Source organism: Pholis gunnellus, assembly GCF_910591455.1.
Source record: "Pholis gunnellus genome assembly, chromosome: 17".
NCBI classification, from domain to species: Eukaryota; Metazoa; Chordata; class Actinopteri; order Perciformes; family Pholidae; genus Pholis; species Pholis gunnellus.
The window spans coordinates 3,937,252-4,070,563 of NC_136544.1; the positions used below are offsets into that span (position 1 = coordinate 3,937,252).

General features: G+C 43.3%; 3 protein-coding genes across 3 annotated transcripts in view; 1 reads left to right on the forward strand and 2 right to left on the reverse strand.

Moving 5' to 3' along the window:
- Nucleotides 1-16,612: 16,612 nt before the first annotated feature.
- caskin1 (CASK interacting protein 1) lies at nucleotides 16,613-106,613 on the reverse strand (the record flags this gene model as incomplete). The annotated part of the gene is made up of 24 exons (XM_079176769.1): nucleotides 16,613-16,709; nucleotides 17,373-17,862; nucleotides 18,920-19,505; nucleotides 19,740-20,045; nucleotides 20,161-21,386; nucleotides 21,572-21,715; nucleotides 22,700-22,838; nucleotides 22,962-23,063; nucleotides 25,215-25,325; nucleotides 27,365-27,474; nucleotides 28,057-28,138; nucleotides 30,914-31,032; nucleotides 31,934-32,038; nucleotides 35,908-36,153; nucleotides 39,724-39,841; nucleotides 40,648-40,742; nucleotides 42,952-43,060; nucleotides 44,165-44,273; nucleotides 45,949-46,079; nucleotides 46,205-46,300; nucleotides 48,479-48,624; nucleotides 48,881-48,978; nucleotides 59,564-59,615; nucleotides 106,520-106,613. 24 exons carry the CDS (start codon nucleotides 106,611-106,613, stop codon nucleotides 16,613-16,615), a joined length of 4,911 nt encoding a protein of 1,636 aa, XP_079032895.1.
- Nucleotides 106,614-110,779: 4,166 nt separating this feature from the next.
- On the forward strand, nucleotides 110,780-119,904 carry prpsap2 (phosphoribosyl pyrophosphate synthetase-associated protein 2). The gene is made up of 11 exons (XM_079178248.1): nucleotides 110,780-110,879; nucleotides 112,735-112,895; nucleotides 113,928-113,980; nucleotides 115,666-115,732; nucleotides 115,847-116,019; nucleotides 116,145-116,260; nucleotides 116,620-116,675; nucleotides 117,013-117,161; nucleotides 117,249-117,319; nucleotides 117,918-118,064; nucleotides 118,152-119,904. The coding sequence occupies exons 2-11, from the start codon at nucleotides 112,813-112,815 to the stop codon at nucleotides 118,308-118,310; spliced, it is 1,074 nt and encodes a 357-aa protein (XP_079034374.1). The 5' UTR covers nucleotides 110,780-110,879; nucleotides 112,735-112,812; the 3' UTR covers nucleotides 118,311-119,904.
- Nucleotides 119,905-127,612: 7,708 nt separating this feature from the next.
- LOC306708874 (neurabin-2-like) overlaps nucleotides 127,613-133,312 on the reverse strand; it is a 25,124-nt gene continuing 19,424 nt past the window's right edge. The window contains exons 8-15 of the mRNA XM_079176834.1: nucleotides 132,020-132,124; nucleotides 131,538-131,673; nucleotides 129,875-130,018; nucleotides 129,698-129,751; nucleotides 129,426-129,557; nucleotides 128,819-128,916; nucleotides 128,639-128,735; nucleotides 127,613-127,776 (exon numbers count right to left, since the gene is read on the reverse strand). Coding sequence (XP_079032960.1) covers nucleotides 127,723-127,776; nucleotides 128,639-128,735; nucleotides 128,819-128,916; nucleotides 129,426-129,557; nucleotides 129,698-129,751; nucleotides 129,875-130,018; nucleotides 131,538-131,673; nucleotides 132,020-132,124 — 820 coding nt within the window. The 3' untranslated portion in view covers nucleotides 127,613-127,722. The remainder of the gene's footprint in view (nucleotides 127,777-128,638; nucleotides 128,736-128,818; nucleotides 128,917-129,425; nucleotides 129,558-129,697; nucleotides 129,752-129,874; nucleotides 130,019-131,537; nucleotides 131,674-132,019; nucleotides 132,125-133,312) is intronic.

Genomic DNA, 133,312 nt, shown 5'->3' on the forward strand with positions numbered 1-133,312 from the left:
CACATATTCACGTTACGTAACATCACAGAGGAGTGCACAGTGGCAGAGGGAACTGTATATGAACTTTGTTGACTTTGAAAAAGCATGCGACTCCATTCATCGTGAAAGCCTTTGGCGTATATTGCGGCATTATGGGATCCCTGAAGATATAGTTCATGTGATCCAAAGTTTTTATACCAACTTCAAGGCAAGGAACGCTTTCAAACTACTAAATAACATATGGAGGTCACAGCAGTACACCATCAAGACCAAACTCAAATTGTATCAGAGCTGTGTTTTATCCACCCTATTGTTTGGTTCTGAATGCTGGAGGATGACACAAGAAGACCTTAACAGACTATCAACCTTCCACACCAGGAGTTTAAGACGCATACTGCACATTTTCTGGCCAAACACCATTTCAAATGAAGAACTGTATGACAAATGCCAACAAGAATGCATGGAGACCATCCTAATGAGAAGAAGATGGGGATGGATAGGACATGTGATCCTGCTGATATTACAAGAACAGCCACCGGAAGGGAAAAGAAAAGGAGGCCGACCAAGAAACACATGGAGAAGAACTGTGGAGAAGGAGATGCAGAGCCTAAACCACTCATGGGGCTCCATCCAGCGACTCAGAACAGACAGGAGTGGAAGACTTTTGTTGCTGCCCTACATGCCAGGAGGCATGAAGGGAAATGATGATGATGCTTACGCATACATGGAATTTGTCTCCGGTTTCCACTCCGCTCTCAATGTACATACACAAATTTACAATAAACAAGAAAAAATATATATAAAGAATAAAAAAGGGCAGCAAAAAAGTAAACAAAAAGTAAAAAGTTAAAAAAAAAAGTAAACATTTATATACACTACCGTTCAAAAGTTTGGGGTCACTTAGAAATGTCCTTATTTCTCAAAGAAAAGCACTGTTTCTTTCAATGAAGATAACATTAAATTAATCAGAAATACACTATAAATTGTTAATGTGGTTAATGACTATTCTAGGTGGAAAAGTCTGGTTTTTAATCAAATATCTACATAGGTGTATAGAGGCCCATTTCCAGCAACTATCACTCCAGTGTTCTAATGGTACATTGTGTTTGCTAATCGCCTTAGAAGACTAATTGATGATTAGAAAACCCTTGAAAACAGTTATGCTGGTGAGAGAAGCTATAAAACTGGCCTTCCTTTGAGCTAGTTGAGTATCTGGAGCATCACATTTGTGGGTTCGATTATACTCTCAACATGGCCAGAAAAAGAGAACTTTCATGTGAAACTCGCCAGTCTATTCTTGTTCTTAGAAATGAAGCTATTCCATGAGAGAAATTGCGAAGAAACTGAAAATTGACACGAAATTGTCTGGGTGACCCCAAACTTTTGAACAGTAGTGTGTGTATATATATATATATATATACACACATACACATATACCTATAAACAATGGCAATGGAATTGAGGTGATAGAGCAAACAGAGGTAGTAGTGCAATATGACTTATTTATTGTTCATCAGAGTGACAGCCGGTGGAAAGAAGCTGTTCCTGTGTCTGGTGGTTTTGGCGTACAGAGCTCTGTAGCGCCTACCAGAGGGGAGGAGTTGGAACAGCTTGTGTCCAGGGTGTGGAGGGTCTGCAGTGATCTTTCCAGCCCGTTTCCTGACTCTGGATGGGGGGCAGGCTGGAACCGATGATCCTCTCTGCAGACCCGACAATCCGGTGTAGTCTGTTTCCGTCCTGTTTGGTGGCCGATCCAAACCACACAGTGATGGAGGAGCAGAGAACAGGCTGGATGATGGCTGAGTAGAACAGGATCAGCAGCTCCTGAGGCAGGTTGAACTTGCCTCAACTTACGCAGACTCGTCACCGTCTCTGATGAGGCCGATGACCGTTGTGTCGTCTGCGAACTTCAGGAGTTTAACAGCGGGGTCCTCTGAGGTGCAGTCGTTATTGTTTCTAATATAAAGACATATTCAGAAAGTTTGTCATACATGTATTTGTATTGTGCTACTCTGTAAATAAACAGTATACATACAGTACATACAGTTTACATGAACATACGTATGTGACAAATGAAATACCTTAAAGTTTTTAGAATGATTATTTCTCGTTCAGCCTGAACCGTCTGTCTGCTTCTTGGTGTGTGATCAGATGCAAAGAGCTGCTGACGGCTTCCTGTGTGTGTGAGGAGCTTCCCAAACCCACCAGCACAGAAGAAGCAGACGGAGACAAACTACGTCCTCTGTGCCGGTGGGGACAGGGCGCTCCTCGTCCTCTCGGCTGGTGGAGGGGCAGGGAGGACGTAACTGTACTCACTGGGTCTCGGACTCACTGGGGTGCTGAGAGTGGTTCAATGGTCTGTGGTGGGTCTGGGTCTTCCTGGGATGATGGGTTGGTTGATGTCCACTCTCAGCTGCCCCAGGAGTGAGACAAAGGCACAGAGGAGTCCTGCCCTGTGAGACACAAACACAAGAGATGAATACTTTGAACTCAACTATACGACCTTTACAAGGTTCAATGATGGAATCTTATTACTGATACTTCTGTAGTCTTAGTGAGGGATTACTTACTCAGCCCACTGAAGGACTGAATTCTGGTCCTGTGGTCCTCCATCCTTCTCATCTGGTCCTGTGGTCCTCCATCCTTCTCATCTGGTCCAGAGTGAACAGATCTCTGTTGTCTAGGAGATCCAGGATGTTGCTTCCCGTGTTACAGCCATCGATACCTGAATAAAAGAGACTTGGAAACCTTTTCTTAACGTTAGTCATTTTTACCATACCTCTGTCTGGTACAGCCACCTTCACCTAACTATGAAAAACAGATATAGAGTGAGTAAAATGAACAAACTGTAAAGTGAGACTTTGAGACAACGTGTGTTAATGTTGTTATTAAATGTTGACTTACCTTTGTCTGCTAAAGACATCTAGACTTTATAAAGAAAAATACACGACAGAATAACAACCATTCACTGTTAACTTACCTCTGGTTTCTGCATCTAGCATCAACCATTATTTAAACAAAAATCAACAAAGAAACAATATTTAAAAGCTCTGCTGCAGGATGCTACCTATCGCCAACCCCGCCAGACGCAAGGGAAGGCTGTCTGGTGCTTTATCAGTCCTACCAGACGCAAAGGTTTTACAATCCTGCAGCTGTCAGTGTCAATCCGAGTCACTGTCTTCAGCCGACTGCCAGTATCTTCTGTGTGGGGGGAAAAAGAGGCCTGAAGTGGAGGGTGGAGACCATCTGTAGTAATCTCCCCGGCTATCATTTGTGGAGGATCCGAGGCCTGGAGAGGAGGACGCTGAGTCCTCGTAGTACTCTTCTCCGGTCCTCTAAGTGGAGGATCTCGAGGCCTGAAGTGGAGGGCGCTGACTCCCCGTAGTCCTCTTCTCTGGTCCTCTTCGTGGAGGGACCGGGGCCTGAAGTGGAGGACGCTGACTCCCCGTAGTCCTCTTCTCTGGTCCTCTTCGTGGGGGATCTTGAGGCCTGTAGAGGAGGACGCTGAGTGGCCGTAGTCCTCTTCTCCAGTCCTCTAAGTGGAAGATCTCGAGGCCTGAAGTGGAGGACGCTGACTCCCCGTAGTCCTCTTCTCTGGTCCTCTAAGTGGAGGATCTCGAGGCCTGAAGTGGAGGACGCTGACTCCCCGTAGTCCTCTTTTCTGGTCCTCTTCGTGGAGGGACCGGGGCCTGAAGTGGAGGACGCTGACTCCCCGTAGTCCTCTTCTCTGGTCCTCTTCGTGGGGGATCTTGAGGCCTGTAGAGGAGGACGCTGAGTGGCCGTAGTCCTCTTCTCCGGTCCTCTAAGTGGAAGATCTCGAGGCCTGAATTTGAGGACGCTGACTCCCCGTAGTCCTCTTCTCTGGTCCTCTAAGTGGAGGATCTCGAGGCCTGAAGTGGAGGACGCTGACTCCCCGTAGTCCTCTTCTCTGGTCCTCTTCGTGGAGGAGCTTGAGGCCTGTAGAGGAGGATGCTGAGTGGCCGTAGTCCTCTTCTCTGGTCCTCTAAGTGGAGGATCTTGAAGCCTGTAGAGGAGGACGCTGAGTGGCCGTAGTCCTCTTCTCTGGTCCTCTAAGTGGAGGATCTCGAGGCGTGAAGTGGAGGACGCTGACTCCCCGTAGTCCTCTTCCCCGTGGTTGTCGTCAACGTTCCTCTGCCTCTTGACACTCACCTGCTCCGTGGCTTCCTCCTCTTCCTCCCCTTCCACTTCGTCATCGGAGAACATGTGGAACATGTAGCTGTACCCGGAATTGTCGCTCTCCAAGTCGAAGTCGAAGTCGTCCTCTTCCTCACCAGAAGAGATGTAGATTGGGAGATCATCGTCGACGATCCTGATGACTTCAGGGAGGTCGTCTTGGGCAGGACGTTCAACAACATAGTCGACACCAGCTGAGAGGGAAACATTTAAACTTTCAGGATTTCTCATAACATGAAATATTTCTGGATTACATAAAGCAATAATCAAAGTTCAAATTAGAAAAGACGACACCAGAGCCATAAAGTAACTAGGACTGCACTACACACACACATAAAGTCCCAACACGCAAGAGAGTTCACCTTCAAACATTTATACCAAACATAGTGCAGCTATATTAATAATGATTAAAGCAATACATAGTATTATTGTCGTTATAGATATTATCCTTATTACTGTTATTATTTTATGTCCGAAGCATCAGAGTAGGGTGAGAGGAGCAGCTGGTCACGCGCTTTTACGCACGGGCTTTTCCCACGTTTCTGATCTGGATTCAGATTCCAGCTGCTAAACAGTCAGTCAGCGGGTCAATGAACCGACTGTAGTCGTGAGCTCTGGACAAAGACGTTCATTTTGCATTTGTGTGGACGAAACGGTAAATGGCTTGCAATAAACAGCGTGAACGTATTTGTTGAACTACGTGTGTCACGACGCACAGTGAAACGTGTCTATATTAATCCAACATGACTAACCTCTTTAGTTTATAACTCATTATTCTCCCGGTTTATGAGTTGCATATCACAGCGCGTGGAGGCGATGCAGCACGCGCACATGCAGCCCCGTACAGTTACTTAACAGATCGCTCTCTTGTCCCTCGAAAACCAAATACAACAACAACGAGCAAAGCGCATCTCAATGTGAAATGTTAAAGAAATAGTTGATGTAATATGATGAAGTAAAAGGAGCAGATGTTTGTTCAATAACTCAAGTTTCAACAGTCAAACCCACTCAGGGTCGCATCGTGGCCTGGTTTGATGACGTAGCTACGTCCTGACGTTCGCCTCTAATCGTTCCATATGGTTACCATGGTGCACAATTAAGCATGCATTTAGCCTTTTATGAAAATGTTCTATTTTCAGAAATATGCATTTTAATGTTAACATAGGAAGATTTGTTGCCTTCAAACCCAAATAACTGTGTTTATTAAACCGCTACACTATTGTGAACACGTTCCACAGAAGTCCCGCCACATTTAAGACATTCTGTCACTGAAATAATCCGTTTACACGAGTGTCTGTTTCCAACAGGCCTGATAATATAGTGTCAACACCTTTAAACTCAAAAGGTTTCACTGATTTCTAAACTGAGAATGCTTTAAATGTTTTGAAGGGGATGAATCAAAAGAAAAATGCTAAATTAAATGTAAACGTTGTCTTACCTTCACGGTTATGGTCTACATGTTTTATTCGCTTCAGCAGGTCCAGTTCCCTCAGTATCTCCTCCTCCTCCAGCCTCAGCTCCTCCTCCGTCGCCTCCCCCACCTGCTCCTCCAGCCAACGACCGAGGTCCGTCTTCAGATGCCTCATGTTGCCCACGATGATACAGTTTAGTTCTGCAAAACAAGTTTCGTTAAAAGTAGCTTTTCTCAACAAGTTAAAAACTCAAAGAGTTGGCTCTCCACAGTTTGGATTCACAAGTGTGTTCCGCTCAAAAGTTGTTCCGCTCGTGTTGAAGTCCAAGTGCAGAGTGAGTGATCAGAAAGTTCTGAGGCCTTAAGTAACCTCGTTGTTGCCATGGCATTCAGCGACGCGTGCGTGTGAGTGCGTGCGTGCGTGTGATTGGCCAAGACAGAAAGAGAGAAATATTAAATATTTTCTCTTATATATAATATATTTTGTATTTGATTTCACTAGTTATTTTTATTTTATCTTTCAGTGCTCTATTACCATTCAGTACAGCTATGAGTTGTAAACATTACACAACCCGTCTCTGCTCATTCTAATACAACAAATCTGTCTTGGAAACGAGAGAGAGAGAGAGAGAGAGAGAGAGAGAGAGAGAGATTAAGTAAATATATATATAGCAAGGGCGTAGGTTTGCATATGGTCCATAGGGACTAGTCACGACCAAAGTTTGGGAAAGAATTGTCCCCACCAATATTTTGTTAATTTGAATTGCCTGTTAGAAAAAAATATTTTACACAATATATTTGCAAACTCATTCGTATTATTATTAGTGCTGGGCAAGTCATCGCGTTATTATCGCGTCAACGCATTCATTAATTAATAGCGCGTTTCTTTTTATTTTGAAAGTCCGTTGCTCGCTGGCAGCGGTGGAGGAATGCAGACTACTGGACATCGCTGCGGTAAAGTCAGCAGACACTCAGGTCTCCGTGCTCAACTCAGCAGACACTTACATGTTAGTGACCTATATGCTGAAATTCACGGTAAACGCATTCAAACGGAACAGATCGGGAGCGAGCAAAGGACTTTGAAAGTTAGCGGAAAGATTAACGTGAGACAACATCCGGTTTCTTCAGACTAACATCCGGTTTTCAGAATATGATGCCAACAAAGTATGAATTATATTCACATTAAGTATAAAACATGCTACCTGCGTCTCGTGAGTTAAAGGGAAAATACACCTACATTGTGCGTAAAGTGTCTTTATTCTTTGATCGCTGGGTAACCATCATCACCTCGGAGTTACAGAATTATATTGATCAACAGTAGAGCTGCATTCACATGCTCTGGCATTGAAACATTGTATTCCTGTTGCACAGCAGTGGAACACGTTTCACATACAGTCAGCACACTGAGCACAGACAGTGCAAGAAATATAACTGCTACTGTGTAAAGGGAATACTGCTGTTAAAAAGCACCTTATTTGTTTAAAGTGTGCAAACCAAATGTTATTGTTCATATAGCAGTACTTTTCAAATAAAAGTGCGCAATACACTACTTTTGAATTCATTATTGAACTTTGCCATAACAATGCGATGAATCGCAAAACATCCATGCGATTAATCGAGATTACAAATGTTAATTGTTGCCCAGTACTACTACTAATTGCATAAATAAAGGAAGAAAACACTTTATTTATAGCCTATTAAGTGCTGCAGAATAGATTTTTTCTTTTTGTCTTTTTTGGCTGCACAACTGGGAAAAGTTTTTTATATATATTTTGGATATAGAATATACTGTTACTGTATATTGGCATTTTAGCAGAACGTTTTTTATTCATTTATTTAATTATTTATTATTATTATTATTTATTTGCTGCAGAATACTGTTTTGTATTCAAACTAAGGTTTTATTACTGTTATTATGTTTAAATCACTTCCAAGTTACACAAATGTTAATATATTTTATTAATAAAGTTCTGTTCAACATAATATCAACTAAGTTTTTTTTATATGACGGGGGGGGGGGGGGGCAGTGTCCCTACCAATGCTGAGACCAAACCTACGCCCTTGGTATGTAGACTTGATCAGACCTATCAGTAATAATGATAAAACTGTAGCCAGGAAGCTTCGTCTCGCTGTCACTCATACCACACAGTTGAACGTACAGCAAAACCCCTCTTACTGGAAACCCCATTTAAGGCTTGACATATCAATTAGATCACATTGTCGAGGCCCAGAAAAACATTTTTATGTAGTTTAAATTCATTTTAGTTTGATTCGGATTTCCCTGAATATAATATAATGGGGCCTTAGTGTGTTTTTACTTCGTTTTTGTATGTATCTACTTGTTTTTACAAATGTTATGGTATTTGTGCATGAGAATCAAAAATCGGTCTCAGAGCATGACACGGGAAAACTCAAAGTCCCAGGATGCAGTTGGGCAGGGGCAGATCCAACCTGCTGCCCTCGCGCTGTTCATCACTACAGCCGCTGTCTCTCGGATCCGCTAGAGGAGAAATGGCTGCAGCTCTGTCCCGTGCCCTCAATCTATTATAATATAATGTGACGTTTATAACGGAAGCATAAACATCACACAATAGCTGTGTCCCAATCTTGCGGCTGCATTCTTCGGAGGCTGCATCTAAAGCTTTTATATCATTTATTTTATCCAACCATGCCAGTGAAGTGGCAGCTGGAGAAGCCACAGTATTCACTTTTAAATGTAATTATTGGGTTTCAACTCACTGGAATATCACCAATACAAATGTTAAATGCAGAAATGTTGTCATGAAGATGGTTTGAGATCATCAATTAAATCAATTATTTCTTGACCAATAGTGCAAAGTTTAAAAATCTTGATAATGTCTCAACACTATATGGGTGGTATACATATAAAATGTATATTTACAAGTTTGATATTCTGCATGCCTCTGCCTGAGGCTTATCCAAATCATTACAATCTGACTTTTTGTTTTTACTTCATAACCTTTCATGCAATGCGACTACATTTGTGGTATTTGACCAAGTAAAGTATTTTGATCACAGTTATGATACATACAGCATCCTGAATGACAGCATCTCTGATGACTGCTGATTGTGTTGAAATGAGTAATGAGTAAGCTTCAGACACACAATAAGTGGACTGTCGTTACACTGTTACACAGCAGAATGAGAAACGCTTACGCCCTACGTGTTGATGCTGTTAAAGGTATTTGGTTATTAGACTTAAAGCAATGTTCATACTTAAAATGGCGAGTGAAATAGTGACGCTGCATGTTTGTTTCCCTACAGGACAAAATGAAGAGAAACGTTTCTCTGGAGAGGAGCGACAGTCGAGGAGTCTCTTTTGTACGTTTAGAACAAACAGCAGTACACTGCTGGCCTCTTCATGTGGCGTTCACTGCCTGAGATCTTTTCTTCTTCTATTGTTTCTCCTGCATCCTGTGGTTTTGATGCAAACTTGTTTGATCCACTTTTTGTGACTCTCTTTAGTTGGAATATTGACAACTCTCTCTCTCTCTCTCTCTCTCTCTCTCTCTCTCCATCTCTCTCTGTCTGTCTGTCTCTCTCTCTCTATTTCTCTCTCTCTCTCTCTCTCGCTCTGTCTCTCTCTTACTCTGTCTCTTTGTGTTTATGACTCTTCAGCAGGAAGAGGTTTTCCGATGGAGAACTGGATCTGTGTCCTCCATACCAGAACATACTGATTTGGACAACAGCCAGAGCCTTCAGACCCTGGAACCCTTCCACCGGTCCTCATCTCAGTCAGTGCCATCGATGACATAATTTCTCTTGTTTTGATGCTCTTATATTCCATTTGATAAATAAATGTAAGGTGGCATGTTAGCAGACAGATACTGTACCGGCCCCCATTGCATATTGGGTGATGTTTCCATCCCTATGGACAATGCAGGTTTCCTGTCCTTTGCAACCTTTTGCCTGGATGACCCCCATGATGTGGGCCTTGTTCAAGAATAAGCTGGACATGAGCTCTCCCGACCTGTCTCCTTTGGATGTAGCCGACACCAGCGGAGAAAGGTTTGACACTCTTGTTGATTCATGGGCTCCCCGACATGTCTCTGCTGTCATTTGATGCAATGAAATACAGGACAGTGTATTTACAGATTTAGAGATATTTAAGTCTAGCTGCTGAAATTCTTATCTGGAAAATGACTCGGGAAAATGCAAGGAAATGATTAATTAAGAGGTCATGTGTGTGTGTCACTGTTTTACTCGAGTAATAATGTAATAAGGCTAATATTGTGTGTTGTGCACAGACTCCACAGACTCTGGGAGGAAGAGGCGGCAACGGTGGGCCTGGAGAAGGCCTCTCTGGTCCGAGTATTCCTTCGCAGGCTGATTCTCTCCGTCACTGTTGGTGTCCTTGTCATGGTGACGGCGTTTCTGGGCCCGGTAATTAGATTAGAAGCAGTGCCAGTGCTTCCTCTACTGGATACCAGATCCAGGAGCCTTTACTGAGGTTTTCGCTAATGTCACATTCAGTGTTTATGCGCTTGAAGAAGAATTCATATCTTTTTTGAAGTAAAAGTATAATACTGTAAAATACTCCACTACAATCTCTGTCCTCTCAGGCTGTTCTGGTCTGTGAGATCCTGAGCTATACTGAGGACCCAGAGAAGTCCACAGTATCCTACGGTGTTGGTCTGTCCTTCGCTTTGTTCACCTCTGAGTTCTCCAAAGCCTTCCTGGTATCCTTCTTGTGGACGTTGAACCTGCGCACTGCAGTCAGACTGGAGGGAGCCTTCTCTTCAGTGGCCTTTCAGAAAGTCATCTCTCTGCTGGTGCACAGCGACATTTCAATGGGAGAGGTAGGGTGCCTGCATTTTTAGGGTTCTAGCTCTGAAGGGATTACCCGTGAGCTGGAGATAGCAAGAAATAGAAATTTGGCCCAATAACTGGACACGATGTGCTTACAAGAAATCTGACTTCAATCGCCCAAAGGATGGCGCTGGAATATGCCAACACACAAAAAAAACATTTTGGGAAGGCGACGACCTTTTGCCACCCAGTCAGATTGACTTCAAATTTAACAAATTTGAAAGTTCACCCACTACATTTTTCTCCATTTGGATTTTTTGAAACATACATTTTTGTCGTCTTCTCCTTAAATGTAGATCTAATTGCTACCAAATTTTCTGTGGATCATTATTGGACCAAACTAAACAAAATGATCAAAACCTTGTTGATATCTTATAAAGTTTTCAAGATATTGACGGATGAACTTCAAGTGGGCCTGCCTCAGCATAATAATAGACCTAACTCAACAATTGTTGCAGGGTGTGTGTACAAGAGTAGCTGAAACATACCCTGAAAGTTTCAGTCAAAACGACCACTAGGTGGCGCTTCTAATATACAGGACTGTCTCAGAAAATTAGAATATTGTGATAATCCCCATACGTGTGATTTAGTTTACTGAACCAAGCTGAGTGTTTTTCAAGGCTCAGGAAACCCTTGCAGGTGTTTCGAGTTAATTAGACGATTCAAGTGATTAGTTGAATACCCTACTAGTATACTTTTTCATGATATTCTAATATTTAGAGATAGGATATTTGAGTTTTCTTAAGCTGTAAGCCATAATCAGCAATATTAAAAGAATAAAAGGCTTGCAATATTTCAGTTGATTTGTAATGAATCCAGAATGCATGACATTTTTGTTTTTTTAATTGCATTACACAAAATAAAGAACTTTATCACAATATTCAAATTTTCTGAGACAGTCCTGTAATAGATGATCGTGGCACAACCCACATTGGACAATAAATCAGAAACCGTTCATCCAATCAATACAAAACTCCTAGGATATGTTTCATGACAGTGTTAAAGCACGTGTGTGAAACCATTTCGAAATCACTCAATAGGGGTCGGGACTAGTTCTTAACATGTGCATGGGGCAAATTTGTCCAAACATCACCAAACTTGCTGGATATTTTTTGATTAAGCTGTTGAAACATGGTCAAATGTAAAAAAAAAAACAAATATGACTGGTGGGACTTTGAGTGTGTATTTCTGAAAGGCTGCATACATGGTCATGATGAAACAAGTGTGTGATTGGTCTCACTTTGTCTTTAAGATTAAACCAGTTGAATTGACTTTGCTCCCCTGGAACCTGGAATGGCCCTTTGTGGCTATATTTGTTCTTGTTTCCTGCACAACTTTGTTTTTGGTCCTGTTTTACAAGGCCACACTTCTTTGTCATAAACATCCGGTGGAATTCCCTTGTTCTCACCATTAGTTCAAGCAACCTGCCTTGGCAAAGCAATATTGGCAAATGTATTTTACAGTCTCTCTCTCCTCTCTCTCCCATCCAGATGATTGGTGTTTTGACCAACGATGGCCACAAATTATTCGAGGCAGCATTGTCATGCTGTCCACCCCAGTGCTCTTTATTGTGTGTATTGTCTACGCCTGCTACATTCTGGGCTACACCGCACTGACTGGAGTCTGCAACTACCTCATCTTCATTCCTATACAGGTCTGTATGTTAGAAACCGCACAAACAGTTATTAGATCTATTTTCATGAGCAGTGTAAAATGAACGGATTGAGATTTAATCGAGCCACATCACAATCAGAGCTCAAAAGAGGCACTGCAATAATCATCATAATAAATCATAATAAAGTTGAAGTCACAACACAAAGGGAGGCTGAGGACAGCGCAGTTTGTATAGAACATTTATTTATTCAGAGCAGATGGCCATAAGATGCAGTCACTGCAAGCACACCACTGTCCAGTCACTAGCACACACACACACACACACACACACACTCACACAGGTTTCATACAGTCAATAGCAGAGCAACACAGAACGCACACACGGCCTCTCTCAAGCATTCACATACAGTCACCGCAGAGCAGAGGAGACCAGTCTGGTATCTGTTCAGATAAGCACAGGCGGAAAAACCAAATAAAAACAGCTTGTACTTTTGATGTACTTTTGTTCGACAACATATTTGACCATCTGTGTTTTTTTTTTTTTTTTCACCATCTGCAGTATTTTACCTTTGTAGCCTGACCTCAATCCCCACACGCCCAAACACACTTCAGAAATACTGCCTACATCGTGAGAGATGACCAAAATGAGACCTACGGGCTAAATGCTGCTTTAACGTGACAGGGCCCAGTTCAGAAAGCGGTGTGTGGTTGAAGTCAGTGAGAGAAGTAGAGTTGACATGTGACCCCTGTACAGCCTCTGGTCAGGGGATTTGCCATGGATTCATGGACGCGCTACAACATAGATTTGAATTACTTGCTTTCTGCTTGGAAATTTCACATAAACATCAGGTTGGAAAAAATTAAGACAATTCAAATATACACCTACATTTATTGTTTTTAAGTATTTACATGTTTTTAAGTAAATCTACATTTAAAAGTAGTATTAAATGAGTTTATTCCCTTTCTTGCTGAGAGTTAGATGAGAAGATCGATGCCACTCTGTACGTTGGATGTGAAGCTACTGCTAGCAGCTGGTTAGCATAGCTTAGCACAAAGCCTGGAAACGCGAAACTGCTTGACTGGCTCTGTCCAAAGGTAATGCAAAACCACAGCAGTGGTTTTTACAGCGGCTTTTGTATGAATTAAACTATATGTTTTTGGAGCTAGCTAGCTTATCCCCCGTTTCCAGTCTTTTATATTGATGCTACGCTAAGCTAACCGGCTGTAGCTTCATATTTACTGTACAGACATGTGTGGTGTCAATCTTCTCGTCTTACTCTCAGCTAGAAAGCAAAATATCTAATTTTCCAAAATGTAGCACCTTTAATGTTCTGACAAAATTGTGAGTGAAGTTGCCAAAATTGGAATAAGTCACTCTCTCATTGTCCAATCAGATGGAGAGGACTTAGTTTTAAAAAGACCAAATGAAAACGGTATGTGTTACTGATTGAATAACAGAACAGAGAGTGGTGGAAAGATGCGACCTGGGTTTTGTTGAGTACTGATGATTTTATGATTTTATGTTTCAAATATCACATCTCACCTGTGATGGTGTGGGGGGGGGGGGGGGGGGGGGCGGGCATATAAACTAAGGGAGCAAAACAGAACGAGAGAGAGATCCTCATACATTGTACATACCCATCTACTGTATTGTAGTCAGACCAAAATCACAAAGCAAGGCACATGTTTCAAAGAAAAAAAAGAAAAGAAAACGGAACATTGCATTTGAAATCATAGAAAAATAATAAAACGGAACAACAAGAATTGCTTGTATTATACACTTTGCCACAACTGGACACATGTAGGCAGAAGAAATAAAACAAAAAACACCAACGCTTCCTGGAAATATCCCAACATGGTATCCTACAATGATTCATCAGCTCGGACCACTTAAGCATGGAGAAGCAAACCGACTCAACACTCAGATTAGACCTGATTACTTTGAAAAATAGTCTTCAGGATGACACACACATCATAAATACATTTCTTTTTTTTGTTGCAAATATCCATATATATAATCTCTATGTGATCATCATTTAAATACCACACCTATTCTCTGAATTCTTGGTCATTTATATAAGGAGTGTGGCCGCCATGGGACTGTGGAAAACCTGGATTTATTTTTGAATGGGCCGAGGTGTAAACGGGTTATCAGTGTGACACCTCGCTGGATGTGGTTTCTGGTTTGTTCAGGGACTTAAAGGGGCCCTCCACCAATCCTACACATGAATAAAGGTTGTCCTGGTGAGTACTCAGCTAAGAAAAGAGTTTTGTCAAATCCCAAAAATAATAATGATATCATAGTAATGTCATCAGTTATTATTGTATAACTGCATTCCAAACTGTGGCCATTGAGCTTGAAAGACATGGCTGTTTACCAGGCAAAAAGGGTCTAAAGAAAGATACGAGTTGCATTATGGGAAGTGTAGGATCCAGTTCTGTTGGAGCTTGACCCACACCATGCCCCTTTAATGTGTGATAGAAAATCACTGGAGTGCCCCTTTAAACTGACACAAACCATCCAGCCTCATGGATCTCTGCTGCCGCTCGCTCTACCAGCACTTCTTTTTTTTTTTTATCCCATGTCATGGCAACACACTGCTTAGTCACCATGGCGATGCCAATGAAGAATGGTGAGGGTGTTGATGTAGATTGTCATGGCAATGCAGGGTGGGCGGTTAGGAGAGCGTGGGACGGGAGGGATGGAGATGGAGAGAGGACGGCTGTCCACTCAGGTGGGAAAAAGGCTTCAGAATCGACTTTCTTTAGTTTCCTGCTGAAAAAACTAATTGAGGGATCCCACACAGGGATTTGTAAAAGTTGTGGATAATGTGTTTGAATGCATACAGGGTCTTTAAAGTAGGGATGCAGCAGTATCTGACCTTTATTAACTCACTGGTAACAGTCAGATGTAAAATCCACGATAAAAGGATTCATTTCATCAGTATTATCACAGAAGTCAGTGTTTCCACCATCACTTAGATTCACTCACTTATTTCGGGCGGCTGACTGACACGCTGAGGTTTTAACACAATGTAACCGATTAGCATATTCATAGATTTCAGATTTTTCAATAAGGAAGAAATCTGAGTGTTGTAATACGTCTTAGAAAGGTGTCTGGAAGGGAAGTCTGAACGTTGGATCAAAGTGAGCACTAACACTGCATCAGACCTGAGTTAAAGTATCCGAAGAGAAATAAATTGATGCATCCCTACTTAAAAAAACGAATTCATGTTCATGATTTGTTTTTTGTGTTCTTGAATTTCAATCAAAAGGTTAATCCATGTTCTGAGTGCGGGGGAACCTGAAGTTTGTTGCTCTGCCCTCGTTTTCCTCTGCGATAACAGCGGGCATCAGGAATGATTGGAAACTGTCGAGGGGTCAAGCTGAGTTCATTGGTCAGCTCTCTCTGGACACGTCGCTCTCGCTCCGAGCCCGAGCCGACCTTTGACCCACCCTCCTGAAAAAAAAGGCCCCAAACTCTTAAAACCTCCACCACCACGTCTTGCTAAAAGCTCGCACCCCCAAAAGAAACAACCTTTAGCAACATCCTAAAAATCCTTCTCCGCAACCTGCTGTAGCTTCTCTCTTTTGACATTTTGCATTGTGCGGGCTCCACTGTGTGTGTGAGCTGGCTGCGTGGGTCATTGTGCTTCTCCTGTGGGTGTGCGTCTATGTCGGGGAAGGGGGGGGGGAAGTGACCATGATGATGCAGTAGAGTGTGTGAATGCTGTCAGGAAACTGAATTTGATCCTGAAATTCCGACAAGCTCACGTACACACACGCCTGTCACGCTGTCTATCTCTCTCACACACACACACACACACACACACACACACACACACACACACACGCACACACACACACCTCAGGAGCTGAATAGTCTCGTTTTGGTCACGGATTAATAAAATCTTTCCACCAAGTCCTTTTACATCGTCACAACACCAGAGGTCACCATTCCACACAGAACCAAGACATCAAACCAAAGAGCTAGAGATTCATATTTATCGGTATATTATATATATTACTGTGCTAATGCAGGACTTCTTTTTTCAGTAGATATAAACTCTCCATGCTTAGAATGTACACATACCATACTATGATTCGTTACACAGTTGGTTTTTCAATCATTATTAGTTTAGTTTATTTGTTCGCCGTCGGAGCTTCAAGAGTCCGAGTGGAGTTCTGAAAAACGTTGTTTGATTGCAGTCTCCTCCGTTTTGTTGCATTTCTTCATCTTGTGATTTTTTTTTTTCATCTCTCCACATCATCTGTTTTTGGTCCTTTTTTTTTTCCACCATCTCTCTTTTAGTGTCTCTCTCTTTATAAATTCTTCATTCTTGCGCTCTCTCTGCCACATGTCTGTCCGGGCCTGTTGCGCTGCTCCATCATCATTTCATCATCAGCGACGGGAGACGAGAGGAAGAGGAGGAGGAGGGAGAAGGGGGGGATGAGCACGGCAGAGAGAGAAGGACGAAGAAGAGACGGAGAGAGAGAGAGACAGAGAGGCGTGTCGCCCATTGTGCCATCTGAGTCACTCCTGGTGCAGCGTTGCCGTGGAGACACGCTGACCGGTTTCTGCGGTTACTCCAGCATGGCGTCCAGCTGGTCGGCCAGGTCATCGAACATGCTGCCGATGTCGTCGAGGATGCTCACCGTGGTCTTCTGCTCGGCCACGGAGCTAAATGCACACACACACACACACACACACACACACACACACACACACACACACACACACACACACACACACACACACACACACACACACACACACACACACACACACACACACACACACACACACGCAAAACATTACACCAACAGAAGAGCAAATCTAAAGACCATTTGCTAAAACTTAACAAACTAACAAAATATGTTTTACAAATGCCCTTTGATTCGCTAACAATCACAGTGTAGTTTGCAAATACAAAACATACCTATCAAAGTAATGCACAACCTATTTCTAATGCTTCATAAACAAATATATGTCTTACAAGTTCCAAAAATATATCCCAGAAGTACAAAGAGTGGCCAGCCTCTTGGCTCGCGTTTACACACAGCGCTTAAGCATCAATTTGCAAGCGCCTCTAATCTGGGGTGTGTGGAAACTAGTCGTTTACTGTGAAGTGGGCATCAGTTGTGTCGTGTAGAGCAAATGGAAAGATGGATCGAGCTCGTCCTTGTATCACATGTATGCTCGGAAAAAATGGATTACAGCTGAGGCTGATGGGAATGTCATTAGTTTTGCAGGTATTCAGTCATAAACCAAAGTACCGACGTGATTATAATTAGTATTTGTGTTTCCGTGAATATAAGACTGTGTGTGTGTGTGTGAGCTTACTCCTCCTGCCGCAGTATCTTATCCTCCACAATCTGCAGAGCCGCAGCCAGCGACGCACTCGTCTCCTCCAGCTTCTGATGCACCAACGAATCCACGCCGAAATCTGGCGTCGTAGCGGCGGGTGCCGCCACTCCGCCTCCCGCCATCCCGCTGTCAACCGACACCCCCCCAATCGAGGAGCGGGGGGGCTTGACAGGTGGCGGGGTCGGGCTGGGGGTGGCGGGAGTCTGCGGCGTGGTGGGGGTCTGCGGGGTGTGAGGGCTCTGGGGAGATGGGCTCAGCGGTTTGGCGTTCGGCGGGCCGGGGATGTTGGATGGAGGGAAGCAGGGAGGTGAGCTGGTCTGTCGGGCCACCGCAGGGTGCTGTTTGACCGGGGCAGGGCTCTGGGAGGAGGGGCTGGTCATGGAGTGGATGAGCTTGGCCGGTTTGGGTGCTGTGGGCGGGGGCGCTGGTTTAGGCGAGACAGGTGGAGGGATCTTCTTTCCTTCCACTACAGAAAATGGAGAGACAGGAAAAGAAATTGCAGAATTGATCACTGACTGGCATGTGTATCCTTAAATATCACCTTTTTGACAGCTTTTCACGGCCCCTACCCTCTAGTTAGTTGTAGTTTAGTAATCTTGGTAGTGACAGCACGGCACTAGAGGTCAGTGTGCTTCAACCAAAGACCTTTTAAGAAGGTCCAGCAACGTCTGAAACCCATCCTCCATACCGTTCTGACATTGTGTGTACAAGCAAGCGCAGCACCATCAATGCCTTTGAGGAGAGACTGAACGTTTGTACCGTCTCTATGACGGCAGCCATTCACTCTGTCCTCAAGAGTAGCTGTTCAGAACTGCAAAAAAACACGTTTGTCTTCAAACGTGGTTGGATAACGCAACGTACAAATTCTTTCGTTGCTCGCATAAGGACACCTCTACAGGCTGGGGTACCATAGAGGCGTCTCTATTGCTTCAACAAAGTGCTTTTCGTGTCTGAAACCTCCTTCCCCTGTCACCTTTGAATTTAGGGAGAGTAGGTTGCGTCTAACAACTGTTAAAAGTCTGAAACCACCAATCCGCCAATCACGCTTATCAGTACATCGATCGACCGGGTGTTTCGAAGCTCCTCTACTCCTTCTGTCACTTCCCTGTGTATAACCGTGAACGCCCGAATGCCTTTTGTTTGCTAACGTGGTCGGATGGCAAATCCCAAACAAGTTTGTTTCAACCATACTGACACCTTTACTTTGTTAGCTTTAAGGCGTCAAACAAAGTGCTTATCAAACAGCATGTAACACTTCCTCGCCGAAACCTCTCCGCCGTTGGAATAGAGAGGCTTGTGCAACTTTCTGTAACCTACAGTTTGTACAATTTATCTCGTCCAGCCCCTTTTTATTACGTCCCACCTTCCACTGTGGCCAATTCGGAACAGCCATAAACACCAAGAAGTTGATTTTACTACAAAGCACCTGCAACATTCAACTGATTTTTTGGACCCTTGAAGACCCATAAATCCATCCTCACCCCCAGCTGACAAAAAAACACCCAATCATATCATTTGAGTACCTGGGCTTCCAGGCGTCCCAGGGCCAGGCAGAGGGATTCTCTTGTTGGAGACAGGCTGTGGTGGAGTCTGCGGGCCTGCCTGTCTCTTTATCTGTGCCACGACGGGCTTCGGGGAGACCGGAGGCTTCGGTTTTCTCACGGGACCTCCTTCATTTGCCACTGGAGCGCCTTGGTCCACGCTGTCCCTGCGGGGCGCAGCAGCCACTTGCGGTTGAGGTTGAGGTTGCGGCTGCGGCTGCGGCTGCTCGGTCACTCCGGTATCGGACGCCGGGCGGCGTTTCATTGTGGCCGTGCCGTTCTGGTAGGGCACCGGTTGCGTGGTGTTTGGCTGCACGGTCCCCAAAGGCTCTCCATTGGCGGCCAGGTCGGCGTAGCCCTCGGGCTCCTTGTCGCGACTCTTGGGCCGCCGCTTGACGGTGGACGATTCCTGGAGGGTGAAGTCGGAGCCGTTGGGGTGGGGCTTGGAGCTGCGGGCCCGTCGCTTGAAGGTCGCCGTGGCCTCGACCCTGGAGATGTCCTCCTGCGTGTAACCCCCGTCTCCCTGAGGACCCTCGCCGTCACCCTGCAGACAAACACAAAATACACACTAACGGAAAATTCATACATTCGTGACAAGAGGTAATTTTTGCACAAACAGTCAAAAACATTGACAGAGATAAATGGATAACACAAAGAAAGCTTACAGAACACAGAAGCTTCACTATGGATTTGTAATACATTAAAGCACATTTAACTTTAGCACGGTACATTAGATAGATAGATAGATAGATAGATAGATAGATAGATAGATAGATAGACAAACATATATATAGATAGCTACCTGTCCTTCTCCTTCTCCTCGACTCTGGCGGCGGATGGTCAGGCTTCCCTCATCTGCGAACGGCAGGTTCTCCGACGAGCTGCCACTGCCTCCCGAGCTGGGGTGGGGGGAGGACGGAGGGTTGGGGGAGGAAGAATTTTCAGGAAGAGGGGTGTTTTCAAGCTGGACGGAGGGATCCGGTAAAGCAGAGGGAGTTGGTTGCTCGCGCCTGGCAGCCGCCACCAGCTCGCTGACCGGGCCACTGATGGTCCGCCGTCGGTTCACCACTTCACCGTCCAGACCGATGGCATCGCGTGTTTTCCCCACCTGGTGAACACACAGTCATACAATTGGTCGATCATGCTTTAGCTCATTAACTGCATAAATAAATGGGTATATTTTACATTTTAGAGTGAATGAACGCCTGGATTTTCTAAAATACCTGCAAGAAATTCTTTTGCAGTGCCATGCCTTTGGCTCCACCTCCGATGGAAGACATCTCCAACATGGCGGCGATGCTCCTTACACTACCCACGCTGCTCGTCTCCACCTCAACCACCTCCACGGACATCCCCAGGTCGCTGGCCCGTCGCTGTTGGTGGTAAGGCACGTCCAGCATCCCCCCTGTGGTAGTGAGCTCGTGCGGCTGCGCGTTGGCCTCTGTCAGGTTGGAGTTGGAGATGGCGGAGCTGGAGCGTTTGGGTGGCGGTGGGGGCGGGCCTTTCTTCTTCTGACGCAGGGACAAGGGCTGAATCTGGTTGCGGTTGACGGTCTTGTCCTGGTTGCGCACGGAGTGGCTGCGGCTGACGCGGTGGGTCACCGTCGCGTATTTGACTCTGTCCCCTCTGGCGACAGCAGAGCCCTGACCTACCACCACCTCTGCCTCTCCCTCTCCTCCTCCCTCTCGTTTCCCACCTCCTTCCGCCCTCTCGTCGCACTCACTGTCCGAGGCGGCGTATCGGTTGAGGCTGTGGGCGCGTTTCTTCTGGAGCGCTGAAGACCCTTCCCCTTCCCCTTCTCCCTCAGCCAGCTCAGCCTCCGGTGGGAGGCAGAGTAGAGGGACCTGTGGTTGTTGGTCCTCCCTCACCTCAGTGACCTGCATCTGCGGATGGTGCTCGGGGTGTGCCTGGTGCTGCGGCAGGACTTGAGGCTGCTGTTGTTGCTGGGGCGGAAGCTGGGTACACGGCGGACCGCGTTGGGTTGGAGACTGAGGGGGGTGGGAGCGCGGCGACTGAGGCCTGTCCCCCTGGATGAACTGGGGGCACGGCTTGTGTTTGGCCTGCGGGGAAGCTGTGCTCTGGACGGAGGAGGTGGAGGAGGAGGAAGATGAGGTTCTAGTCTTGGTAGGAGTGTGAGGGGGCGTGTAGGGAGGAGCAGGCATCGAATGGGAGTGGGAGTGACGGTGTTTGCCTTGGGAGGAGACACTGCCTCTGTGGGAGGCGGTGCTTCCCTGGCTGCTCTGCTGCCTCATAGTCCGTGCCTCCTTCTTAGGTGGCCCAGTACCTCCTCCCCCTCCCCCCCCTCCTCCTCCTCCTGTCATCACCTCATCGTGGTCCTTGCTGCGTGTTCGCTGAGCTTTGACCTCCTGACCTGGCTGGGTCATGGCGCTCTGTAGCTCGGTGCTCAACTCACTGTCCTGGAAAGTGCTCATCTTTGGAGACATGACCTCTGAGAAAAACAGAAAGTAAGCCTTGAAATAAATCAGCTGGATCAGAATTAATATGAATACATAAATAAAAATTGGACAGGAGGTTATGACTGTACTGTTAGAGGAATAATAAACTATTTGACCACGGAGAGATCTCAAGGAAACGTCCATCATTTTTAGACAATCATCTCGTCTGCTAGCTCACCGTCTAGAGGTGGACCGTCCATCGACAGGACTTCCTGCTGCTGTGTGATTGGTGGGGGCTTCTTTCTGAGGGAGCCCCGCTCGTCTGAGCTGCGCTGCATTTCGGCCAGCCGCTTCACCGCCAGCATCAGCTTCTTCTGGTGGCCTAAAACATTGTAAGATTGAACAATTACAGTTCCTGTTTAATTAAGTTAACTTCTTTAAAGGTAACTTTAAATATGAAGTTTTCATCAAAAGAAATCACATTTTCTATTACAATTTGTATTAATATCAAATAAATGTGAAAATGGGCTACAACTATGAAGCCCCTGAAAACCAAATATGGTTAAAGGTAATCTGACAAGTCATGAATATATTTGATCACATCAATAAATTATATTTGAAAGCTTTATACTTTACCTTTCACTGGCTATTTTTTCCACCTAAATCTTTCTATTTTCTGATTTTGTCACTCATTTAATCATTTATCTATTCCTTATTTTCCCACATAACATTTCCATTTTCACAATCAGCAGTCGAGAGGACTGTGTGGCTAGCTAGCTTAATTACAAACACCTGTGGCTAAACACACTGAGCAGCAGCCTAGCTACCAAACTAAACCAGTCTGTTAATCAATGTTAATCCTCTATGTACTGCTGTAGCACCGCTGTATAAACTGTAACAGTAGTTAACGCATTTTAGCCAGCAAGCTTACGCTTACAAACACTGAGCTAGCTAACGCTACTTGAAAGTTCACGCTTCTTTCTTCATTACTTTATAGACAAATGATTAAATGTAGTTAAGTGGTTAAGCTCTTTTTTTTTTCCAACTGCAGGTTGAAAGAAAAATATATCGGTTGAATTTTTGAATTGTCCCATAAACTTTTACCACATTTGGTCAGTTTCGGGGCTCAATTTACAATACGTCTACGCCACACTGGGATTATTTACAACACATTTTGTTAATGTGTTGTAAAAATGTAACACATAGAAATGCTTGCCACAGATCCGACCCTGGGCTCAATAAGCTTGCAAGGACCCAGCATATACTGCTGTACTTAGTGCATTGAAGGGGATACTTTAGCCATCACGGTGGTCATATGTTATGATGTAGAAAAAATATATACATATTGAATATCTGTAAGTCTTACCCAGTTTGCTGATGCCTATTTCCTGCAGGTCCTCCCAGGTGATGTCAGCGATGAACTCGATGTTCTCGTAACCGTTCTGCACCAACACCTGGTGGTACTGGTTTAGACCAATAGCAGACAGCCACTCTCCGAGACTGGCCTACAGGAACACCAAGAACACGGCAGCTCATCGGGCTGGTCGGCACTAAAGCTGGTAACGTAACATCTAACTGGTTACCAAGCTATGGCGGTGGTGTGTGTGTGTGTGTTGAATTGTACTCACAGGTTTCTGGTCAGGCAGCCACTCGGTGACACTTAGTTTGTTAATCTCGGATGTCATCTTCTTTCTGTGACCTGGTTTAGTTATTCCAATAGCTGTCAGATCCTACACACACACACACACACACACACACAAGTAAGTCACAGTGATTGCATGTTCAGGCTTTTTTCTCCACGAAGGGAATTCAAATTTCCCCAAGACTCCAGCAGTCTCTCTCTTTCACTCACACACACAGAGAGGAAAACTTGCAACACAAAGAAACAAGTGACAGCGTGACATCTGATGAAAGCTTCTGCCAGTTGAGAATAGAGCAGAAATGTAAATGTCTCAAAAATCATAAGAAAAGCAAAGGAAAGCAAAAAGCAAATGTCTGCAGTGAAAAGGATGCAAAGAATCAGATTCTCCAAGATATCATTTATATTCAACTTCTGTGGTAAGCGAACAAGCTCGTGTTTACACACAAACTAAAGTGTATTAAAGTGATGGTGTGTTGACTTATTTGGAACCTTATAGTTAACAAATACAGTGCATCATCCTGTCATTGTCTGTTTACTTTTGTTTCTGTGTATTTCAGTGGTAGTTGTGGTGGACACACGAGAACACACTTTAACAAACACACATGAACAATCACGACAATCACCCCCACACACACGCACACACTCACATTTGCATAACTCATAAATGATATGCAGGTGTGACCCAATCATACAGTGGAATAGGCCAGAATACTACGATATATCTCTGACGACAAAACCCATTTAAATTCGGCTCAGCTCTGAGCCATCCAGCATGCACAGAGTGTACGTACATACACAAATAATTAATGTGCTATAAATTATTAGTATGTAGGTGAGAGTGGCAGAGAGCATCGGTCTACTTCCTCAGAACAGGCAGCAGCAGCAGTGTTGAAGGTGACGGGAGGGTCAGGAGGTTGTGTGGATATATTGAGCTTATTTTCAATTATTGATTCTTTTATTCAATTTGCCCTTCTTTTAGCTCCAGTTTGTCTGGTACACGATGTATTTATAAGAAACGTGCCTGGTGAACATATGATGCAGTTCAGTAAAAGTATCACTAGGTTGATGCAATATAACAATGTGAACATAATATTTATATTATATAAATATTATAATTCTGTATGTGTAGTTTAAAGGGGTACTCCAGTGATTTAGAATTGTTATTTCATTGAGTTGGGGGTGTCAAATAAAATAGTCAAAATCAAAGCAGCAGAGGCCGAGATATGCTGACTTTTAGTCCCTAGTATGGGTCAAGCTATAAAAACAATGGATCCTACATTTCCCATAATGCAGCATAATAGCATTTTTTTTATGTAAAGTGTCTTGTAAAGGTCCACATCTTTAAAACTCCAAACCCCAAGTACGTAGCACAGGCTTGCTGTTAAAAATCTGAAGTCTCAAGCCTAACCCGAGACGACCCTGAAGACATCATATCTGCCTTTCATCAGTGAAATCTGGGAAAACACGGACAGTGTATCATAAGGTCCTGGTCAGCCAGAGAGCGTTTTAGCAGCCTCCGGAGGCTTTCTGTGTGCTTCGCGCATAAAGTAGTGTTTTTTTTCTCATTGTAGTACATGATTTCTCGGCGAAGTGGTGTTCATTAATTGAAACTGTATTATTAACAATTAGGTAGCCTACAGTTCATGGTTTGTGTTGGTTTATATTACTTTCGTATATTATGCAAATTGTTAGGATTCCAGACTGAGGTCACTTGAAAAGTACCCTTTTTGAAGGAATAGTTTTGGAAAACACGCCATATTTGCTTTCTCACGAGCGAGTTACATGACGCGTTTGATACCATTCTCATGCCTGGATGATAAATATTAAGCTAGCGCCAGCAGCCAGTAGCGTAGCATACTACAAAGACTGCAAAACTGGGGGAACCAGCTAGTCTTTGTGCTAAGCTAAGCAAACAGGCTGCTGGTGGTAGCTTCAAATTTACCAGACAGAAATACAGAGTTTGAATATACTTCATTCACATGTTGAATATAGCCATAGGCATGGGCAGGAGGCAGGGAAAGTACAGCTGAGATCAGTTTAGTTGAGTGGTCTCATAGTGCTCATTTGAGGATTCTTAAAGGGAAATGGCATACATGCATCTGGAAAACATCAAGGACAGCACAAATCAAAGTCGTGCAGACTTGTTTCCATTGTGGTCCTTGGAGGTGCCTGTGACGGAGGTGCCTGTGCCGGTTCAGGGGGGTGGGGGGTGGGGATCAGGGGGGTTCGGGTGCCTTACCTCCGGGGTCATTCGGCTAATGGTGGGCAAGTCATACCCAGCGCCCAGGAAGTTTGGAGCGTAGACCTGCAGCTGAAAGTCGCTCAGCCATTGGACAACGGCCTCTGAGCTCTACGGGAGAGAAGACAGGGGGGGAATGCTGTCACTGGCTCCGTGTCTGCTTCTTCAACGGCCGCTTTTCTCTCAGCAGGGAGCCAAGGAGGGCCAAACAAGGGGCCACAATAGATACTGTAGTAAGGAACTGTCCACCATGTCTGTCATTACATCTTTACTATTGTCAAAAAGACAAATTGGTATACATTTACGGATGATCATAATGATTTAATGGCCTTAAAACCTGGCTGACTTTTAGCCCTGGTTAGCCCTAGTTGGCCCTGTTGAGAAAACCAGGCTAAAGTTAGGAGGGAGAAAGGCCCGGCCTTTAGTTTCTCAAATGCTACAGGAAGAGCTACAGACTAGCAGTGGGCATTTGACACTTTACAGCTAGAAAACGCTGAAAACGCTATATATTGCATTAGTGTGGTGATAACTCGGAAAAAAATAAAATATATATATATATATATATATGTCACTTACGCACACACACTCATTGTTCTCATACATGTCCCCACGAGAACTCTCTTTCCTCAAATATTCTCACACTCCAACAGGGATTTCCAGTTCGTTAGATTTTCGGGCCAAAACGTTGAACCAGCTGAGACGAGGCTAACAACAAAAGCTCAGGTGTTGATGGCTAAACATGTAACTGAAATAAAAAGGAAATATGGGCATATAAATACAAAAAATATACCACCTGTGGTACATTCCCTAAATAATAAGCTACATTGCTAATGATGCTAACCTAATTACTCTGGGTGATTCTATTCATAGATGTGCTTCAGGATGAGGATTCTACAGCTGCTTTATTTATATAGCCGCTATATTTTCAAAGCTCCAGCTTCTTTAAGTTGCTGATTTGCTGCAATGTCCTGCTCTGATAGGCTGATGGGCGACAGCAGGGGACGGAGCTACAGGACTGGGTGGAACTGTTAAAACCACTGCATGACTTCTTCCTACGCACCCTGGTCCACCTTTAAAGTCTGACACCCTTTCTGTCTTTCTCCATCTCCTCTTCTTCATAATTCCCCACGACCCTCCTCTTCCTCCTCCACACTGTTCCCTCAAAGCTGATTGTTTTTTCTCGCTGAACCACCGTTCATCGTCTTCACCCTACCGTGGGACACGTTACGGGTGCTGAGGAATTGGGGCTCTAGCTAACAGATGGCCACGAGAACATGGCTTACATGGCAGCACACACTCACACTGACACACACACTGTAGGCAAGCGATGCACACACACAACCACCAAGACCACCTGTTATTTAAATATGCTCATAATCGGTTTATCACGCTTTATAATTATTAGAAAATGAAGACATGAACTTAAATGTGGGCCCACACACATATAGAAACACACGCACACGGACACGCACACGCACACGCACACACACACACACACACACTCTACAGTAAATAACAGTTTACTGTACATGGTGTAAGCTTGGATTTCACACTTCTTGTGCTGAGCTAGTCCACCCACGGCATGCACGCTGCTGGGCACCTGCCAGCACACACACACACACACACACACACCGATATCTTGCCTGAGGCGCAGCTACCGAGCATCAATTGAGAGACATTTGTCTCTGCAACAGAAGAAGAAAAATACCGCAATGGAAGAGGCAGAAGCTGCAACTAAAAGGAGTGAATAACGATGGATAGCAGGGAGCAGATAAAACAAGAGAAGGACAGGATTCTCTCGCTCACACACACACACACACACTCACAAGATTGCCCGTTCCAGGACCCAAACAAGATCAAACCGGAGATCTTCCACTCACACACTCACCGTGTCATGGCTGCATCCGAACACTCGCAGCACGGACGAGGCCAGTTGCGAGAGAAATTGCTGGGACATCTTGGTGTGTGCAAATATATATAGTCTGTGTGTGTGTGAGTGTGTGTGTGGAGGAGAGAGAGGGTTGTGGTTGAGGTGACTGAGGAGCTACATTCTCATCACGGACGATGATGGTGTCTGTATGCGACTCGCTTGCGTTTGAATGAAAGTGGGAGAGAGGACTGAGTCTGCGGAGACTCCGGGACTGTCCTACCTTCCCCTCGCCTTGCCCCTCCCCCTTCCTGGTCGCCACGGCGTCGTAAGGCGGCGCCTCGTGCAGTGGACAGCCCGATTGGCTCGATGTCCGAGAGGAGCTGGCGGAGCCTGCTGGGAGAAACACCATTGGCCAGTTAGCAAAAAAAGCTGTCGCCCTGTCGCTGTAAACTTCCTGGCCGATCAACAGATGAGTTGACTCCGCCAGCCTGACCTCTACTCTTCTCCACCGATCGATATCTGCTCAATCTCCCTCATTGCTTTGAAAGGGAGCCAATCACATCCTTGCTCTCCAAGATATAACAAACCTTAACAAATCGCACCATGCTACACTTCCTCCTACATCCCCTGGCTTGGCCATCTGTCTGTTTAACCAGCCAAGATCTGTGTGTGTGTGTGTGTGTGTGTGTGTGTGTGTGTGTGTGTGTGTGTGTGTGTCTGTGCGTGTGTGCGTGAGTGTAGAAGTGATATTAAGACATTTTTTCAAAAGATCAGTGGTTTATGACTTTCCCTGGTTTTAATATTTATTTTTCTTCAAACATCCCCACGTTCTCACCAGCTTCATAACACCAAGACTGGTTACTGTGAATTAAAGTAATACAGAGTTACATCTAAAATCTAAAACTAATTACAGTGACACAGTAACTGGGTTGAAGAAGGACCCCCTCCCCCCTGAACTGACCCCTGTCCTACCTGCAGGCTGGTCCACAGACTTGGACTGCTCCAGCAGATGCTCCTTAGCTTTGGCAGACTGGGACAAGACTGTGGCCAGAAGCTGCAAGTGCACAAGAACACAAACGCGTCCACGTGAACAGGCATCCAGCAACTTGTATAAGGAGTGGAGGTAGTCTTTACTGTGACGTAACCCATTGGGTTGTGGACTATGGTTTTAAAGCCTCGAGTTTTGGCCGTCGCCATCTGGGTTTTTACAACCAAGTAACACAGGAGGGTGAATAAGACATTTTTTGGTGACCAAAATGTTACAATTAACTGTAATGAACTGAAAACGCACTGTGAAAGGGTTAAGGTTGTGAGACGAACACAAACAAATACCAGACCGGACATTGATCCTGTCAACCTGTCAGTCACAAGGTAGCCCCGCCCTAAAACACACTCTGCTTTATGGTCTGTTTGACTCTAAATGGACCATCATTTACTAAATGAACATCATGCTGTATTGAAGAAGACTTGAAACTAGAGATTGAGACCATAAACTCATGTTTACAATGTTTACTGAGGGAAATCTAGAGAGAAGTAGAGTCATTTTCTAATAGACTTCTATACAACCAGAGGAGTCGCCCCCTGATGGCCATTTGAAAGAATGCAAGTTTAAGGCACTTTCGCATTGGCTTCACTTTTCAGACGGGGAAGTTGCCCCTCGCTAATGCAAGCAGCAATTTTTATTTTTTTCATTTGTTTTATCCCCCTGTAAGTTGGTGTAACATGTTAAGCTTGAATTGCTTCTTCGGGCTGCACATAGACGAACATGTACAGGGGTGGTTTCTTTTATGCTGTCTGCTCGTTGGGCAGTGGATTTACCCGAGGCTTATCAATGAAAATAGCTGCCTGCTGCTGTTGGAAACAGGGCTGGTGGGAGCGTCAAGAGCGAATCAAAGCATTCGAGTTTTGTGTTGTAACCAAAACAATGAGCTGAATGATGCTAAACTGCTCTATAGAGCTGGGAAGAACTGCAGAGATGGAGGATAATTATATGTAGGTTTAGCACTACAAGTTCCATGACCATGTTCACATTACATATTGTCATTTCAGCCATTGGTAATGCAAAAATATTGTATCGTGCAGCTTTAACGATCTTCTTTTTAAGGGTATCTTGGCCCTTTAAAGCTAAATGATGTCACTTTTGCTCAACAGCAGGCCACAGGTGACAATTACAAGAAAAATTGATTGTCATAAAAGTAGTATCTCAAGTATAGAAGAGTCACAAACTCAAAAAATGGATTCAACAATGTGAGTTCAACAGCAATAGCTAAACTTGCTAGTCTTAGCTATCATTAGCCACCACAAGCTTCTGTTCTACCAGACCAAGTCAAGCTGTAGCGCCAACAACTCCTGAGTGTGTAGATTTGAGCAATGGTGTGTTTTATTACTAATTAATTCAACTTTTCATTTGTTAGAGAACACATGTGTTATTTGTTCTTTTAACATACACACTGGAAAATGATAATCAAAATAGTTTATTCTACTGTAAATCATAAAATACCATTATAAATAATCCAGTGCTCATATACTCCTAATGAATTACAGTAATAACTTCACACAGGAATGTACCCTGAGCAGGAAAAACAAGTTCATTCTAAAAATGCCAATTCTAAAACCTCATCTTCTCACAAAAGATCGATCTTTGCAGGAAAGTCTGTCTGGAAATAAAAGACGTGACGTTTGCCGTCTATCGCTACATTAATCACATTTAAACCTCTCGGTTCTGAGGCTTCCACTGCGAGCACTGCGATAAAAACCTGACTGGCGCTGATGAGGAGCGAGTGCAGTGAGACGCGGAGAAGACAGATGCTACCCGTCAGTCTGGGGCCGCAATCGGGTCTAATTTTGCTGTGTGTGGATGTTTTAGGCGGCTTAAAAGTGTCTCACTTGCCGTTTCTTTAACAGGACGCTCGCTGGAACTGTGTGACGTGTGCAGCTGGCTGCTTTTAAGAGTATACAAGCAACTTGAGAGACATCTTCAGGCTAAGAACACATGCAGAACAATGCCTCTAAATATGTATGTCAGTGTATCTGTGAGTGTGTTAATGTCTTTAAACTCGACTCGATTCACAAGGGAAAGAAGTGAATCCCAAATCCCGCTTCTTAGTGGTGCGTGCGCAGTTGTGCATATGAACCGGGCTAGTCCTCCAGAAAGGCTCTCATTCAGCGCCACAGTGACTCAGTTTTGGAAAAAAAGTCGGAAATCGGGAGAGGACGGGAGTTGTGGGTAAGCCGAAAGAGTCGTTCATGAGTCGGTTTGCTAGTGGCGGGTGAACGACTGACTCTCTCTGTTAAACTAGTAATTCACTTAAATTAATAATTCAATTAAATATATTTGCATAGCCAAAAATGACTAATTTGCCTCAGAGGGCTTTACGATCTGTTCAGCATAAAACATCCTCTGTCCTTGGACCCCTCGCATTGGAAAAGGAAAGTCTCCCCCCAAAAGAAAATCCCTGTAACGGGGAAAAGAAGGAAGAAACAGAACAACGTAATAGAACAAATAGCGTACAAGTTGATCAACAAATGTCGTACCTTTTTCCAGGAAAGTTTCTTGGAAAGTATTTAAAAATGAAGGAGCTGTAAAATAAACCTTGACATCTTTTTTCGGCAGGTTATAAAAATGTCTAAATTCTGAATTTCCCAGCAGCCTCTTTGTCATTTTGTCACTGCCGATATTGTTCTTTTTGGTCAGGCTTTCTTTGTTTGTGATTATATGCACCTTGTGGAATATTACATAAATGCACTTACAAAACAAAGCAGTGCATACACACACAAAGTTGTGTGCGGCTACATTTTGTGTGTTGGTGTGTGTGTGTGTATTCCGTACCTTAACCCCTTCAGCCTGCGCATGGAGGACGTGCCCGCCACTGCCGGCACTCTGACCGCTGCCCGACGACCTCACGCTGGTCACACTGCCAGAACTACCCAAACTGCTGCGGTCTCCACCTGAAACACACACACACACACACGCACGCACACACACACACACACACACACACACACACAAACACACACCCACACACACACACGAAAACACACATGTGCATTCACACACGCATGCAATCGCCCAAACGATATGTATAGATTTTGTGCATACAGACGCACGCATGCAACAAACAGATGGATGCACACAGTCGCCAACACACACACACAGACACACACACACACACACACACAAACACACACACACACACACATTGAGTGGTTTAGCTGATATCCAAAGCAACGTGGCAACAGGTGTGACTCTCCATTGAAATGCACTGGGCAGCATGTTGTTGTATGGATAGGACGGACGGACAGACAGGGTGACGGACGATTGAGCGACAAACACAGAAGTGGAGTAAACAAGACACACCTTCCGCTTTCACACACACACACACACACACACACCTTTTCTCTCACTTCTTCTTCTCTCTATGTTTCCTAAGTTTTCTTTTCTTCTCTCTCACACGAAAATGTCTCCATACATCCAGTTGGAAAGACACACAGACTGTAGACCGACGCAGATGGCTGCAGTCCTACACATAAGGCCACTGAGCTGAGCTGAGCTTTAGATGGAGGGTTAAGCAGGACATGGGGGACTGTCAGGAGCAGGTCAAAGAGTATCTGAAAGCCTTCAAGCAACATCTTTTTTTTTTTTTTAGCTCAAAGAAATAGATGGATAGTTGTGGTTCTGTTCTTGGGGACATTTGCAACACTATAGACACCAGCAAGGCAGTGCCGGGCAGAAAAGCCTTTTCTTTTTCTTTTTTTTTATGTTTGAACGGATGTCAGATACTGTTCGACCCCCGGTCAGAGTTTAAAGGGAGTCGGGCGTTGAGGGCTCAGCGCAGCGCGGCTTAGTTACCTGCCACTGGCTTGCGCAGTACCCAGATCTCTTCGTTGGAGCCTCCATGGGGCCCGCAGGATGTGGTGGGAGAGCTGTGAGGACTTGCCTCTGAGCCGCGGCAACCTTCAACACAGAACACCACTGTTAGCCGCTAACCGACCCTAAACTGGCCTTGGAAGCATTGCTATCCTTTTGCTATCTAATATTGATGTTCGTTTTTTGGTCAACTTTGGGGCAACTGAAAATACAACATTGACAAATTATTAGTTTGATACGGCTAACGTGTTAGCAAACACTCGGCAACATTAGCATTCATTTGAAGTTGCGTTTCAGCCAAGGTGGTGAATTTAAGTCAAATATTGAATTGCCTTTTAGTTATGTTTTGGTCACCACCATCTCATTAGAAAAATATTTAACTCTTTAGCTGCTAAAAGCTCCGCTTTGTTCACTAGCTAGTCACACACTTTGTTTCTTTGCTCTTGGGATTTGGTAAAGTTGTGGGTCGTAAAACCAAAACAATTAGCTTAAAGGGGCTAAAAAGCTCCGTAGACCTGAGTAGAATGGCATGGCCTATTGATAACTCTCTGTGGTTTCACAACTACAAGTGACCCATCTAACATTACACATTGGATCCATTGTTCAGATACAAATATTGATTAGTGCAGCTTTAAGTTAGGCTCAAAACTAGCGTTTACGTATAGCTAAACCTGAATTTGATACTATAACAAAACATTGGTGGAAGGGAAATTTGCGTAATTTTACAGAACGTTGACAGTATTTATAATTAATCTAGGTTTTTGTCACATAACATTGGTAAAAAGAGCTAAAATCATCCAAAATGTTGAGTATTGACAATGCTACATACAGTATTTGTATTTTACAAATATACTGAGACAAAAAAAGGTTAAACTGGGTAAATTAAATAAATAAATTCCTAAATTACAAAACTTACAGAGGGGCCAGTAGGAGAGCAGGGTCAAGTTTTTTTTAAAAGGATAAATAAGTTTCACTTACACACCACACTTACATTCTCACAGACGCGCTCGCACACGCACACACATACACAGAAAAAAATACAGCATATATATATATAGATATATGAAAACATTTATATACCCATCGTACATAAATAAATCCATAACATGAATATCTGTGTATATAAACATATATGCCATAATGTACATACACATACATATACATATATAATGCAGCCATATGTGTGTGATTATATATGCAAGCCTTGCCAGAATGGGGCTGCTGTAGTGCATTTGGAGAGTGTCATAAACCATTATAACCATCATGGTACGGGTTTATAAATGGTTTATATGTGTGACCGACAGTGCTCCGGAGAAACACACACATTGAAAAAATCTTTTTCCATTTGCTCCCATTTAATGTCGCAGCTCCTTCTTGTGGCCATTTTGCCTCCTTCCAAGTGACCTCAAACAAAGGACTGAAGTCTGTTTTCAAAGAATTTGATTTGACGGGAATCATTTGTGAGTTCCAAAAATGTGCCGATTTCAAACAATGTGATCAAAGCTGAGGGAAACTGTACCGACCTGAGGTATTTATAAGTAAAGGCATTTTACTTCTCTTTAATTGGGTACTGCATTCCCTTTTTTGTATTTTCTTGGACTTAATGACAATACACTTTCCTAAAGGGGTTTATTGTCCTGGAGGAATCAAAATGGTGTCCAGTGAAGGCTCCTATTCACCAGGTAGAACGTTTACGGTCAGTGGCCCGATCCCAATGTCCCCTATCAGGCCTTAGACCCCGAACCTGCGGGGACTCAACTGACGCCACCTGGTAAAAGGTTGAGTGTGAGAGGCTGCAACCTTTTTTTTGCTGCCACAACGACATGTCATGTACAATTGTGAGTATTAATTCTAGACTTTTTATTCCCTGATTTAAACGTCTTCCAGGCCTTTGCCTCAGGAGATGAGAGGTAATTGTCAATCAATGTATTTACTCATTTATGTCAAAACAGCTTCAATAACAAAAGGAAATGTTTGATGAATAAATTATGTGTGTAATAAATAGCCTCTGATTGCATTCCTCTGCTCTCATGTGTTTATGTTTCTGTGTAAACGTAATGTGCGGGAACGCGCCTCAAAGTCCGTGAGCGTGGAGATTGGGGATCGGGCCAGTGAATACCTTACGTGCAGAACACCCTGGGTGACATTTTCTAACAATGTATTTGGGTCTCTGTGACGCAACACTTGATATTTTACATGTTCAAATTTGCTAAATCTTTGCATGTAATGCATATTATCAGCATTTCATTTCTAATACCTTATGTTATAGAGCCCAAGAATGGCTGCATGAGAATGAATTAGGTTTATTCCAGCAGAGTTTTTAGCTAGTCAGAAAATATCACCCGTTGATGTCTGAAAAAGCTTTTTGTTACGAAGCAACATCTCCAACTAAACCTCTGTGACAAACTTAACTGTCATTAAAGAGATCCTTTCCAGAAAACAAAAGTATGTTTTTACCCAAAGACATTTCCAAATGATTAAACTGAACTTGTTTCAGCACATTCAGAACAGCTCAAGACTCGCTCCCTCGTCCGAAGCCTTCACCAACACCACACACACACTCTCACACGGACACATTGAGGGTATAAGTGCAAGGTGGGTAAAAGTGGTGTTGAAATGGTCAGACGTGACAATAACACGCGGGACGAGACAGGACAGAACAAAAAAAGAAATAAAACACACTTGTCTGGTCAGGAGAGGGTTGTGTGGTATGTGTGTGTGTGTGTTGAAGTTGTCTTAGTGGCTGAGACAGTTATGATATACAGGAAAAAACAAAGAGGAAGGTAGGGGGAAAAAAATAGAACTGCAAAAAAATTAATAAAAGAAATGAATAGGCAAGACATTTAAGTGAAGCACAAACTGAACAGAGGTCAGCGGTGAGCTCCCCTTCCACCTTATATCTATTCTTCTTCTCTGGCAGATACATTCACAAGATTTTTCTTGTGTGGGGTCGAAATGTCAGCGGTGTTACAACGACATCCTTCAAAAGCATTACTTTGTCAACTGTTTTCTCTCCCACAAAGCTGTTATTTTTTAATACTACAGAAATGCTATAGCAGTGATCAAACCCACTTCAGAGGGGCATTACTATTACTTATTATTTACACTAAGACTTGTGACCTTGTTACAGGGCAAGGTGTTTATTGTGGTTGACTGTGTGGCCCTACGGAGCCTCATTTCAGAGCCGATTAACATGAGACCGATGGTATCGTTCATTTACGGGCCCTGAAACGAAGCAACTGGTGGGATCTTTTCTTCTCACGTGTGAAAAAGGCCAAAGTTGTGGTTCAGCCTTAAACTACAAACTGAAATGTTGTATTCCATGGATGCATTGTTTGCTGTGAATCGCTCGTGCGTGTGCAGGCAATCTGAATCCAGCGTTGGGATGGCGGACTCCGCCACTAACGAAGACATCTACTACGTAGCGTGGTAATTAGAGACCATAAATAGTATCAAAAATGGGAGTCGATTTTATGAAACCCTTAAGGATTCCAAGTGAAACAGTCCATCAGATAGCTGTGCTTAATCAGCTTATTCTAAACCATGAGAAAGAAATATTTATCTTTTTATCGCTCATAGCGTACGTCCACTGAGTAAAGCTCTAATTTCTAAAATAGTGATACAATAGTAAGTGGCTTAAGCACATTAGACTCCTGGCTAAAAGCTGACTCTGGCTCTCAGTAATGGAGATGACAACAGCAACAACAGAAAAAGGAAAGTTATATAGTATGAGCAACACATAAAGATACATAAATAATGATCCATAATAGAAAACTTCAATGGATGCCTTCTTAAAACAACATTGAAAACATCAATAAGAATCGTACATGACCAATCAGACATGGCGTTTTTTAGCATAGGCGGAGGAAAGCATCCCTTGAAGCTTTAATAATAATAATAATAATAATCATAATAATCATAATCATAATACAAATAATGAAAAAGGGGCCGTGTACCTGGGGCAGTGGGTGTGTCTCCCAGTGGGGTTGTCACGGGCGACTTGCTATAGCCAAAGGAAGTGAAAAGTGGAAGCAGTGGCTGATGGGAATGTGGTGGAGGAGGAGGCGGTGGAGGCAGGATATGGATCTGATGGAACGTGGTGTCGTTGCCGTTGACTACCGCGTTGGCAGGGGCAACCGTCGCCGGAGGAACCAGCGGTATCTTTTGAAACTGTTGGGTGCAAATGACTGTGCTGGCCAAACCTAGATAACACCCACCGTGACGTCACACACACACACACACACACACACACACACACACACACACACACACACACACACACACAACCAGCCAACAGTGAACCACCGCCACGAGACACACAAACAACAGAGAACAGAGAATTACACGTAAGAAAGAAGGGGGGGGGGAGAAAAGAAAAATTTAAAACAAAGGCGGAAGTTACAAAATTAAACAAACGGCTGATGTTAAAGGCGGGAGGACGAAGAGAAGGAGTGGACAAACAGATGAAATGTATGGAGAGGTGGAAAGGGGAAGTGATGGATGGTAACAGAGGAGATGGTCCCAGGGACTGATGAGTATCGGCCGCTTTTTACTCTCAACATAATGTGGTTCCGTCTTAAGTCATTAGCTACTGGCATATTACCAACATGTAACAGGATTCCACTTGCCGTACATCCAGCAGTGTCTGCTAGCTCACCAGTTTCCTCTCTCAGTAGTTAAGGTCGCCAGATAAATGCCCAAAATAGGTTGTTTGATCTGGCGCTGCGCACAAATGTTACAGATTCACATCAATATGTCTTCTCTGTGGACATGCCAGCATTGGGACTTATGAAAATGCTTCTTAAATGCGGACCAACTGGATGCTGAATTGGCCATAGAACACGAAATAGTGCACTTAGCAAACTAGCTAGCTAGCCGTTGCGTTTTCAATAACACATGCATAGAACAAAGATTGTGATTTATCAAATGTATATATATATGAAACGTCTGGTTTATCTATTCAAGATATATATTTTTGAATATTATATATAGCCGAGATGAAACTGCAGAGATGTTGCATTTCCAAATCTGTCTGCTACTTCAGCACCACGGACAGCGCCGTGGATTTATCAACAACAGGGAGAAAAAGGGAAGTGAAGGTATGTTACACTTTCTGCAACAGCATCTAAACGCGAGTGGTAGTCCTTTGTAGGTTTTGTGGATTCAAAAACATTTTTATGTTTAATGTAAGGAAAGCCTAAAAACTTTGGGAATCAGACAATCCTGGATAGTATCCTGAATTCTCCAATACTAACTATTCATTTGCGATTAGGACGTAGCCTAGATAGCTAACTCTCAAGCTAACTGCTAAATTCCAACGGTCATCGTCCCCATTCCTGTGATTGGTCCCTGACTTTACGAAGTAGCTGTTGTAACTTATGTGCTTAAGCAAAGCTTGCTGGTCGCTTCCCCGCTGTGATTGTGATAGCCGCTGCAACTTTAAAGTCAGCCTAATTAATTCAATTGTTCATATATCTATCTAGTGGATGTAATTGGCCATTTATGTGTGCTGAAAAAAAGTCCAGTGTAATATCCCTTTGAGGAAAAAGAAGGAGCGAATAAAAGGTGAAGAGGCTGACTGGGGATAATTGATGAGGGAAAAAAAGGAATAATAAAAAATGGATGAAAAACAGTTGAGTAAATGAAACCTCTTGTTAAAAAAGCTGCCGTATCCCAGAGTGAGGTTGTGTGTGTGTGTGTGTGTGTGTGTGTGTGTGTGTGTGTGTGTGTGTGTGTGTGTGTGTGACAGTGATTAGTCAGTATGGCTGTGCAAACTCAGTGGGAGTGCTCCAGCTGTTTTGTACTGTAACCACAGCTGCTGTATAATACACTGAATTTCAGGACAGATGGAGCCACAGCAGCATTTTCCTTGACTGGGTTCTATAGTGGTAAATGGACTGTACAGTAAATACAAAAGTGATCAAAGAGCGATGGACTACATGAGAGAGGAGAGATGATATGAAAGTGAGACCTTTGTGATCTCGGGGGGGATGAGGCAGACAGTAACAGGGAGACGGACATATAGACAGAGACAACTAAGACACACTAATAGGCTAACTACAGAGAGACAGACGGATGGACAAACAGAGATACCAGACCTCCAGACAGACACAGATACACAGTTAAAAAAACATCTGAGCCTCTTTGTGGCTGCGCAGTGTTTGGGATGATGAGATGGATGTGAATGTGCTCTGTGGATCTCACCGGAGAGGCTAAAAACAGCTCATCACGGTGATATAAAATGGAGAAAGGTGGTTAAAACAGCTTTTTGGGAGATTGGACACCTGTTGAGTAATGAAAACACAGATGACAGCAAAATCCCACCTGTAACCCTGGTAGATCTTTAACTTGTTTAGCACACACCTCGTTGAAAGTTCACATGACGGGGAATGCGAGAAATATTTTGACATTTTGTGAATTATGCACAAGAGATTTCTAGCCGCACGTTAGATGAGAAGATTAATACCACTCTCACATCCGTACGGTGGATATAATGCCACCGACAGTTAGCTTAGCTTAGCACAAACAACGGGAACGAGTCTAAACTTTAGAGGTGATCTTAATTAACCCTACCGGCATATCTATTGCCTCCACATGGCTTTCAACATGGCTACGGCTGAGCTGGTGGCTAGAAGCTAACAGCGCTAACAACAGCAACAGTGCTGACAAAGCTAATAGTGTTTGCTTGAGGGGGAATTGGAGGATGGGCGCTACGCTTTCGCGTTGCAGTCGTCAGCCGGGACAGCATCATCAGCTGTTACCGCCGTACGAGTGACGTGCAGAGCGGCGGCCTTAAGCTAGCCAGTGGGGCACTATTTGCCGCTATAGAATGTCACAGTGGATTAAAGAAAAATGTGACAACACTGCTCAAGACATCTACATATAACTATATCTGCACGAAACTAGCATCTGAGAATTTAATATTTGACCTCATATAAATGTGACATAGCTTTATCGAGGCCCTGAAATACGTTAATACAGTAAATAGAGTATATACTATATACTATAGGCATTATAAGATGTTTTTACTCAATTTAAAGTACATTTTTATTGGATACATTATGGTTTAATATTCATCTGCAGACCATGAATTTTGACCCTCTAACAGGTTTTTAAACAAATCAGTTGTGTCTTTATGCTATGCTAAGCTAACTGGCTGCTGGCGGTATAGCTTCATAGTTAATGGTATCAATTCTTCATAAAATTCTAGGCGAGAAAACAAACAAGTGCTCAAAAACGTCTCAACGAACATCTATCAGTCAGCAGGGAAAGTGTAGGCAAAGAGACCTGGAACACAACACCAGCCAGGGACATGTGGAGGATTTTGGTGTCCGTATTCACATTACTGAACAGGTACTTTCACCGTCAGGCTGAACTCCCAAAACTGTGTGTTTTCAATCAGCTGGAGTTGTAGTACGGTTCAAAATCCCAATCAGCCAAAAATGTATTGCACACATTAATCTGGGATTGCATCTTCAGCAGTGCAGGGATGACAGCTGGGTGTTTGGCACCGCTGTGCTGAGATGAATGATATGTAAGGTTAAGTGCCTTCCTCAAGGGTTTATGGGGCTAAAACATCATTCATTCACTCAGCTTCACATTTCTTCCTCTTTTTTTTTTCTATCCTTCTGCCAAGTTCTTCAACGTGGCACTTGGTTGACACTTTATCCAGACAGTCAGTTTGGTCCTTAGTTTACTCCACTCACACTCACACACACACCCACACACATACACCCACACACACACACACACACACACATGAGTAAACACACCTGTGCGCTTGCTGATGACCTCCACCATGGTGGAAGGGAAGTAGCCCACGCGGTCATTTCCTGTACGGTTGTCATGGATACAGCCTTTCCAGCGACCGTCGGGGTGCTGCTCCAGAACCTGTCAGGTGGGCAAGTTTACGACTATTATATTAAGTTTCATCTAGTTTCCATCTATTGCAAAAGTTACTGAAAGAAAACTATCACAGAACCATCTTTTCTTTTTAGCTTAAAATTATTTTTCTTGTCAAACACAAACACAAAACTGCATTTCGGAGCTGTCTAAAACTCTAGCAGCGAAGCCAAATTGTTCATTCAGACCTCGAGGGAGAAAGCATAGGCACCGCTTGGCTTCCTAATTACGGTAACCAATACCCAAAGGCTGCATAGATGCTCATAAATATTCACGAGTCGTGGGTGCACTGCAATTTACACTCCAATTTATAATACATTTTTCTGTCAAACATATGCGTAGTAAATGAGGGAAGCTGAAACCACTCATTCTTGCATATTCATTAGTAATCTCATCAAACACGGTGCAAGCATTTTCAATTTTGGTTATCAGGGCGATGTTAAGACAACCAACCAGCTTTTACGATTCATTTATCCAAACACTCGAAAACTGTAGAACGGATGAAAACTATTTTGGTGATCCATTTCCTAAGTCTGAAATAAGTTCTTCAATTTTTTTCATCTGTAATACAGCTGATTTAATTAAAAGAAATTATTACTCAGTGTTTGTTGTTGTAATACTCATTTCAGCCATAAGAGGCCGAAGTACACCACTACCCCATGTTCTAAATAGGACTTAAATGCCTCACTATATTCAACAAAGCTTGACTCACTTATCAGCTTTGATGCCCATAAAGACATTGTCGACATTGACAATAGACATTTTAATGGACACACTAATGGTGTGTGTGTTACCGTTATGACGTCTCCTGCTTTGATGTTGAGGCTGGTCAGGTCGTAGTTGTTGCAGTAATCCTTCAGAGCCCGAACCTGAAGGGCCGCCGACGCATCTGTGAGACAGCAAATCAGACTCTACGTTACAGAAAATGTACATAGTATTATATCACTCACATGACCGTGTCCACAACCATGTGCAATAAATTAGCTGCAGTTTAAGCACCAGTTAGTAACTTTTATAAAAAATAACTTTTCTCATATTTGGTAGAGCTGTCACTGAATCCTGACAGAAGTACATGAGACAGATAATCTGTGAAAAAAATCTGCCTCCTTTTTAGGGATCCTAACGGTATTAAACAGTTATTTGTGAGTAGTGAGCGACAGCTGCGATAGAGACTCCTGCTCTTATTGGTTATTTTTCTTCGGGCATGTTATTTTATAGTATTTTGTTTATTTAATTTTATTAAATCCCATCCATCCATCCATCTACCAATCCATCCACCCATCCATCCATCCATCCATTCATCCACCCATCCGCCCATCCGTCCACCCATCCACCCATTCGTCCATCCGTCCATCCATCCACCCATCCACCCATTCATCCATCCATCCACCTATCCATCCATCCATCCACCTATCCATCCATCCATTCATCCATCCATACATCCACCCACCCATCCACCCACCCATCCACCCACCCAACAACCCACCAATCCATCCATCCATCCACCCATCCATCCACCTATCCATCCATCCATCCACCCATCCATCCATCCACCTATCCATCCATCCATCCATCCACCCATCCATCCACCTATCCATCCATTCATCCATCCATACATCCACCCAACCATCCACCCATCCACCCACCCAACCACCCATCCATCCATTCATCCATCCATCCACCCATCCATCCACCTATCCATCCATCCATCCATCCATCCATCCACCCATCCATCCATCCATCCATCCATCCACCTATCCATCCATCCATCCACCCATCCATCCATCCATCCATCCACCCATCCATCCACCTATCCATCCATCCATTCATCCATCCATACATCCACCCAACCATCCACCCATCCACCCACCCAACCACCCATCCATCCATTCATCCATCCATCCACCCATCCATCCACCTATCCACCTATCCATCCATCCATCCATCCATCCACCCATCCATCCACCTATCCACCCATCCATCCATTCATCCATCCATCCACCCATCCATCCACCTATCCATCCATCCATCCATCCACCTATCCATCCATCCATCCATCCATCCACCCATCCATCCACCTATCCATCCATCCATCCATCCACCTATCCATCCATCCACCCATCCATCCATCCATCCATCCATCCACCCATCCATCCATCCATCCATTCATCCATCCATACATCCACCCACCCAACCACCCACCCATCCACCCACCCAACAACCCACCAATCCATCCATCCATCCACCCATCCATCCACCTATCCATCCATCCATCCACCCATCCATCCATCCACCTATCCATCCATCCATCCATCCACCCATCCATCCACCTATCCATCCATCCATTCATCCATCCATACATCCACCCAACCATCCACCCATCCACCCACCCAACCACCCATCCATCCATTCATCCATCCATCCACCCATCCATCCACCTATCCATCCATCCATCCATCCACCTATCCATCCATCCATCCATCCATCCATCCATCCATCCATCCATCCATCCACCTATCCATCCATCCATCCATCCACCCATCCATCCATCCATCCATCCACCCATCCATCCACCTATCCATCCATCCATTCATCCATCCATACATCCACCCAACCATCCACCCATCCACCCACCCAACCACCCATCCATCCATTCATCCATCCATCCACCCATCCATCCACCTATCCATCCATCCATCCATCCACCTATCCATCCATCCATCCATCCATCCACCCATCCATCCACCTATCCATCCATCCATCCATCCATCCACCTATCCATCCATCCATCCACCCATCCATCCATCCATCCATCCATCCACCCATCCATCCATCCATCCATCCATCCACCCATCCATCCATCCATCCATTCATCCATCCATACATCCACCCACCCAACCACCCACCATCCATCCACCCATCCACCCACCCATCCATCCACCTATCCATCCATCCATCCATCCATCCATCCATTCATCCATCCATACATCCACCCACCCATCCATCCATCCATCCATCCACCCATCCATCCACCTATCCATCCACCCATCCATCCATCCACCCATCCATCCATCCACCCAACCATCCATCCGTCTCACCCCTCAGCAGTTGTTTGATCTCTCTGCTGGCTTGTGTTGCAGTGAACTGGTAGACGATGTCGAGTGCAGTCTGGCTGTAGGTGTTTCTCACTGCGGCATTGATACCACTCTGTTGAAGAGAAAAGAAGATTTGGTACAGCACATTGACTTTTGAATTCATTTTCCTGTTTATTCATGCGGACCTAAAGTGAGAGATCATAGAGTGAAAACAGAGGAGAGGGTTTCATTTTCTGTTCTGTATCACACGGTATCCAGTAAATGTGTCTTCATACTGATCAAACACCCCGGGGATGAATGGTTTACCATCATGACGTTAACAGAAAACTAACAATGACCACCTCTTTATTTTCAACTGAGAATAAAGCTGAACACGTAACCAAAGACAGTTTTTCACACGGTCATGAACACATACTGTATCTCTTGCTTTCATTAACCGCGGGAGATTTTCAGGTCACTGGCACAATGAATTACTAATTCACATCATCTCTCTCTCTCTCCCTCTCTCTCTCTTGCATGCAATTTAGCACTAATAGTAATATGATGACAGGACTCAGTCACTTAATATATTTAATATTTCGCGAGGAACACTATATCAGAATATTTTCGTAACAATGACGAGACTGTCTGTTAACACAATAGGAGGGGTCAACACAGTAGTAGCAGAGTCAAATCTTTTTTTATATTACATTTATATTACATTATATTTTGTAGCTTATTTTTATTATTATATATTTATTTCAATAAAAGTAAATACAAAGATAAAACACAAATACATATTTTGTTTCAAGACATTAGTATAAAAAAAATGAAAGTGTTATGAAGCTTTGCATATAAAATCATTTTAAATATTTTAAGGCAAACACAGTCTTTCAATATCATTACAGGCATAAAAAATAAGTCAAAATGTATTCATTTTATTTTGACATGGAAAATGTCCTCCGTAGTTTCATCACAGCGAACAAGCAGCCTTATTATTTTGATTAAAGAAAAAATAAAATGTTTTATTGTCATTTTATGGAAAGAGAAAATGCCTCCCCCTTTTTATGTCGCCTTACATGAGTTACTGTCACAGCTATAATGTTTTTCAGTAGTGGAGACAGCAGTTACATTCAGGGGAGGTTTTGGCCTTGAAGTGTCCCATCTTAGATCCTAATGGTGAACCCAACTCCAGGGGCCAGTGCTAAAAAAAAGCTCTCAGTAAAGTTCCACTTACTTCCAGCAGGAGTCTCACTGCCTCAGTCTTTCCACACAGGGCGGCTTCGTGCAGGGCAGTGCCCGCTTTGGTCTGTCGGTTGATGTCGATGCCCGCCTGGATCAACAGTCTGACAGCAGAGGGCAGGAGAAAGGACAGAGAGGATGAAGAGGATGAAGAGGTGGGAGGGTGAGAAAGTCAGGAGAGAGGAGACACACAAGGACGCAGAGGGAAGAGGAGTTGAATGAGGTCGAGTGGGAGATCAGGATAAGAGAAAGAGAGAAAAATGAAGTGAAGTCATGGTACACTGCAACTGATTTAAAGGATAAGGCTGACATTACTCTATATTTCTCTTATTGCCAACAAGTCTCATGAAATACACGTGTTAGTCCGTCTCTCAAAACTTCTCTGCTCCAAGCCCATTTGTTCCTCCTGAAGATCGAAGTCTTTCATTCAAAAAAATGGTGCGTTTGTTGGGGGACTATTTCTAGCTGCGGATCAACACGCGTTTTGCAGCTTTAGTGTTATTGAAGTTACATATTATACCTAAATCTTATCTTCACAATCTCAACCGCCGCCAGAAACTCCGGTCACAGTTCCTGTAGCTAACGTGTAGCCTACAACATAGCTTCAGCAGCTATGTTAGGGCGACGGCGGCGCATGTAAATGCTGCTGCAGCTAGCTCCCATGAATTTTGCTACATTTCTTTTTGTGGTTATCACTAATGGCATATGGCAGAACACATTCATCAACATCTGGAAAGGAAGCGTGGTGATTGGATAGAGAGCAGCGGACTTTGAGACGATCACCGACCAACCAGGCAGACCTGCCGGACCAAATGCCACCAAACTGAGCCGAGATGGAAGCTAAGCTAACCCAGCTAGCACCTGAGGCTAGTCCACTACTCAGCCTGCTGCTGGCTGCCTGATTCCCGGTCGCAGAAACATGAATGAATACGTGCATGGGCTCCATAGCTATGGCCCAAGTCCGTATAATTCAAGCTTAAAATCTAACTCAGCGACCAGGCAAAAAAGGTCCCTGAATCAGTGAGGGGACCAAGAACCCAGTGGCCATTTTGACAGAGATTTACAAGTTGGCGAACCTGTCGAAAAAGACAAGTATATCAGAGCAGTCAAGGCCCTAATGGCAGAGTGGTTCAATGGTGCAGTGCCAAATTAAGTCTAGAACATTCCCATCCCCGTACTTTCAATGACAGGGTCAGGAAAAGAGTCAAGGTTGAAAAGATCAGATGACATGAGGCAGCTGTCAAAAAGAAGCTGCCAAAGATGCAATTCGTCTTCCTCTAATTTCTACTGACTTGGAGTCAGTGTTTGTGTGTGTTTGTGTGAGCGCGTGTCTTCTGCAGACTGCCGGCCATGCCTAATGAGCATCATTTATCAGCGTCACTTCTAGAGGCACGCTCTGCTCCATCAGCTGTGACAGGCTCTCTCTTCCTCTCCCTCTCTCTCTCTCTCTCCCTCTCTCTCTCTCTCTTCCTCTCTCTCCCTCCATCTTATCTTCCCTTAGTTGCTGTCTTCTGCAAAATCTGCAGCGTGAAAAGTCTCAAAATATATATTTAAGAGTATGTGACTGATGCGTCATCTCTCACTGAACGGCAACACATTGTTCCTTCGCTTAATTGGATCGCATTGTTCCCCTGTTGTGTTATGTATCTGTTTTCTCAGCAAGCTCAGGAGGACATTTAAACCCAGTGATACATTAGAAAATGATGTGTGTGTGTGTGTGTGTGTGTGTGTGTGTGTGTGTGTGTGTGTGTGTGAGCGTGTATGTGAGTGTGTGTGTACCTGATGATGTCTATGTGTCCGTTCTTGGCGGCCAGGTGGAGCGGAGACGTCCCGTTGGGGTCGGTGGTGTCTCCTTTTTTGGGCTCCAGCAAGGCAGCGCACATGTTGCTGGACAGCAACAACTGGACCACCTACACATAAACACACACACACACACACAAACACACACACACACACAAACTTTGGTCATGACTTCTGTAGATTGTCGTCAGGTGCTGCTGTCTTTTGAATAACGACTAAACCCGTAGGTTCTTACCCCGACTCTGCCGAACTCGCAGGCCAGGTCCAGAGGGGTTTTCCCTGCGTTGTCCACAATGCACGGGTTGGACTGGTGCTGCAGCAGCATCTCCGACTGGAGACGGGAAACACACACACACCGACACATGAGAGGGAAAGAACTAAAAAACTGATATAAAAAAAAAATCCATTTATCCGTTATTGAAGGCTTTATGCACAAACAACGATTCACGCGAACACCTCAGAGATATTTAGAGTCACCAATCAACCGTTACCCGAACAGCAATCGTCCAATCAGTACGTCTTGGAAGAGTGACAAAGGAGACAAAGTTGTAACATCACATCCTGGCTGGCCTCCGTTCCGCTAGCTTCTTAAAGGGGCAGTTCACCCCAAAAAATGAACCTTACCTGTAGTGCTATTTGTCAATCTAGACTGTTACCTGGGGGATTATGTGATCGCTTGTGCGTGATTCCTTGAGTAAGTGTGCACCTCCATGTCTGTCCACGGCTATTCTCGTATTCCGCTGCAGCAAATAGCTTAATATTTTCGTTGGCTGCGTGCTCAAGGACCTCTCCTGGTTCGGAGGTGACTCACACTTTCCCAAAACACTATTTTATTGTTGTTTTACTGCCACTGACGGCCTGCTGACTCCTCATTCACTACTCTTAACTGGCCCCCTATTCGTCGGGGGGCCGCTAGTGATAACACAGCTGAGTGCATCGACACAGAGGTTCACTCACTCACTCATAAGCACACAGCGGCTGTTTGCCGAGATAAGTTGACTAATGCAAAACTGTTTTTCCAGTTTTTTGCCCCTAGTTGAGTTAAAGAGAATCCCTCCCTGTAAGCACGGCGGCTTGTCGCTGTACAACGGCCTCAGAGGAGCACTGTGACATCAAGTGAAAGGAAAAGCTTGGTTTAAAGTGGTAAAAGACTTAGAGGGAATTAGCTCATTGTGCTTTCTAATAAACCTTAAAAATGGAACAAATCCGGAGAGCACTTCGAATTAGATTCCCTCGTCTCAGACAAAAACACCGTCTCGCCATATTTGCTGTGAAAGCAAATGTTAAATCTTTTCTGTGCCGGATGTTAAATGATTCATGTTGTAATCGGTGGTCCGGTTCAGTTTGTCTGTAATTTTTTATTCATTTGCCCTTGCACACTGGGAGCAGCTGTGGATGAGAGCGTCGGTGCCGGCTTGTTACCCTGTATAAATCATGCTTATTTAATCAAATAGAAGGGATGGTTCTTTGGTTTTTTGAGCCTGTGGATGCTGAGCGTCGCTCTCTCCTCCTGGCTATGTTAGCTGCTGGAGTGAGTGTGCAGCTATATTTCACTGTTGTTGCTTTGGCAGCCCTGCAGCAGCACTGCAGTGCTTCACACAGATTGTTTTTTTTCTTCTTCTTAGCTGGAAAAGCCTCCAAGGTGGAATTTTCTTTAACGCCTGTGTTTCGCGTTGTTTCTTAACCCGTCTGTCTTACATAGTCTCAGGAAAAATGGGCACTCACTGGATAATAACAAGACATAAGTGATACATGTTAAAGGAAACTTAAAGGCAGCCTGATTCCAGATGGATCGGCTGCAGCTCCCACATCTCGCGACGGAAAAATGGAGAAGGTGGAATGGTGAAGTGAAGTGAAAAAAAAGTAAATTCTGTCTGATTAGCAGGTGATGTTAAACCTGCAACAACTGTACAATAATTTGGCCACTTGGGGTCAGCAGAAACATGCTGTAAACACTGACATATCAGCACTTTTTAATAACCCTTATGCATCTCTATGGACATTTTTGGCATATTGATGTTTCATTTTTTGGATCATTTTGGCTGTGTTAATGGATTTTGCGTAATTCTTTGGCACGGGTGCAAGTTTTTTTATTCGATTTATTTTGGAGGTTCAACCTCAGCTCCTATAATAAGGCTATAATAAACTGTGGAGCCAAAATACAGACACTCAGACCCTTAAGGACAAAAATGGCCCCATTGAAGCCCATTAAAACCACAGATTTTGACCCTATGGCCATTACAGCATAAAATCTCCTATTAAAAGGGCTTTTTCATATAGAGCCCCGGCTTCGTTTTTACTAACAAACGTCCCCCCAGCATTTAGCATACAGAAAATACATTTATTTTATTTCATGAAGTTGCGTATGAATCATGATCAATGGACTTGTTACGTGAATCAGGCGTGGTTACACGTGACGGGTAAATCAGTTGACAAAGACGGCCTCATGACCCTGCCGTGACCGTCCTCCACTTTGGGCTCTGTTTGCGGATGAACCGCTGTCACTCACCACGTCGTAGTGGCCGTGCTGCGCTGCCAGGTGGAGGGGAATCTGTCCCTCATCCGATTGGCCGTTGACGGACGAGCCAGACTTAAGCAGCATCTTCATAGGCTCCGCCTTCCCCTGCCAGGCTGCGTAGTGCAGCGGCCGCATACCTGCCCGAGCAGAGGCACACACACACACACACACATGCACAGTATGAACACACAGGCCGTGTCAATCACACACTGAGATATATATACATTATTCATCAGTGAGTGTTTATGTGTACAAGGGGGACACAAACAGTATCTTATGTTTGTGCAAAGGTCAGATTTCTCTTCTTTTTTTTTGTATACATGTATCCATGTTTGTGTGTATGTTTGTTGGTGTGTGTGTGTGTGTGTGTGTGTGTGTGCATTTTCCCCTAACCTTTCTGGTCTCTGATGTCGACAGCTGCTTGTGACTCCAGCAGCAGAGTGATGAGCTCCAGGTTCCCATTGAGCGATGCATGATGCAGCGGAGAAAACCTACAGTACACACACACACACACACACACACACACACACACACACACACGTATCATGGTTACATTTGTGAATTACACGTATTTTCTAGCGCATAACATCAACCTTTATTTTGTGTTTTTTTTAACGACAGACGCCTGTAGTTTTTGCTGTTGTTACGGTATTTGGACCAAACAATCATGTTAAAACTAGCCCACGCACATGCACACACACACACACTGGTCAGTGATAATGGCAAAGCTTAGCATGACAAATACGCTTAATAGCAGAGGATTAGGACCTAAGGGAGAGATGGGATGGTGGGAGGTGAAAAAAAAATACACAAGAGGAAGGGTATTATATTATGTAAGGGATACAGTGTGTGTGTGTGTGTGTGTGTGTGTGTGTGTGTGTGTGTGTGTGTGTGTGTGTGTGTGTGTGTGTGTGTCTGTGTATGTGTGTGTGTGTGTGTGTGTGAGTGTGCGTGAGGCCAGAGGCAGTACGCTGAGTAGATAAGATTGCCATGTCAGCCTTGATGGCTAAGCATGAGAAAACCTATAAGGAGCAGAAAGCATCACATAACCTGAGGACACTGACAGGCAACAAATGCCCATAAACACACACACACAAAATCCCTTCCTGTCCTCCTAACACACACACACCTTCTATCTGACTCATATCAACAGTGACATGTGTCTCCTTCCTCCTGTCTCTTTCTTCTCATCTCTGGAGATTTGCTGATTTGTAGTCAAACTCGGTCACAGACCGCTTTATGAGGGTTCCGACCTCGGAGTGATGACCCGTGAAACTAATGTGGCCGTTTAGTGCGAATAAAAAGTAAAACGTGCAATAATCTGGGCTGTTAGAGCCCATTTGAGCCAGTCCGGTGTTTTACGGAGGAAGCCGTAACTGAGATAGAAACTTTGTCATGTGTGTCTGATTACAAACAAAGCTCCATGGAGAAGGGGGGCGTTTCTAGATGGTAACCCGCAATTTGCTAATCTCTCGCAAGAGAGGTTAAGGTTAGGCAGTGATCTTAAATAGTTAAAGTTAGGCATTGACCTCAAATAGTTAAGGTTAGGCATTGACCTCAAATAGTTAAGGTTAGGCATTGACCTCGAATGGTGAAGGCTAAGCATTGAACTTGAATAGTGAAGATTAGGCACTATGTAGGCTACATATTGTTGCGATCTCATTCTTGTAGGAATTGCATGTGCAGAGACGTTGTAAACGGGGCTGTGGACACATCTACATTGAACACATTGACTTTATTTTCTCTTTCGGTGTCCAATTCAGTATTTATCTACACCTCCAGGATAGCTGTTTAGCCACATTTCCAGTCTTTATGCTAAGCTAACTGGCTTGATCTTGGATGTTTCTATATCAGAGTGTATAGGCTAAGGTTAGCAACTATGTCCTCCTATCCATTTGAAACAAGTTTACTTCTGCCACTCAAGCTAATTAGCTCGCTACAACGGCTAGAGCTGATGAACTCTGCTAGCAACAGTTGTCATCTCAGCCGGCAATATCATCGACTAAAACTGAGAAGCAAGTTGGTGGATGTATGTTTTTGGCGGATTGTACCGTTTTCTGATTCGCCCTCTTTTGTGATTACACACTGACCTGGACACTGACTGTTCTGTAACCATGGAGACGGGGCCAGCTTTACCGTTGGCAAGAGCGAGTGTCAAAGCTCGCAAGCTACTGAATCTCTATGTGTGGATTATTTTGTGAGAAAAGGCGGTTGGTTGTTGGAAGATATAGGGCTGAATATAGGAGTCACACATGCTTTGAGTGTGTTTGAGTGTGGAGCAGCATACTGAAGAGTGCTGCACTCCCAGAGTGACCTGCTCTAGTTTATTCACTACAGATCACCCCATCGCCCCTTCCCTCCTCTCCCCCTCTCCTCCTCTCCTCCTTCCCTCTGCCTGCACTTCTTCTTCTCTGCTCTTTTTCTTAGTTTCAAATGTGCGTTCTCTCTACTGACCAGCAGGGGACGACTCCTGCGGTTGCAAAAAGAAGTCTGATTGTATAGAAGAAAATGGCTCTATACTTCTCACTTGATTTATTACCTCAGTAAACCCATTCATCCCATTTAGAGTCAAATAGACCATAAAGCGGAGTATGCTTTAGGGCAGGGCTGCTGTGATTGACACGGCGTCTCTACGTCACTCCTCCGCATTCCAAATACGGTAACTTCCATTCACTGGTTGCAAAAAAGCCAAAATTGCGCGCCCGTAATCCAAGATGGTGACGGCCAAATCAACGGACTCGAGGCTTCAAAACCGCAATGGGTGACGTTACGATGACTACATTCACTTCTTATGTACAGTGTATCTTTTCCTCTCCTCTTTTCTGTTCCTCCTCTACCTCTTCTCCCTATTATATTCCCTTTATGCTATTCATCGCTTTTATTCTTTAGAATGTCACTATGACGACAACTACTCGGCCTACTACTACAAATGTATAGATACCAGGAAAAAATCATAATTATACTTTTCCATGGACTGGACTGTGGTCAAACCTTTAAATACAATAATGAGTGAAGATGTCGGCATCATTGGACCTTCTGACGGCCCTAGAACTCGACAGTGGCACGTTGAGCCATCGTAAAACAACAAACGCTGAGCAGAGACAGAGGAGCTCTCCCACTGCGCATGTCTCATCACCCACTTCTGCATCTCAGGGACGATCGTGCCTCCTTCCCTTCGCCCCCCCTCCAGGGTTAAACAGGGGTAGCGTTACACAACAGCGTTGCAGCACTAGGCTGAGTGAAACGGCCTCGCAGAGTGTCAGTGGGGGGGTGCATGCATAGGGGAGGGAAACCCTCTCTTTTGCCAAGTAGTAAAAACCTGCCGTGCAATATTCATAACCCCCACTTTCACTCCTCTACTTCTCCACACATCCGCCTCTCTCTTTCTCTCTCCATCTATCTTCCTCCAGCTCTCTCTCTCTCTCTCTCTCTTGGACCGCTCTTCACCTTTCGACCACTTCACCCCCCCCACAGCTTTGTCTTCTTAATTTACCCGTACTTCCTCTTCCATTAGGCCTCCTTCCATCTCTTCTTCTCTCGTTTACTTTCCATAAATCCATCAGTCTTCTTACTTAGAGAAATTAGTCTCAACACTAGGGACAGCAGATACATGTTTCATGAAGTGCGCATGATGATCTTTGAGTAATATCCACAGCTCTGGCCCTTCAGTTTCTAGTGGCAGCTTGTTAACCTTGCAGAATATGTGAAATGATAACTAAATGTATCTGACGCACTCAATTAACAGTTGTAGCTTACTGTTTTCCATTATTATTTGCTAATAGAAAAAGAGGTTTGACAGGAGACTTGTTGTGACAGAATGTAGCGGAACTGGGTTCTTGCAAACCGGGAAACTGATTGGAAGCCTTTTGCTTTCTTGCCAACAGTTAGATGACAAGATTGATACCACTTTCATTTTTGCACACTCGTGACAAAATCGGCAGCAGCTGGTTAGCTTAGCTTAGCACAAAGACTGGAAACAATGAAACGGCTGGACTGGCCCTTTTAAAAGAACCTCTAAAGCTCACTAATCACCATGCTCTATCTTCTTAGTCCGACACGTAAACCCCCATAAAAACACAAATTCATTTGTAAAGATGTTTCAAGTCTCTGTGCTAAGCTAAGCTAATTTGAGCTAACCTGCTTCTGGTGGTAGCTCCATATTTACCGTACGGACTGTTGAACTATTACATTTATTTATTTCAAATATGTAACAAATAATAAGAAAACAAAACAAGAGCAACCACTTAAATGAACAGAAAACACATACAGCAAATTCTAAATAAACAAACTTGAGGGAATATTACTTTAAGACAAGAGTAGCTAGTTCTGCAGTCACTTCCCGGACCTTTAAGGTACTGCACCTGACCAATAAATAGTGCCAAACATAACCCCCCATAAAACCACAACAAGTCATTTTTACAAATGTTTCCAGTTGGCCCCCTAAGCTAAGCTAAGCTAAGCTAAGCTAAGTTAAGCTAAGCTAACCTGCTGCTGGCAGTAGCTTTACATTTACCAGACAGACTGTTGAACAACAAGATTAGATTAGACTATATTCATTTCAAACATATATCAAATAATAAGAAAACCATTCGGACTGTCGAACTATTACATTAGGTTTATTTTTATTAAATATGTAACAAATAATAAGAAAACAAGAACAACCACTTAAATGAACAGAAAACACACACAGCAAATTCTAAATAAACAAAGGTAAAGGAACTATTCCTTTAAGACACGAGTAGCTAGCTGCACATATACCCAACTACAACTACAATGCAAAGACGCCAAAGCACATCATCAATGTTTATCAAAAAGACGTGTCTCGCGATGATGACACCGATCACACTAGCATGCTAGAGGGGGGGAGGGTCAAGTGTGTAAGCATGCGTTTGTATTCATGAAAAGGGATGGAAGCCGACACTTGCCAAGACTTCACCGCGTCACTGCCTCTGAACCCACATCTCATGTGTCTGCACTTCACAAACCAAACTCTTTGCTTTGCTTTTTCAACTCCTCTCACCGGCTGCCTCTGTGTGTTTGTCTCTGATGCTCGTCTCTGTCTCTCTCACGGTCCCCTCGAAGTCTGCATGTATGTGTGTGTGTGTGTGTGTGTGTGTGTCCAGGATTTATCCAGATTCCAAATCCTTTAAGACCGAGATGTCTTTCTGTTAGGACACGATATCTCTGGCTGCGTCTTTTGAAACATGACGTCAGTGTAACAATGCATGGAGGTGTGTTAACGCAGAGTGTTCACTCAGCCTTTGCTTAACAAGGCGACAATCTATTCTAGTCAAGTGTTCTATTGTCAAACTATGTCGTAGGCGACGTGTGAAGATGACTCACTTGTTAAATGGCATCTCATAATCATGTTAACCTTTAAGGCAGCCATCGCTTTGCTTTAATTTTGGAGCGCTTGTGTGTGTGTGTTCGTGTCTCATTAGTTCTTTTTTAGCTACTAAAGGCAAAGACTCGCTGAGCGTAGAAACCAACCAACCAACAACGTGAATTATCCATGTGTCAATAACAGTCTACTGTTTCTAAAATGTTCTCTCTTTCTTATAATGTTTCGTCTGCATTCAGATGGAAACAGTGGTGAAATGGAAATTGGGAGGGCAGAGGTAAATCCCGATTGGTCGGTATCATTTTGGGCCAGAAGTGTCAACAATGTTCAGCTCTCTCTTGTTTTTATTACTTAATAACAGGTGGACTTTTTTTTACCTGGATAATCTTTCTAATTGCTTTAAATTATTTTTTAAAATAAATTAATGTCATGTTTTCTTCCATGCTTTTAGTCTTTCTTGGAACATTGGGTCCTGGTGAAATCAGCCTCTTGTGGCCAAAATAAGTATTACAACAACAACAACTTTCTTAACAACACAACTAAAAATCACCTGCCACAAATACTTCCCACCAGTTTCACAAATGTAAAAAATAATTTAAAAACCTAAACATTATCCGAGCAAAATCTGTATTCAATATTTTCTTAACTTGCGTCTAGCAAATTCCTGTATTTGTCAAGATTTCCTTTAAATTTCCAGAAGGAGTTTTTAACTGGTGACTAAAACAAAGTTTGCCTTGTTTCACCACCGTCATATTACAGTTATTAATCTTACACAGCCATAAATAGATTCATTACCTTAGCGCTATGCTTCAGGCAAATTGCACTGTATGTACATTGCACACCCTTGTTTAAACACTAAGTGTCGACTAAATGTAGTAAAATGTTCTCTGTCTTAAACTCTTGGATTAGAAACAATGTTCTACAATTTCTGTCCCTGTTCATCTTAATATTAGAAGTAAAGATTGACATCTAAGTTTACATTTGCATCATCACTTTAATGCACTGTATTAGAGTTTAAAATATTAAATTAATTTGAATTAGATCAAAAAGCAGCAAATACAGAAATACCTTTTGTAATAGGTGGGAACACCAAGAAACGACTGTAATGTCAAATGTTTAGTAGTGTTCCGGAGTTGTTTTGATAGAACATTTATTTTTATGGCACACGGGGTTTTCTGGTTTAGTAACACAGATCTTCTTGCAGTATTATTGGTTAAAAACTACGCATTTGCTATTATTAGTCCCGTGGCTCCTTACATTTTTCTACATACAGCCCACAGTCGTTTTGCATGTCTGGTCCCATATGTATGCTAGTTGTCACTATGTATATATACATGTGTATATATATATATATATATATATATATATATATATATATATGAACATACAGGAAAAGTACAATCAGATTTCCCTTCATGCTCCAGATGTGCTGGCTTCGGTATGAGGCGTTCTCCCCGTCTTATTCTTCCCTTTCTTCTCGCACATTTTCCAGGTTTCTCTGCCTGCGCTCTCGTATCATTAACGTCTGCACAAACACACACATTCAGTGCATATATAATTGCGGAGGAGCTCTCCTGTAATGCACTCTCGGGTCTCACTGGGGATCTCCTTGTCAGGGTTTCTAAAGAGATCCTCTGTGCACTCTAAGTGCTTTGTTGCTGTCACGTCTCCCGTCTCTTGTGAGACACAGTATTAGTATATGTGACAAACTTTCTCTTTATGTTCATTTCCTTCCTACATATCACCCTCACTACTTTGCTGCTACATTGTTTTCTAATTATCTTAATCACGTAAACACAGCGTACCGTGTGGTGGTGGCACGCGATGAGTTAAAATTTCATGTCAGCACCACTTGAGCAATGCAAATGGGAAGTCAATAAGGATCCTTCGTCGTGGTGGAAACACAGATTACGCGCATAGTAAATATAAGCAACACTCAGAGCTAGTGACTTAGTGTAAACAGTGAGGAAAGGAGGGGAGGTGGACGGGTCAAACAAACACAGGACTTTCAAGCAGGAGACCAGTGTTTGTGTCCCCAAGTGTTGTTGAGTTATGTCAAGTTATGTTAGTGACCTATTGGGAAGTGTTTACGTTTTTTCCCTTAGCTTACTTATTTATTTTAAGGTCAACCATGATGTTTTTCCAAACCTAACTAAGTGGTTTTGTTGCCTAAACGTCACCGTGACGTCACCTATTGGTTTGTGGGCTATGGTTTTGAAGCCACGAGTTGGGAATTTTGGCCGTCGACCATCTTAGTTTTTGGTCTGTCGCCTTCTTGGTTTTTGGCCGTTGCCATCTTGGTTTTAAGCAACCAGAAGTGACCCCAGGATGGTGAAGCTAAGTACAACAGAAAACTGAATCATTTCTAATTTCTGAATAATTTTTAGGCGACCAAAATGCTACAATTAACTTTCATGAACTGAAAGCACACTGTGAAAGGGTTAAAGTTCTAAGAGGAAAACACGGACAACTCCCAGACCGGACAACACTGTGGTAGAGACCTGTCAATCACAGTAGCCCCGCCCTAAAGCATACTCTGCTTTATGGTCTATGTGACTCTAAATGGACCATCATTTACTAAATGAACATCATGCTGTATTGAAGAAGACTTGAAACTAGAGATTGAGACCATAAACTCATGTTTACAATGTTTACTGAGGTAATAAATCAAGAGAGAAGTAGAGTCATTTTCTCATAGACTTCTATACAACCAGACTTCTTTTGCAACTAAAAGAGTCGCCCCCTGATGGCCATTAGAAAGAATGCAAGTCGAAGGCACTTCTCACTTGCTGCCACTTAACGCACTTCTATGGTCATTTCACGTATTTCTTTGAGATCACACAGTCTGTGTTTTACACACACAGCAGATGAGGAAATTCTGTGGTGAAAGATCCCAATTTAGAGTCTTTTCTTTTCCAACACAGTGAGCTCATTACAAGTCTCCAAGCGATTTCCAAGAAGAGTAAATTAATCTAAAATGACTACGCGTGTGCAGACTCATTAGCCATGGAGTGCTGATTATAAAACTAAATTCAACTTGATCCTTGTATCCCCATCATACACTTTAGTTATGACTTACCCATACGCAGCCATGTTGGCATGGTAAGGAGCAGTTAATGCTGAGGGCGGAAATCATGGGCAAAAAGGCAATAACAGTAAATAAGCTAATTAGATTACACTGTTACAGCGGCAAAGCAGCGCTGAGAGGATTACTTTTGATCTTTACAGAAACCACTTCATTCAGCACAGTTTGCAGTCTTTCAGCTCCGTTTAAATTACTCTCACAAACGCTGAAGCTGTCGTGACTCATGGACGCAGGAAATCAGCATTTTTTACCTTGCACTGTTTGTATCATGGACAGAGATGAACAGTTGAATGGAAAAAAGTGAGGGCTGCCAAGAGCATCTGAAACAGCTTCAATGTTCTGGAAACATTTATTTGTCTTTATGGGGCGTATTGAAAAACTACTTTTTATTTTTTTTGTTTGCTTATGTCACATCCCCTTCCAAAATCTGGAAAGCAGCAGAAGGAATTTTCCTTCTGCTAATATGCATTATTCTGGATATACAGATATAACTTACAGACAAGATAGTCTGCTGTGTGCAGTAATTAAAGTGAGGAAAGCACAGCCACAAAGTATCCGTCATAAACGAGCTGCATTATGCTTGTAAAATGAAAACAGTGCCGACAAAGCAGCTGTAAACTTTACTGGAAATGTGGCTGCTAAAGAGCAGACTGCTGCAAGATGCTCAGCGTCACACTCTTTCCTCCAAATTTAGCGCATATACAGTATGCAATATTTTTAAACGTGGGAAACCCCATTAAAAATTACTCTGTACCATTGTTTCCTCATGTATGAAAATTGCATTTTGAACACAGCTGTCTTTTTTTTCTGTCTATTCTAAGTTTTATTTGCGTGGTTTACCGATGCCATAGAAACGCAAACAGGAATACTCAAAAGGGGAGTTTCAGTTCCTGGTTTAGTTCCTGAATTTGGTTCCTCTGGTTCCATCGTCCTGGAACTATTTGGTAGAAAAGGGCTGAGAGGTGGTAAATGGTAAATGCACTGCAAGCACAACCTACTGGAGCAATTTGGGGTTAAGTGTCTTGCCCAAGGACACATCGACAAGCCGAGTATCGAACCGCCGATCCTCTGAATGAGGGAAGGCCCGCTCAATCCCTGAGCCGCAGTCGCCCCAACAGGTGCCAGAGAGTTGTGTTGCAACTAAAACATGATGCAGCAGTATAGGGGTGGGTATTGTTTAAAAAATGACAATACCAGTACCCTTAAAGTGATACCATAACAGTACATCTTTTGATATCTTTTTTCCTACTTTCTTCGAACTTTCCCATCATGTGAATGGAAGCATTCAGCTGCGTAAAATGTGCTCGACTTCAACCCACACAGACTGTGTGGGTTGAAGTAGTGGGCCAATCATAGACTCTATATGTACTGTATGTAAGAAGTAGACATAGGCGTCGTGACATCACCCATTGGTTTGTGGACTGCCGTTTTGAAGCTTTGAGTTCGGCGATTTGGCTGTCACCATCTTGTTTTTTTTTTGCAACCAGTGAACGGAAGTCACCATGTCTGGACTGTGTTATGAGGCCGTTGGCCGAGACGCCGTTTTAAGCTATGGAAGTGACCCGTTGATCTCAAGGTAGCCCCGCCCTAAAGCATACTCTGCTTTATGGTCTATTTGACTCTAAATGGACCATAATTTACTAAATGAACATCATGAAGTATTGAAGAAGACTTGAAACTAGAGATTGAGACCATAAACTCATGTTTACAATGTTTACTGAGGTAATAAATCAAGTGAGAAGTAGAGTAATTTTCTCATAGACTTCTATACAATCTGACTTATTTTTGCGACCAGAGGAGTCGCCCCCTGATGGTCATTAGAGAAAATGCAGGTTTAACGCACTTCGGCATTGGCTTCACTTTTTTAGAACCGGAGGTTGCTAACACACGTCGCATTAAATTGAAGAACGCTTGCAGGGAAACCTATACAAGTCTTTTTTTTCTAGATCTTGGTACAAAGAAGAACCATTATGTACCATTTGACAGGAGAAGATTCAATAATACTTGCTGCTGCAGGATATTTCGGTCGATACCTTAGATTGGTTAGACAGATTAACTTTATTGCCATGTCAACACAGTTGATAGGAATCTGCCTCAGTGTATCTCTTAAAAACAGACAAAAAAACAACAACTACACACATAAGTAAGTAACAGTGAAAAGAGTTACCACATTTATACATTCACACAAAAAGGTATCAAGCACCGATACCCAGCAGCCCCATGCAGCCATCCGGAGCAGTACGTCACACTAAAGTCATCCATTGTGTGTCATCTGCGGTGGACTACATTCTAAGACCAACAAAACCAGATCGCCAGAATCTGGGATCGCAGTCCTCCATTTGATGTGTTGTCTGTTTGAAGCAATAACTCACGATTACAAGTGCTCACAATGGGCTCGTAGCCCCACACCGCACACATGCAAGACTTCTAATGGCATCAATGCTCTCTCTATCGCACACATGAACATAAACACGCCATGAACCTGAGTGGTATCTGGGCTAATCCTTCTGCTTTCAAATGCTATAGAGACGCTGGCAAAATGATCGTGATAATGCAGCTTTTACTGTGTGTGAATGAGTGGGAGAGGACGAATGTTTAAACAAAGGGAAGAGGAGGAAGGAAGTGAGGGAGATAGGGAGAGGTAACTCACCCGTCTGTATCCTGGAAGTTGACATTCACTTTCTTTGCCGAACCGAGGAGCTCTGAAACACAAAGAAAGTGGAACATTAATTGATTTTTGCAGCATATAAGTGATAGTAATGGACGGTCTTGGCCTTTATGCAATATTACACAGAAATATAGGTGTTCTATTTAATGTTCATGTTGAAAAAATCATTGTGCTATAGGTGAGGAGTATTTTTTATTCAACCTTGTATAAAAAAAAACAACCTCAAAAAACATTTTTCACTTCTTACTCCAAAAATGAGACTCATTTATCATGAGTCATTATGTCGTCACATTTCCTCGCCATTTCTTTCAATTCAGGACCACATGGGGATGATATCTGTCTCTCATTATGAAAATTGACATGTTTGCTTCTGTGTGGATACGCATGAATGCAGAATTACATTCAAAACCTGCCTCTATAAATATAACATAAACAAAATGTGCGAGCTCTATTATATGTGGAACTATTTTTTTTTAAATTATCCAGCATTATAAAGCAAATTACCAAAATCTCATAGAAGTTATCACAAGATATGCCCAAAAAAAACTGTGTCAAAGTGAATGTGTTGCACATGAAAGTCTAGTGCATCACTTTGGCCTCATGCTGAGGGTCGGATAAGCATTTTGTGACCTGTTTGTTAATTGCTCCTCATGAATAAATTCAAACTGACTCTTGCGACCCACTACACTTAAATGCAGATGTTGCATTAAGTATTTATGTTACAGCTGTGTAGGTAATGTAATAAACAACACGCTCTGATAAAAGTATGGCAACAAAGACTGGAACGTAAATTTGATTGATGTGCACTCAAATTGATATTCTGCCACTGGAAATATGTGATAATAGTGCGAACGTGACGGCCAACATCTCCTGCTCGTCACAGAAGTGTATAGATAATGGTCATGATACAATACAGATTGAATCCAGATTGATTTTAGAAAGTTTGGACGGCAAAAAAAAAAAGCTTGAAATGCCATTTGAACAGAATACAAACCACATCAACAGCTACTTGTGCTAAGCTAGGCTAACCGACTACTGGCTGTAGCTTCATAATTAAGTGTTGTGAGAGTGGTATCAATCCTCCATTATGATGCGTTCAAGCTCTACTTGGGCGAAGGTCAATCATAGCGTTCATCAAATACAATCTTGTAAAATTCAGTTTTTGCTGAGAAATTTAAATGAATACAGTTCTTTGAAGGAGGTGTTTTCACAGCAATATATAGATATACATTATTGAATCTTTTTTTCTTCTTTTTTTAAAACGCAGGGTATCAGATCGGTGCTCATTATCGGTCGAAACACACGTTCAAGTTACCGGTATCAGGGAGGAAAAGAAAGGTATCGGAACATCTCTATTCAGCTCAGGAGGCCTGGTGACTGGCTCGCTGCCAAAAGCAACGTCACAGGTGAGGGTCGATGACCTCTCTCATCAGACAAAAGACTGATGCCTATTAGCACCTACGCGTCACAGATTCTGAAGTAACTTATCTACAGGTAGAGGGAGTCAGAGCACAACCCTCTTTTCACCCACATTATTTTGTTCATTTTCTGCCCCTTGTTTTCATGTCCAATGTCAGCTGACATGCAGCCAAGATGTCTCTCTCGTTCTGCTTTCTCTCTTTCACCCTTTCCACACACGCATGTACGCACGCACACACGCGCGCACACACACACACACACACACACACACACACACACACACACACACACACACACACACACACATACTCTCCAGGGTGCAGGAAACAGGACAGTCCCTTCATTGTAGAGGAGAGAGCTCCCAGCGCCACTGGGAGAGGAACATTGATTTCCTAACAAGCTATTTCTGGCCGCTAAATGCAGGGATTCACTAACACACTCACACACACACTCTCTCTTTCTCTCTCTCTCTCTCTCTCTCTCACATACACACACATGGAGAACACACACATGGAGAAAGAGCATTTAAAGGCACATAAAGGCACTATCTACCTGTTGTGAGAGCGATGTAACACCACGGAAGCTGATATCCGCTCACATGCATTAACACAAAGGCGTGGCGAAGTTGCGGTCAACATGAAGAAAAGTTCGGTAAGAAATGATAACGCGAAACATTCCAAGAGAGATGAAAGAGAGACGAGGATGGAACATATAAAAAAAAAAGTTATGTATTATTGATAAGCTCCGTACTGAACAAAAACACATTCGTCTGTGTCCACATCTGTCCAGCAGCCTCTGACTGTGACCTTTTGACTCCATAACGTCAGGCCAGACCCCCCCCCCCCCCCACATGGAAAATTGCCATACACGACGGAAATCCCTTCGTTAAATTTTTAAGGTGTCCTCAAGACTGAAACTGACCTTTGTGGGGAAAGCTTTCCACTTGGTATCCATCACCTCGTAATCATTTTTCTCTTTACTTTTCTTTAACGGATGCACTTTGCCTTCAGCCTCGTCTGTGTCATTCAGTGAGTTCCTACATCTCCAAAGATGCCAATTTTCAAGCAAATGTTAAAAGAATTTGATGACTTGACCGGTCGCTCAGCTAACGGTTGCTACACCTGTCGAGCTCTCTGGCCTCACGCGACACATATGCAGAGACCGTGGCCGATTTACCATCAAAATGTTCAGTCATTTTTTTAAAACAATGGGTCCTTTATTTCAGCCAGAGGTAGACAAACGCTGTTGCTAAGAGATGTGTCAGCTGTAGCTAGCGAGTTAATTAAGCTAACATTAGCTCACGGAGTTGGTCGGAAACACTGTTTCCCGCTGACTTTTTAAATGTTTACAGCTGACTCACTTTAAAATGAGAATCATGTAAAAAGTTCTAAAACATTTATTTGATGGCTACCGACATGATATCGTGCTAAAAGACTGATGCTAAAGCTGCATGTCCCCGACAAAAAAAAGTTAGCATCCTCACCAGTTAATGATTCCTGTAGGAGACGTGGACGGGACGTTTCCCTTGTAAAAGAGATTTTAATCTCAAGGGACCGCTTAGTTAAATTACGTTAAATAAAAAAATGTGTTCGGCATGTATCAATTTCCACTGTCTTTTCAAAATAAACTTCCTTGTTCACAGGAAACAATTTAGGTTAGATTTGGGCAACAAAACGACTTCACTGAGTTTAGTAAAATATTGTGGTTGGGGTTAAAAAAAGTATGTTTGTTACGTAATTAAGTAAGCTAAGTTACGTAACGTTACATAACGTAGTTAACTTGCGTACTTCACTTGAAATAAGTCCATATTGACTTTGGGTTGTACGGGACACTAACAACGCTGTAGTTTTTGACACGTCCATCTACCCCAAACAAACACACACCCACACACACACACACACACACTTGGTTTAAAAGGCAAACTGGGTGATAAGTACCTCCTGTCAATGTTTTTGCTCTTGCATCAGTGTGTCTATGCCTCTGTGTGTGTGTATGTGCGTTGCTCGGAGATGCTGGACAGCAACATAGCAGTAGACAGTCATAACAAACAGCGAAACCATGGTTATGATGAAGCCACACAGCTGAAAAAAACACACTCCAGGACTCCACACACACATACACACAGATACTGTGGGAACTCATAAATACATTGGAAAAGAATAACACACGCACATTCAAAAAACACTGCTGCATTGATAGCTTCTGTAATGTTGGACTATGCACTGACTGCAGGCCTGTCGGAGTCGCCTGTCAAAGCATCTGACAGCACCCATATGTGTTCCCAGTCTCCTACCAGCCTAGACCTGCCTGCAGCGAGGACGCTATCCGCAGTGCAAAGTGAAACATGCAGCACAATATAGAAATCTTCACCAGCCAACAACCAAACATTTCGATATTCATTCTGGCTTTGAACTCTTTTGAGGAAATCTCAAAAATAAACTTTCCCACGGAAGCAAAAGCTTCTGTGAAAATGCTGGAGGCGAGTAATCACTCCAAAACTGAGAAATAAAAATCTGTTTTTATAAAGTCAATTAAAATGGTTGAACCCTTTGAGGGTTTTGGAGAGCTTTTTTCAGTCGGGGTGTTGGCACACTGCCTTTGGTGTAATAAGATAAAGCAAAAGAAAGAAAAATGTAATATAAACAAGTGGGTTAAGACTGCGCAGGAGGAAATATATACATCAAATACTGCAAATGATGAAATGTTGCATCAGAATTCAATAGAATAACAGCAACTGGTAGTATGTCGAAATATGCCGTACATAGGTTATAAAAATGTGTTGAATATTAATAGATATGAACATACATACACACAAGAAATATATGAGAAATGTAAATTTAAGGTAATTACACACAATGAGCAAATATATTAAAATATATCCAGAGTATAATGTTCATATTAAATAAGGGTAAGGAATGTTTAAAGCATCTTTGTCCATTAGAGAAAACAACATTTATATCATTAGCTGTTAGTTGTTCCACTAGCTCCTATAACTCACTGAAATCTCTTATTTTAGCATTTCTTCATTGGTGTTCGATCAATATTGTATGATAAAGGAGTCTACGACAGCATCATTTGCACTTAGAAGTTGAAATTGTTCCGATATAAACAACATTAAATCGTTGGCATATTAAAATCCAGTCTTTACCAGCCTGGCAATGAGTGTAGCCTACTTTTCATCAAAAATTGGTTTCCACCTTATGCACCAACCCTCTTCTAACGTCATTTGCCCTTAACAGTCTTGGAATTGCATAAATTGGGTACGACTGGAAAGCTCTTGTGCAGGGAATGAGCCCAATTATATTCATGTGTGATGATGTTAGACCCCCATAGGTTTTTAAAGTGACCTGCAGTGACCTCTACAATACTCACAGCCTCATAACAACCAGTAAGTAGAGACCTGGGGCATTCAGAGGATGTATGGCTTTCCTAGGTATATTGACAATAAGGGTGTTTGTTCGCAGTTTCCAGAACAGAAGCCCTACCAGATCACAACATGGCTTTTTATTTGGTATTTGTCCAGGTCTTGGTGTCTTAACGTGGTATTTTGGAGGGATTTTTGACCATTTTATCAATTCTTGAGTGGTTCAAAAATAGTTCAATCTAGCATTAAATCTGTGCAACAAATGGTGTCAACAGCTTATGTGGCGGAAGTGATAATGGGAATCACTTCCATCATAATTTTGTAAGCCCTTAAGCTACAGCTGATGACAACAATAACATGATGATATCAAGCAGGATTAATGTTTACCACGTTCACTATCTTATATGCTAGCAAGTAGCGGTAGGTATTTTTTATTGGCCCAAAGTGTTGAACATTGGCAGTAGCACAATTAAAGGATAACTATGAATGACCAACCAACAGACCAACCATTGCCATGCCAAGAGCCCTGCTGCTAGCGTGGCTAAAAATTGCCATCCTTGTCTAGACGAGTTAAACAAACCAAACGGCATGACGTACTGTTGAGTAAGGTCATGTTCCTGGCTGGATGTTTAGTCATTTGCATTCCAACAAATGTCCATGTGATTTCTAATTGAAGTGTTGTCACTTCTGGAACAGTTCCTGTTTCACTTAAGCTACATATTATATATATTGTGAATTAACACCACCCTCCAACCTTGATGGGTGTAAAGATTGCTCCCGGTTGACCCAGTAAAGGTCATAGATGGTGATTTTTAAATTGTAGTGTCTATGCATGCATGTTAGAAAAGGTTAGATCTATCCATATTCCAATTAAGGGATGGAGGCAGTCAAGGTAAAAGAGACTACATGGTTTTTACAGGATTATTTGCAGTCTGCTGATTCTGTGTTTTCTTACCCCCTGGCAAAAATGGGCTGATTTTATCCTCATGGGAGAGGAAAAGAGAACAGTGTCACAGCTTTTCTTAATATGCTGTGCTGTTGCATAATATATCCTGGGGAGGACAGAGTGTGTTGTACAGACAATTTTTAAACAAGGGAGTTTATATCGGTCTATCACATGGAATCCATTTAGTTTAAAGAGGGAAACAAATGGAAAGGAAACGTTAGGTTATAGCCTGAGCACTCCTGCCTTTCTGTTGTCTCTCCGTATTTCTTTTCCCTTCCTCTCTGATTCTCTGTCCCTGGCAGTGAGGATGGAAAATAGTGCGCTGGACTCTGGAGTGCTCGCTGAAAGTAGACCTGTTGTCTTGGCCCTGATTGATCTGTCCCCATTCCCCCTCCTCTCACTATTTCCTCCACCTCTCCACCCCCCCTTTCTTCATTTTCTCCTTTCTTCTTCTGCCATCAATTCCCTCCAGGTCCGCAAATGAGAAAGGTGATAGTATTCCTTTTCACTCTCTCTCTCTCTCACATAATCGTTTTCCTCTGTTTCGCCATTGTAGCACTCACAGTGCAGTTGCGTTGGTAGGCACGGTAGCAGGGCCTGTATTCATGAATTAATGCTGCAATATTAAGGTTGACTCTTTATTCTTGAACGGTTTCAGTGGAATCAAATCAGGATTGTAAAACTACACTCTCGTGTCGGTTTAACCTTTCTTAACTGCGTACACACTCACCTGCACTAATATATTGGCAATCGCTGGTTGTTGGGCTGACGGTGGCCGTCAAAAAAAAAGAAACATATGGCACAACCCCTTACTGCTTTCCTGTTTTGGTTGTCTCTCACAGCTCTCAACAGTGTTTTATGCAGCAGCGGTCAGATGTTAACGAAAAAGCTCTAAAAACCCACGAATGCTAACTCTCCAGCACCGACAGGTGGAAACAAAACGTTAGCTAGTAGCATTTAGCAACTGAAGCTGATTTTTCCCTGATGGTTGTAGCTATACCTACAAGCAATTCGTAGATATCCCACGAAGGGAAAACAAAAGAAGTATGAGGACTGCAAAAAGTCAGACGAGGCGGGCAGGAGTGGAGGTGGGCGAGTCCAACAAACCGGTCTTTCTTCCAGACAACCACTGTTCGTGCCGTGTGTGAAACGAGAAGTCAACGTTGATTTTTTTGTCATGTAATGACTGAACTCAGTTGCATTGCGTCAGTGTGTGTAGCCAAAATATGTTTTTGTTGTTGCAATAAACTCTGTGATATTGACGTAACTTGATTGGTAGTTCTTTGGTTATTCTGTTCTAACTTTAACCTAGCTTTTTAACCGACTACATGACGGGGTGATGATTGTGCCGTGGGCACCTAAAATAACCCCTCCCACTTTGCAACTACATACTCACACACACAGACACACACACACACACATGTGAAAACACACACGCAGACAAGCACACAATCCGCTGGTTTAGAGCCGGTTAAGACACAGAAAGCCATCTCTCTCCTTCGTCCCTGTGTGGGTTGAATAATTATTTTACTTTGGACTTCGTGACCTCCCTCCCTCTTCATTTTCTGACATCAGAAAAAAAGGACCCCCCCCCCCCCATCGAATAAGGACAGAAGCTCTGTAACAGATATCATATAAGGGCAGAGTGGGTGAGAGCGGGAGCTCGGCCAACATCGTCCACTGCCTGCCAGATGTACACGCGCACAGTAAATCGACTACACACACGTTCACACGAAGTGCTGTATCATGAACGTGTACACACACGGTGACAAGCCAAACCAAATACGAAAGCATTACAGTGATTTGTGAACGCACATAACTCTGATGTCTCAGTATAAATAATCAGCGTTAATAATTTATCTGCATATACTATCGGACAGATGAACTGTGCGAGTGTGTGTGTGTGTGTGTGTGTGTGTGTGTCGGCGTGGTAACCGCAGGAGCTGTTTGATCCTCGTTGACCCTCCCTGCTTCCTCTTTCCTCATCAACACTTCCTGGACTCTGCTTCGTGAGCAGGTAGCACACACCACAACACGTGCCATCTACTCACAGCTCACACACACACACACACACACACACACAGACGCTTAAACACATTTGTAATCCTTCACAATTAGGAGCTGAACGCATTGAAAGGCACATATATTACTGAGCATACGCGGGACATAATGTTCACATATCTACTCCTCCTTTATCATTTCATGACGCGCTCGTATAACTCGCTGAACATGAGGCCAACCAATGAGCGAACATGGTGGTTTTACGACGTCTTAAAACGGGCCGTCCAAGTAACCGGCGCTCAGATGGAAACGGGTCATGCTGCTCAGCATAAAGGCATCGGATAGTTCAGGGGTCGGCAACCCGCGGCTCCGGAGCCGCATGCGGCTCTTCGGCCCCTCTGTTGCGGCTCCCCGAGTCCTCCGTCCACACGGCGTTTAAGCATCGTTTTCGAGATGATCTCCGTCCAGACTTAAACGCCTGAAAACGAATATCACGTGACTATTCACGTACACTGGGCATGTAGTGGGTGCCGGTCCTACTGGTTTCCTTCCGTGTGTGTGTTGTGTTCGTGTAACAGCAGCAGCTGTTTTCTGCCTCTGTTGCCAGATTCGTCAAACATTCACAAACATATTGCTGGAGATCTAAAAGCCACATCTCATATATACTGCGGGGATTACGATTGTATAAGTGAGCACTACATCACAGCCACGTATGAAGAAATACATTGAAGAAAATATATTTATGGAAAGATCGCATCAACCTGGATTCCAACTCTGTCGAGCAAAATAGTAATATATTCAAAAACGGCCGCGCTACGCGATCCGCCACGCGATATCACCATCTTACGTCACTGACTAGCGCCTTTCGCTTCAGGTGTCTGATCATGATTTGCAGACCTCGGCCCTCGGTAAACTATCGATGGATAAATCCAAAAACAGAAAAGTCACGGAGGAAATTAGAGAGTTTAATTCTGCGTGGACGTATTCATTTGCTTTCACTGCCAACGATGCTGGCTTACCTGTATGCTTGATATGTGGCGAGAAATTTTCAAACAACAACAAATGTAATGTTGAGAGACGCTTCCAGAACAAACACACAGCATTTACTGAAAGTATCACGCTGGAGATGAACGAAAAAGAGCGATTCCTCAACTGCTGCAAACTCTCCTCTTCATCAGAGTTTGATATTGTTAGAACACGTAAAATAGCAATAAAATGTCAACAAGTGTCTTTATTCTTGTTCTATAATTTCATAAATACAACAAACTATAGTTTTTGTATATATAATATAACTATATATAAAACTTTATAAACTGTGACATCAAATAGCTTTTGCGGCTCCAGACAAATTTTATTTGGTGGAAAATAGAGCAAAATGGCTCTTTGGGTAGTAAAGGTTGCCGACCCCTGGGATAGGTGGTATAATGTAGAATTTCTAGTATGAAATATTTTGAATATTGGACTGTTTGTCCACTCATATTGTCAATATAATATGATGGTATAAGACTAAATAATTACCTATTCTGTGGTGTAAAAGTTACAGTGTTTTCAATGAATATACTTCACAGGTGTCCCACGGATTTTTGTCATTTCATTTGGCTAATTCAATGGTCTGCCTTAGAAGAACGAGTAACAGCATTTGGCTAAAACGAAGTGCACAGCGGGGAAAAACAGCGTATTTTCACATCCAACTTGGTGAATTAAGGGTTTATATTTTGGCCAAACCAGAGTTGCCGATTGTTGGAACAGTAGAAAGACGGTTGTATTTTTCAGTTTTAATTTTAAGGAGGATAAGTCCACGAATATTTCCTTTCTTGACATTTTGTGAGTTCATTTTGTTCATATATATTTAACAAAAACAAAATAGGTAAGAGACCTTGTGGAATGTAGAAAATATCCCCAAGCAGAAACGGTGGCCGGTTGTAAAATTCAAATATATCGCCCAACCCTAACCAATACACTCCCCGACACCCCTCAATCCCCAAGTGGACATTTACAATTCAACTCCATCTTTTGCTCCCAAATAAAACTGGAGAGAAAGCAAACACATTTCAGTTTTCATTCATTGAAGCTGGATGAAGCTCTGTTGGGAATTCACAACACCCTATGGAACAATAAGATTGATTAATAGGGTAATTTGTCCCGCCCTCGCCAAGCCCAGTCTGTCGACGCCCACAGAGTCCTGTAAAGGGATCTAATCCCACAACATAAGTGTGTGGGTCCACTATGGTTGTGTACAGGATCTATATGCAACACCACTATCAGATATAGTAAAATAATAACCACCTAAATATTTGTGTATTATGTGCTGTACCTGCAGATGCTGCACACACACACACACACACTGAATTACTTCACTATTTCGTTGCCTGCCGCAGCAGAACTCTGGGAAAATACTGATTTCATGATGTTGCTGCAATACCTCAGCCTGCGGCCGAACCGGCTCCCTGCCTACACACGCACGCACAACTGGGGAGCACTGGGCTGCACAGATGCAGTTGCCAGGCAACAAGCATCCTCCAGCTCTCCCTAAACATGTAGACGTGTCCTGCACATACACACACATACACACACACACGTGCACACAGGGAAAGACATTCCCATTGCCGTAATGAGAGAGGTGACAGTGTGATCCTTATTTCCAGACCGAGTAAAACAGCATTTGCCTCCTCCGGGGAGAGACAGGCTCCGAGTGATGCGTCTTGGTGGAGACTCCTCTACTCAGACATTCAGCTGACGCCAGATCAGCCGAGCTCGATGCAGCGAAATAGCTTCGGTTCACTGCCACAGTTAACTCATTAATTACTGTAAGTATAGACTCTCTCTCTCTCTCTCTCTCTCTCTCTCCTCGCCCTCGCCCCATATGGGGCGGTAAACACACTAATTGTGTGAATCAAAGCAAAGCCAAAAGGGAGCCATTAACAATCATGATCGGGAAAACGCCACAACGCCACGGAAACAGCAGCGCTCATGTCACAAATGAGCGATTCTAATTGGGTCAGCGAAGAGACGTCCGAGTGAAGCCTCCGAGAATAGGATGGGAAAAAGCTAGTAAGTGGTCTTTGATTTAAGTTTTATTTTCATCAATAGTTACAATTTGGTTCCGTCACTTTGAGGAATAGTTGTATGTCATTAATGAAAGGTAATGAAAGGCCCCCAATGATGTGTGTATAACCATACAAACTATTAACTAATGTGAGGAAGAAAAATGAGAAAAACATTTGAATGCAGATGTAAATATTTTAAACATCGTAGAGCTGAAATTAAAAGTCTATTCATTATTCATTTGACAAACAGTCGGGGACATAAAAGGAAATTTGTATATGTTCCCTTGGCCTCCGGGAAATTAAGAAGATATTCGTCAGTATGGATGGATAATGACAATGTGTTGCAGCCCCACATTTTTTACAATATATGAAGTTTGGCTGTAAAATAATAATTAAAACACCCCATTACACTTACAAAATAATTTACATAACACAATTCAAATGAGCTGCGGCATTTCTGGAGGACAAAGATCAGACGTTCACTGACGTAAATCACTGAAACAGACGTTGGACAAGGAGCTTAAGCGCAGACGTTTCTTAACGATTGAATAAACCAGACATTAGAACTCGATCAGACTAAAATAGATTAGAACTGATATCCATACTATATAATCTCTCTCTTTCTCTCGCTACCTAATTCACCCCGGGACCATCTCTGTCACTCGGAGTGCCGCCATGGGGACGCTTTCATTGATTGACAGCTGCATTATGGGAGAGCAGCAGCCGACAATTGCACGCTGCCAGACCGGATGACGTCATAGGCTGCAACCAAGGCGTGCGCACAACGCTGTAACGTCACAAACACGTGCACTAACACACACACACACACACACACACACAATTCAGAATGTTCCAGAGGAAGTCAGAGGTGCAGCCAGCTGAATTAATTTACTATAAATACACACGTCATATCCGTGCTAACTCTCCAAACACACACGCACACATCACCCTTGAGCACATAGGTGCGATACTGACGCATCTGCTCCTGAAGCCTCCGACAGAGGAGGGAAGAGGAGCGTGTGTGTGATGAACTGACTCCCACACGAAACAAACAGACCTGCCCCGACTTTCTTATTGTATTACCTGATCTATTACTCGTTTCCCCTTGAACATCGGCCTTCTCTTCTCTCTTTCCTCATCCTCTCCTCCATCCTCGCGTCCTCCCTCCCGACCTCTCACCTCTTTCCCTCCTCACGTCCTTCCTCTGCTATCTTCGCTGCCCTTTTAAAGCTGTTGCACACCAAGCACGGATATACGTGCACGAAAAAATTTATTGAAAGAGAAAACAAATCGTGTGTTCTTACGAACGCTTGCACATCCAGCACAGCAGCACATCCGTGCTCAGGGAAAAAATATTCGGACGGACCTGGATTTCAGCGTAAAAATATGTTCGACCAATGAAATCCTTTGTTCCTGCTGATGTCATTCCCACTTGCAAGCTAGCTAGGTTTTGGCTTCAAAATAAACTTACAAGGTAGGTTGAGTTAGATTTCAGGTTTACTCAAGCAACAACAGTACGTAGTTAGGCGTTAAGTACATAAGTCACACAACAAAAAGGTTAAAAGATAGTCAGTGTAGACTAGTAGGGACACTAAGCGGCCTCCTGGGTGAAAGACAGTTTGCATAGTTGTCATGTGGAAAATTTGTATGCCGATATATTTGCACCTCTGGGTGCATGAAACACCTGCAGAGGAAAAATTCAATGATTGAAATCATTATTGTCATGAAATTATACAATAAAAAAAATGTAAATATTAATAAAGTCTTGGTTCCAATCGGCAAACATCCAACAGCCCAGCATTCTGTAGGATTGTTTCTTTTAAAAGAAGAAGACTGAACGCTATCACATGTGAGCTAAAAGTCTACACAACACATCACTGTCCGTTACTTCATTAATAATTCAACAAAAATGTATCGATCGATTATGATGGGTTTTTTTTAAACCTCGCTTGTGGCAGGGCTCCAGGGAGGGTAATGTGGGTCGGCAGGCAGTCGGTCCACTTTGGTTCAGAAATAGCTCAACAACTGTTGGATCGGTTAACGTGGGCATCTTGCACAGATGTTCCTGGTCCCCAGAGGTCGAATCCTACCGAGGTTTAGAACCAAATACTGTACCTGCAAAACCTACGGCGTTCCAAACAACCTCAGCTGTGTGTGGTGTTGAGTGATTATCACCAGATGTCAGCACGGTAACACGTTGTAAACATTACACTTAAAATATCCAACAAATTCTCACTCCCAGATCGTCAAATGCAGACGCCTGGTCATTGGCCCAACTCTTGGCACTATGACGCTATAGCTACCCCTCTAGCCTCAGTTTTTGGACAGCTTCCACTCCTTACATGTATTAAGGCACTCTAGTGCTGAAATACAGCCTGATAAAAAGCCACTAGCATGGCTGTGGACTGCTGGTCTTTTTTGGTGAAACTATTCTGCGGACGTGAAAACCTAAACAGTGTAGATGTTGACGACTTTAGCATTAAACTCTGGCTTAATCTCGATTTACACATGCTCCGGGGGGGCGTGTACATTTTCAGTTACGCCTTAACCTAGTCACTGTGTGGTGTAGTCCGTTGCTGTTAAGTTATAGCAGGACTTAGTTCAAACAAAGCTACGGTGGGTTTGAACTCACACGTATCTGGTGCAACAGCTTGCAGGCTCAGTACGAATGGTAGTTCTGTGCACAAGTGTGCTTCTGTTTGTGTGCACAACGGTTGGCAAAGTGCACAGGACAGGATGACGAGTGATGATTAGTTCCGATCCATATTTGCTCAGCTGCACACACACACACACACACACACACACACACGAGCTGCCAGGTAAACAGGAAGTTGGGTGATTGAATTAGAGAGGAGAGACTTTCCAAACGGATACATGTCCATGTGAGAGAAGAGGACAGAGATTGATAAAGGGGGAAAGTAAAAACAGAAGGCGGGACAGGAAGCGCTGATACAGGAAGTGATTACGGGACAAACCGATCGATATGAGCAGGATGAAATAGACTGTATTATCGCTGTGCTGTTTAACAATGTTATGAATTTGCACCAACATATGGTTAATTCACGCTGACAGCTTGAAAGTGTTCATTGGTATCTTTACTTTCTTTTGCCATTCATCAGTGTACTTTCACAGTCATCAGAGATCTTACGTCTACACCCGTTAGCTACATGCTATATGACAATAAACATAACTACACAAAACTGAAAGTGAAAAGAGAGACTTAAAAGGGGCGGGGCTTTTAATCTATGATCGCTAATTGACTGTTTGGTAAACCCTCGTCTGACCAATGATTGTCTAATTGTAGTCTAGCTGCTGTAATGAGGCACAGCACGTCTGTTCAACTTTGGATTTCTCCGCATGTTGAAGAGATGTGTACAGGTGGGAGATAACAAGATATCGTTACTTTGCCAAAAGCATCAGTTAATCTCCACCTTTCCTCAGGTAAAATTAAAACATGTTTAGAAATAGGAACTGTCGAGTTAAGCGGCAAAACAGGATTGAGTTAAAAAAAACTTTCTTTAAAACGTCTGAAAATAGTGGAGAAAACTGTTCTTCATGTATCATAGTTTTGCCTGGGGCAGGTATCTTTAGCACAATATACGTATCAAGTGATACTTAGTGTACATAGAACACAGTATTTTATTGTATTTTATTCAGACATTCGTTTGTATTACCTGTTTTTTAGTTCTCCAATGTTAGCCGCTGGAGCATGTGGTAGGAGAAGTAATGTGTAGTGCACTGTAGGCTTTTACCAGGAGAATGGGTTTATTTCCATTATAACCTGCTATTTATACACACAGTGAAACTGTAACCCCTGCCTTGACCACACACTCACTCACACACACTCCGCTTACCATGGGAGGCTGTCTCCATGGATACAAGAGTGGTCCTCGATTGAACTCCCGCTGAAACAACTCTAGTTATCTAACCAACGTTGTTTTTCTGAAAGGACGGCCCCATTGAAACTTGACCACCTGTGATCAGGGTGCGGAGCACCTCGGGTCTCTATCTCCGAGACACAGGACGGAGCGGCGCAACGGAGATAAGCAGAGCTGAACACACAGCGCAGAGCTGAGAGGTCAAAGGTGTTGGGACTAACCTACAATGTGAGCAGCTGGGGGGGGGGGGGGGGGGGGGGGGGTATTGAGTTTCCCTCAGATGTCGAAGAAGAAGAAGAAACACATAAAGTAGGGAAGCAGAAATATATAGCATCATTCAAAATAACAAATATTACCGATACATTTATCTTTAAAACAGATGTGTCATGCTCAGTATATTAATGTATCTAATTATGTACATTTTGGTCACTTTCTTACATTAATATGTCATTTCTAACAGCTAATTTATCCATTGCTAAGCCCCGCCCCCAGCTGCTACTCCATCAAGCTGTCAGAGCTACCACGGAGCCCACACTGTCACTAACTGCACTCCCAGCATCAATATCATCCAATTTTTGGGATATAAGAACAACAATGTTCCTGAAAAGCTGGTAGGTCTTTATTCATGGGACAATCATGTAAAAGCTTAAGTAGCATGTGTGTACATTCAGTATACCTTCAGTAGCTAGCGTAGGTTAGAAGTGCTAATGCTAGTTAATGATGTGCTAACGTACTCTGCTAATGTTAGCTCCGCACTTTTACATAGAAACGTAACGTTTTTCGAAACATATATCTCCTATTACGCAGTGTTAACCATGACTAGCTCCAAATCCACAAACCCAACGTGACAATAAAGAAAACGATCGTATGAGAGTCGAAGCTGGCCGATGCTGCGCTCTGATTGGCCGGTCTGCGTCCGCGAGACGGGACTCGGCGATGGATTAATTATGTGAACAGACTTTTTCATAAAAAGTGTGCCTTTGATCTGGACAATAACAAGTCCTTCTGCTAGAAACAGCAGTGCCGTCCTGTAAACAACTGTGTTACCGTCACTGTTACTGGAATAATCAGTGTGATGAGATGACTGTGTCACAGACGCCTCACACACTGACAAGGAAACCAGAGCCTTGTTTCTTTCATCGTGATTTCTATTAGTAGAGCTGAGCATCAAGCACATCTAAAGCCCTTAAGGCTCCATCTGTTCATGGCTGATATTATACTGCTTCATCAACAGAATTGGTACCAAACGCTTCCACAGAACAGGTTGAAGTGGAGTTTGGTCAACAGCAGGACCCAGCTGCCACCAAAACTATATTAAAAAGAAAGATTAAAAATGTGTTTTATGTATTGATTATCATTGCTCATAAGACCTTGCACTGGGAGCATTGCAACTGCCACAGTCAGAGGTGCACTGGCGCTCTATAGTTACCTAGCAACAGCTTCCTCACCCGCTATCAAGGTTATCTCCCTGATGGCTAACACGTTTGTCAGAGCCACACAAACACATACACACACACACACACACACACACACACACACACACGTGTTTGAATGCCATGCACATTCCTGAAAACAAGCATCTGTTCTGCTCGGCTTCTTGTTAGTGTTATTTATTTATTGCATGTACTGCCGTCACTGCTTTGTCTGATGTATACGTCCCCCCCCCCCCCCCCCCCCCCCCCCCCCCCCCCCCGAGGATGACGTTAGATGGTTGGTCTGGTCTGTGATGGTTTCTTCCTCTGTGAGCCTCAGTGTGCTCAATACATTTCAATGAAGAGGAAAAGTTAAGGTTAGGGTGTTCTATAAATTGTAGAAGAATCGTCCTTTTGAGAGTTTTAACATCCAAAGTCAATTTATTTAGTAATAGTTGTTAAAATATCTTAGCCTGGAACAATGTTTTTTGATTAACGGACATGGTCACTAATTCCTCTGCATGGCCGTAGGGTACTTTGTGTTTAGTGATAATTAGCTAATATTAGCATATATGTTTAAATGTAAGTTACAAGACAACAATAGGTTAAATTAAATCAAAATTTACGTAATTTGACTTCATTTACAAAAAGTGTGATTGTATAGAAGTCTATGAGAAAATGACTCTACTTCTCACTTGATTTATTACCTCAGTAAACATTGTAAACATGAGTTTATGGTCTCAATCTGTAGTTTCAAGTCTTCTTCATTACAGCATGATGTTCATTTAGTAAATGATGGTCCATTTAGAGTAACCATAAAGCAGGGTACGCTTTAGGGCGGGCTTACTGTAATTGACAGGTCGCTGCTGCTACTAGAGCCGTTTATGGCATCACTACGTTATTCCTCCGCATTCCAAATATGGTAACTTCCTTTCACTGGTCGCAAAAAGCCAAGATGGCGACAGCCGTAATACAACGGGGCGATGGCCAAATTGCTGAACTCAAGGCTTCAAAACGGCAGTCCACAAACCCATTATTTACGTCACGATGACTACTTCCACTTCTTATATACAGTCCATAGCCAGAGTACAGCCTTGCAGAGCTGCTAGCCTGGCTGTAATTTACTGTGTGTTCAAACAACTCATTTTAGAGGAGGTGCATGCAAAGTCGATGTAAAGACAGTTAGAGGCGAGTTTGTAGTGGAAATTCACGCTGTGGCATTGAGTTCCGAGTTCAGTCGGGTACGTCAGCTGCTAGTTTTCTACCGCTAAAATGTTGCTACATTGGTTGCGAATAAACAGAAACACTCCAGCCTCCTTCTACTTATTAGAAATATATCACGGCCATCTAGCAATACAACCCAAGCTTATGCTCACCCTACACAATAGCAATTGAAGGTGTCTCCCTTTGTTACACAGGCAGAACTGGTTAGTATGAAGAAGACCAAAAGAGAACGTTGATGACAATGCAATATATTTGATTTGGTGGACACCTTTCATCAAAGTGTCTGAATGCACACACTTGTAGAAGTGGCTGGAGTGAAAGCCCCAAAACCTGCGCTGTGTTGAAGCGTCAAGAAGAGTTTCCATCTGGGACCGGAAGACAAAAACATGTGCTTGATTCTGGATTTTCTGCCCCCCCCCCCCCCCCCCCCCCCACAACATTTCAGTCTGATTGCCATTTTACAGCTGAGCTTGTTTGCCCGGAGCGATGCTCAATACAATGACGTGCAAGTTCGGACAAGGACGCCACTTCCAATCCCCGTACACTTAAGGCGCTGAGACACGCAAGACGGCGCGACGGCACCCACGCAGACAGGCGAGCACACTCGCGGGCAAAGAGGGACTTCCAGAGGACCGAGACACACCCTGGGGACGGTCACATGGATCGGTGATCAATAGAGGCCATGTGTCTGCTGTAAAAAGACCCCTCTCTGCCCGTCTCTCTGACTGTTTTCACTGCTTTCTGTTTGCTCTCCATTGCGCCTTCCCTGACCCTCCACCACTCTCTTGTTGTCTTTATTATTTCGTCTCATTATCATTCAAACACAGTTCAGGTTGTCTCTGAAGTTGTCCTTCTTGACTCTCCTTTCTTCTTGCCTTAGTTGAATGATTTTTCTCTCTCTCTCTCTCTCTCTCTGATCTTCAATTAGGCGGTTCTAATCATCCGAGGGCAATGTTTAGCCTCCCGATGTGATCGTGCGCAAACAAAGTTTTACATCTAACAAAACCTAAAACGGCCCACTTAATCACTAATCTTATATGTACACTACCGTTACTAATACGGAAAATGTGAAGGCTGGCATAAATGTGGTTCTCATTTCAAAGTCACTGTGTTTGTGATTCCTATTCTGAGATGAATTGGTACTGTTGAATTGAGGTTACTGGTAGTAAGGCATGGTGTCTCTAACCCAAAATCCTAACTTTGTGTGTGAGATAGTCGCATAATTGATGGTAAATCTGGGCCAGTGCGTTCTAAACCGACCAGAAAAGGATTGCTGATCCTGCATTACTCAGTAATTCATTCATATGGATGAGAAAGGAAGACTTTCTGCAAAGACAGCACTCCTGTTCTCAGACGCCTGATATATTGTGGACACTGGTCTGTATCTTACAGTCAAATATCTCATCGGGGTCCTGGGGCAAAATTAGGTGAAGGGTCAGTTTCTTAATCTCCATGTAACAACAGACAAGTAGTATTTTAAACTTCCTTTTTGACGTGTTTTCCACATTTTTATCTTACCTTGTATAGTACGGCTAAGTATTGTTTAAAATGTAATGATGCCATGCACAGCGGTTAGCGCTGATAAAACCGTCCCCATGGTGGCGGGACCGCGTCATCTCGGAAGAGGAACGGCCATCCTCCGGTTGCCCAACAGGTTAACATGTTAGCTTTGTCAGCACTGTTGCTGTTGTTAGGGGGCGTTTTTCCTCAATCATGCATGGCTAGATGTAGAGAGAACTCAAAATGCGATGCCATAAATCATAAAAAAAAATGTAAACGTAAAAAGTTGAATTTCTTTGATAATTTCTTTTAAAGAATTTGGAAAACAATGGATTCTATATATCCAACATGTTTCAAAGTGCCCACCAGTGCTACCAATGTTGGGGAAAAAATGGAGGCTCTACTTGATACATATTAAAATATTTCTACAACCTGTACCTACAGCATCTCCTCTCCTCTTCTCTCTGCTCTGTATTCAGCAACTTGCAGTTCGGTCGAAGTTTCATGGAATTCCTGTCATGTGACATGGCTTCCTAGTTGTATTGGGGTTCAGAGGGTTGAAAGGTATCGACGCCTTTAAAAGGTATAGAGTACCAATACCCAGCCCGAGCAAAAAAAGGTGCATTTGCAATGGGCATAGGCCTTTGAGACAGCTGTGCAACACAGTTATTGTCATCAACAGTGCTAATGGAGTTTAATGCCTGACCTTTAGCAACACTCAATCTGCTTCTAGGGTAAAAGCCATTACAGGCAAAATTCACAAAAGGCATTTGGAGGTAATTGAAAACAGAAACACTGCCTTTTAAGAGCTGATGTATCAGCAAATGGGATAAATTCAAAGCTAACAGAAAGCACTGCTGGAAATAGTCTATTATATTTTATCCAACTGTTAGTGTCATTGTAAACAGGATTAAACAAGACTACGATTCTACAGTCACACTAGCGGCCTCGGGAGGTGGCACTTAGGCACAGCAGATGATGCTACTAAAAGAAAAGTTAGGGGATCACCAAAGTCATTGCAATTCATCCCGAGGGGGACATGAATGTTTTTACCAAATTGTATGTAAATCCAGCCAATGATGAAAAGGATATATTAGATATTTCGGTCTGGACCAAAGTGGCGGTCCGACCGACACTGCCACCCCAAGAGCTAGCATAGCTAAAAATAGCTAAACTCAAAACAAAATCAGTTATATTTGTCTTTTGCAAAAACCCAAATAGGAGTTTAACGAGGTTAAGTGGGGCTGATACGGAATGCCTGTAAGGCATCACACAGTGGAATATCCATTTAAAGTCAAAATTGTTGTTTTAGTGGTAGAATATTAGTTTAGCTGGTGAGTGTCTGGAGGTGAAGTTGTTCAGTACAATTTAGCTCTTCTATATTAAATAATACAAAATTAAACTCACCAAGTAAGTTCTATAGGAGAGAGACAAATACAAAGCAACATGTCTTCCGTATTACATCTACCGTATTAACATTGCTATATTATCTGGTATCACCTTCAGGTGTAAATTTCTCCTGGACTCATACTTTGGTATCTCGAATTGCTGGAATTCTTTGAATTTGCCTGTGTTTGAATGTAAAGTGGGACACCACTGGAGGACGAAACATGTGATTCCCTCTTTTCTCTTTACTGTCTGTACTGTTTAACATCACCCGGGCATAACACTACCACAGACGTGTTCTTAAAACGAATGACCAAGGGGTCAACTGCTGCCTTCGGGTTCTCCCTGCATTGAACAGAGCAGAGTGCACAACACTTGCAGCTACGCCCCGACAAAGACACACAAGTTCAAAACAATGAACCTCTATGAAGTCTACATGTGTTGAGCGTAATTGTTGAGTGTGAGCGGAGTGTTGAGTGTAATTCATCTCAATAATATTTTCAAGGAGTGAGCCTTAAGGTCCAGATAAAGTCAGATGCAAATGCTCCCGTGTGACGCAAAGCTTTCAGTAGTTGTTTATGTCACAAACCGATCAGTATTTGGAATTTGTAGAACTCGTCCTGCTTCATCTTTCTCCATCTTGACTTTTTACAAGCGGTGAACTGAGGTTGCCATATTTGGAATGCAGAGGAGTGACGTAGAGACGCCGGATACGTCTCTGATAGCGGCAGCGACCTGTCAATCACAGTAAGCCTGCACTAAAGCATACCCTGCTTTGAGGTCTATTTGACTCTAAATGGACCATAATATACTAAATGAACATCATGCTATGTTGAAGAAGACTTGAAACTAGAGATTGAGACCATAAACTCATGTTTACAATGTTTATATTTATTACAATCAAGTGAGAAGTAGAGTCATTTTCTCATAGACTTCTATACAATCTGACTTGTTTTTGCAATGGGAGGAGTCGCCCCCTGCTGGTCAGTAGAGAGAATGCAAGTTTGTAGAGACTTCCACATTGGCTTCACTTGTCAGAACCGGAGGTTGCCGCCTGATATAATATAATTTTAAGTCCCTAACTTCAAAGAGCCATGTTTGATTATATTAATACGGTGAAAAGTAATGGAAATTCACTGAGGATGAACTTCGCTGAATGTCTGAATATCAATCTTAAAACAGGATGTTGGCGTCGATCAGTGGTTGGGATGCCAACAAGGAACTCTATCGCCACCCGTTCTAACCCCTACTACCCCATACAGTGTTCATGTCCATGATTTGTAGATGACAAAATCTACGTCACGCAGACACTTGCGGTTACACAGATTCAGAAATCATTTGGGCTTTAGTAATTAGGTCATGAGATGGCCTATATTCATGGTCATTGATATGTGCAGTAAATATGGACACAGTGAAATCTAGTGATGTTGATAGTGCAGCTCTACTGCTGTCCATCGACTGGAGAGGACCTGCATTGTCATCAGATTAAGCAACTCTGTAGCAGCGTAGACTGTGCCACTATCAGGCAAAGGTAAAGTCCTACAATCCCATGGAAACATTCAGTATTTGTGGCAGAGACACAGAAGAAGAAGAGAGAGTAAGGCAGGGGACGGATTACTAGATGAGGTGATTTGATGTCAGAAGACAGCTAGAAACCACATGGTCATATGTATCCATATTGTCCTGTATCTCCCCTATATTCATTCCACCGCTGTAGAATTATGAGCGCCACAGCAAAAATGTTGCACGATCATTAATATCCTCTGCTCTCGTATTTCACAGAGGAGCTTAGCTTCTTCCCTCTGCACAAACACGGACTGGAGCAGAGGAGAGTTACACGGAGTGAAGGTGACGCTGTTGGTAGCGGTTACGAACAAGCTCGGTTGTGAATGACACGCTAACGTGCTAACGTGCTAATGGTTTCTGTGTTGTTGTTTTTTTATAGCTGAGCTAGACCGGAGAATATTCGGTCAAAACAGATCGGCGATGCTGTAAGTTATGTAATGTAACCCCGGTGTGTTTTATGTGCAGGGAGCGCTGTGCCAGACTCCAATTTGGCCTTGGGTGCTTGGATTAATTTGGCATCCAGTTAACACACCAATCATAATTTAGTTTGTATGAAAACTCAACTCCTGCTGTTTTCTCCTTGTGTTCTTAACCACTGTTTAAGAAGACGGAAATATCGCGAGTAACAGGCAAAGCAGCTTTAAAAAGTGCCATTTTAAGTAAGTGCGGTGGCTCTAATTTATGCAGGTGTGAAGAGTTGTTCATGTGGATTTCCAAAAAATAAGTGAAAAAAATATCGAGAAAAGTAACTGATAAAGACACTTTAAAGCAACTTTAAAGTGTTACATTTGAGAGGGGGAGTTTGGTGTGGTGGCCCCAAAACAGTCAACCTAGTAGCACTGCTGTTTCCTTTAGTTTGATCTATTGATTAACTTTGTACATTACACTGCGTGTGCTATAAAGTGTATTCTCCTGCGGACTTACTTCTAATTGGCAAGGGTTCGCTGTGAATTTGCTGAGTGCGACGGATGACTCTGTGGCCTCTCTTCAAGTACAGACCTTTGGGCAGCACTGTGATGACTATACTGAACAGACAATGACCTCATCACACACACACACACACACACAATTCAGACGTGAGGCTAACCAACCATCAGAGTGCAGTTTCCACTTTGATCACCCAAAAGCCACCAAATAAGTGTCATTTACAGGCAAGTTTACACTCTGATCACACACACTAACATCCCCACACATGTACTGTCCACATGTGCTCTCTTTATCTTTATCTTTATGAGGTTGCCGAGTAAAATGTTGCCACACACAAGAGGCACCCCCCCCCCCACACACACACACACACACACACATGGAAGTGGAAGTACTCCACAGTCACAGGACATCATTATGTGTTCCCCTCTCTGGCCTCCTTCATCACAGGAGCCACATGTTTGTCATTGAGGAAGGAGGGAGAAGAGGCGGAAGAGGAGAGGATCAACAGAGTGGTAAAGTATACACTGTAGGAGGAAGGAGAGGACAGAGGAAAACAAGACCTACAAGCTAAACAACGTCCTAAAGCAACGCCTGGAACATGAAATGACCACGTCTGGCTATTTAACGAATAGCAACCGAATAGAATCAGAGCACTGCAATTTAAAAAGAATGGTAGGGAAATACACTTATTTGCTTTCTGGCTGAGAGTTAGATGAAAAGATTGATACCACTCTCACGTCTGTGCGGTTAAAATTGAAGCAACAGCCAGCAGCTTGCTAGCTTAGCTTAGCATAACGACAGGCGACAGAGTAAAAGTTAGCGAAGCTTTGTCTGAATGAAAAAAAAAACATTATAATTCCAGTTTTGCATGGATTCAATATCCATGCATTATATGACATGTTAATTAATGAGCTTTAAGGGAGCAGGTTACTTTTGAACTGAGCCCAGCTAAGCTAAGCTAAGCTAGCAGGCTGCAACTTCATATTTGCTGGACAGATACAACAGTGGTATTCTTCTCATTTCATTCTATGGGATAAAGCGAACAAGTCTTTCTCTTCAAGTGAAGGCAGTTTTTATTCATTACTCCAATCTCGAATTTACAAGGATTGTGCAGCAATGTGGGCCACACCAGTCCTTTAGAAACTATGTTGTTCTAGAAAAACATGAATTTTGTGTTGTGTAATTTTCAGTTAAAAATGATGGACCACAAATGTATTGTTAACACACTTTATTTCTTCTGACAGATGACAGTTGCACGGCCACATGAGGTCCTTATCTGGCAAAACAAGTTCCTTTGAGATGATTGGACAAATGACCAATGCCACCATCGTTCCAGTGAGGGAAGTCTGGTAACAATGGAAGAAGACATGATATGAGAAAAAAGAGAAAACAAATGTCAACCACACCGAAAACTAATTTGTGACATCAATAGAGAGCGACCAAGATGAGGAGATGAAAAAATAAAAAGCTGGCTGGTTGAGTGAAGTGAAAATGAGAAGGGGGAGGAGCAGAGGTGACAAATTCATCACACGTGTGGCAGTGACCATGGCCAGGAATAAGCCAGCGCTGGATTGGAAAACAGACTCAGAGCTGCATCAACAACAATCACACAACTCATCCTCACTCGGCTGGTTCATAATTCCCCCCCCCTTCACCCTCTCATTTCACCCTCTCATCTTCATCCTCACATTCTCCATTTCCCTCCGCTCCGTTATTCACCGCCTATCAATGTACCGCTTCCATCTCGACACTCCATCCCTCTCTCTCCCTCGCGTCCCTCCATTGTGACCCGACAGCGTGGGCTCCGGCTATTATGGAATATTGTGATTTGCCTGCTGCATTTAGACTGTTGAGAGAAGGAGAGGGGGAGGTGAAATAGAGAGGTAGAGGGAGATGGAAAGACAAAGATAGAGATGGAGAGAGATTAAAAAAAAAAAAAGAACATGTACGACCTTTGACGTAAAGCTTAGTTAGCCTTGGGGCGTTAATAAAGCGGAACAAGGTTTGTGTGTGAGTGTCTGTGTGTGCAGGGATTTCTCTGGACTTGCAATGCTGCAGTAAAACTGCCCCTACGCAATAAAGGGCAAGGGCTGGGAGGAGAGGAGAGGAGAGGAGAGGAGAGGAGAGGAGAGGAGAGGAGAGGAGAGGAGAGGAGAGAGGAGAGGAGCTGTTGTGTCCTAGTTTTACTTTGACCTCTATCCGTCTGTCTGTCCCTCTTCTCCCTGATGACACCACACACATTATGAGAAGCTCCAGAAGGCCTTTTGATGCCTGGGACTCTCAGTGAGCTGTTTCCCCTGCGGCACTCAGCCTCCCTGGGCATGACTCATAATGAACACCACCACCACCACCACCCCCTGCACATCACCACCTACTACTACTCCTCCTCCTCCTCCTCCTCCCTCTTCTACCAAGAGTCCTCCACTCACTCCAGCTCCCATCCTCCATGCCGCTCTCATCACACCCTCTTCTCCCTCTTTTTGATCCTCTCCTGCTATCTCTCCTACTGCACCCCCCTTTTCTTCTCCTTCTCTTACTCCCCCCCCACCCCCTATTCTCACCCTCCATCCCTGTTGGCCTGTAAACTCCCATCTCTCGGTTGCATTATCGCCTCCCCCTCTCTGTCATCCTCTTACTCCCTTTCCGAGCAGTGCTGTGTTATCTCCCGCTTTCAGGAGGAAAGTTAGCTCTGGAAAACAGCCAGCACTGGGTGTGTACATACACACACACACACACACACACACACACACACACACACACACACAGACACACACACATACACACAACAATTCAAACATAATAAACTAGTGATGCAAGTATGACCTAGCACTGATGCAGGTTCACAAAAACTGCAAACATGCGTGCAAGGCCCCGCCCCAGTTAGCTACTGTTGCTACGCTTTCCGTAGCTAACGGTGTTAGATCTACCACCTGAAATTCTGAGACACTTTGAAACAAATGAGTCCTTTAATTCAGACAGAGGTAGACAAACGGGGGCTCCTCAATTTGAGCTGATGACCGTCGTTTTCGTCATGTTCGAGATGGCATGCTAGCGTACTGCATCAGTCTGTATGTATGTATGCTGTGCTGCGTACTAAATTAAGCCATTACCGGCAGACTGTTCACACTGAAGCACACTCAAGCAATACCACATGACTGTATCAATCACGTTACCGGTCGGAGCTACCGTTGAATGAAAATTGTCACAAATCTCTTCCACTATATGCTCTTTGGCTGGGAATAATGCTAGGTTACTACTGCACAAAGCTAGTTAGCTGGACATGCTAACAACTGTAGCATATGTTTAAGCAGATAAATGGATTTTGTGTTTTTGGTTTCGGAAATGCTTTAAAAAAGTCATCCCCCTGCAAACTCTTTGAATGCCACGTATCTCTTTTATGGCAGCACCATGCAGACGGGTTCTGTTTTTAGCGTGTTGGGAAATCCAAATCTTGACAGTCGCTAAGCTATGATTGGACAATCGCTGTTCAGGACAGGGGTGAGCGAACGGTCAATTAGGGAAATGTAATCACTCGCGCACGCATAAAACACAGACACACACACACGCACACATTCTCCTACACGGGATACTGACATCAGCGGCCCCTGAACTAGCAGAGCGTCGAATTCAGCAGAGAGGGACTCTCAAATCGGAGTCCTAATATAGCTCATAAACTAGGCTGGCTGCACTGATTCAACACTGGAGTCTCTGTGTGTGTGTGTGGATGTCTATGGAAGCAAAAATGAGTCTCGTCTCCGATTATTATTGTGTAGATCAATTATCCAGCAGTAAATTACCCTGCCGGTGCACTCACATAATTATCAAAGACACAAACGACAGTCTCGTCGTGTGCTCGCAGGGGTTATATCTTTGCATATTGATTCTTCCAGCGTCAAATTAATCAAATATTTTAGCACTGCACTTGGATAGGCAAGCAGGTTGTTAAAGTTGAATCAGTCAGTCAGGCGTGGGGCTGGAAAATGAGATGTTCTCCAAAGTGAGCTATTAAGTCTAATGAGGGTGTGGACTTAATTCATATAGCATTACCTTAAATGACTTCAATTTAGAACTCTTTCACATTTTCATTATACAAATTCTTGAGTTAGGTAACATAACTCTTTTGTTGTTGCAAGCATTACACTTTTACCTATAGGACAAACGGATGGACAGACTGGTTACACTTACAGGTTCATTAATATGATCATTCATCAACTAGTCATCATACTGAATCATAAATGCTACGATGTAGCTTAACAGAGGCACAAGTAGAGATAAGATGAGTTATAAAGTCATCAACAGACTCAGCAATATAACAATGTTTATCTAAAGTTTGCGAACATTAGGTAACGTTAAAGCCACCATGAGGTATTGGTCATACCAGACCAAGTAAACCTGTAGTGTAATGAATTGAACAAAGGCGTGTTCATTGCTTATGGATTCAGGTTTTTATTTGTAAAAGAAATAATGCGTAATTTCCTCTTTCAAAAGTTGCATTGGCTGTGTCAGTGTTGGCTCAATGGATAGAGAAACAAAACTGTAACGACACAGTAACAGGGCTGGATTAACCCACTAAAGGGTCCTGGGGCAAAAATCATCCATGGACCCCAGTTGACCCCCCCATGTTACCTCCAGTCGCTGTGAACAGTGAATATATCCTGTTGAGTTTAAATGGCCATCATGTACAGAGCACATAGCAGATTATAGCCGGCGTTCCATTATATTCTGTCTTTATATCAGTTTATTTAAATGTGGATATATTTATATATATATTTTATTTGTTACATCGCAAGAGTTGCCGTGAGGCTCTTATCATTTAGTAGTAGCAACATTTAAAAAGAATGTTTATATATGAGACAATATAAAGATTTCTACAAAGTAATTGCGACACAGTGAACGTATAAGACCCCTGAGGTTGGTAATGTTGCTGTTTTCTTTTCTCATGAGCCGCTTTGAGGAGACAAGAGGTGATAGATTATTTAACAGCAAAATAACAGTGTAGACACACCAAGAAATCAAAGAACAGCAATTGACCTGAATATTTTAATACGAAAATAACCTTCTAGGTTTAAAAAAAAAAGAAAAAGAAAAAGCATCTCAAAATAGCTTATGTCTGGTGTTAAAATTAACAGAAAAACGTGGGAGAGCGAGCGAGTGAGAGAGGAGGGAGAAAGGCCAAGTTTAGGAGGGCTTTGATGTGCAAGATGGTGCAGCCGTCTCAGAGTGTAAATGTCAGGTTCTCTAACGGAGGACGCCCAGGGAGAGAGTGTGTGTGTGATGAGCAGTACTGCAACACACACATACAGTGAGGTCCTGGTATAGCTCTATTCCAGTTGACTACTGGTCCACACACACACACACACACACAGCGGGGTTATTTCTGTCCGACTGCTGGGAAAAGAGGAGGAAGGAAGAAGGGATGGAGGAGGACGTGGATGAAGGAAAGGAGGAAAGGGCAGAAGATGAGAAGAGAAGTGGAGATGAAAGTCGGTCACTGATGGATCGGCTCCATATTGATGCTTTAATGAAGCCGCCACGTGTTGCATTTAAACGTCAATAAGTCAATATCCCAAGAGTCTTTGAGACTATTTCAACTACGGCGAATTAACATGACTAACTCTGGCATTCTGACTGGCGGTGATGTTTTAAAAAGCTGTAGGTACGGAACTGTTGAGACCCTCTGATGTGACGTTTCACCCTAAAAATATGAAGACCTAAAAATGAAAAAAAAGTTGAAATTCTGTAAAAAGTCTCAAAGAGTAGAAATTAGGTTAGAAGGGAGGGATAGAGAAACAATTCGGGTGGGACATGCAGAGGTACAGCTCTGTTAGGTTGTACTCGGACAAAGCGGTGTTTGGAGGCTAACGTCGCCATGCTAACATGTTCACACTGACAATGCTAACATGCTGATTATCACATAGCGGGTATAACGTTTACCAGCTTTGACCATCTTAGTTTAGCGAGTTAGCATGCTAAAATATGTTAATTAGCACTAAACAAGTACAGCTGAGTCTGGGTAAAAAAAACATTGAAGGGGAAAAGGAATTGCCACAGCGGCTCACGTAAAGAAATCGGAAGTCGGAGCTGTTAACCCCAGTTAACTGCGTCCCAGTTGCCAGGCTAGCCGTTGTTAGCCACTGTTAGCTATGCCAGTTGTTGTAATGTTCTTTTTACTGTTGATGCTCGGAGCAGCCATCTTGGATTTTGAGGGTGGGGTTGGTGGGCTTTATTCGACATTCCAGTTAAAATTCAACACATTATTGGATAGCAGTATCAACGAAGGCTAATGCCCGCACTCTGACTCCTAATCACAAAAATGATGTATTTAAGTAGACAATGGCTTGATCCTCGTCGGATCTTAGTAAAAAATACACGGTAAAGGTGATTAAGGAGACGTAATTACTGAACGAAAACAGTATTTCTATTAAAGAAAAGAAACTCAGGGCAGCTGAGTGGTGACGATTACACGGCTCTCTGCTGCTGATGGAATCAGAGACGAGGAATTTACTTTATACTGAATCTATATGGACAGCAGGTAAACATATCAGGATTTAGTGTTGGATCTGCAATAACAGCAAACAGCTAAATAAAATGGAAGCAGATGAGAAAACAGGAAGACGTCTTAAAAAAACTAAAAAGCTGATAAAACATACTGGGGAACGGGGGAAGTGTAAAACATGAAAGAGAAAATAAACAGGTCAAGAGTTTGATGTGCTTCTCTGAAATCTTTTAACGACACGCCCTGATCTCTCCCTCTCACACACATACACACACCAACACACACACGCATCCATTACAGAGCAAGGGGATAGATTTACAATCACAGGAAGCCAATCCCACAGACACAGACCCACCAACCCTCCCTGGTCTGAACCTGATCCAACAGACAGAAGTCTAAGCCTACTGCTCTCTCTCTCTACCGCCATTATCTGTCTCACTCTCATATACTCAATGCAAAAAAACAAAAACATGTAGATATCGGTAAAATATGCTGAGTACACATATACAGGTACTTTAATTAAAGCTCATGCTCAGTGGTTGATGTAGGTCTCTTTCCCACATCAGTGTTAACCAATACCATGTCTCTATTGTTAAGGCTTTAGTGTGACGTTCACAGTGCAGGTGTTGTTTCTTTTGTTACAGCTGAGAAGTGAATAGCAACAAAAAGCTTTAGAACTCTTATGTGTAAGATATACATGCGATAATGCTCGTAAATGAGAGGCAAATTCAAATTAATAACAAGAATGACGTCTAAAAAACTTGCATAGTGAGGAGAGGGGAGGAGAGGAGGCTGTGATAGGCTCTGAGCATACTGTATGTACAGTGCACTGGGGCATGTAATGAACTGATATCATGCAGCGTCAGCAGCGGCTCCCTAATTTACTACTATAGATCAACCCTCGGAGAGAGTTACACATCGAGTCACACAGTTAGAGGAGGAGAAAAAAAGTATAACAAGTACCGTTCTGTTTCCCCTCCACTGAGCGCACAATTCTCCGACTACCCGTTACAGTCTCGAAGACCTCTGCTTCGGTGTCTTTGGCGCCACCTATGGCAATAAGCGGTAATAGCCAAAACAGTCTTACTCCCAACTCGCCAAATAACGACAAACTATGACACTACAGGTACGACTCTAGGGTCAGTTTTGGGCGTGTCAGTTCCGTGTTACATGCGTGCAGCGTCTTTTCAAAATAAACTTCCAACGTAGGTTTACTTAGTTTTAGCTTAATTGGCTTGGTTTAGGCAGCAAAACTTCTTGGTTAGGTTTAGGCTGTAATAAGTACGTTTGTTACTTATGTAGGTGGTGTTAGTTAAGTATGTAAGTTACGTAACAAATGTGAAGTAAAATTAAGTCAAAGTTGACTTAATTTCAGCTAGAGATGCCACCAAATCCTACACACTGTCTCTTTCATTTTTTTTTAACGAGCCCAAAATAAAATGTCATGACTTTTAAGAAGAGATTTTGATGCCTAAATGGACTTTGAGGATTGCCTTTTATACTTTGTGCATTCTTTTTTTTACGTGCATTCTCAAACACATTATAGGCACGCAGGCCTCGACACAAACGGATACAGCTTTTTTTAAAGAAGACGAATCGCCGACTTTCTCATGAAAGTTAAGGAAGCCGGCTTTTGAACCGATACCCCGAGTTTAAAAAGAGCTCACGGGTCTTTGAAACCAGGCTCCCAAGCGCTCTCGTTGTTTCATGCTCCTTCTCTCTCTGGACTGTCAACCGATCAAATGTCTCTTTGTAACCCTCGCCTATTCATTCACACACATAACTAACCAATGGAAAGCTTTGGACTGACAGAGAGAAAGTGTGTGTGTGTGTGTGTGTGTGTGTGTGATTGTCATAACAGAGCCGTCGATAGCTCTCATTTGTGTGTGCACGGCCGTGATTTTACTAGTTTGGCAAAACTAATTGCACTGCATGTGTGTGTGTGTGTGTGTGTGTGAGAGACATGAAGGGAGAAAGAGAGGCTTTGAGGACCACAGCCGTGTGTATGTGGTCGAGTTACACGGAGAACAATAGCCTTATTGTACCTGTGTCTGCAGCTACTGTCTGTGTGGTGTCGATAGAGCAGCTCTGCACCGATTCTCTTTATGACGGATCATTTTTTAACATTTGAAACAAGACATTTCCCTCAAGATAATGAAGTTCAGAACATCTGAATTATGTGATGTTATGTGTACGATCAGTGGGTCGCCCATTTCATGTACAACAATCACTTATTGCAATGTGAGAATCTTGAATGGTGGCCTCTTTCATCCCCTCTCCGTTTATTATGGAGATCGTGTGTTCGGTCGTGTGTCTGTCCTCGACTAATCTCCCATACCACTGCACCCTTCAGCCTGATATTTTTCGTGCTCATTTAAGGAGCAATTTATGAAAAAGCTATTTTATTATCGACTGATTTACTCCGTCACTGACTGCTGACTCGTCACTCACAGTGATCTACAACTGCTTCAGCAGCAAAAGGCATTTCCGCTAATCGGCTAGGCTGAGAACAAGCATTACCTGGTCTGTTGAAGGACACATTTTGGCCTTCGTTGAGGCCGATAAGTTACGATTCTCTAAAAACAGGCACGATGCAAGATGAATAAATCCCTGTTTTTTGTTATCTTCGCCGCCATCTTGAGTGTAAGGGAGCCTGGAAGGACAATTATTTGTTGTTTTGGAGGGGGGAGGGAGACATCTGTACACCACTGAGGGTACTTTTCTAGTATTTATATGTTTGGGCTATCCCTTCATTCATCATCTATCTATTTACCCAGGGTCAGAGTCCTACTGTAGTTACTCCTGTTACCTCCTGCAGGTTTCCCGGAGGATACCCAAAATCCTCCCCTCCCCTCCCCTCCCACCCACTCCAGGGTTTCCCACAGAGTTTTACAGCCTCGCCTGAAACAATAAAAGATAACACCTGCAGGCGGAATTCTTACGCCGTACCCTAACCTTCGCCTCAACCGGCTCCTCCCAGTGTGAGGGAGCGGCGGCTCGATACCGAGGTCCTCTCAGGTCACTGAAGCTCCTTGTGGAGGAAATACTCGCGGCGGTCGAGCTTTGTGGCTCACCACGGTCCGACACATCCTCACCCGCCGTTAATCGGCTACATTTGATGACAATAGGGTTCTAAACTATGAAAAGGTTGAAAATGAAACAGGGAATGAAGGTTTCTACAGTGTATATATGGGGGCTGCGAGTAACAATTTTCATTGTCGATTAATCTGTCAAGTATTTAAAATTGAATGAATTGTCAAAATAATTGCGAAAAAATAAAGATTCCCAGAGCTTGACTTACCAATGAATGGACTGATTATATTAGCAATCCTGTCCAGTTTTAATTAAATAATTCACGTTCAGAACAGAAACCTGTCATTTTTTGCCGCAAACTCAGCAGAAAGAGCTAAAGAACGAATGAATCAACCACTGCTGTGAACTGAACTCAAACTAGTCCCCCCCCCCCCCCGATGTTGGCACTCGACCCTGCAACCATAGTAGCATGCAGGAGGGGGGGGGGGGGATCCCCCACTGGGCTGACTGGGGTGGGGGTGCAGAGGGAGGGGGAGAAGAAAGAAATGGAAAAGTGATGATGCAGGCACAAGATCAAGAGTGATTGGGAAAGAAAAAAGAAGCGTGTGAAAAGGAATTTCTCCTCCCTGATCCCATGAGAGTTAAGCGAGAGATTTGGATGAACGAGAGATGAGAGGAGGGGGGGAGGAAGGAAAGACAGACAGGAGGAAGAGCGGGAGGAGAGTGAAACTGGAAAAGGCAAATGAGTTGAGCGGAGGGACGGTAAAAGCCGAATGTGGGAGGCGTGAGGAGAGATCGGGAGGAGGGGGGAGAGGAAAAAAGGCATGGATGATGGGTAGGGAGATGAAAGGGATGAAAAGAGGGATGTATGGGGTGCATAAAAGAATGGAGCGAGAGGAAAGATGAGAAGGGGATGGGAACGAGACCGAAAGAGGGGCGAGAGAAGCTGGTGAACACAAATTTATGAAAAAAGCAGGAGAAGAAAGATGGTGACGGTGAAGATGGCGATCGCTATCAGAGAGGATGTATGATAGCCAGTGGGCCGGGAGGTCCGCTGTGCTAATCCGTATTGTCAGATTATCGCGTAATCCCACGATAACACACACACACACAGAGCAGGGTTTAAGTGTTCGACTGGACCCCGCGGTGATGAATCGGAATATGAATCGGGGATCCAGAAATTTCCCGGCCTCTGCACTGTGTGCTTGTTGCTATGGCGATGGCTCCAGTAAGAGGGAGGGAGAGAGAGAGAGAGAGAGAGGGATGGAAAAAGAGAGGAGAGAGAGCGAGAGAGCAGGAAAAGTGTGGAAAGATAAGACGAGGAAGAGGGGGAGGGATGGAAAAAAAACAAAATACCAGAACCAGGGTTGTCACCAGTCACACACACACACACACACACACCTACACATACATGTATGCATGCACACACAATCATGCGGAGCCAAGCCACATGTTCTGCATGTGTTGAACAGCTGCACACGACCAGCCCGTTCAGCGCACACAAACAAAGATGCCCATTGGCTCGGGGAGCGCACTGCTTCTCCCCCATTGGCCGCCGCCGCCGCAAAACAACCGCCCGATTGGCCTGAAGCGGCACGCGCCTACCGTGACAGCGGTATCAAAGGAGAACATGGATGTTGGTGTGCTACTATATAAACACACACATGCCGCTAACGCTCTTGAAACCCATGCGTTTTACATTCATGCTCAATGTCAACTTCAAGACTTAATGTTCTGAAGTAGCGTATCAATCATTGTAAAGTTCCTTGTCTCACTTGTTTTTGTTGTAAGAAACAAAGAGGGTACTTTTCCCTGGTTTTATTCTGCAGACCGTGTTGTTGACTATGCTTTGATCTTGGATACAGCAAAACTCATTTCTTAAAACTTGACTCGGGTACCTTTTTCCTAAACCTAAGCAAGTATTTCTGTTGACTAAACCTAACCAAGTTGTTTCTGTGAACACAGAAGTTCATTTTGAAAGGTGTGTGCATGCAAGCAGCTGAAACTGACACTACCGGGAGTACGCAGAGCGTCATAGTTTGAACCTTCGGGCCCACTGACCAAGCTGCTGAGTTGTGAGTGAGAACGTGTTGGTAAAAACACATGTGCACACAAAAATATTTGTAGCCTAAGAGGCAACACTCACTCATATCCCACAAACACGTGCTCTTTTTCTGGACAAACAGGAAGGACAGATGTTGGACCATCGTGGTGGCTCATCTGGATAACAGGTGTACTGAGTTAGAATCTGGTCTGGGACTTTTTTTCGTGTCCCTTTTTCACCGTCCTTCCCCCCTTCTCCCTCTCCAAGTCTCTTTCCACTGTAACCGTTTAAATACAAAGCAAAAAGAAAAAGTAAAGAAAAAAAGAGAAGGGGGCAGCTGTAGCTTAGGTGGAATCTTCCAGAATCTCTTCTTTCCTGTTGTCAGCTCGGGACGTCCAGATCCTGTGACTAATCACTCTCACCGGCTCCCTGGCAGCAGCCCACAGCCAGCCAGACTGATTCAGTCATTGGGCAGGCACAGACAAACAGGGGGTGGGGGTGGGCCGTGGGTGGGAGAGCAAATGAAACAGAGATGTAGAGAGAAAAAAGATGGAGGCAGAGCAAATGATAGACCCTTCAGGGATTTATGATGTGTGCAAGCACACTGCCAAATACAAATGTAAGCAGTCCCTGCAACATATGTGACTGCAAACGTCTTTCTCCTGTTTTTTTTTTTTTGTGTCACTCTCGTCATATAAAGCTTCCCTGTTTGTGTATCGTAGCAGCTAACAAAGCAATACAGGGAGAGATACGAGTGAGGTGAGTGTTACGTCCGTAAGATGGCATGAATCGACCGGATGATCTCGGGCACTGCGGGCATTCGAGGGAGGTATTGGTACGATATCTTACAAAAAAAAAAGTCACTCTTTATATTTCACACGTTTTTCTGCTCGTTACACGCATACAGTCTTTTCAAAATAAACCTCTGTCTTCACGGGAAACAAGACAGTTCGGTTTAGGCAATAAAGCTACCTGGTTAGGTTTAGGAAAAGATCAGGATTTGGGTTAAAATAACTACGGAAGTTACGTTACTGAAATACGGAAGTTACGTGATGAATAAATCAGCGTTGACGAACAGCGATCTCCTGGGCGAAACATCGGTTCTTTGTTGGACCCATATGTGGGCTTTGGTGGTCTTTGTACTTCCTCGTACATGATAACGTGGACGACATACAAAATGATTTTGTGGGAGATCTACGAATTATGGTGCATTATTTTTCATAGGTATAGCTACGAAGGCCGACACGGACCATTTATCTGCATCTACTGCACCACGCTGCAGGGTTACCGTTTTATACCTCCCTCCTCCTCCTAATTTAACAGTAGTTGAGGCAGTCATCTCCGTATCACTTTAAAGGCTGAAATACGTCAGTACAGAAGCTAAAGGCATTCTAACTCGCGTTTCCCAGGAAATTTTAAGGATGAACTGTAATAAGTTTACTTCTCCAATACTTTTGCACAAGCTAATGACATTCCATTCATGTTTAGTGCTAATTAGAAAATGTTAGCATAATAACATACTATAGGCTTTGTTTAGTCGTAATAAGAAAATGTTAGCATGCTAACATACTATAGGCTAGTAGCCATGCTAGCGGCCCTGTGAGGCTGCGTGTAGGTCACTTTCAACAGCGTCGATGCTAACACGCTGATGTTTAGCGGGAAATGTCCACACGTTACCTTCTTAGCTTGTTGGCACGCTAACATTTGCTCATTAAAGTAGCACTGGATACAAAGTACAGCCGAGTGCTGTCAAGTTATTGGGCTGCAGGGGCTGTGGAAAATGAAATAGATGCAGGGGAAGAAATCAACTTGATGAGATTGGAATAAGTTCAAAATGATTAATCACTGTGTGTGTGTGTGTGTGTGTGTGTGTGTGTGTGTGTGTGTGTGTGTGTGTGTGTGTGTGTGTGTGTGTGTGTGTGTGTGTGTGTGTGTGTGTGTGTGCGCACGCGCGCGATGGATCACATGGCTTAGCATGAGGTCTGTGGTGACTTAGCAGACAAACAGAGACGTTTCAGTTCAAAGAGACAGAAACTGTGACACGCTGAAAAACACCAAGGGCAAGATTCACTCTGAATACAACTTTCCATTTTCTCTCCATCTTTTAGTTCCTTCTCTTCTCTTCCTTTCCTTTTCTTTTTTTCATTAGGGAGGACGGAGGCTTCACACTCACTCAAGTTTTCCCAGCTGCTCTGAGGATCGGGTGCAGACGGTCTGAAAGTCCTCCAGTCATAAGTTCACCGATCATCATCAACCGTTAGCTACGCACATTTTAGAAGATTTTAAGCTTCCTGGAAAATAAATCTGACCCAGATTTCTGCCTCCAAATCGGCAGGGGAGGCGTCACAGAGAGTACAGAAGGAAAGTCTGAAATATTTATGAGCTAGGTGAAGGGGAGGCCTGCATCGCCACAGCTTCATATCCTGCTTTAAACATCACTTGTATACTACTAGCGGACGCTCGTGCACCGTCTAAGGTCTGACGGCACGACCTTAATGCTGTATGTAGGTGAAATGGTGAGAAAGTGGAAGTCAGGAACAGCCTGAACCTGTAGTCCATATAATTCACAATGACAACATCTGTGATTCACACAAATAAAGTCCCCTTTGCGACATTTAATGAAAAGAAAAAGTGGGAAAATTTGACAAAGTACAGAAGCATATAGAATCAAATGCAGAGCAATTTTCGGAAGCGGCACTACAAATAGGTTTACATATCCTTACTTTAATCGAAATTATTAGGTTTAAATGATTTGTTGATCATCATCAGATCATAATAAATAAATAAATAATAATAAACAATTTGTCTATTCTTCATTTATAGATAACAGCAGCCAAGTAATAAAAAACATTACAAAAGCTGTTGGCCTGACTTACGTTTTGTTTAGTTAGACAAAAGAAAACTATATGAGGGCTGATTCTGGATAATAGAGAATGAATGAATTTAGTTTTTTCTGTGTTCACTTTAATAAGCTATTAGCAGCGGCTACAGCTGTGGCTACAAACACACCTGCTGCCTGACTTTTATGGTGAATTTATTTCCGGAAGAATTACAAAACAGTGAATGAAAAGAATCATATCTGCATGGGGCTAAATTATGTTTAATGGCCTTTAATAGGTTAGTCTTGTAAAAGCTGGATTTGGATGAGAGACAGTCAATCACACACAAATACCGCACAAACTATAAGTGCACGGATCAGAGGTCAAGTATTATATGGAATCTTTTTAAAAATCTGCAGCTGTGATCCAACACCAGGCATCTGTTCAACCACTGGATCACACAAGCACCGCTATGTATGGACACACACACACACACACACAGTAGTCCAGACTCAACATCTGTCCAGGCTGGCCAGTCCCTTCTGGTCTCCGCTCACTGCTTCCTGTATTAGGACGCAATGACAGACGCGGTCATGCAGATATTTGGTCACACCAGATGGGGATGTTACAGCTTACAGTAGCGTTAAAGGACAGCTTCCTTTTTACAGAGGTCAATCCAGAGCAAAAGTGTAGGGAATGGATTGAACTGTGTGTTCCTCTGCTCTGATGTAAGCTGCAATCATTAGCGTGTTCGTAAACCTGGCTTACTACTACCTGCAGTACCATCAGCATTACGTCTAAGGCTAAAAAAACAAATCCCATCATTCCGTACCAACGTCGACAGTACTGTGGGGAGATCATGCGTTCCGTCACTTGTGTGTGATTGAGTGTATCTCTGTCTGTCTGTCCACAGATAATCTTGCATACTACTGGACTACTTGCATACTACTGATACTTTTTGTGCTGTTATACTGTCATTGACTGCTGACTCCGCAATCCTTCTAACTGGCCGGTAGTGGCCGCAAGTGATCATCAGCTGCGAAAGTAGCAAAAAGGCATTTTACAGCAATCGGCTAGGCTACAAACAAGCCTTACTTAGTCTGTTGCAGGCCACATTTTGGCCTCTACCGTGGCTCAATAATTGACATCTACAGAAAGGTTTGGTCTGATTTTGAACCGGAGCATCTGCAGATTAATTCCATACCCGACATGTTATGACCCACTAAAGTTAGGCACGATACGAGATGATCAAATCCCCGTTTTTTTGTTATCTTCGCCACCATCGCGTAAGGGAGCCGGGAGGGACGATTGAGTGAGACACAATTCTTTGACTGGGAGATCAGTATAGACTCCTATCTGTACTGTAGCAGAAATACATGTCTCTTAAACTCAATCACAACCATAACCCCACATATGCTCTCACACATATCAGTGACCTCAGGGTGTGTCAGTGTGCAGCGCGTTTTCCCAAGGCTTGAACCCGCACCGTGTCACGGCCCTGTTGTTAGTGGCCACTTGCGTAGCAAGAGCACCGCTATTCATTCACAAAAGTCCCCAGGCCGTGCTAAATGTATTCGCTGCTCTGCATTTCTGAAGAGGTTCTCATGCATAGTACAGTACAACCTTGTCCAGACCATGTTAGCTTAAGTTAAAAAAAAAAAAAGGATAATTTCCTGCCTTTATTAGCTGCTCAAAAATTTAATTTGAAGCGGTAAGAATACACTCAATGTTATGAATTCAGGGCGTGAGTGGAAAGATCCCGCAAGGCACAGTGGCACTCTGCAGCAGCTGTTGAGGAGACACACAGACACACACACACACATAAACCTCTGCATGCTAACACACACCTACACAAGCATCCAGCTAGTGTATTAGTTACATAAAGAATCTCATATGACGAGGCTCAGCTGTCTGTTTCTTTTCTCATATCTTTGAGAATCAAAACTCGTGTCTGCAGAGGATTTAGCTAGTGTGCATGTGTGTGTGTGCGTGACAACTTTTGTCCCCTGTCTACAATGCTTGACTTCCACCTTAACAAGCATAACACACACACACACACACACACACACACACATACCAATAATGTAAATTCCAACACAGTCTGTACCTCTCTGTGCCGGTCTTCTGTTAGGAGTTGTGGTTGTGTGGCTTTTAGAGTGTGCTATGTGAATGTGTGTGTGTGTGTGTGTGTGTGTGTGTGTGTGTGTGTGTGTGTGTGTGTGTGTGTGTGTGTGTGTGTGCGCATAAGCCAGTACGGTAGGTGGTTAATGCCACCTCTATAATCGGTGCTGATTGAGCGCGGGAGGTCCCACCCCGCTGCCCTTCTGGTTTTGCGGGTGGTCTTTATATCCAGACTAACCCACTCACTCCCTTTCCCCTCTCATCCTCTTAATCTGCACTCTAGCTACAACACAATAGAACACAATAGAATAGAATAGATGTGCTGGTTTTCCCCATTGACTGTACATCGCACTTCATACGACACCTTTGCTCCTCTCACCTTATTATCACCTCCGCTTCCTCAACTGCATCTCCTTTCCTTCCTCTCTCTCTCTTCTGCCAACCACTTCTCCCTCCTACTGCTTTCCTTTTCCCTTTGCTTCAGGGCTGGGTATTGTTGTTGCCAGTACCACTACCCGTACCCTTAAAGTAACAGCAATACCAACAGTACTTCATTCAATTAATGTGTAAGGAAGATCTGTGTGTGTGTGCATGTGTGTGTGTGTGTCTGTGTGTGTGGGTGTGTGTCCCACTGGCTAATCACCGCTGTGCTGTTCGCGCCGTTAGCTGCTAGCCTTCCGGCTCTGAACACGGAGAAGTCTGTGGGTTGTAGCTGCTGCTGCCGTAGTGGGCCAATCACACGTCGCATTAAATCGAAGAACGTTTGCAGTGATTGGCTGCAGGCAAAACCAAATAAATAGTCTTTTTTTATTGAGTACCGATACCCAGCCCTTCCTGTCTAGTCATGTCTTTCCTTTCATTTTCTGTCATTTATTTTCTTTTTATATCGATGCTTTCTCATCTTTCCTTTCCTTTCCTGTCTATTCCCTTCCTCCGGTTCCCTTCCTTTCCCCTCATATCGTTTCCTTTCCTTCCTCCCTCCCTTCTCCGCACCTCTTTCCGTGCTCTCTTATTCTGAACTTGCCACTGACCCGTTAAACTATGTGGTTGTTATTTTTGGTGCAGTGCATTGTGCAGAGAGAGAGAGAGAGAGAGAGAGAGAGAGAGAGAGAGAGAGAGAGAGAGAGAGAGAGAGAGAGAGAGAGAAAGAAAGACAGAGAGAGACAAAGAGTGAGACAGAGAGAGAGAGAGTGAGCGTATTAAACTGCAATCAGAATAAAGGAGAGGAGGAAACATCTCTGTTCCACCATTATTATCGCTTTGTTTCATCGCCTTCTTCTTTCTTTCATCTCCCCTCCTCCATCTGCACCACCCGGCCTGCGGCTGGGTGATACAGAGAAAATCTAATACACCTCCATATTGGTGCTTTCACCAAATATTAAAAATCAGATTTGTTTTAATGAAAGATTCTCAGTAATGTGGATATAATGACTAAGGGGGGGTAAAGTCAAATAATAGAGTGAATGACATCACTTTACTGTAAAGCAGCCTTTAAAATCAGGAGAAGACAACAACAAATATGTCATACAACGATATCCAGAAATAAACACAATGCTCAGCCCTACCCCCCCCCCCTTCTAGTTCTTTCTCTGTTCTCTCTCTTCCACAACTCCTCTCACCGCTGCGTTTTCCTCAAAGCTAAAATATCCATCCACCTCTCTCTCTCTCTCTCTCTCTCCATCTGTTCTGTAATTCGATCGTGGAGGCAGTCAGCAGAGAGGTGAGTGATGATGTTTTTTTGGAGGAAAAATGAAGAAACTCAGCCAGCCAGAGCTCCACTCTCTCAAATGATCCTCGTCGATCTGTTTTCAGGATAAAACTCAATAATCAAATGTGATCAAAAATAACTTGTTGTTGTTGTTGCTCTCTCTCCGTATGAGTCTGGAAGTTGCACTTGATTGACTGGCACGGATACAGATATCTATAAATGACGCATCAGTGTATCCACTCAATGTAATAGAACTATCATGGTGTGTATTGGATTATTGATTACGGATGATGTGCTATTCCAAATAAAATGAAAGATAGATTTTAAGGCAATTTCCATCAATAACACTATTCCCATAATCCAATAGTGTGCACTATATAATATAAATGCAGCCTGTAACAACAAATCACAGGCTTGTTGGCAGCCCGTTTGTGTGACTGGTGCGTGTAGTTGCAGACACAGCACAGTTAACCAACATGAAGACTCCGGCTGACAGTATGTGGAGCTTCCTCTCCGCCCGCCTGCTCCTTTGTGAATGTGCACTGGCGTGGATGCAATCATCTGCTCTACTCCTCTGCCAGCCTCGCGCATCAACACAGAGAGATAGGGGGAGGGGGGGGGGGGGGTCTGTGTGCATTAGCATCTTTCTCTCTCTCGGCTTCAAAGGGGAGGGGGACAACATTTTTTAATAAAAATAAAAAGGAAAGGAGGGAGGAGAGTGTTGCGTGGCGATGGAAGCATGTGTCGGTCTCTCGCGGCAGTGCAAACGTCGCATCGGAGGTCCAATCACAAATCGTTTCATTGATTTAACACACACACACACACACATATATAAACACACACACACACACACACACACACACAAACACACAGCCTTTCAACAGCACACAATAAACAACCATCGATAGAGATTACACCAGCCCGCTTTGACATGCAGACACCGAAACAGTCCCATTAACAAACACAGACCTCGGGTCACACTCAAGGTCTGCTCCGTGCACACACACACATACACACACACACTAGTGCCATGTGCAGAGGGTGGGGGGGGGGAGGGCGCTGAGTGACAGCAAACTGATGATGACTCTCCAGATGGTGCCAGATGTGTCTGCATGTGTGTGTGTGTGTGTGCGTGTTATGCAGGTGAATGTGTGCAGAGTAGACTGTATGTCCGGCCTGAGGAGTAAATGAGTAGCAGCAAGGCAGAGCCCCTAACATACACACACACACACACACACACACATACACACACATGCACTAAACCCAATCTTACCTTCTGCATTACGTACACACACACACACAACTGTCCTGTGAGCTTTGTGTTTAATGCCAGATGACAAACAGGTCTGTGTTAACAGCGGCCGAGCGTCACACTTCCCCGCTGTTTGTCTGGGACTCTCATCTCCAGCCCTGTCATTACTGCCTCGCTTCTATCGGCCCCCCCAAAAAAACAGCTCAGCTTTTCAGGAACTCGGAAAAAAAACATGGCTTATAGCATTTCACGTCCACAAATGAAATTTCGCAAAGCACTTTAAACAATTTTGTGTGGCACAAAGCTCTTTCTGTGTAATTTTGCAGCAGACTGACAGGAATCGAAAGAGAGAGAGAGAGAGAGAGAGAGAGAGAGAGCGAGAGAGAGCGAGAGAGAGAGAGAAGCGTTTAAACACCTTCAGTTTGGCTGGATGGTACTTCAAACCGAACACAAGTGGAAGTTTTAGGAGGGCCGACCTCCAAAAAGGAGCCGTAAAATGTTGTTGAGGGTGATGGCGAGTGGTTAAGAGGTTATTGGGGAGTGATAGCGGCCTGCGTCGTTAGATGCCAGATGAATGATTGATGGCCTCGATAAATATAAATACGAGCACAAAGGGAGAAGACAAACAGCAGGATCACCTGACGAGGGAATACAGTCACCGTGCTGTTAAAGCTTTTTATACTAAAGAACTTTGTCTCCCTTTAACCCCAACAAACAGTACCGGATTATATCTTTAAGAAAACATGGAAAATAATTCTAAAATTAAGGATTTTTTTGGCTTTTTAATTTTCCAATCATTTTAGAATTATTTTGTCAAGGTTCTTTTTTCTTTTTTCTTTTGGAGGTTCAACCTCATCTCCTATAATAAGTCTATAATAAACATTGCAGCCCAAATCACAAAAATGTCCTCATTGAAACCAACTAAAACAACAGCTTTTGCCATTACAGCAAACATATAATAATAATCATGACCTCTGTTATATCAGGCTTTCAATTCAGAGCCCTGTCTTCAAAATTGTAGTTTTTACTTCTTTTCCACCACATTGAGCCATTTTCTCACGTTTGCCATTTGGGGCAAATGCATGCTATTCATCTGGTGTCCACTAGGGGCACTGCTGCTGTATTATGGAGCACTGAAGCAAATCTCTCTCTCTCTCTCTCTCTCTCTCTCTCTCACACACACAACTTCCCCCATGCATCCTCCTTGGAGAGTGGTGCGTGACAATAAACACAGTGCAATAGTATAAGAAATAAGTAATAAGAAATATGAAAATTGACAATAAAATATGAGAAACAAACACATTCTGAGTATGTTTTAAGGTAGCAGGTGTTTAGTAAGATTGTAATGTTTTTTTTAATGTAAAATCATAGTCTGTAAAGTTACTACATAGTGCAGCTGTGAGATACACGGAGTATGAATAGGGCTGTCAAGATAACTCATTTTGTGAGACGATGTATTGTCCCAGAAATAACTCGCAATTTGCAAAGTCCAAGTCTTGTGATGGGAGGGAAAACCCTGCTGTTCATTCCTGCCATCTTATTGGCTAAAACGTTGGTGACATTCTGATGTAAACAAACACACATGTTAACACAACCCACAATGTCCGAAAGCGATGTTTTCCATGCGCCTGAATGTACCCTCCCTTTATATGTCAGATTCAATAACCAGTTTCACCCAGAAATGTAAAGCGAGTGTAAAGATCAATACAGCCTCATAGTCATGAAATTCAGTTTCTTCTTCAGATCTGGAATGATTTATTCATTCTTCGTCTGTGTTTTCTCCAGATGTGTTTCCACCCTTAAAGCTGCAGTTGGTTACTTTAATAAAAAAAGCTTTTTGTCATATTTGCTCAAACTGTCATTGAGTCATTGTGTTGAAGAAAAACAACCAATCAGAGCCGAGGAGTCTCTGTAAACACAACCGGCAACATAGAGGTCACCTACAAAGATTGAGGTCATGTAAATATCATATGATGTCTAGAGAACCTAAAAAATGGTGACTCTGCCTCGGTGACTCTGCTGCAGGCCAATACCAACTGAAACGTGCCATGGTGTCGCGCTTCTCTGTTATTTTGTCCCAGTGCGTGCGAGACTCTTCAATGGAGCCCGAATACTAATGAGACGTAGTAATGTTTCCTTCAGGGATTATGTTATTGCGGCAGCAAAGTATATGATACTATATGCAATAACAACATATAGAATATAATAAACAGAGGGCTAATAAGCAGCCAGTAGGGCACACCTGTCCTCTGCATCTGATTGGCTGAACAGCAGCATGAGAGGGGGCTTCAAAGCGGACGTGCACGTCACTGTAGCCTAAAGGTTGCTTTGTGATGGGCCCTTGCACATAATGAATTCCACAGCAGACGCTATTTTAGGCCTGAATAATGCTGGACCCTCCCAACTTTCTGTTAGTTTTGTTTTTTACTTGAGAGGAAGGGCTGTCTTGTATTTCGCCCCAGACAGTCTGCGGACTACCTTTAATCTGAGGGGCTTCCTGTACTGTGCTCTGCTCCGCTGTATCGCCGCCTGCCAGCAATGCAGTGCACCCCGTGGCTTCCTACAAACCGCTTTGAGGCCATGTGCTACACACACACACACACACACACACAGAGTCCTGCAGAGTGAGCTTCGCCGTAGCAGCGCACAAGTTAGCTTACTTACAGAACAAAGTCCGAAAGCAATGTTTTCTATGCGCCTGAATGTTTCCTCCCTTTCCCACAATACGTCAGATTCAATAACCAGTTTCAGCCAGAAATGTAAAGCGAGCGAGATCAATAGCCTCGTAGTCATGAAATTCATTTTCTTCTTCTGTGTTTTCTCCCTTAAAGCTGCAGTTGGTAACTTGAATAAAAATAGCTTTTTGTCATATTTGCTCAAACTGTCATTATATCCGGACAGTAGTGCACGGGGCAGATAACCTGTGAAAGAAATCAGGTTCCTCTGCCTCCTTTTAGTGATCCTAAAGGCTATTTGCAAGGTTCCACCTCACCCGAAGAAAAACAACCAATCAGAGGCCAGAGGGGTCTCTTAACGCAGCTGTCAATCACCGCTCGTGAATTCCGGTAAAAAACTGTCATTACTGCATTATTGCTTATTTCCTCGCCTCAAATGTTTTTTCAGAAACATATTTCAATGCACTGTTTTCACGAGCTCTACTAACAGTGATTGACAGCTGCGTTAAGAGACTCCTCTGGCCTCTGATTGGTTGTTTTTCTTCGGGCAAGGCACAATCTTACAAACACCATCAGTGGCACCAAAAGGAGGCAAAGGAACCTGATTTTGTTTCCCCACGGATTGTCTGTTTCATATACTACTGTCGGGATGTAATGACGGTTTGAGCTAATACGACTAAAAAAAAGTTCTTTTCATGAAAGTTACCGGCTGCAGCTTTAATTCTTCTTCTTCTTAGTACTTCAGCTAGACCAGGAAATCCATTGGACCTGCATGGAGTCTTTTTATGGGTGCATAAAGGACTCAATTATAGGCCCTTCACAGGTGTGGCAGGGGTCTAATTAGCCAGAATAATTGAAAACACTTGTGTGTGGGTGAGCAGGGTCTTTAAAATGAGAAACCCAAAGAGGGTTTTAGGGCTCGATGTTACTCAGTGTCAACGGGTTTTTTTCTCTCATTGTACGCAAGAAAGCCAAAAGGTCCAGGCCCATTATCTGTCATCAGCCCCCGACAACTCTTTTATTGAAATGAGGCCCACCTGCTGTTTGGAGCCTTTCTTCCGGAGTGCGAGCACCAGGTCAGACGGCGTAAAAACCTGCCAGACCGGAACCGTTTCCGGCGACAGACCTTTCTCCTCATGCAGCCATTTTGACATGAAATCGGTAAACACAGGTGTGTCGCCATGTGACACCAATTAAGGTTCCTGTTCCATCAGTGCGCACGTCACCGGGGGAAAAAAGCGTTGCTGTACTAAATGGAACGGAGCCTTCATTCACGTATTTGATTAAACCTGTGTTTACCTGCGTTTTCATGTCAACATGGCCGCAGGACTGTTGACTAGTTATCTATCAGTGGAGGTATCAGCATGAAAGCCAACCACACAGAGTGGTCTATCTGCATCTCTCTCTCTCTCTCTCTCTCTCTCTCTCTCTCTCTCTCTCTCTCTCTCTCTCTCTCTCTCTCTCTCTCTCTCTCTCGCCCCCACGTTAGAGTGGGCTGTGGAAGTGCGCCTGCAGAAAATAAACAATTAGAGTCCAGAGGAGAACACAGATTTTTACCGCTCACACACACACACACACACGCACACACACACACACACACACACACACACACACACACACACACACACGGTTAAACCGGCCCACGTTGTCCCCAATCCGTGTTCTGCCATTGAACGTGACGTTGAACCATAACAAACGCAAGGCCACGGGCATCGTCTCTCACTGGTGAGGCAGGGTCACACATCCCAAAAAAAACAAAAACACTCTCCCTCCCTCTCCCCCCTCCCTCTCTCTGCTGCAGTGCACTCACACGGGGGTCTCAAGATGGGCTGTCAGTCTCCAATCACACCACTAATCTTCTCTGATACACCCTGATGCATAAGACCCCTCCTCTCTCCATCTCGGTCCCTCACATCACACACACACACACACACACACACACACACACACACACACACATCCTCATCATGTTAGGCCTAACACTTAAAGCAAACAGCCAGCAAAGACGTGTGATAAACACCTCAATACCTGCTCTCACGAAACCATCAGAGAGCAGGTTTTTTTAGTTTTTTTTTAGATATGATACCACAGCTGTGACGGATCAGAATACAGTGCCTTACTTGCTTTCCCTGGCCGGGGCCTCTGCAGCAGCTTCTGCACGGTGAGCAGGTCCTCGGTCTTCACCGCCTGCAGCAGTTCCTGGTCCTTCCCCATCTTCCGCTCTGAGGCTGCTCTTACTCCCGCAGCATCCTCCGGAACACAGCGGCAGCCTCAGCCCAGCCTCACCGCGCCGAGGGTTGCGTCTGCCGCGGCCGCCACGGATAGCCTCCCTCCTCCTCCTCCTCCTCCCCCCCCTCGCCCCTGGTCCCCGACTTTAGATGAGTCCCCGCAAGTGCTCTGGCATGTGATGGAGCGCAAGAGAGAAAGAGAGAGAGAGAGGGAGAGAGAGTGAGAGAGAGAGAGAGAGAGAGAGAGAAGGGAGGATAGACTGGGTGGGAATGGAGGGATGCTCTCGGGTTCTCCCTCCCCTGCTGAGTGCACCGCCACCGGTTTTGGGGACTGGACCAGGGGGCTACTGGGCCCGTTCGAGATTCCAGTATCAGCGCGCAGGCGTCGCGTGCGTAGTATTTAAAAGGCAAAGATGAATGGCTCCCCGTTTCCACGGTGTGCTCGCGCTCCTCATCTGTGATAACGGCTGGAGGCTGAACGGTGTCCCTTGTAGCTGCGCTCCAAAAAAAAAAAGATTAACCGAACGTGGAGGCAGCGAGCCTCGCTGAGGGGAAGGAGTCGTTAATAAAACGGACTGATGTAGCGAGCGGCGGCCTCACTAGCAGAAGCGGCGCATGAAGGATTGTGCGTTTATAAAGACGGGTGCGCGCGGTGTCCGTTCCTCCCGAGGTAATGCCGCTCTCGTGTGCTCTGCGTCGTAAACACAATCCACGGCTGCTGCTGCTGCTGCTGCTGCTGCTGCTGCAGCCATCGCTCCGCGTGCGCTCGGGCTCTGTATTTGGTAATGGTTTTCTCTGCGTGGGGGGGCAGGGGTAGTGAGAGGGGGGGTGGGGGCACGTTCACGCGCTCGCGCGCTCTACAGCTGGCCCAGCTCGCAACGCTAAATGGCTCGTGCTGCAACTTGGGGGCGGACCAGGAGCGCGGTGTTCTCCCGCCTCCTGTTTTTTCTTTCATCTCTGTTTCTATGGCTCTCTCTCTCGCGCGCGCGCGCCCGCTTTACAGAGAAGCGATGTATTACGCCGCCAAGGAAAGCGCGGACAAGGTGAATAATCAATGCGTTCTTCTCTGTGGCTCCATAGAGTTCTATTAGGCCGTATTTAGGCATTTTTTCCCCTCCAAAGTGATGTCAAAGTTAGATGTAATCCGTTAGAGTTGGTCTGAGAGAATGTGATTTCAGGTGTATGGGCCTTCAGGAGCAGGGGTGTAGCTAGGAATCCTAGTTCCCCAGAAAGAACTGGCCCCGCTTATTATCACCTATGATACTGCACATAGCAGTAGAGATGTTGATCATTAAGTTAAACAAACAAAAAAAACAATTTGCAGAAGAGTGCTATCATTTAAATAGTAAAAAAAGAAAATTACTAGCAAAACTCGGAGGAACGACTTGTCACTAAGATAACACCAGCTGGTCCCTCCTTAATAGCCCGAGGCTAAAGTCGCTAACTTTTGCGCTAATCCTCTTCTCTTTTTATCAACAGGTAAGCAAGACACAAAGACTTGGCTTGGGTCTTTTGGAGTTGTAGCATTTAATTCACCGACAAAAAGTCTAAACTGTACATGTTTAAGCATGTTAGCATGTTCTAATTAGCACTGAACACAAAGTACAGCTGAGTTTGATGGTTTTGCAGGTTTTTGATGAGCAACCAATGAACGGAAGTTACCATGTTTGGAATGCAGAGGAGTAATGTAGTGACGCCGGATAAGGCTCTAGTAGCAGCAGTGACCTGTCAATCACAGTAGCCCTGCCCTAAAGCATACCCTGCTTTATGGTCTATTTGACTTTAAATGGACCATCATTTACTAAATGAACATCATGCTGTATTGAAGAAGACTTAAAACTAGAGATTAAGACCATAAACTCATGTTCATAATGTTTACTGAGGTAATAAATAAAGTGAGAAGTAGAGTCATTTTCTCATAGAATTCTATACAATCAGACTTTTTTTTGCAACCGGAGGAGTCGCCCCCTGCTGGCCAGTAGAGAGAATGCAATTTTTAAGACACTTCCGAATCTGCTTCACTCGGCTTCACCGGAGGTGCCCGCCTGCTTCATACTCACTGTCACACACACGTTTAGCATGCTAGCATTTCCTAGATAGCAATGTACACAAAGTTCAGTCTGGACCAAAGTGGTGGGACGAGAGACTCACATTCCCAGCCCTAAACTCACTTAGCTAGCGTGGCTAAAAGACATTAGCGTTCCTATCGGAGATATATTTCTGATAGCACACTTGGCAGAAAAGAATGTCAGCTAACAAATCAGCGCAAAACAAATGGCTTCAAAGTCAATATTGACTGGTAGCTTGATTGGTATCACCCTGTTCCCAGTCTTTGTGCTAAGCTAACGGGCCGTAGCACCGTATTTACTGTAGCGAGAGTGGTATCGATCTGCTCATCTTACCCTCAACAAGAAAGCGAATTACAGTATTTCACTAGCTTTCCCTTTGGATTCTATTAAAGGTAACATATCAAAGTATAGTAGGTTTTTATATTTGGGATATTTAATGCCATTTTTTAAGTATTCAGTCTTTCCACAAACTTGTTTGCATATACCCTGCATACGACAAGTAGAGAAGGAAGAGCACACATTTTTGACCCTGACTTCTATCTAACTTGTCTTCTTTCTCTGTCCAACCTCCCCCAGATTTTTTAAAACTCCACTCTCCTCTCCATTGTGTGTGTGTGTGTGTGTGTGAGAGTGTGTGTGTGTGGGCAGTGTGCAGTGCTCGGATGCTGCTCTCTGCCTCCTCCACATATCCAGTGAGTTATGTAAGAATGCTGAAGAGTAGCCCATATGGTAGTGAGAATGTATTTATAAATCCGTCTCTCCGCTAATGCAAAAGCAGTTCCCTCGCCCGCGTTCAATGTGATACTAACACTTGATATGTCAACGCTGACATTTTTTGAGAGTTTACCTGCACCGCCCACCACCCTCTCTCTGAGAGTCTTTCTTTTGGCACCGTTAAGACGGGAAACAGTTGGTTCAAGACACGACTCAATATACGTCCAAGGGAGGAAACTGTGGATTCATGAGCCACTTTATTACACTCACAATGAGTCCTGTTCTCTATCTCTCTATCTGTGTTTTATTGGTATCAGGGGGAGTGGAATTCTTTACCAGTGTTGTACTTTCTCTGGGTTCTAAGAGAAATGAGTGCATAGCATGTTCACATGCACACATACAACGTTATCACATGTTCAAAACAAACATGAAACAAGGCAGGGACTGTTTGAGATAAAGGAAAACACGACAACCTGCAATGCTTTAAATGACGAGTGCAACTTTAATCTTTGAACTGCTCAAATGCATGTATACAAGCATTGTGTGTAATATTCTCATACCTGAGTGAGATTGATCAATACCACCTCTTTCCGTTCCACACCAGAAGATGTTCTTTCTAGAGTGATTCGTCCCGACTGCATGTTGGTATCTAATCAATAAGGGGATCAGAACAGTCGTTCAGTGTGCGGTTAAAGGAAATAGTAACACATCAGGCTAACACTACACATGAAACTATGTTTACTTCAAACTCCAGAGTCCCTTCATTTAACAAGAGCTGAGGATGAGGTGAGGATGCATCCAGAAATACACACTGCCCTCATGTGGCTTGTCACAAAGCATGCACCTCTCAGGGATTTCAGTTTCAGTATTTGTTGTTAAACCGATTGTTTTCACATGACAAGTTACATTTTAATGTGAACCAGTGGTTGAAATGTGCATTGTGTGCTGTTATACCAAGTTGTATTTGAGTAGATTACCACAGTCAGTACATCGGCATATTATATGATACAAGAAAAGAAAGTAAAAAATATATAAAACAAAACACTTTGTTGCACAGCTATACCAATATTGTTGGTGCTTTTTCACTTGTTGAAAGATCAGAAGGTTGAGTTCCAAATTTTCGGAAACTGCGTAAACAAACCTCCACGTGACAGTGGATGTTATTGGTAATTTGGGTTTCGATTTGAACAACGGGTCCAAGTGACGGCCTTGGACCTCACTGGAATCTGTACGGACGATAACGAATTATTCTCTGTGAAAAATATTATTTATTTACGGGTTTCTACAGAGCACTTGAACGCATCACAAAATCGCCGTTTCCATTTGCCTGCCTGTGATTGGCCGAGCTGCGCTTCTATCAGAAGCTCGCGAGCAGTCGGACTGAGGGGGAACAGGTTGAATAGAGCAGGAGGCTTGTATATTCTAATACTGTTGGTTGCAGATTGTAACCGGACCCAACACGCAAACTGGTGAGTATTGTTGTGCTTTGTTTCAGTTAGTATTCGTTGTTCTATTGTTCTGCTCGCTACACGGACAGACTTTCTGGTGCATGACAAATCAATGCGCGCATTCAAGAGCTTTGACACGGCAAGATTATTCCTAGCGAGCTATCGCGTTAGTACTCGTGTGTTACCATTAGCTAACGTTATCTCATGGTGTCACAGACAAACATTTAAATATTAGCTGACGTTACATTAATACAACAACGTATAGACTTTCTGCTTTTATACAATGGGCATTGCGACTACAACTACAGCACACGGGTTGACTTCCTAACACAACCGTTCTCGAACAGCCCACAACAACGTCACGTTAACCGGACAGATCCTGGTTGTCCAGCTAGCTTAGCAACATGAGGAAGCTAATGTCGTGACTGTGTTGATGGTTGGAAAGAACGATTTGTTCCTTCTGTTAAAATACCGAGTGAGCCCATTAAACGTCATTTGACCCCCTCCAAAAGAAACGTAGCAATTCTACGACACATATTTAATATAATATCATGGTAACATAATGATTCCCCGCTAGTTATTGCGCATATTATGGTTGCACATGTACATGGAATCTGTTTGCAGCCCAGCCTTTTGTTTGCTCCGTGTTGTTGTTCCACTAGCCCCCTTAAGTGTCTCAACAAGCACTAAAACCTTTTGCATCTTAAGGTAGCCTGTATATTAAGACTTTAAGTAACTTAAAATGAGTAAAAATAAATAGTCAAAACTAAAATAGAAAGTAAAGCAACACATTTGTAAATAGAAGTAGCATGCTTAAAAAGGAACGTTTGTGAACGATTAATACAATGAAGTAGATTTGTATAATATTGTTGACGGTGGAACTTCACAGTCAGAGCTGTGTTGAAGCAGTTCAAGTTGAGAAACTAGCTTTGAGAAACTACTTTTTTGAAGTACCCAGCCCAGTGTTGCCAACTGTTTTCCAATGAAAGTAGCTAGCGGAACGAGCTCCAAAAGTCGCTAAATCTAGCGGCAAAGATATCAACACCGACGGCACGTCCCTTCGGGCCCCTTTCCAAAGCCGCTCCCCCTTAAAAGTATCTCTAGGGACGCAGACATATCGTAACGAACTGTTAACAGCGAACACTGCTGTTATCGGTACTCTCATGGAGCAAGCTTGTGGCAGACTGGCTCATTACAGTCTTTCTATAGATACTCTCGTCAAAGTATTTAATTAATGTAATATTCAACAATTATACCAAATGTTTTGAACGACATTGACAGCCATACTGTCCTCTCCGGGATTAAGACGAGGCACACAATATATTAGGGAGGGAAATGTAGACCCCCCCCCCCCCCCCCCCAATACTGTCGATTTTAAAATAATGCAAAGCTTCTTCAACAATTGAGATGTTCTTTGGCTCTACGTTTAATTCAAAATGAGGAGACACAGCTGCAGCAGTGTGTGGCAACACAATGCTGTCATTCAGTCCAAATGGAGAACTCCTCCTTGCTGTGTGCAGGAAGATCATGAAGAAGTCACATTGTGAGGTACTTGGATTTGACTCTTCCTAAAGAACGTCACGCCTCAGTTTGTGCTCGTTTGTAACTTCAACACAGCCGAGAAGGATGAGGAACGGCTTCAGCAGAGCGCCAGTTGGCAGTAATACTATTTATAACTACTATAAGGAAACGGAGGTATTTAAGTATTAGTTATACTTTTATCTGAAAGAGCTGCTATTTATGAAAAACAACTTTTCAGGGACTAACTGAGACACCTTTCCTGCTCCTCCTCTACTCAAGAGTTTCCAGAGTCGCCACATTGATTTTTTTTTTTTTAAATGAAGTAAACCACTCCCCTCCCATTTCTCCACTGCAGGAAGGGCTCAGCGCAGCGTGGGTGCCCAGGGATCCACTGCCTGAGTGCGGGGAGAGCAGCGGCCAGGACCCCCGAGACATGAACCACACCAAGGGCGGCCTGGTCATCTTCACCGCCAACTCACACCCCGCCAGCCGCGAGATGGGCAAGAGGATTTCAGAGTGAGTCACACACACACACACACACACACACACACACACACACACACACACACACACACACACACACACACACACACACACACACACACGAATAAATACACTATATGGGTCCTTTGCAACACTGTTTAGTAATACGGTTACATAGACTAATGCTCTCCATGCTTGTTAAATCTTGTCAAATCTTGCATAAAAAGCACAGTGAAAACCTAAAATATTTACAAAATAAGGGCGTTAAATAACAATAATAATGCCGTAATAAAGTACTTTAATATTACATACTACACAGTACTTCACCCAGAACTAAAACATATTCAATAAAAAAAAAAATGTGGCTAGCTCGTTTACCAGTTATTTGAGTTCAGGGAGGTGAGTAACTCTACATAAGCAGTTACAGAAGAACATCAAGGCGTATTTAATCTGTTCTAAATGTAGAAAAGGCGTCAAAGAATTGAGTGATCCGAGCTTCTGCACATTTGACACTGAGGTGAAATACTGTTTTCACCAAAGAGCAGTGACGTGTTGTCTTTAACAGTCAGAGTGGCGACTGCCTGGACGTCCTCAAAATGGTCCCTGCAGCAAAAAAGAATACGAAGTCGATGCAAATTCATTCCGAGCTGGACTCTCCATCCGCAGCCTGCTGAGAAACAACGATCACAGTTGCATGATGAGTTGCAGCAACGTCCGTTTTTCATCGTGTTGTGTGTAAACAGAGCGTTCATCTAAAGTGCAGAAACACACTTAGAATCCACTCCTGGACTCCAGCGGTGCATGTTTACAGAACAAATAGAGCAGATTGGGGTCAGACACTGAATTCCAGTCTCTCTGTGTGAGAGAGACATGAAATGAAATGCAGCATGTGAACAGTTAACAGCGAGAAAATGTAACAACAGATGTCTCTATGTACAGTGTTTTATCCTGTATTTTCTCTTGTTATTGAGATGATATGCTGCTTTCTCTCAGCATTCCTTCATTCTGTACAAATGTCAATAACAAGCGTCCTCTGACTGCTTACTCTCTCCGTCCCTCTCTCAGGCGGTTAGGGGTGGAGCTTGGCAAGGTGCAGGTGTACCAGGAGACTAACCGAGGTAAGGTGGTGTCAGGAGAATGGCTCCCTGTGTAGATGTTATATGTTGACCTATTTATTATCTAATTATGACATATTATCAGTCATTTGAAAAGCAGTATGGAAACAGCAAAAATTCGACACATTTACTCAATAGCGAAGATTTAACTCGCGTGACTGATCAGCTGTTTCTGCTTTCGGCGTCTTTTCGGATATTCCCCGCGTGAATGCTCGCCTTTGTCTGCGGACAGCATGATGCATGGCATCTCCTAGCTGACATTAAAACTTTCCCAATAGAAACAAATTACCGTCGACCTCTCCATTTTCTCTCATAGGGGCAACCTCTGAGAAATCAGCCAATGCTGAAGTGTCTTGCACTCTATCTAATGGCCACCAGGGGGCGACTACTCTGATTGTATAGAAGTCTATGAGAAAATGACTCTACTTCTCACTTGATTTATTCCTTCAGTAAACACTGTAAACATGAGTTTATGGTCTCAATCTCTAGTTTCAAGTCTTCTTCAATGAAGCCTTGTCCGCCTTCCCTTTTTTTTTTTTTGCTGTAGCAGCATTTTCATTTGCTTAAGATTAGCTTGAAGCAGAAGCACGGCTGTTGCGATGGAGATCTCTTTTGCAAGACCTGAGCACAGCAGAGGAAATAGAACCAAGAGGAGACACACAACCAAACGCATTCAGACACACACACACACACACACACACACACACACACTCTATAATACTTACCCTTCATTATTAGTGTGTGTGTGTGTGTGTGTGTGTGTGAATGGCAGGAAAGATGTAAAACACAATCATGGCTTCTTGATAATAACACATTTTGTTTGAAAGTAATCAATACAATTTTTAAATAATGTAGAGAAGAAAATCAGCTTGCAGATGTATGAAACATTATTTAATTTTAATTTCTTTCCACTTGGCTACTGAGTGAAAATAGTTCCTTGCATATGTATGAAGAAAGATGTTCTGATTGAGTCAACACCAGACCGAGGTCAGGCCGGTTTCATGTGTTCCCTGAAGAGGAGAGACCTGTTATGTAAATAAAATGAGACTTAAGACCAAGTCCAATGTGTTATCGCTCATTATATATTCATGTTGTGGTTACACTTTTTTAGTAAAATGTCCCTCTGACTTTTTTTAGTGTTAGTATTAAAAAAAGTTTTTTTGTCAGATTCCATCTGTCTAAATGGGGAGACATGTAGGAAGTTCTTCTCCACAAACTGGACTTTTTCCCACAATGCCCATGTGTTTTTTTTTTTGCGTATTGGACACAGCTGGTCTACCAATAATCAGGAACGCTCTCCAAACAGTCGCCGCTTCCACTTGTTTCTATCACGCCACGCTAATGCAAGTTAGACCAAACAAAAGGTGAATATTCAGCGCGGTAGAGTTGTAGAGTTAGTGATTGCTGTTAATATGTGAATATTCTGTTTATCGTCGCTTTAACTGTTAGCTCAGACTCTTGTTTCCGCTGGACATTTGGCTCTGCGTAGGAAGCATTTTGTTTCCTAATCTCTTCCGTGGGAGGCACATTTTTGGAATGCTGATATCTACGGTGTAGGAGGGGGTTGTGTGAGAAGCACAAAGGGTTCAGATAGCCCTCTAATGAAGCTGACAGGCCTTGCGGGCTCTGATGCGTGTTTTGCTTTCTCGCTGCTCCCGCTGTTCTCACGCTTGTGTTTGTTTCCATAGAAACGCGGGTCCAGGTCCAAGAGTCGGTGCGAGGCAAAGATGTCTTTGTGATCCAGACGGTGTCCAAGTAAGAGAGGACGCGCCCACAGTTTGTTTTCTCCTGCCTGGAACCTGTCCGCCTCACACCGCTGTCCCCCCCCCCCCCCCCCCCCCCTCCCCCTCTCCGTCTTCAACCCCTCAGGGACGTGAACACCACCATCATGGAGATGCTGATCCTGGTGTACGCCTGCAGGACGTCCTGCGCCAGGAGCATCACGGGCGTCCTCCCCTACTTCCCCTACAGCAAGCAGTGCAAGATGAGGAAGAGGGGCTCCATCGTTTCCAAGCTCATCGCCTCCATGATGTGTAAAGCTGGTAGGTGGGGGGGGGGGGGGGGGCCTTCACAGCCCAAAACAGTGCTGTGGGAAGTGCGTCCATCTTTGCACACGTTGTTGTAAAAATGTGAGCATGAACGCCATCAAACTGGCTGTTTTGTGTAGGTCTCACCCACCTGATCACCATGGACCTCCATCAGAAAGAGATCCAAGGCTTCTTCAACATCCCAGTGGACAATCTGAGGGCCTCCCCCTTCCTGCTGCAGTACATACAGGAAGAGGTAAACACGCAGGCTACTTGCACGACATGACGCACATACTAAAGGAACCCCATATTAGTTTGCTTCCTGGGTGATGTATAAGAAGTGGTCGTGGTCACGGTGGTGGGACCCACTATGGTTTTGAAGCCTCGAGCATTTGGCCGTCACATTTGTTTTTGTTTTTAGCAACTGGAAGTGACACGAGAGGGTGGAGCATAGTACAACCAAATGCTGAATAAGACATTTCTAATTCTGTTTGACTCTAAATGGACCATCATTTACTAAATGAACATCATGCTGTATTGAAGAAGACTGAAAGAGAGCTGTCTATTGTATGCTAATCTGACTTTAAACGTCTCTTATTTTCCATGTGCCTCCAGATCCCTGACTATAGAAATGCTGTGATTGTGGCCAAATCCCCAGCCTCTGCCAAAAGGTACAGTCGGCCCTCCTCGCAGTGATGAACTCGCATATCCTTCAACTGTGCTGAGCTGCAGATCTGTAACTCCTTATATAAGATCAGTAGCTAGTTAATCATAAACCTTGTGTTCACCTTTTCTCCCCTGAGGAAGTTAAGGTCCATTGCATTTATGTAGCATTATTTTTGATACACCCACTAGGGACGCCAAAGTCCGAAATGTTCACATTTGTGACTATAACAAAAGTTCTGCTTTATATCTACGTGTGTGTGTGTGTGTGTGTGTGTATATATATATATATATATATATTTTTTTAACTGTTCTGACCCGTCCTCTCTCGTCTGGGTGCTTCAGGGCTCAGTCGTTTGCCGAGCGGCTGCGTCTGGGCTTAGCGGTGATCCACGGCGAAGCTCAGGACCCCGAGTCGGACCAGGTGGACGGGCGACACTCCCCGCCCGCCGTCAGGACCACCGGAGCCATTCACCCCAGCATGGAGATCCCACGTAACGCTCACAGCCACAGACCCTGTAACCGCCATGTAACAGAATAGGTTGTAGGTAAATTCTATCTCTACTTGGTTCCTTTTCCAGTGTTGATCCCCAAAGAGAAGCCTCCCATCACCGTGGTAGGAGACGTAGGAGGACGCATCGCCATCATAGTGGTGAGAGCACGCAGTTTGAACGTGGACTTTTATTTTGACGTGTGTTTGGGACGCCAGACTCGCAGGAGGGGAGTCGCTATGAACTGTGGGAAAGAAAAGAGAGGAGCCAGACGCAGAAGAGGCAGAACATTCTGTAAAAGATGGAGGGATCCAGTCTCAGGAGAAGAGTATTCTCTTACCGTATTTATTATAATTAAATTTAAATTAAATTGTTTGTTAAAAAACTAAATGTAAAGGCTGTTGCTGCAGGGAGAAGGCTCAGCAGCTCCACAGCAGTGACGCCAGAACATCTGGATCGCCCCCTTGTGGCCGGCTGTTAGTTTTAGGAAGCGCTTGATTTAAGCATGAGTTGTTTTTTACAAGCGGAGCCTTTTAAAAGTCAATATCGCTTTTGTCGATCTTCATTTAATTGTGGGGAGCAAAAATTGCGACGGCTGTTAATGTTCAATTAATTGTTCAGTTTGTTTTAATGACATTTAAAATTGTCTGAGGATGTTTTAGAGAACTTAAGAGTTCGTACTCACTAGAGGGTTGGTTGGTACTTTCACATGCTGCAAAATGATTGAGCTTGTTTGAGACGGGCCCGTTTGCCCCACAGGATGACATCATCGACGACGTGGACAGTTTCGTGGCGGCGGCGGAGACGCTGAAGGAAAGGGGGGCCTACAAGATCTACGTCATGGCAACGCACGGCATCCTCTCCCTGGACGCCCCAAGGTTCATCGAGGAGTCGGCCATCGACGAGGTGAGCGCCCTCTAATGCTCTACTTACTTGTACTGCACGACCTTCCTCCCCTTCACATATCTCTCACCATCGTCGTCTTCCTCTCAGGTGGTGGTGACCAACACGATTCCTCACGAGCTCCAGAAGCTCCAGTGTCCAAAGATCAAGACCGTCGACATCAGCATGATCCTGTCGGAGGCCATCCGCCGCATCCACAACGGAGAGTCCATGTCCTACCTGTTCCGCAACATCGGAGTGGACGACTGAATGACCTGCCTCACACACAGACACATATACACACACACACACACACACACACACACACACACACACACACTATTTGCCTTGTCAGGTCTCTTCAGAAACATAGAGGTGAATGTCAAACACTGAAATCGCTACACATGTAAAATAATATCCATGTCCTGCTCGTATCATAAACATAAATGCAAACCCCTTTTCTCTGAGTGCAGCTTAAAAGGGTAGTTTTTTTTTTTTTTTTTGAAGTGCGGTTGTATGAGGTACTTATACATACTCAGTGTATTATTTACAGTAGGTGATTGTCGGCATGCCTCTACTTTGGCGTAACAGACAGGATTAGAAAAGCAAGGTGGAGCAGCAAGATGGATTTTAGACACTTAAAAATGAGTTAGTTTATACATCAGTTTAAAGTGTACGCTATATTTAGAATACATTCACCCCTTTGCTTTACTGTCTTTACTACTTTAAAGATACACTGACTGTGGAGAAGCACCTCATACAACCCCACTTAAAAAAAAAATCTAAATTCTACCTTTAACATATAAAATGACTGAAGACACACACATGGGAACACACACCTCTCGTTCCGTAGCTGTGACCAAACACACACACACACACTGAAATGTGCCCTCGATGGACCACTGCCTGTCTCTCCCTCTGCTGCCCTCATGTCAAACGGCACACACACACACACACCTTGTTTGTTTTTTTTAATCGCATCTCCATCTCGTCTCCATTTCTCTCCATAGAAATGGATGTTAATATCAGAACATATTTGTTAACATTGGACCCCCCCCCCCCCCCCTTTGCAGTAAAATCTCCTTCACAGCATCAGAAAGAGTGCCAGTGCCTTCTGCAGGACCTGCACACACACAGGCCTTCACTACTCTCACACCACTCGGCTAACAGAGCTAATGAATAGAGGCCCCTCCTATTGAATCCAGGGATGTGCAGGTTCCCAGCTAATTACCTTGTGTAGAGTATCGGAGTGCATGTTCAACCCCTTTCTGTTTTATTTATGTGGTGTGTGACTAGGCTACTAATGTCGTTTAGTTTAGACGCCTAACTAGCTGGCCGCGGTTGCCATAGCGCTGAGATGCTAATCTGGTGTCAAATCTACTCGTTGCTAAAGTTGAACTGGAATTAACACAGGAAGCACGTCTCGGTCTGGTCCATTGGGCGTTCCAAACATTTTTTTTACGGCGTTTCATGAGTCCTCCATGTAACATTGTGTGCCATCATTTCAATGCCTGCTCATATTTTATATTTGTTCATGCCACAAATGAGCTGTCGCCCCTCTAGCTGGAGGGCCCCGGGGGGCAGTGTTACACTCCGGTTAGAAGGGGAAGGTTGTTCTTAATTCTGAGTTAAGATCATCACGACAGAGACTGAAGTTTGCTGAAACACACCTGCAGTTAAAGCTGGAAGAGTAAATCTAAAATCATTTTGTTTGTTTTTTCTGACGAGCAAAAACTTGACTGAAGCAGGTCTTTGTCACTTTACCAGATGTGTTCCAAACAAAAGTTTTGTATTTATTTTCAGCACTTCTTATGAATAAATAATAACCTATGAAAATAGAGACCGACTCGTTTTGTAGTTTCATAAATCAGGTGTGTGTGCGCTTTCTGGATGACTCATGCTCGCACTGGTTAGCATGTTAGCATGCTTAACAAAAACAAGTACAGCTGCTGGGGGGGGGGGGGGGCATTAGTTTTACAGGTTCAATACCAAATGAAAAGTCATTGAAATACATAAAAGCGTATACAATTAATAATTTTGTGGTTCGCAACTTTTACAAAAGAACGGTTGGGGCAGTTGTCACATTTCAGATGTGAGTTGTTAGCAGTTCCACCAAAGTAAGACTTCCTCTAAAATGTAAAAACAGAATTGCACAAGGCCCAAAGATGTTATGTCATTTTATGTGGCCCGCGAATCCACCAGCAAATTTTTTTTTTTTTAAATATTAAAAAAAATGTAAAGTTGGACTTGATAATAAAAATCTCCCCATAGTCGAAGTTACGAGATAGAAAGTCATAATTATGAGATACTTAAACAGTCATAGAAGCAGCTCTTTGGCTGGTTACTCTACATTTGACATATAAATGTATTGTGAGTACATTGAAGACGACTTTAAACGTGGCTTTACAACACATGAAATACTTCACGTGGGATTGTGCAAACGTACCTGAAAGGATTTTAAGCTTTGAACAAAATTATTGTAATAACTTGTTTGATATTTGTCTTTGCTATTTTCTTTAAACGTTTGATAGAGTAATGTGTGTTTCTTAACCCTAAATTAAAAGGATTTAAGTTATAATAACACAAATGTGCTTAAATATATTTTTACATTCATATAACTGCATGTACAATATTTTTAAACTTGAATAAACAATAATCAAATGCAGAGACAGTTATTTACCAATATTTTAGGTGTAGTTACATTTACACAGTCTTACATTTACAACCGGCCCTTTGAGGGCGACCGTGATGCTGATGTGGCCCAGAGTGAAGATGAGTTTGAGACCCCTGTCCTAGTGTATCACACACGGAATGAGTGTGTAACGGTGTGTACGATATTTTTGCCCCTACCTCTCCCTTTTCCAAATGTCTGAGAACTACGGTGGCCTTCAGGTAACATAATAAAAGTGGAAGGCTCTCTCTACAGCCAGTGGTTTGTCCGTTCTGGGTTCCTGTAGAAACATGGCGGACTCCGTGAAGAGGACCTGCATCCTACGCAGATACCATTCCAAGCTAACGAAAATGCCATAATTCACAAAAGTTTCAAGTGATACCACACTAACAAAAACAGTTATGAATATTATAAATCAATTTCTGCCAATAAATCCTCTAAATCCTACGCACTGGCCCTTTAAGTACATTTAGCTGTTATGTCTCTACTTTTACTGAAGTAGGATCTGGAATGCAGGACCTTCACTTGTAATGGAGTATTTTTACATGAATGTAAAGTCAGATACAGTGGTGGAAGAAGTTGAGTTGAAATAAGTAAAAGTTTAAATACCATAGTTCAAAAAAATACTGCATTGCTAGTAAAAGTCCTGAATGACACTTACAGTATAAAATGTACTTAAAGAATGAGAAGTAAAAGTACTCATTACACAGAACAGCTCCTTAGAAAGTGTTGTATTATTATAGAATATATTCGTTTTTTCTCACTAACGGATACATAAAATATTATTTTAATGTTGTAGTTCGAGTCAATGTTAGAAATGCTTTAAGTGCTACTGGGTAGATTAGTAGTATAGTACTGCACCACATCATAAAGCATGTTTTTTTTTTTTAAATGTAAGTAGTACTTATAAGTGTTAAAATAAATGTAAAAAGTACAATATTTACTTCCAAAATAGTGTAGTAAAAGTATAAAATACTGTAGCATAAATTGGATACAAAGTATGTACAAGTATGTCAAAAGTATACTTACCTTAAGTACTTGGTTACATTCCACTACTCGTTAGATTCCTCTTCCTCTCTAAATATCGGGACAGTTAAGTTAGATTAACAAACACACACACACACACACACACAAAGTAAGAGAGCAGCACGTTGCTGATTTAAACCAACTAGTTTCTTGTTCAACATATGTTTATTTTATTTAATGCTGACAGACAGGTATTGTTTCGGACACACATGGCGACATCGACTACAGAACAGCCAGGCGGAGAAGGAAATCTTGTTTTCGGACCCGAGACACAGTCAAGAGGTTCGAGTCACGCGCCGTCAGACTGCCCCGCCCACACCGACCGCGCTCATTCGTCCAACAAACCTCTCTCTAATTTCGTCATTGTATTTGAAGTTAAGCTGAAAAGTTTCGGGGTGCTGGAGTGCAACGGAACTAAAGCGGATGGAAAATTCACACAAAAACGAGCTTGTAGTGCTTTTGTTTTGCATTTTTAAACCTTTTTTCCCCTCCCCAGTTTCTTAAAACATCCCGTAAGCACAAGCTTACACTACGAGCAGGTGAAGTGTTTAAAGACTGTTTGCTGATGGTTACGGGACCGAACGTGCCAGTTGTCGAGGTCAAACTTAGAAGTGCGAGAAAAGTACAACGGTCCGTTGGCATTTTGGCGTTACTCGCCAAAATGCACTGAGGTCTGACAAGCGTCAAGCTTTGGGTAGGCGTGCGCTCCCCACTCTCAACTCCTTAACCCTTAAGCAAGGCACTAAACCCTCTCAGCCACCGGTGGGGAAACGTGAAGCAGTGGAAAGAAAGAACGTGGAGGAAGGCGTGGATCTGTAATGATATTTAAATGCTGTGGTGCTACAATCGGTCTGTCCAACATGGCAGTTAGTCTTTTACCGTGCTCACTGGCAAACGCTCTTTAAACACTTTTTTTGTTGTTGTTTTCAACACGGGGCACGAGTGACGGGCGGACGTCGAAAAGGCTTCACGAAGGCAAAAGCAGCACGTTAACTAATGAGAACGAGTCATAACAAGGCAAGGTGAGCGCTTCCTGTGTTCAGATTTTTCAAAATAAAGTGACCTGACTTGGTGATAAAACAGCAACTGCACAGCTCACATTTGGTTGGACATAAGAGATGAGACCGTAATAAAAAAATACTTCAGAAGTGAAAAATACCCAAAGTGAGTTGCTTATGGCTGATTTTGATTCCTCTAAAAAAATGCTCTCGAAGCCCCTTTGCTTCCCGTCCGACAGGACTACATTGTAAATATACTGCATGTGTTGGACTAATACTTGGCGTCTTAAATGAAAACATCAACCTTTATAATACTCGCTCCCCCTTGTCTAACTCAAACATACTCATATCATGATATCAGTGCATCATTCAGACTGTTGTGGGCGTTTTATGAGTCCAGGTCCTAAAACCAGGAAATGAGTCAGCGTTTTTGCACTTCCTGGTTCCCTCATCTCTAAATTGATGGGTTTTTTTGAATGGGGTTTGTTGTTTTGTGGCAAACACAAATTGAAGAGATTATAACGTTTTGTTCTAAGATGTAAAATACGTCAGTAAACCACCATTTCGTGAATTTTGAGGTTTTTACGTGTGTTAAAAAATGTGGTTGCTAACAAGTGGCTAAATGAGACGTGTAATTCGTTTAGTAGCGTTAGCTTATCACTTCTGCCGATTGCATTCACGCTTCAAAAACCATAAAAGTGATGTTGATTTGTGAAGATTATCTTGCTGAATAAACTGTGCAAGATCATAAACACGCTTACTGCAATATCCAAAATCTAACGAAAGATTCCCATTGGCTTTCTGTGGAGGGAACCAGTGCGATGCTAACTTCCTGGTTGGACTACAAAAAATGCAACAGGACTCGACAGGACTCGCAACACAACTTTACAAACAGAAAAATGACCTTTGTCAGTTGGTTGATGTTTCTCATGTTCCTGTTTGCGACTAAATAATTCCACAACAGTTCATGAGTCGAGCACTACACAAGCTTATTTGCTCCCACGAGTCACTGAAAATCTAACACTGATTATTTCCTGGAGGTCAGAGGTGAACGTCGGGAGCTGGTACAGATTCAGACGCTAGTAAACAGGGACCGGTAACTGGTCAGCACAAAACAAGTCTTGAGAGCAAACACCTCATTTCAAAAGGCATGTCTGTACAACACAAAACTGTCAGTGTGACGGACTTCTGTGAACAACCATTAACAATTTGGAAGTGCAACATTAGTTTAGAATTTTTTTTCGTGACGAACAGTAAAACGTTCACAAATGTGTGTGTGTGTGTGTGTGTGTGTGTGTGTGTGTGTGTGTGGGGGGGGGGGGGGGGGGGGGGATGTTTGTGAACGTTTTTCTGTGTTTGCAGGATGACAAACAAACAAAATATTTATTTTAATATTTTATAATATCAGCAAGACTACAGTCTACAGCCACACTAGTGGCTCTATCAAGGCGGTGCTTTGAGGCTCAATGCTAATGTCAACGTGCTAACATGCTCACAGTGACATGCCGATGTTTAGCAGGTGTAACATTTACCTTGGTTTAGTGTGTGTTAGCATGCTAACGTTTGCTAATCTGCACTAAATACAATGTTGATAGGAATGTTTTGCTTGTAAACCAAAGTACTTGACAAATTGAAAGTTTGACCAGAAGATGGTGCTAGAGGAAAATAATTCATCCTAACTTCATTCTCTAGAAACCATGAAAAACAATTTGGTTTGCATTCATTATTGACGAGAACTTAAATAGCCTAATCAAGTTATCGGATTCAATGTTTTCAATTAATGCAACCTAATCAGAGCTTGCCAGCAAGCTGTATTATCTCGATGAAGACATACACAAACTCATAATAATCACCACGGTGAACGAGCAGCAAAATGCGCTATTTGTCCGTTTAAAACACTGTCTTACTCAGCACCATTTTGCCATCCACATGCAAATATGAGCCTCATATTTGGAATAGCAAAAAAGTCATCACCAACTACTGGCTAGTAGTCAAATTAGAAAAGTTAAATATATAATCACATTGGATAAACAGAGACTTAATAAATGTCTTAATTTGCTATTTCCACGGACAAATTAAAACAATTCAGCATTAGCTAATTTGAAAACTCATCTCTGCTGGAATACATTTTGCGACCCAAAGAAAATAAATTGAAAAGCAATACCATTCCTGTGTGTCTGCGACGTTTTGCAACTTATTTGATTTGTTTGAAAAAAAAAAATGAAAAATCAATAAAACAAATTGTTATGCAGCTGAACCTGAACCTCCAGTGGTCCTTGGGTTCCGGAAAGAATGATCTGACCTTTAGCGACCACAGCAACACTTTTGTTTTCAACCCATATTTGAACTATGTCAGGCATATATCACTAAGTTAAGTTCATAATACTGGCACTGGGACCCTCTACTCTTCGCGTAATACAAGAGATGTGGAGTGTGTTTACATGCACACAGTTTTCTGAAAAACACTGAAGATCTAGTTCAACAAACATTTCTTAGAGGCGAAACCATCCTCGTAAATTCGCATAACAATGCTTAATAAGCTGATTAGAAAAGACCAATACTGATCAAAATATCAATAGAAAATAGAATTGGCAACGACTTAGTAGGCCACATCAGCATATATAGAAAGTTACAGGATTTTTAAAATCAGAAAGGCTGAGTAGCTAGCTTAGATAACTAGCGGTTACAGCCTGACTGATACTCGCCTATATGGAAGCAAAGAAAGGCCATAATTATTATGAATTTCATAAGCAGCTGAAAAGATAATTTTGAAATGTAACCACTGCTGAATACTCTATGTTGAAATCTAAATACCACTAAATATGTAGCACTGAAATATTATATACAAATATGAAACCATCTGTCTGACCTGCATCAATATTCTCAAAACTCAAATAAAATGTAGTTTAAAAAAATCTTGTTTTAAATAAAGTTGGTTACATCCAGAAGAAAAATCAGTGGAGCCTAAATGAATCCATCAGACCTCTGGCCTATCAGGTTACGTCCTGTCAATCACATGATCCCAGACAGAAACGTTCAGGTAAGGATGGGAAACACTGGGATTTTTTTGGGAGTTGGTAAACCCAAACTCTTCCTTTGTTTTTGCTTTTAGTAAAACAAGAAACTGCTATGAATTCAGTAGTATTTAAATTTCCCAATTCAGTAATCAATTGCTTTAAAAAATAAAATGTAATCATTATGGCCTTTCTTTGCTTCCGTAGTATTACTGGTTAATTTTAACTGATAAGTAAGAGAAGATGGTTCAGAAAGGCCAAAAATATGTTTGAGGTCATTTAGAAACAGAGTTACTGTTAAATAGTTTGTCCATAAGTGAGCACAAACTTCTAATGTTAAATGTTCAGTACATATTACATTACATATTCGTTAATAAGCAAATTTAAGCATCCTTGTTTGTTTAGTTATGTATTTCTTTAAAATACTGTCTGATATATTGTGAACAGATTTTTTTTAACTCTCTAATATCCTCTCAAAAGTCCGGTATCGCTCGGAAGGTTTTGGCACTCTGGCTACACCCACTCGTGTTTACCTCAACCAAAGAGATTATTTGTAGAGCAGTTTCGCCTCCAGGAAATGTTTCAACAACTGATAAAATGCACCTCAGGTGATCCTGCTGTTCATAGCCGCCATGAACTGAATATTCAGTTTCTCATGAAGCTATGAGGTGAGTGCAACTGGAAGCTGTACGCAAAACTGCCTCACAATACCAATATATTCAAAATAGCATATTCAGTTTAAAAAAGAAAATTCTGAAAACCCTGCACCAACTCAAGAATTTAGTACATGACTGTCGTGAGTGAACAGAATGTTGGTGTGCATGTAAACCCACAGATACTGTAGTAAACACCATTAGAAGCTCTAGAAGCACACGTTGGACTATTCACACCCTGTTTGCCATCGATGTCGATAGAAAAAGAGATGAATCTGAACCGTTTCCTCGTCGTTTCGCCGTACTCTCGGCTATCAGACCCACTTCATTGCTTTAAGCCATTTTAAACACTTTTAAATACACGTATAGAATATATACAAACGCTTTTGCCACCACAGTTCAGACCTGAAGAGCACGCCTCCACCTGATTCCTTTCCACGGCGTGCAGAGCTAGAAAAGAGAAGGCCAGGGCGGGCAGTTTTTGTCACTAATCAGAGATTTGTCGGCCATCTTTTTTTTGTAGTTTTTATTACTTAACTATCAGCAGGTGGTGGCTATTTCCTTTCAAAGTTGTTGTTGTGGTTGTTGTTGTTGTTGCGTGTTACTGCCGAGGCTCCACTTCAGAGTCTGTCTTTTAAAAATGCGGTGGCCATTTCTCCGTGATCGTTTTTGGATTGGTGTGATCAACGCCACGCGACAGAAAACACGTTTGTCCTCCTCGTGAGAATCCAGTCCGGTCCCCCCCAAAAAACATGAAAAGGGAACGGTTTCGGCAACCGTTCAGTTTAGAAGTAGCACAGCAACAATGACCTCTGTCCGTTCTCGTTGCGTTGCGTTCTGCGCGCGTGCCCCGTGTCACTCTATAAAAGCACTTTGTGACGAGCCTGTTCAATAAGCGCTTTTGTAAAATGAATTTTGAATCCGGTGGTTTTATTTGAAGAGAGGAGAAGCAGGTCGTCCAATACGTGAAGCACGGGTTGTTGAATGTGGTTTCCCGCATTGATTGCCGAGCCGGGGGTTGCCGGGGAAGACACACGAGGAGGATTCTGGGTATCACAGAGGGAGCGTTCAGGGATTGGCTGACGGGAGCGCTGAGCTGCCGGCAGATGTCAGATGAGAGGTTGCGTCTTCCCTCCTCGTCCTCTCTTTTACAAGTGTCATCCCTGTTAGTCCCCCCCCCCCCCCCAACACCCCCTCCCCCACCCCGCTACCTGTCCGTGCAGCAAATGGTTGATTGGAATAAAATGACAGCCCGGATCAGAATGAAGGCAGAGCTCCTCCTCTTCCGGTCACAGACGGGAGGGAGGACGTAGTAGCAGTCTAGGAGGGGCTGGGGGTCTTCAGGGCATCCACTTTGGTCTCCAAGTCGCTAATCTGTGAAAAACAACAACATAGTGGAGGACAAGGCTCTGATCAGACAGAGGTGATGCTGCTGCTGCTTCTTCTTTTATTATTGCTGCTGGGCAATCACCGAATGAGTGCTAACGTTAGCTTAAAACAAAACCACGAACCGTATCGCAACCGAATAGTTAGTACTACAATTTAAACTCATGAGAACAACTCACCCAAAATCTAAAGTTCTGCACGGATTTGCCTCCTGCTGATTTCTGTTCGGATCATGGTAACTACGGCCGGTAAAGTCGTACAGCTCCGAACATCCACAGAAAGTCACCGCAATCAGAAACTAGAGTCACCGCCCCACGTTTGTACGCCTCCGACGAACCGGTCATGTTGCAGTTTGCATCCACAATCAAAAAAAATCCCCAAAAGACTCCCCCAAATAACTAATTAGCATAATTAATTCTTGAGCTATGGCCAAAAACTTTTTTTTGTTTATTTTTGCCACCGAAATCTGATCAGTTCATCCTCGAGTTCAGGTGGACATTATGCCACAATTGAAGAAAAGGCGTTCTTTCACGAGAATGGACGGACAACCCCCAAAATGTAACGCCTTCGCCCAAAGCTGTCGCCGGTGTGGAGGCTTAAAAACACCAACGATGGTGGCTGCTTCTCCGCTTTGAGGTGAATTTAACAATCAATAGCATTGACTGTAAGGATAGGCTCTTTGGTTACTTTAATAAAAGCTGGATATGCGATGCAACCGAATCAATAAAAAGGAGTGGATTGGGACCTTTTACTTGTAAAAATGGAAATATAACCAAGACTAAAAATAGAAAACATGACCGAGGTAGTGTTTTCTGAGGGAGGAGCTGACACAGGTGACTCTTTAACAAACCTTTTCCTGCAAGTTGTCCGACTCCTCTTTGTGTGTTGCCTCGGTATCTTCTTGTGCCCGACGCTGAGCCGTCTCCTTCTTCAGGTACTCGATCTCCCTACAACACACACACACACACATTAAGGCTTTGGGTTCTTTTACTCCTTCTCTCAAACCTTGAATGCATTTCTGCTTCCTTACTTCTGCTGGTACTCTTTAATCAGTCTCTTGGCTTTGCTGTATTTCCTCTCTAGGGTTTGGTACTGAGCCTGGGTTTCCTTCAGGTGTTCGTCCACCGCCTGAAGACACAAAACCACACACACAGTAAGTAAATATAAATAAAAACGTTTTTAAATATATAAATTATAACACATTAGTCATTTGAGCTGTCAAACCTTGTGCATTCCTTTAAAATAAGTTCCTCTGGTGTCTTGCGAGGACAAAAATGTGTCAAAAAACTGCCATAAAATTAAATCTTAATATTAGAAACATGAAAATGACTCAATCTGGTGGAAAATAGTGAAAACTATAATTTAGAAGGCATGGGTTTCGATTAAAAGCCTGATTGAATATAATTTTTTATTAAGGACATGTTTGTCCTTTAAGGGATTGAGTGTCTGTTTTTTGGCTACACTGTTTGTTTATTTATTTATTTATTAGAGGAGCTGTAGTTGACTTTCAAAATTAGTAAAAAGGGGGCCAAAAATATCCCAAGTGATGCATGAGGCTTAAATGAAAAAATATATTTCATCCATTCATGACTGATGGCTTCCTCCTTGCTTCTCATGTTCGTTCTCTCTTGAATTACCTTACACAGCGACTGTGCCTCCATCCAGTAGCCCTCCAGCTTCTCCATCCTCTCTTTACTGTCCCGGATGTTTTGCTCCAACTGAGCGCGCTCCATCCGCCAACGCAACTTATCCTGCTCCGAATGAGCCAGCTGGAGGTAAAGGAGGTGGGAATGTGGGAGGAAGAGGTGGTGCGTGGGTCAGTTAAGGTTCTGGCGTTGTTATGCTAGATATGCTGGATGTTGCACTGTATTTCGTTTCTGCATAATGAGAAGAGACTGAAAATTCTCACCTTCCTCTTCAGCAGCTGGATCTCCGCCTGAGTTACTGCGTGTTTAATCTGGAGCTACAGACAGAGAATAAAAACAAACACAAAAGCATGATCAAATTGGAGAACAGATAAACTATGAGTGAAATGAATCAATAAAATGATTAAATTCAGCATCCAAACAATCAAAATCACGCGCACCTCCTTGAATTTGTGGGCTAGCTTCTCGGGGTCCAGCTCCACAGGAGACAGCGTGTCCTGGTTCTCGGCCAGGTCGAAAACCTCAATGGAGTTTGGAAACACCGGACTCATCTCCTCCTCCTCGTCCGTCGCGTATTCACCCGTCTGCAGGTCGCCAGAAAAGAGACGGGGAAAGATGAAAAGAAAAACACAACGTTCGTCAATGCGCTCACTTGTTTTGTTGCCAAAAGTTGGACGAGAAGATTGATACCACTCGGCTAATATGAAGCTAACGCTACCAGCTGGTTAGCTAAGCTTAAAAAATAAAAATAAATAGGAAATGTAGATGGCAAGTTGTGATTTTATACGGGGTTAAAGCTGCTTAATGAGCTTTAGAGGTGCTGGTAGGCACATTTAGTTACCTTTGGAAAGAGCCAGGCTAGCAGTTCTTCTATGTTTCCAGTCTTTTATGCTAAGCTAAGCCTCTGGCGTTAGCTTAAAATGTACTGTACAGACACGAAAGCTAACAAGCGTTTCCCGAAATGTAACAAAACAATTTCTCTAAAATGTTACTTGCAGATCACAGTGAACCAAAACAGTCCAAAACTCCCACTTCCATTCCTTTCGCTCCTCAGAAGTTGCTGTATAATTTAATTTGGAGGAGTATGTGTCATAAAATTAGGGTATAGATAACAACTGGAGCCTTTTTAAATGACAAATTAAGTGAGAGAATGCATTCCCTGCTTGTGAATGTCCACTAAAAAGTTCCACATCGTCTTCTCCTCCTCTGCATTGCAAAGTAAATTCGCTTCACAGTCAATGTTTTGACGTAATGACCTCACTGCATCTCTAGCTCTGGTTCCACTTCTCTATTCTGACACAAAGACGAGCTGACTGACTTTTTATCACGAGGCCTCGAACCGGAGCACGTTGCCACTGTCTACAATGATGTCCTCGCTCTCTGTGGCTGTCGAGTCAGATTTGCGGTAATTTTTACCTCGACGCATTACGGTCTGGCGTCAAGTGTGCGGTTCTGGCGAGACATCGCTTTCATTTAAATTCAGTGTGTTTAGCAAAGCTTGCTGAAAAGAAAGTAGAATCAGGCCCAAAATGTTCAGTAAGTGTGTAACCGTAGAATATGAACTCCTCTTTTTAAGTCATTATAAACCGCTACATTTTGTGACGTTGACAGCCTCAGTTACGTCCCCGGTGATGAGCGATGACGGGAAATTTTCAGTCATGAGTTTGATCGCACTGGACAACCTATTTCACCGTCTAGTCACGCTGTAAATACAAAGACAGTTTACATTCAGCCCCATTTGACCCCAGTGTTACGGATGAATGTGACTGGTATAATTAAACACATTGGGTTCATTATGATTTGTTCGTCCTACTGAAGTGTCCACAAATCTCTGACCACAAGGTGGAGAAGCTGAACTGAGTTTGAAACGTGCCAGCCACGTGGTGGCACACAGACCGACATTTTGTCACACACACACACACACACACACACACACACACGCACACACACACACACACACACACACTTCTCCCCTCTTCACCTCACTCTTGATTGCCTGCAGCTAACGCAGGCTTGTAAGCTAACGAAGCAGCATTAGCCACAGATGTTCCGAGTTAACGAACGCGGCTCCACAAAAGCGCTCGCTCGGTCTGAGCGCGTTACCTCCTCGTCGTCGTCCATGTACTGTTTGTATCTCTGCTCCATCATCTCCCGCTGCCACTTCTCTTGCTCCAGAGTCTGCTGGATCAGCTGAGCCACCTCGCTCTGCTCGCCCGGCTTCTCTCGACCAATCATGAACCTGGGAGAAAAAGAAAAGGAAAAATAATCCATATCCCACCCGTCAAGTTCATGATCTCACGATGATTAATATGACAAATTCAAACACGCAAAAATGCATAGAACATAAAATGGATCAATCATTCCAACTGCAAAAAAACATCTAGCACGAACCTGAGAATTTTAGCATGTACCAACCAAAACACCTAAAAAATATGCAATTTATATCACAAATCTGCAAAATCAAAAACAAAAAACTGTTTCAAAATCCCCCAAAATAAACAGCAAAACAAGAATCAGCACCCGCTGTAAACAAAGTGTGTGTGTGTGTGTGCAGGACAGACAGAGACAGAGAGTGTGTGTCAGACCTGACGGTGCCGGTGGTGTTGCGGAGGACAGAGGCCGCGAGGCTCTGAGTGACGCCGACCAGGCTGGTCCCATCAACCTCCACTATGAGGTCGTTCACCTCGATCCTGGACACACGGACACAAGGAAGCACATATGTGTGTGTGTGTGGAGGCTCATCATTTGTTGGTAATTGGTAGAGAGTGCACTTGAGGCAAAATACTTAAAAGTTTTCTTTTTTTTAATTTCAAATCTCCACCACGGATGTAGAAAAAGGAAAACACAGTAGAAGAAGAATGGAAACCTTTTGATGCTGCGGCAGTGTTAATTCATGTATTTGTGCATGATGCAAATATGGGCAGTGCTTTTAATATTATTATTAGTATTCAGTGGGTTTTTATTTTCCATTTGATGTTATGCATTCCATATATTCTATTTCATATAATTTATCTTATTTTAGCAAGAGTGTTTTACCGTCTATCTTATTTTTCCAGTTTTTTTGTTCCATGTCTATTTCCTTTCAACACTTTGTGCTGCATTTCTTGTATGAAATATGTATTATTATTAGGGCCCGAGCCGCCGACAACGTCGGGCCGGCGAAGGCCCTATTGAGTTTCTAAGGGGTATTCTTATTATGATTCTTATTTTTGTAGGGAATGAGCTCGTAGGGGCACTTGCCATGAATGAAAACTCACCAAATTTGCACACCTCTCAGATCTGGTGGAGAAACTCTGCTGCGCAAGGTTGCATACTTGTGTGTAAAAAAATGGCTCTCTAGCGCCCCCTACAAGGCGGTCCGGCCACGCCCCTCGGCCAGTTTGTCCGATTGACTTGAAAATCAACACACATGTCCTAATCCACTAGATCTAAAAAAAAGCCTCTCAGACCCCGAAACCGCGCCTAGGAAAATTTTCCGCCATCTTGAATTTAGTGTAAAACACATCTTTGCGAACTCCTCCCACACGCTGGCTCCGATTGCTACCAAAATTGCTGTGGATCATTATTGGATGTAGATCACTCAGATTTATCAAAAGCTTTTTGATATCTATTTGCGTTGAAAAGATATGGACCAATGAACTTCTTAGGGGCGTGGCTTAATATCAATTCACATAACTTCTCAACCCATTGTCGAAAATTCACGAAACTTTCAGCATATGTGCACATCGCATACCGTAACATACCCTGAGATTTTTGTTGCATTCAACCAATAGGGGGCGCTACAATAAACCCGCAAAGTTGTGTTTTTTGGCACATTTTCCATTTTGCAGCCTTCGTACTTCAACGAACTCCTCCTAGAGAATTTATGCGATCGACTT

Coding starts and splice junctions, on each gene's coding strand:
- prpsap2 (XM_079178248.1), top strand. CDS start 112,813: ATGAACCACACCAAGGGCGGCCTGGTCATCTTCACCGCCAACTCACAC. Junction 115,733..115,846: donor GTGATCCAGACGGTGTCCAA/GTAAGAGAGGAC, acceptor TCAACCCCTCAG/GGACGTGAACACCACCATCA. Junction 117,320..117,917: donor GACGCATCGCCATCATAGTG/GTGAGAGCACGC, acceptor TTTGCCCCACAG/GATGACATCATCGACGACGT.